The 133,369-nt window shown below is 40.0% G+C and overlaps 4 protein-coding genes and 1 non-coding gene across 17 annotated transcripts; 3 read left to right on the top strand and 2 right to left on the bottom strand.

The window, feature by feature from the left end:
• Positions 1-17,787: 17,787 nt before the first annotated feature.
• Positions 17,788-24,437, bottom strand: HSP90AA1 (heat shock protein 90 alpha family class A member 1). The gene is made up of 10 exons (XM_010304210.2): positions 24,279-24,437; positions 23,815-24,181; positions 23,138-23,271; positions 22,355-22,663; positions 21,498-21,663; positions 21,022-21,212; positions 20,762-20,909; positions 19,406-19,674; positions 18,739-19,072; positions 17,788-18,536 (listed from the first exon to the last, which is right to left on the bottom strand). Exons 1-10 carry the CDS (start codon positions 24,435-24,437, stop codon positions 18,427-18,429), a joined length of 2,187 nt encoding a protein of 728 aa, XP_010302512.2. The 3' UTR covers positions 17,788-18,426.
• A 23,476-nt stretch (positions 24,438-47,913) lies between these two features.
• WDR20 (WD repeat domain 20) lies at positions 47,914-94,418 on the top strand. 9 transcript variants are annotated; one of them, XM_075753531.1, is made up of 5 exons: positions 47,914-48,256; positions 76,155-76,337; positions 81,223-81,445; positions 84,231-84,297; positions 84,770-87,095. In XM_075753531.1, the coding sequence occupies exons 1-5, from the start codon at positions 47,993-47,995 to the stop codon at positions 85,038-85,040; spliced, it is 1,008 nt and encodes a 335-aa protein (XP_075609646.1). In that variant the 5' UTR covers positions 47,914-47,992; the 3' UTR covers positions 85,041-87,095. The 9 variants fall into 9 exon arrangements, 8 of the variants coding, with proteins under 8 accessions (XP_075609646.1, XP_075609647.1, XP_075609648.1 ...); XM_075753532.1 differs by lacking the exon at positions 84,770-87,095 and adding an exon at positions 93,498-94,418 and having other exon boundaries at positions 47,915-48,256; XR_012835560.1 differs by lacking the exon at positions 84,770-87,095 and adding an exon at positions 93,498-93,570 and having other exon boundaries at positions 47,917-48,256; positions 81,223-82,500.
• An 87-nt stretch (positions 94,419-94,505) lies between these two features.
• Positions 94,506-117,253, bottom strand: MOK (MOK protein kinase). The gene is given in 16 exon segments (XM_075753008.1): positions 94,506-99,846; positions 99,849-99,858; positions 99,938-100,105; positions 100,107-100,139; positions 101,098-101,209; positions 101,441-101,530; positions 101,532-101,597; positions 102,010-102,111; positions 104,493-104,551; positions 104,553-104,684; positions 105,375-105,382; positions 109,013-109,083; positions 110,677-110,766; positions 112,530-112,615; positions 112,617-112,645; positions 117,154-117,253. Coding segments are annotated over 16 exon segments (1,131 nt in total). The 5' UTR covers positions 117,161-117,253; the 3' UTR covers positions 94,506-99,778.
• Positions 117,254-118,617: 1,364 nt separating this feature from the next.
• Positions 118,618-118,691, top strand: TRNAI-AAU (transfer RNA isoleucine (anticodon AAU)). Its single transcript has one exon. It is a non-coding gene; the product is annotated as a tRNA-Ile (tRNA).
• A 534-nt stretch (positions 118,692-119,225) lies between these two features.
• ZNF839 (zinc finger protein 839) lies at positions 119,226-131,726 on the top strand. 5 transcript variants are annotated; one of them, XM_075753523.1, is made up of 8 exons: positions 119,226-120,062; positions 120,973-121,905; positions 124,004-124,255; positions 125,008-125,100; positions 125,454-125,606; positions 127,302-127,442; positions 128,437-128,575; positions 130,346-131,726. In XM_075753523.1, the coding sequence occupies exons 1-8, from the start codon at positions 119,346-119,348 to the stop codon at positions 131,335-131,337; spliced, it is 3,420 nt and encodes a 1,139-aa protein (XP_075609638.1). In that variant the 5' UTR covers positions 119,226-119,345; the 3' UTR covers positions 131,338-131,726. The 5 variants fall into 5 exon arrangements, with proteins under 5 accessions (XP_075609638.1, XP_075609642.1, XP_075609637.1 ...); XM_075753527.1 differs by having other exon boundaries at positions 120,970-121,080; XM_075753522.1 differs by having other exon boundaries at positions 120,970-121,905.
• Positions 131,727-133,369: the final 1,643 nt, after the last annotated feature.

The following is a 133,369-nucleotide window of genomic DNA, read 5'->3' as shown; positions in this document are numbered from 1 at the left end:
CTCCTAAGTTCATTGGGTAAGCATTTCTGCCCTTCTGACCAACCTGGCAGAACTGTCCTCTACCAGTGGCTAATACCAAGTGTTCAAAGATGCACATGAAGAATATAGGTGCATAGCTTTTCAATCTCAGAACAGAAATCTCAGGAGCAACTTCCTTCCAGGGGTTTGTCCTATGAAAGCAGCGAGTTTCTGAACCTATATCAACTCTAATAATTTTCTTTTTTTCTGTGATTAGTGGTTCTATAGCACAGGCCTGTGCTGGGAGGAAAATGTGTTAGCCTACCTCACGTGCTTGTCCCAGTCGATGTCTAGAACATTCTTTCTGTTTCCCCTTTCCATACTGTTTTGTAGCTCCTATGGTTAATCTGTATAGGTTGAACTGTTGTGTCTGGTTTTATTCCCTTATAAAAAATGAATCCCAGACCAGTGCATCATGTAATCATCTTTGCTTCTTGTAGTTCACATCCAATTTTGATGAATAGATGTGGGAATTAACATGTATCATCCAACATTTATTTTTAACCATAACATTATGTCCTTATTCAGTTTCAGCTTCTATGAGTTGCTTTCCTTTCCATTACCAGAATATTATAGTATCTGGGATTTATACTGTCATTTTTCTCCAGGATTATTTGAAATACATTGTACAGTAAGGAAGTAGACTTCCTATTGATAGCAGTGTGCTCTCGATACCAGTTGTAGTCTGAAGTTTTAGGTAAAATATGTACAAGTTCAAGCTATTAGCAGCTCAGCTGAGCATGCACCTTTCAGCTACTTTTTGTGCATAGCTTGGCACCTGGGCTGTGGTACCAGCTTACAGCTACTGTAAAAATCTTCAGTTAAATCAGTTCCAACTATTAGCAAGTGCTAATGAGATCAAGATGGTCTCAAATATGCTTGAAGTAGCTAGAACTTCCTGAACTATTCAGCTCTTTATATGTTAACTAACTTCTGCATTAGACCTGAATTAACAGAAGGCACATTTTCAGTTCAGAAGTTAACCCACAGTTGGTTTCTCACACTGAATAAGCAGACTTTGACTGAGTAAATACTGTCCCATGTGGCTTATCCTGCAACTAACTTCTCTCCTGATTGTTCCTGTCTCTTTTTTTGCAGTGGATTATTTATTTCAGTACGCTGTGTTAACTGGTTTAAGTGGAATCCTCACTAGATGACTTTAGAGTTCTTGGCTGCAGTTTTATTTAGCCTCAGATGATGTGGTTGAAGACCATTCAGCTAGGACTGACTCGACTTCATTAAAGCAACTTAGAACAGTATGACTGGACTGACTGACTTAGAACAGTATGACTTCCCTGACATGGGGCTGAAGGGCTTAGCTGCATCACAACATCATATTTCTGAAGCTTTTCACAAGTCTTAATTGTAGCGAGATCTGTGGCCTAGTTGCAGTACACACAAATCTGTAGCTGTAAGGGGTATTTTTTTTGCAGTTAACTTCACAGAGTTTAGGACAGTGGTTGCTGTGAACAGCCCCAACTGCAGCATTCTTTGCTCTGGGGCATGTCAGAGAGGGCAAGCACAGCAGCTTGTTTCTTAGGGCAAACACCTCTGAATCTTACCAGTCTAACAAGCTGATTAACCATGTCCGCATCTCCAGATCGGGGATAAAGGAGAAAGCAAAGTTGCTTTAAGAAAATAAATATGCAGAGGTTAGTGGAAGGGTGCAAGGCTAGAAGTTAAATAGTATTTTGAGTGGCTTTCCACCTTATGAAAGAAACTGCAGATTAAAAATCTCTGCCCATCATATGGAATGAGTGCTTTCACAAGTAGTTGGTACCAACATATTTCAAGCTGTTATACCAGTTTTTGCTGACTAACTGGCCTCCCATCTGTGCACACCACTTCTGCAGGTCATAAGCAATTGTCCTCCCTAAGGAAGAGGAGTGCTTTCAGCTCACGTGTTCAGCTTTGCATTGTCAGTTCTCAACTGGCAGGTACACTGAGTTCGTGTACCTAAAACATTGTTCAAAACAGGTAGGAACAGATAGGTTAAGAACACAAGTCAACTTCTTCCTGTTCAAACAAACAAAAACCCTAGATTGTCTTTAGTTGCACTTAGTTCAACTTAATGCAATTCATTTGTTTGTAGTTCACGATACAGCTACAGTAAGTCAGACATACAAAGAGCCAAACACTGACATGAGGCAGGTGTGAGGTAAGCTAAGCTATAGCTGTTGAAAACTAATTGCAACCATGCAGTCATTCTTCCTTCCCTCCTCAACAAACCCTTATAATACCTTTTTGAAATTACTGAAACAGAGCAAGTGCCGCCAGGTACTAGATACAGGAGGCCCGAGGCACCAAAGCAGCACCCAAGCATGAAGTTCGGTGTGATTCTGTGGATATACCTTTGCTAGTTTTCACTTAAAATTGCCACACAAGCTTGTTTAGTTGATTCTGTCTTTCCAGGTGGATCTCAAAGCCTGGAGTACACAATGCAGCTGCCATTTGTAACAGGCTTGAGCCAGTTTTTTTAAAGCTTGTTCAGTTCAGGTGTCATCTGCACAAGAAATCTCTACCACATTCTTCATTCTTCAGAGCAGATTGTCCAATGATTTATTCATAGTTCAGATTAAGTTGCACAGAATTTCTTTCTTCTTAGTTTTTCAATAGCACCCTCTGGAATGGAAATCCCATGTTTTCTTTTAATGAGGGGCTGTTTGGCCATTGTGCCATCACAGTCAGCTGCTGGTGTGGGTTGTGGAGCACTGGTACCTGGGCTTGCCAGGAGAGCTGCAGAGGCTGAAGGGTTAATACCCATCAGTAAGGAATGGTCAGGTGTCAGCCACATGGAGGTAAATGCTTCTGTGGCTCTAGTCAGTTCTGATGATTGTAACAGGCTGCTTGGGAAATCCTTCTCTTGGCTAGGAAGTTCTAGGGGTGCTTTACCATCATTTCCTGTCCGAATTTCACTGACTCTGGTTTCTGGGCAGAGCCAGTCTGGAGGTTTAGGGAAGGACTCTCCCTCTTCTGAAGTATCAGCATCTTCCAGAGCCATTGCTTTTGGGGCACTGCTCGTCCGCGGTGCAACTTTTATACTATTTAAAGAATTCAAGCTACAGTCAGAGTGAATGGATGCATCTTCTGAATCACCATCATAAGGATCTAAAAACTAAAATAAAGGTCTCTCTAAATATGGTGGATACTTATTTGTCTATTAAAAAAAATACAAGAGGCACAACATAAGTCATAGACTTACTGTGGAAGTTTTTCTGTTTATCCACACATTCCTACCTATACTGTAATTTTTTGGGTGCTACACTGAGAGCAAAGCTGCTGCGTAATAGCCAAACCTACTTGCAGTCCCCTGGAGTCCTTTGTTTTCTTGAATCCTCCAGCAAGTGGGCTAGGCATGACCTATTTAAGAGAAGTTAACAGGGGTTTATAAAGCACCTTCCTATGAATTACTAATCAAAGTAAAAATCCTAAAGAAGAGGAAGCCATATTATCCCCTTGCTAAAAGATACTAAAAAGTATCTCAGTCTAACTTTGAAAGGCCTGGTAAAGTTAGACTGAAATAGAGGGACCAAGGAGAGCTCGGGTTAAGTCTTACTTTAAACATTGTTATAAAGAGAACAATGAGTAATTGTGTACCTTACCATCTGGTAAAGTTAGACTAAAATAGAGGGACCAAGGAGAGCTCAGGTTAAGTATTATTTTAAACATTGTTATAAAGAGAACAATGAGTAATTGTGTACCTTACCACCAGAAGAGTAAACCAAAAGAGCATTTAACCAATAGTAGGCAGGATAGAATTTAGAGTTTAGAGAGCTTCCCTCCCACTCAGGTCCCTTTTTGTTCCTTTACATAGGGATGATCTGAAATTCTTCCTTGTTAGCTGGATTATGAATTTGCTGTCCTTTGGAGAGTTCTGTAGCTAACGTGGTCAAAGTCCTTTCAATCAGTCTCAACATCACTGCTGTGACACGGAGGTTAGAGGCTTCTTTTCCCCATGTGGTTAAACATGGGCTTGTCCAGACCTGAATAAAGATGACTTTTACCCAGAAATTAAGTATTTACTTCTCCACCCCAAAACCGGGGGTTTTTTTCAGCAACATTAAACACATTGGTTTGACAGAACAATGCTCGGGAAGTTAACAATATTCCTAAGTAACTGCCACAGCAACAGAACTGCTCTCAATCTCATCCAAAATGGACAGTCAGAAGGTAGAGATTCTCCACCCAGAGCTGTGGAAATCCCACTGGACCAGACGTGCTGAAAGTTAACCACCAGAAACAGCCCAGTTCAACTTTAAGCACTTCTTGGCAGAGAAGTGCTTATGCTCCATCTGTCTACCTAAAACACTGGCACTTCCCTGCCTCATCCTCCCAGAATCAATCTTGCTAAAATTAGTAACAGTTGTAAGGAAGAGCCCAATGGATAGAATAGTGTTGGGTTTGGCGTTGTTGGGGTTCCCCCCATTCCTTTTATAGTCACAAAACCAACCCCAGCAACCGTGCCTTAGAGTCTCCCTGCCGAGACTGAAGGAAGAGCCGGATACCCGTCAGGGAACCTTGTCACCATCAAAATACTTCAGAGAATCAGTTCTTACCTCTGCGCTGGATTCAGACTCAGACTCCGTACTTGAGTCTACTACGCACTTCTGCTGCAGAGGAGGAAGGGAAAGAAACACTACTCAAAGCACAGGTTACCACAGCTTTGGGTTGAACATGAAATTCTAGTACAAACTGCAGATGCTGTGTTTCTCCAAAGCTCTCCTATCTGAAGCCAGCTTGTCCTTCCAAATATCCCACGTTTGTGGTGCTGGTTGTGTTGTGCATGTGAGACATAAGGCAAACAAAATAGATGTCTTCCTCTCTTCCCCCAAAAAATAAAGTGGGAAGCTATCCAGAACATGCCTTGCATTTGCTAGGAACTGTTACTCCAGGTCTGTAAACAACTTTACAAAAGTGTTTTTTGATTTGCACTGAGGTTTTGTTTGTTCCTTTGGTTTTGGTGGGCCTACATCTCAGACATGTAACTGCAGATAAATTGCTTAAAACAACATCCTCATTTTTTCTGAAGCTTTTGCTACAGAGACCTTACAAACAAATAGCCCCCCTATTCCCCAGGTGGTAGCTCAGCCATGAAATAGCTTCCACCCTCCTGTTTTGTTTCTTTGCAGGTGACACCATTTGAATTAATTCATTCCCCCCGTTCTTCATGCACTCTTTTCCAGCATAGCTAGCTGCACTATCAGGCTAACAACAAAGAAACTAACACTTTCTAAGTTATATTTTAATAGGGAGATAGAGAAGTAGCAATTAGAAAAAAAGTTACCATGTATTTACTCGCCAGTCTTTCTATGTAGTCTGGGCTTTTAACAGAATCCTTCATTTCCTGAGCATTTACTAAAACAGGCAGAGGGTAAGAGAGCAGATTAGAGAAAATCTTCTCATAGATAAATTGCCCAGACATGGTAACTCCCTTTATGCTAGAAAGGTTGGTCAGTCCTTCACAAAGTCTGTGTGAATTTCTCAAAGGCAGCTTCTGTTTAAAAACAAACAAGGAGAAGCTACTGTCTTCTACCAAAACAATTACTTGATTCACTGGTCTTTCATGCAGCATGATAAAAATACTTTTTTTTTTTTTTAAAAAGAAGCTTATACCCTGTAAAGTAAATCTACTGTAAAGTAGATTTTTTTTTTTTTAAGGCACTGCAATTTTTCTGAACCCTGAAAGAGGTATTTGTACTCAAGGCATCAAACCAGACTACAGAGGGCCAAATGCACAGCCATGCTGAGAGTCCACCCTCTCTCCCAGCCTGGCATTCAGGCCCTGCACCCCCCTAACAGGGTTCTCTTACAGGGTGCTGCCCTCTCCCCGTACCCTCCATGGGCTGCCCAGCCCCACGCCTCTTCCTCCGCCGCTGCCTCTTCTCAGCTGAGGCCATCCTGCTCCCAGCACCTTCACCCTCCTCCAGCTTTATAGGCTGGGGCCCCCAGCTGCCCCACGCACGCCCTGCTCAGCTCCCTTGGCCTGCAGACTTCGCTCTTTTGAAAAAGATGGGAGGAAAGCAAGGAAAGAGAGAGTAAAGTCCTGTGGAAGCACTTTGTGCCACTGCTGCAGGCTCCAGACTGCTCTGCACGACGTGTTCACCAGGGCCGACTGTGTGGAGGTCTACAGCAGGAACGTGCACAAAACAGCACAGCAGTTTGAGTCCTCTAGTCATTACATTTCTCTAAGTCCATATATACAGAAAAAGCACACGTATACACAGACATGCACACGTATCTACAGTTGAGTTTGCAAGGCCCGGTGGCCAGAGACACAATGCTCCCCCTCTGCTCTCGCCAGTTTATTTTCTGCAGCCCCACATCATTCACACAACCTTCGGGCTGACCAAGGACAGTCAACATTTAAAGGGAAAACCCCCGTCCCCTCCAGAGGCAGCCAGGACGTTTCCTCCTGCCATTCGCTGCGGCCGATGATCTCCCGGCTTTTGGAGGGACAGTTGCATTGGACACACAATGTTTTCTAAGCATCTCAGTCACACTCCACCACGTGTGATTTGGAGCACTTTGATACCACCACGTTTACTTGCCATCACTCACTAAGAAAAGAACAACAATTTTGTTATTTTAAATACAAGGAACAGTATTTTTTCAGACTTACCAGAGAACTATGACTCAGGCCCATTTTTTTTTTCACAAAGTAAAGCTGATTTGACCCTTTAAAGGCCACATCTCCGTTCCCCTTCTTCTCCTTTTTGTAGGGAAACAAGGAACTAATTCTTTTTACTTTTTCAAGTCAAGTTCCTCTTCTTCCCATCTGGCTTCCTTGCATCTTTCCACACCATGCAGAAGGTACTATTGGCTTAGATTAATTTTAAAACAAGTATAAAAGCATCAGTAAAACAAGCACCTCTGGAGCCAGCAGTGGGTTGTTGCTCTAAAAAGGCACAGGAACAAGCCCCCAGGAAGTGACAGCAAGAGCAGCTGCACTGGGAGCAGCTCACAAACTTCACAAACTTTCCACCCCACTTCTGCCACCAGCTGAAGTACAGCCTATCGCATACACCTCTTCCTAGACACCTCACTTTCCATCTCCTTACCTTTTCTACTCAGGCCAGAACTGTCTGATAGCTATTCCCCCTCTTTGGATTCTCCAATCACTTTCAAAACTAAACAGAGCAACCAACAATCTCATCCAACACCTTCCACCACTGAGGTGGGAGCAAACAACGTCTATGTTAGTGTTTGCACTAACCAGCTGGGTTGAATGAGTGCATACAATCATCATCTTTAATGCAAACACATGGCTTGGAGTCATTTCCCCCACAAAGCCAGCTCAAAATTAGCTGCTGATGCTTTACAGGCAGTAGATGTTAGCAACGAGGGCCTGGCATCTGGGGCTCAAGAGAACTGTTGGTCTGGAAGGGATCACAGATGAGATGGTGACTGTAAGGTTGAGACCAGGCCGTGGTTTGCACAATGAACCCGCTGCCAGCACCCATCCAGGCAGGGTTTGGGCAGCAGCGGTGCAGTACAGCCAGACAACAGATTTCCAAGGAAGAGTTTGGGTTTCTGCCTCCCAAAGCACACGTGCAATGCCATCGCCAAGGCAAGGCAATGTTCAGCCATACCCGGTTGGTGCCATAAGGACAAGGAGGGCGGCCAGAGGGTTACAGTGGCATAGAAATGCTCACTCGAGCCGTTTATTGCCATCATTTGCTGTACTGCTGCTCCATGTCTTGGCTCTCCTTGTCGCTCTCGGAAAAAGCCCTTGACCCCGCGCAGACCTTGTGTTCTAATTTCCCCAGAGTCCAGCCTTCAGCCAGACGAGAACATCAGTAACACACTTCTCTTGTTTTGAAAGGCATCATCACTCGTCTTGCCCACGGGTGCCTGCTGTCTCACTGCTTCACAGGGTGTCCCCAGGAGGCCAGTACTGTGAAAGCCGCTCTCAGCAGCTCAGTTCAGCCTGTTATAACTTCCCATCTAATAAACCACACGTGCATCTCTGTTGTTCTTTACAAAAATAATCCCCGCCCCATTTGAAATACAGTTGACTTCTGCATACGGAGGCAAAACATACTGGATTGTCTGCCATGAAATGTGCTGGAGGAAAAACTGCAGAAACCTCATTTGTCCAAGATGAAACCCCCCTGAAGGCTCTGGGGCTGGGGCCAGCAGAGCGCAGCTCTTCCAGAGCAGACGCTAAAGCTGGAGCAGAGGCTGCCTGAGGTTGTGTCCATCAGGGAAGGGCCGTGTCTCACTTCTTGCCTGCAGAGCAGGCAGGACAGCTGTCTTTGGGAGCAGATACAGGAGGCAGTTTATGTTAATCTTGACTTATTACTCAATAATCTTGAATACATCCTATTAGTCAATGGAAGTGATTTTCATTTAGCTGCAGACCATAGATTGTATCTGTGAGCCATGAACCGTGAACTGATTCACAGCACACCAGGTTCGATTCAAGGATATCTTGTTCCAGCCAAACCTCCCACTGTAAGAAATGCAAAAAGTACAGGACGACCTGGGGCTTTTGGCACTCCCCATGCAGCTCTGCAGCCATCTGTGTGCTCCAGCTGTGGTTTGGGGGCTGATAAGCAGGCTGAAACCAAAGCAAGCAAGCAAATAATATTTCTTCCTCACAGGGACAGGAGAATGTGAACTCTTATGGAAAAAAACCACCTGAATGAGTTCCTAATTTCTGAAGGCCAGGGTGAAGTGAGATCAGCTTTCTTCCTTAAAGCCACAGCCCTTCCATACAGCAGGTTTCCACGCTGCCCGAAGAGCCCAGGCGACACTTTCTACTGCTTTTTTCCTCCCTTTACTCTTAGACCAGTGGCACTTTGCCTCCCGAAAGCCCCCACCTGTCCCCAGTGGCTCTACGGCCGTAGGTGCTCATCTGCTCCTGGTGCTGACCCCCCCCCCCCGATGCCAGCCAAAGACAAGACAGATTATTCACAGGCAGGATCAGAATGAGCAGAGATGTTTCTATTAATTGAGGGCTTGACAGAAGCACACGCCTGTCTTACTAGGACTTGTCTTTGGAGGGCAATACCTGTCTCTAAATTTTAATCCTCAAGTACTGCTGGAATTGCTGTGTGGCAGTGAAGCCCAGCACCAGTACTGCTTGTGCTATTTAGACATCAGGACTTGTGTCTTTCACACAGGAAACATTTTTTTAAAAAATGCAAGATGGGATTGCATTTGCAATAGGGAACAGTCAAAACAAGATACCTAATCCAAATGAAGTTCATCAGATGAAGGAAGTGCAGAGAATGAAGATCTGCAGCCATTTGGGTCAACCCACCGCCAAACACCGATCAAGAACATTTCGGTCAAGCCTGAGCGAGCTGTGGGAAACTAGAAACAAGATACTGCAGAAACTGTAAGGTCTTGTCCCTCACTGCGTGTTTCTGCCTACGAGCAGTGTAGGAAATCTTTTAGACTCCACTTCCTATTAAAATCAAGCTGTGAGCAATGACATTAAAAGTACAGTTTACAGCTGTTTCGCCAAACAGAAATTGGCTTTATCCTGTACTTCATAGGTACCTGTACATACGGTGCAGTATATGACTGGAAGTATGGCCAAACTAGAACTGCTGCTGCAGGCTCCTCATTCCCACAGCTTACCTCAGAAAGTGTTACTGCACTATTATTGTTAATGTAGGGCTGCTAATTCTTCACAAAAATGAAAGAGAGAATGAAGGCAGCCTTTACGTTCCTGTGCTCACAGTTGTTTCTACATAACGGCATCCCATTCTTGCCTTCATGAAGTCTTCTCCCTGCGGTGCGCGACAGAAGGGTGCGGGAGACAAAGGAATGTCCTTGGTGTCTCCAGACTGTGAGTACAGAAGGGCTGTATTCACAGGCAGCCGTTCTGAATGCTCCCGAGGACCCGTACCCAAAATACTGGATATTACGTAGTACAGAAACCAGAAGGAGTCATTAAGATTCTTAGTTTTCTCTTACTTGTAAGGGGCAGCAGCATCTGGAGATCTGAACTGAAGGTTAGAAAACACAGCTTTAGTTCTTGATTTTTCTTTGTGTCTTGACACACAGAATCACTGACCTTGGAAAGAAATCACTTCGGCCCTTTTTAAACCTTGTTTCCCCATTTGCAATATGTAGGTGTAATGCTGATTTTCTTTAATCTGCCTTTGGAATGTCACATTTGATGTGACAGGGAAGATGACAGGTACCAAATTTTGTCAAAACAAAAATAAACCCAAACATCTCGCTGTAGCAGGGTATTAACTACCCAGGAAGCCATGCTGACATTTGGAGAGGGAATTTCATTTTTAAAGACTGTCTGGACTATTGCTGTTTTACTTCCAAGTTACTTCACGAAAACTGGAGAGGAAAGATTTTGCCTTACTTGAAATACAACTCTTTAGTCACCCACAGATTTCCTTGACAGGGTGACGCTATTCTGGAGATGAAGTAATTTATAGTAATGTCCCTGGAGCATCCACATCCCCTTCTTTCATTTGAGGCTGTAAAAGTGCATTGGGTCTGGCTGCGCTGGAGTTAATTCTCCCCAGAGCAGCCCTCACAGTGCTGTGCTGGGTATCGGTAGCCAGCGAGGTGTTGGTAACACACCGGGGTTTTGGTTATTACTGAGCAGTGCCGGCACACATCAAGGCTGTCTCTCCAACATTTCTCTCCTCAGTAGCAGGCTGGGGGTGCACAAGGAGTTGGGAGGGGACGCAGCTGGGACAGCTGACCCCAGCGCCCAAAGGGATATTCCATACCATATGACATCCGCTCAGCAATAAGAAGCTCAGAGATAGGGGAGGAAGTGAGAGCATTCGGTTTTACAGTGTTTGTCTTCTGGAGCAAGCGCTCTGTGTACTGAAGCCCCACTTCCCGGGAAGTGGCCGGACATGGCCTGCTGATGGGAAGTAGAGAATAATCTTTTGCTTTTTGCTTTGCTTCCACACGTGGCCTTTTGCTTTTGCTACATTAAACTGCCTTTATCTTGACCCACAAGTTTGGGGTTGGTTTTTTCCGTCTTATTTTTCTCCCCTCCCTGTCCTGCTGAGGAGGGGAGTGATAGAGTGGCTTGGTGGACACCTGGTGTCCAGCCAAGGATAAACCACCACAAAAAGTAAGACATTTTGGCTGCCTCCATTCTCCCAGCCACTTCCTTAGGTACGAGGCTGGGGTCTTGTAATTAGGATACTCAGGAGGCAAGGAAGGTGATCCAGGTGTGAATATACAGGCTCCCTCTCCTAAAACCCCAGTTACATGTGACTAATGTGCTGCTTTTTTTCTGAATGGCCTCTGTACTTTCCTCCTCTTAGCTCAGTTTCATCAGTAATTGCATCATCTGAAGAAAGCAGGCTCTGAAGTCGAACTGAAGGCTGATGCACATCACCGCACCCACCCCATGAGCCGCAGTCTGGCTGCTGGACCAATTTCTCAGCATGTTCTGCAGGCTGTAACACAGCAAAGTGTTTGAATAGCGCAGCTCCGGCATCCCCACGCGTACATCCACACCAAAGGCACCACGAGGTCCGATGTGCAATGTGATCTAATCCTACCAAGTGAAGGACAAATGTTACTCCAGAGACTTCTCTTATATATGTTCTGCCCCACTTTAATTTTACTTTAATGTTTTGCCGAACTTTGGGGGCTTATTTAATGAAAACTGCATGCTTCCTGACATGCGGAGTTCTTACATATCCGGGTCTGTGCATGGCTTCTCAGGGTGAATATTGCTTATTTTAGTTGCTGCTTCCAGACAATCTCATGCCCGCTGAACATCCTGGGATGCATTAGCATCACTTGAGGAATAAATACATCAGTCAGCCACTTGCTTGCTGTTTCAGCCTTTTCTGTTGAATATTGTGGTTATACTGCTGTACTGCTGTATACACAGCTGCCTCACTTCAGCTGGGGTCTGTGGGATCCTACAGGTACAACAGGACTCCAGGGTGACAGCAGTGTTCAGGGAACAAGATGGTGTGGATGCACCCTGGTTCTACCTAGAGGTACCAATATTCCACGGATCCCAAAAATTCACCTCTTCTGCCAGGCAAAAGTGGCACAGAACAGATACGGAACAGATTTATTATCTCATTTTTCAGAAAAAGAAAGCCTGGAAATCATTTTTGGTCAAGCCATGCATGGGAATCATGGGTGTTTATAGGGTTTGTCTTGTTTTCTTACTGCCTGCTGGAAAGCAGATGGGAGTAAAAGGACAGGGGACTAACAGAGAACTGAGTAGGAAGAAAACTCTTAATTTGCATGGCTTCATTCAATGAATGTTACAGTCTGTATTGTCTGCTGCTCTGGAACTAATTCCAGACTGCAAGGGTTCACCTGGTCACAAGCATTGCAGTACATGCTGGCTGTGTTAAGAGTCTAAGTCAGTATCCACAAGGAACGTCTTGGCTGAGCTAGCACGACCCTTCCCTTCGGATTTGCCTTGTGCAATAGCCTGAGCATTTGGCTTAGCTTCCCGCAGCGTCGACAAGGCCGTTAGTTGTAGTTGCCTAGATCCGGCATGGATCTCCCACGGGATTTCATGAAGTAAGCAGGACCCAGCCATATCCAAAACAATGATTTAGAAGTTTTAATTCTACTGCACAACTTCAACCACTGCACAAAGGAAGATCAGGATAACTTCAGAAATTTCACAGTGCTTTAATGACAGGACCAAGTATTGTGGATATTACTATTAGTATTATTACAGCTGTACCTACGTTAGAGCACATGAAGGGTTTTTTCCCTTAATTTTTCACCAGTGCATTCTAGAATTGGAAGTGTTCGCTCTTTGCTCACATACGTCACCGTCCCGCTCTGGTAGCAGAGCAGCTGTAATAGAGTTCTCCAGAAATCCCACAGATCTGGAAGGCTCGATCTCCATGAGGGGCATTCAAGCATCTGAGGCCATTTGGACTCTGCAGTAGTTGTAGATTTCTGAGACAGTTCATATGACTCCCCTAATTTTGATGGAAAAGCAGCTGTCTCCTTACCAATTATTTCCATTGGTGTCTGAAAATCATTTTCCGGTTCCATATAAATGTCACTGGGGGACCCTGTAACTGGCAGGACGGAGTTTCCAGGTGTAAGAACAAGTCGTGGCACTTCTAAATGGACAAAGTCTCCCAAATTTACTGCCTCTGGCATGCTGCGCATCAGTAGAGGTTTAATTCCTTTGGATGTTTACCAGTAGTGAAATTCATACTGCTCTCTACGTGAGGTGATCCGTCTTCTGAGGAAACACAACGAGTATCTAAAAACTCAAAAAGACTCCAAATGAGCAAGGTAAGTTCTGTGCTACCAGGTCCATTTCCCACCAAAGGAATCACTGAGCTATCCGGGTGGGAGATTTCCCACAGACTACCAGCGCACAAAACTGTCTGCCACAGGGGCCAGCAAAAGCAAAGCAGGAATGCTGGAGAGCATCTTAGCAAGTAGAGCACAACCCCCGGTGGCATTTTGAGACTGTGACCGTTAGTCGTTTCATAAATCACTCTACGTATCTTCTTAGGTAACTTCTACTTCGCAACAGAAGCCTGTTAACAGCTTTTTAAATACTACCTCAGGATCAGCATTTGAAAAGGTCTCCTCAAAAAAAAAAAAAAAAATTTTTTTTTTGCTTTAAAAATTATTATGGAATATGTCTTTTTTTCTAATACAGAAAGGCAACTCAACAGTACAACCAGTCTTAAAAGGTAAAAAAAAAAAAAAGACAGTGCAATATATTTGGGACCCATACTTGTGTATTTTAAAGCACCGATAATGAAATGTTTGGCTAATGGTTCAAACCAGAACCTGTGCAGCGTAAAGCCAAACACTCTCTGCCCCGCACCCTCCTCTTCCTCATCACCCCACGGAAACACCACCTTGGTATGAAAGAACGCGCGTCTCTGTCTCCTCTTCGCACCGTTGCTGCTAAGGATACTGAATGCTCCTCCGATACCTCTGCTCCTCCTTGGACCAGCCATACTTTGGATGGAGTTTTATTCGCCAGTTCTTTTTTTTAGCCTTCATTTTTTAAAAATACAATGTTTTATACAATTTGCCAGCACAAAACCAAACCTTTGTGTGAAATCACTTTTCATTGTCCAGTATGATTTACTCATATTTTTTTAGGTAAGGTTTGCTTTGTTGAAGATAAAGAACATTTAAACAAGATCACTACATATGAAGTACCAGAAACTTACAAACAGATCTGAAATTCAGATTTTAGGGTGCCCTGGCTATTAAGCAAATCCTGATAGGAGAAAAGTTTAAATTACGCACTGATCTGAAATGATCCATTTGCCAAGGCTTCTACTGTCAAATTAAGACCTCCAAATACAAATTAAGGACATGAATAAATGAACATTTCATAGTTAGCTGTAAATGCCTGGAAAAAAAACTCATCGGCAAGACACATCATTGCCCATGGATGCTACAACAACAGGGTTTATGTATGTGGGCTATCAATAGCATGTTCTAGATGTATTTTTATTTCAAAACCAAATACTGTCGTCATCGTTGTCCTCCCAATTCATCACACAGAATTTAGCCATGGTTTTTATTCTGCTCCTTTCCTTGTTACCTTTGGAAATCCATCAAGTTCAATTGGTGGTTTTAATTTCTAGGACAATAAAAGCTACTTTTCTTTGCTGCTGCCCTCCAAAATTTAGACTGTGCAGCATGCAATGGTGAGACCCTTTTGCTAGAGCAACAGGGGCACCAGCGCTTCAGCTCCTAACATCCAACAACCCAAAACATAGGCAGTAGGTTTCCTTCCAGAGCGAGGGGCAGAATCAAGCACTTCTGAGTTCAGTATCCCAGCGCCTTAACCCTGGCGTGATTTCAAAGAGACTATTATCAATAGGAAACTGTTCTGAGGAACATTAATGATTCCTCTAATTGTCATCAGTATAAGCTCTAAACCGGGAGGGGAGAGCACACCACCAAGCTGTGCCAAGTTTTATTGTAATTGCATATTCAGAGTGGTTGGCTCCACTGTCCTGCAGCTCAAATAAGGAGAAACATATTTTAATATTGGTTCCCAACCCTTCACTGAACTTTCTTGTGCATTTCTGCTTGGTAATGACCTTGTAAGCCCCAAGCAGCACTGTGCCCTGAGGCTCATCGCAGGGTCAAAGAGCCCTGAAAAAAAATGAACTTATTAGGACAGCCAGCCTTTCCTAAACTCCACTGTGGTGCTCTGCAACACCTTTATCTAGTGTTAATAACAAAATGTGAGAAACAAAGACCATGAACTGCTACAACAGGTAGCTGAGCTGAAGAGCTTTTGGCTTCCTAAAAAGTATTTCAGCAAAAAGTTGGCACACAAGAGGGCAGTCCCACACTGCGACAAAGCGAAACCTGCTGTCATTGTGTCCTCAATGCATGATCCAAGGTCTGACTACTCAGTGCAACGCAGGAAAGGGCTCAAAGCACCAGTACGTTCTCACGGCAGGAAATACCGGAGAAAACCTATGAGTTTCACCTGAATTCTTCTCCAATAGATAAATTAGTCTTCAAGGGAGGTAAAGACTTGAGTCAGACTTGAACCGTCACTTCACTGACCAACTGCAAAGGTCTGTCTTTAGTGTCTTTTGTCACTGTGAATTTTAGCTCTCAATGTACTGATCAGAAGATATTTTCACAATGTTTTACACATTATAAAGGTCTTGTAAAACAGATTTTAGTCACAAGACCCACGTATCTTAAAATCCACCTGCTTTTAAGTCTTTAGTTTTGGTACAATACTACTGAGTAAGAATTTTTGCCAGCAAGGCCTTTTAGAAATTACATAAAGTAGACTGAAATCTGTAAACCTGATCGCTTTCAACATTTGAGCACCACCGAGATGGAAGGGTTTACCTTCTGGTCATTGCTTCCATCATGCATGCACCAAACTCCAAGTCAGTACGCACATTTTTAGCTGCGCAGCTCCTCTAACAAGCCAGAAGACTGCCTCTGTTTTGGTGTCATACCCATTACCGTAGCAACAGCATATTCATCACTATGGCACAAGGCAAGGGAATGCAGGAAGGACACCTCATCCTATTCATGCTGCTTCGAACAGCACGAGTATCTTTCGCTACATACAGTGACACTCCAGGTGATCTTGCCTAGCCTCCCAGCTGAGGCGCAGGGGGAACCCAATCTTGCCTCGCTGCCCAGAATGATTTCCACATTCTGACATTGCTTACACAATCACAGAACTGTGGGAGTTGGAAGGGACCTCTAGACATCATCCAGCCCATCTCCCTACTAAAGCAGGATGACCTGGAGCAGGTTGCACAGGATCATGTCCAGATGGGTTTTGATTATCTCTGGAGGAGACTCCACAAAATTGCTTACCCTCACCTTGTTGCTTCCCTCCCCTAACAGGGTGAGCACCAACCCCTTCTGCAGCCATTGTGAGACCACCTGTCATTTGAAGTGACTTAAGACATCAAACACCCAGACACAGAATGACAGGTGTGGAAGACAAATCCCCCACATACAGTGACCTGTAACTTCAAGCTATTTTGTAGGTGCCATGAGGTAATTCCTCTGGTCAAGAGCTGGAACAAGCTTTATGACAAGCTTTGGACACCCATAAGGGCACATACAGCACTGGGAACTGTGGGGGGCAACCACTGTTGAAAGGTGTATTTCATAAACTGAGATTCTGAACCACAGGAGGGAAGTGACATCTATTTCTCATCTCCTTAGTGGAGTAACATGATCTTATGCAAGTATGGTCTAAAGAACACAGGAAAGTTTCAGTGAGCAGTTGGGGTGTAGAAAAAAAAACCAGAAGCCTTCAGGGACACTAGGCCTTCAGCAGTTGTATAAGCAGTACTGAAGCAGTATTTTCATAGCCAATCCTTTTATTTTGGGGAAAGAATTCAGGATTATTTGCAAGTCTAGTAAACTGACAGCTAGAAGTGACTGCCAAAAGGCCAGGTGATCAACTAGGAGACCTGCTGCAGCACATCCACCTCTCCAACCTACCAGTAACATGCAAAATGCAGAGTACGTTTAGGAAGGCAGAACTTGCACAAACTTTGTATTAGCTTGCAACAAAGAAATACTGCTATACAGCCAAAACTACTTGTCTTTTCACCCTACTACAAAAGAGCCAACACACATGGTCATATTTTACACTGAGAACCAGAGTTCAACTATCTTGTTATAAAACAGGCACAGATAGAAACAGGAAACCAAATCAAGACTTGTCAGAAGGGCAAGATGCTCAGAACTTGCCCCTACCACCTCCTCCCCCCCCCCCAAGTTCATTAACTCAGGCTTATTGTATGTACCAAACATTTGTCCAAAGTCAATGCAGGGCAGCTGATGTGCACCAAGTGCTTGGCAGGCAAAGAAGTTGCTGGAGCTGCCCCCAATAGCCCTCATTTCCTTTCACCACCCTCCTCCAATGAGCAAGGCCAAGGAATACAGAACACAGCATGACCTAGTCATTTCTTGAGAGCCTGTGTGGTGTAGTGCTGACTCACTACACATGCAGAACTCAGCACCTCAGTACCCCATGAAGCATCAGGCTTGCAGCTTTAGAAGGCGTGTAGCTCCATTTCCAGTCTCCAAAAAACTGCTGGAGTTATCACTCAACTCACACTTGAGGCAAATAATCACATCACTTTTTCAAAGATTAAAATTGTCTTGAGATCTTAAAGATCTGCCCAACTTTTCTACCTTTACATGGTACTGGTTTGTGGTGACGCTGCAGAGCATGCAGGATTAATTATTGGTGTAACAAGACAGCAAGCGATACTCAAGATCCAAAGCAGCAACTGACACCAATAATAGCAGGTTTTGCTCTGCCATGAACAGACAAGTCAGTGACACGCCTCATCCTTAACACTTTTATTCTTACAGTTCTAGGTTTGAACTGTACATGCAGAGTTGCATAAGTCACAATAGAGATTTACAGTGGATTCTATTCTATGGTAGAGTGCAATCCAGAATCCTTAAACAGTATAAAAAACAACTTTAAACATCAAGACCTTGTTAGGAGCAAAAGGGTTAAAGCTTCCCCAAGTATTTCAGCTCTCCTAGATACCTAGTTACTAGGTACTGTATGTTAAAACATATTTAGAGTTGAAGAGCTGTGCAACACTAAACAAACTTGAACATCCTGATGTCATACCATCTTTGTTACTTCTCTCCCACATTTCTGGCAATTAAGAATAAGTCAAAAACCCTGCCACCTGCAACCAGCTAATACAGACAAAAATAACTACTCCTTACTTGCCTGTTTAGGGTTGTACAGTGTTAAAGAAAATATTCCCTCAATGGCATTTGTATCTCACATCAGCTGAAAAAGCAATGTAACAAAAATAAAGGTATAACATCTTTGAAAATAAATATAAAGAGGGAATGCAGACAAAGTGTCAAAGATTTTTTTTTTGGCAGGTAACATTCATAATATACAAAATATAACTTATTCATAGTAGCCAAGGAAACATTCATGAGTTCCTGTAAACTGTTTTAATCCACCTCCTCCATGCGTGATGTGTCATCATCTCCTTCCAGAGGTGGCATCTCCTCAGTAACTGCTGGACTGGCTTCTTCTGCAGCAGTATCATCCTCATCGATGCCTGTTGAGGAAACACACGTACCATCAGTGCCAACACCAGAACCCAAAGCTTTATTATTCTCCTTGGCACCTCAACCCATCCAAGGGTTCCCCCCCCTTTTCTACAAGTACAAAGAAACCAGAATGTGATCTCTGAACACTCGGTACCCTGCGAGTGCACGTAACCACACCTGGAGTTTACTGGAGACAGATTTCTAACTCACCCAGGCCAAGTTTGATCATCCTATAAATGCGGTTGGCATGTGTCTGAGGATCTTCTAAACTGAAGCCAGAGGACAGGAGTGCTGTCTCATACAGCAAGATGACAAGATCCTTCACAGACTTGTCATTCTTATCAGCCTCTGCCTTCTGCCTCAGGGTTTCAATGATGGAATGATCAGGATTGATCTCCAGATGTTTCTTTGCTGCCATGTATCCCATTGTGGAGTTGTCTCTTAATGCCTGTGCTTTCATGATCCTCTCCATATTGGCAGTCCAGCCATATGTACTTGTTACAATACAGCATGGAGAAGTAACTAAACGATTGGACACAACAACCTATGAAAGCAAACATAAAGCAGAAGTTTGTAATTTAACATTTCAGATACACTCAACCCCACTGATTTAACCAAGGTTCAACTTTGAAATGCTACTGCAAATCGTAAAAGACCTCAGACTCATGAGACAGAGCTAAAGAATTTGGAATACCAACAAAACCACTTAGCTTTGCTAAAACCCAAAACAGACACCTTGTATCTATAAAACTGTATCCTGCAGGGAGATTGTATCTCTTCCAGAAAAGGCAATTGTAACAGATTGTCATCTGAGCCTTCTCTGCAGCAACTTCCTTTCAGATCATTAAACAACTTGTTACAGAGTACTACTAATTACCTTTTCTACTTTCTTTTCAAGGATATCTTTCATTATTTTGCAGAGGTTCTCAAACTTGGCTTTCTTCTCCTCCTGTTTCTTTTTCTCCTCCTCATCTTCTGGAAGCTCCAAACCCTCTTTTGTTACAGAAACCAGGGTCTTGCCTTCAAATTCCTTCAGCTGCTGCACACAGTACTCATCAATAGGCTCAATCATGTAGATCACCTCCAGGCCATGTTTGCGAAGACGCTCCACAAAAGCGGAGTTGGCCACCTGATCTTTTGTTTCACCTGCAAGAAGAACGCCACAGTTGTGGTCTGAGCCTCAGCACTCATGTGGCAGCACATTTATTTTCTGGAAGAGCCTATGCAACATTTCCAGAGATGCTCCATGTTCAGGGGAAAAAAAACAGGCACAAACCAGGTATGACAAGCTACTGCAAAGATTAGGCTGGCCTCAGGAGACTTGACTCTAACTGACACCACAGCTTGGAGTACTTCACTGGTTTGAAAGTAGATTTACATCTCTGGAATGCCAGGTAAGAATTGCTTCCCATTCCTGCCAAGGAAAAAACTGAGAAGCCCTGTGCAGCATTTACCTTTTAAAAAAAGCCTTAGTATCTGATGGCCAAAGAGTTAAACAAACTGCTTTGAGCATTAGGTCTTAGAAATTCAGATACTCCTTGCCAAATTTATTAGCTCAAGCTATCTTAAAAGGCCCCTCAAAGGCTCTAAAGCATACTTTCTGGGCTTACAGGGGAAAATGGTGGGTAAGCTAGCTGTGCAAGGGGCACTTCACAACCTTAAACTGGGTTCCCCCACAGCCTCAAGGTGGCAGCAATTAACACTGAGCATTATTATTTCAAGACCAAGGCAGTAATTGAAGAGCAACTATTCTATTACAGCTCAATGAATGGTTTAGTTACCAAGGACAGCAGTCAGCACTGAAGCAGTCAGTTTTATCAACAGGGAACATAGTGAGCAGCACTCCCAGCAAGTCTGCAAAGGGAGAGTTTACAGTCTACAGGTCATTATCTGTAGCTGTTTCTACTGTCCTCATTGGACTGAAGAAATTCAGTATAAGTTACACAGGAAATTCTGTCTTGTCAGGAGACATGCTAAGGTTTCTCCATGTACTCAACTGACACCTCAACTAATGTTCTGGAAAGCAGGGCAACTTAGCCAGAGACTGAAAATGTAATGTTTTTTACAGAATGAATTACATTGGTACTTTTGAAATATTTTTTTTTCACTAAAAAGCCTAGTTTCTTTCTAAATTCACTGAGAGAACTGCCAGTTATTTTCCATTTTTCTAACTCCAAAAAGATAACCCTACATACGTACCTGCATTTACAGACAATTTTCATTTTTAACTCACCAGTAATGTAGTAGACATGTTTCTGGTTTTCCTTCATCCGAGTGCAGTAGTCCTTCAGAGAAACCATTTCATCACCAGATGCAGATGTGTAATACCTCAGTAATTCTGAGAGCTTCTTGCGATTCTGGGAGTCTTCATGTATACCAAGCTATGAAAATAGAAGAAAATTTCTGAACTGTGGTAGTTTACTATTTCAGACATAACAAAAATCTGTAGCTTCTACAGTCTTCTTAATGCTATTAAGCAGAAATACTACCAACCTTGATGTTCTTGGAAAACTGCTCATAGAACTTTTTGTAGTTCTCCTTGTCCTCAGCCAATTCAGTGAAAAGTTCTAGGCACTTCTTCACCAAGTTCTTCCGGATCACCTTCAGGATCTTGCTTTGCTGCAGCATTTCACGAGAAATATTCAGAGGTAAATCCTCAGAGTCTACCACACCTCTCATGAAATCTGGAAGATAAAGGTGAGAATTAGCTTTCCAGGTATCAAACAAATTAAGATTACCATTCACCTCCTATGTGGCTTTGCCCTTTCAAAATTATGGATTTGTTTCTACAGAATTCTAAACACAAACTAAACAGTACTTTCTTCAATTGTTCAGATACTTCCTGATTAGCTCTGTTTAGGACTCAGTCTTCCCCCTCCCAGATTTGTTTAAATATGAAGGGAAATGATGAAGTTGCTTATCAGTTTCTCTAGTATTTTGAGAAATGTTTTCCTCAAAAATATACTCACTCAGATATTCAGGGATCAGTTCCTCACAATTGTCCATGATGAAAACTCTGCGTACATACAGCTTTATGTTGTTCTTCTTCTTCCTGTTTTCAAACAGATCAAAGGGTGCACGCCGCGGGACAAACAGGAGAGCTCTGAATTCCAACTGTCCTTCCACGGAGAAGTGCTGTGAGAAAATAAGTTTATCATTTTACTCAGTTTGCACAGCTCACTTTAGTAACACTAACAGCTCTTCAAACACAGAAGGCCAACAGTAACCATCTGAGATTTCAGGAAAAAAATTCAGCACAGTAGGCAAGGCATTGATCAGGAACAAGCCCATTCTCCAGACAAACAGATCTAAGTTCTGGTCAGTTGTTACCAGGCAAGTAGACCAATTCAGAAAACATGTTCAGTTCCCTATATTATATACTAGGCTTCATGAAGCATGTGTATTCTTACAGCACTTCCCAATATAGACACTCAAAAAGGACAAGTACTTCTCACTTACTCATCTCCTTTAGCAGTAGGCATTTTCAAAACTAAGCTATAAACCCAAAGAATTGAATTTACATTTACTTGAAATCTTTCAGTTAGATAACTAAGCTACAAACTGGGGAGGCATCTGCACTTTCACATACAATGAACCGAAATACGGATTTGATTGTTACAAACACAGCCCTAACAGCGGCCAGAGTAACTGTAGCACGAAGTGTCACCCTCACCTAGCAGAAGTGTTCAAAAGAACAGTATCACTCCATATACTAAGCAACTTATCACAGTAAGCTCTGAGGCAATGGATCAGAGTTCAGTAGCATGTTTAGCAAGCTTCCAGCTATAGTGGCAAAACCAATTGTGCCTGAGGAATAAGAACTTACTTTGACAGCCAAGTGGTCTTCCCAGTCATTAGTTAGACTCTTGTAGAATTCTCCGTACTCCTCATTGGTTATGTCATCTGGATTCCTGGTCCAAATGGGCTTGGTCTTGTTGAGTTCTTCCTGATCGATGTACTTCTCCTTAATCTTCTTTTTCTTCTTCTTATCTCCATCCTTCTTTTCCTCCTCTTCATCAGAGCCAACATCCTCAATCTCTGGTTTATCTTCTGTTTTTTCCTCCTTCTCTTCTTTTTCCTCCTCTTTTTCCTCAGCCTCATCATCACTCACCTCCTTATCACGTTCCTTCTCCACCTACAAAAGAGATCATTAGTTGAACTGAGAAACCTAGAACTTGTACCCTTAACAGCCCTAATGTATCTCTTGTAGTCTCACAAAGCTAGAAACTACATGGACGTGATGTCAAGTTTTCCTCCTAGACTCAACTACGGACTTACATTCTGGGTCCCAAGAGACCAGTGGTATTTTGTTTCCATGGCTTATGTGGCAGTTTATGCTACTTAGTTTCATCACAATGCATTGCCATTAACAGTACATCAAAATGCAGTTAATTTACTGAATGGTTTGGAAACAGTGATATTACTGGCTTGATAAAACACATTTTTTACTTTCGTAAAATAAGTAACATAATGGCATTTCAGAAGAGCAACAGCCATATAACATCTGTAACAATTTTAATTAACAAAATACACAGGGACTGCTCTTTCTCAAATTTCAAAGATTCACTTAAGTTGGCAATACTTAGATTACTTCCAGCAAGGTACTTACAAAGAGTGTAATGGGATAGCCGATGAACTGAGAATGCTTCTTCACAATTTCCTTGATTCGCCGTTCTTCCAGGTATTCAGTTTGATCTTCTTTAAGATGCAGGATGACTTTTGTTCCACGACCCAAAGGTTCACCTAGAATGGAGTTTACAGGTTTTACTTGTGTAGTAGCAGACTAGGCTTTGGCCAATTCTAAAATAAACCTTCTTTAAAAAGCCATTCCTGTGTTAGTAATTTCTTCACCACTGGGAAAATGTAAGGTTCTGTGTACAGAACCAGCCTTACAGACACTTCCTCAACCTTACTGTACCCAGCATGTATTTCAAATAACCTCAAGGAGTTTTTCACCAATTAGTCTGTTCATGTGTCACCATTATGTTTCTTATGTAGAGTTGTTTGTAGGAGTCTACAGAAGTGTGTCCATGTATAAGCTCTGAAAGCTTGATCTTTATCGTAATATGCCACTTACTTCAGGCATTCCCTTAATGTATCACATATCCCTTATCAATAGTTACTCAAACTGGAAGAGTAAGAGAACAGATATGCCTGTGATCAATCCATCACATGACCAGTACTACCCGTTTTACCTCTTGGTTTTGTCTTTTTCAATGCAGAGTAGCTATCTGAATGCCAGAAACCTTTAGGAAGCATACTTGAGCAAAAACTTCTAATACTCACCATTGTCAAGTCTGACAGTGAAAGATCCTCCAGCTGATGACTCCCAAGCATACTGCTCATCATCATTGTGCTTGGTGATCACTGTCACTTTTTCTGCAACCAGGTAGGCAGAGTAGAAGCCAACACCAAACTGACCAATCATGGATATATCAGCCCCTGCCTGCAGTGCTTCCATGAAAGCCTTGGTACCAGACTTGGCAATAGTACCAAGGTTGTTGACCAGGTCAGCTTTGGTCATCCCTATGCCTGTATCCACAATGGTCAGAGTGCGATCATGCTTGTTTGGAATCAGGTTAATTTTCAGATCTTTTCCAGAATCCAGCTTGCTTGGGTCAGTCAAGCTCTCATATCTTATCTTGTCCAGAGCCTGCAAGAGAAAAGGCAGGCTTTAACATTCCCTGACTATTCCTAAAAATTTCAGTAGTCTTATTGACACAGACCAGTCTAGGAGTTAAGGTACTTACATCTGACGAATTAGAAATCAGCTCCCTCAGAAAGATTTCCTTATTGGAGTAGAAAGTGTTGATGATCAGAGACATCAACTGAGCAATCTCAGCCTGGAAGGCAAAAGTCTCCACCTCCTCCTCCATTGGTTGGTCTTGAGTTTGCACAGCTTCCGGCATCTGTAAGGAGAGAGGGAGTTGAAATCCCATCCGAACAGCTTGGTGTGCATACCCTTTTGCAGGCAATGGCAATGCAACCCTGAAATAAAGATATTTAACTACGTGGTTTCAAATACAGCACCGTTAAGAACACCCCCCCCATCTTATTTCCTGCAAGTAAGAATTCAGCAATTTTAAGGAATGCAGAAACTAGATACAAAATTTTAACTACAGAGTTGCTTTACATTAACTTTGGTTTGCACTATTTAGGGTTAGCATAGAACTTTTCCTCTCCCCTCCATTAATTTATAGATTAGTGTACAACTCCTTCCCCTTGTCACAGACCAAGCAAACGTTACAAAAGAAGAAAAATGCAACCAAGAACTTAGCCTGGCATTTGAGAGGTTAAATACATTACTCTGCAGCCGATTCTCACAGTAGAAGTCCCTGCTTGGAGTATTTTCCTTTTCTCACATCCACATTTTGCTCATACAATTATTATCTTCAGATGCAGACGCTATCCACAACTGTAACTTACGTACCAATACAGCCCAGCCGAAGTCATTACCCTGTCCTACACAGATATATTATCCGAACTTGACTGGCCACCTGCTGCCTAGGATATCCTCTGCGTAAGTCAAAGCTCAGGAACTACAGACTCAACTCAAAAAGGAAAACCTCTCCAACCATCCCACTTTAATCGCTACAAAATGAATGGACACCAAGTGCAATACTGTAATCCTTAAAGACAAGGCTAACCAAGTAAGAATTAACAAAATAAATCGGTTAGCTATCAGACGCGGCTCCAAACGCCCCAGTCAGGCCGGCGCCCGTTAAGCGACTCCGGAGCCGCCGGGCTCGAGCGCCTCCCCGCGCGCAGCTGCGCAGCGCCCCCTGCAGGCTCTCCTCGGAAGCAGGAAAGATTCTAGAAACTGCCAGAGCCTTCCCCGCCCGCCCCCTCCTCCACCCCCCCCCCCCCCGCCAGCATCAGCCCCGCGCACCGCGCACACACACCCCACCCCACCCCCCCCCCGCGACCAGGGTGCATTGCCGAGCCGCCCCCTTCCCCCGCTCCTTCCCCACGCGCGCCTTAGCCGCCTTCCCCATCAGAACCGCCCGCCACAATTCCTCCATTTTGCGCTCTCATGGCCGAGCGCCCATTCATTGAGAGCAGAGCTCCCTCGCTGGTCGAGTGTCGTCGCCCCCCCCACCCCCCGCGACTACCCCTTCGTAGCGAAGCGGAGCGGGTCACCTCCCCTGTACTCCTGCGAAGAGGGAGCTAGTCCTAAAGGTACACCCCTCGGCAAGAAACTGCCTCCTCTACCTGCCCCCCATGCCCCCCTCCCCCAGCTCTGCTAGCGGAGGAACCCCCCACATACACTGGGAATGCCCGCCGGTTCCCCCCCGCTCCGCCATCTCCAGAAAAACATAAATATGCGGGCTTCAGATACATCAGCACCCCCCGCTTCAGCCATACCCAGGCTTCCAGTCCAGCACCGCTCCGAGCCCCCTTCACCTTTAACGGGGACCGAAGCGGGAAGGAGAAAAGGTACGTCCCGCACCACGCGGTTCCCCGTATCACCCCCCCCCGCCTGCCCCGCACCCCCAGCAGCAGCACCACGCGGAGGCGTGCACCAGCCACTGCAATCCGAAAGGAAAAATCTCCCTCAGAAGAGCCATCCCTTGCGTACAACCGGCTACTGCTACAGCCGCCTCCACCGCTCACCTTTGCAGGGGGGAAGGGCTGCTGATCTCCTCACTAAAGCCGCAAACGTGCTCTACCCGCACTCTTCTGCCTTCACTAGTGCGCGCTCCGCGCCGCCCGTTCGGCTTATATACGCCCGGCACCGCCTCCTTCCAGAACCATCGGGAACCTTCACTGACAGGCACGGGGGAGGGGGCGGTGCGGCGGTGGGGGGCGACGGGGGGGAATGGGGGCGGAGACTCCCGGCCACGCCGCTAAGGGGCGGGATCGTGCCGCTCGCAGCCAATAGTAGCCGTCCGCGAAAGGCGCCCGTCAGAGCGCGAGTCTCGCGCAGGCTTTTCTGCCTTGCCTCAATTGCCAGGGCGGGGGTGGGTTCTGCGCATGAGCCCCGGGGCTGAATGAGCGCGCGCGCTCCCCATTTGTCCAACCGTCGGCTCGGCCGGGGAGGCGGTGGGGGGAGGTGGCACGGGGGCGCATGCGCGGTGGCCCCCGGGGTAGCCGTTGGGCGCGCGCGGCGCTGAGGGGAGGGGTCTGAAGGGGGATTGCGCAAGGGGCTGGTGATGTCATTCGTTGCCTTGCGCTTCTTAGAACGTCCTAGAAGCAGCCGGGGTCGGGCCGCCTGCTTCCCCTACTTCCCCCCCCCCCCCCCCCCCCCCCCGGCGTGTCCCGCTGCGGTGCTGAGAAGGGCCTGGAAAGCGTGGGGCTCCCCCGCCCTCTCCCGCCGGGAGAAGGGCCCAGAATCGGGGTGCGGGGCGGGAGCCGCCCTGTCTCCTCTCAGCCCTCCCCCGGTCTCTGCTTCGTAGCCGCAGCGGCCGGGCTGTGCCCGCCCGGCCCCGGGAGGGTTAGTCGCGCCGGGCGGCTCCCCGCAGGCCGGTTGTGCAGGTGGCTGCGGCTCTGCTTTCCCCTCAGGCCGGGGCTGCGGGGCGGGATGGGGAGGTTGCGGGAGGGCCGGGCACCGCGTCCCTGCCCTGCTTGCTGGGCAGGACTCGTCTGCTCTGCCAGGCCTAGCTGGATGAATCATGTCTCAGAGACGCTGTGGTAAAGCATTTCGCCTCATCAGGAAAAACAAAATCGCTTCTTGCACAGCAAGTATCAGTCTGCAAGTTGAACAAACCCATCCTCTTAGTCTATGTATTTGTTCAGGATAAAAAGAGTCAAGGGATCAAATCCAAGAAGCCCAGAAGACCTACATAGCTATGCAGTTACTTAAGGATTTAAGCGCTAATAGTAGACATGAGGTGGATGCCAATGCTGTTCCGTTTGTTAACAGCCCAAAGCCTAAAACCCACTGGGATTCTCAGCCTGGATGTGGCCTTTGTCATCTAATCTGTGGGAAATCTCAGTTGATGTTCAAAGGACGCAGCTACAGACGTCTTTATACATACATTTATACATGTTATACATTTACATAGCTCATCATACCCAGTAGCTCTGTGATTATGGCATCTAGCAGGGGGAGTTATTTTTATATCCTGAACGACCTGATTGGGAGCAGGGAGGTAAATGCAGGTCTTCCATGTCTCAGGAGAATGATCTGCATCACATACGTTCCCAAGCAGGCTTCTAAAACTTTCTTCTTGGAGCTCATCCACTTTTTGGGATATAAATACCAAGTGAATGTATATGTTACAACTGTACACTGATGTAAGCATGAATCTAGACAATCTCCCTGCTCTAAAGAATAGCTATTTATTTATGGAAGAAAAATGCTGTTGTTTCTGTAGCAAAAATTCATCTCGGGTTCAACTTGGCATTTTCTATTGGGCCTTAGATGTACCCCAGCCTGCTGCTAGTTCACCATCTGACTGACTTTTGGGAATCAAATTTTGATACGCCTAACCTGCCCTTCTTCCACTTCAGCATCCTAAATTATACTGGGTAGCATGCCCCATGAATTAGATATTACAATATATAGGTCCATTAATGCATTTAACTAAAGATCCTTATGCTGAATTTAACGTTCTCAGCATCCATTATCCTGCAGTTCGACCTAGACAAGCAAACCTGATTGAATTGGGACCTACAGGCTTGATTTTGTTGCAGCATTATGTCTTTCAGGGAGTTTTGAGTACTTCTCAGTATCTGACAAGGAGATATATTAAGTGTGCATGTAAGGCATTTTTATTTGCTCACAGTTCTAAGCCACTGAAAAAGCTGGATTTCAGCCAACGCTCGACCTAGAAAGTTCTGTGCTTATGTCAGCATCACCTTTTTGGTGCTTACTCTGGCTTGTTGTTTTCTGTACCTTCTTTGGAGTGCTTCTCAATGCATTTCTTTTCCTTTCTCTCAAACACATACATTTCTACAAAATAATATGCACCAATGCATTTCTTTTCCTTTCTCTCAGACACATACATTTCTACAAAATAATATGCACCAAGATCCTTTCTTGAGTGTGACGCATTCCTTTCTTTGCATACTGACTATGATTTCAATGGTCTTACAGTTGCTTTTGTTGCCTGCTTCCATAAAGCAGCTTAATGGCTTTTTACCACTATCCTAATAGTGTGGCGGTTATACCCAAGCATAACAATGTAACTTTCATGTTTTTCTTAGATTAAAAATAGTGCTGGTATAGTATAAATTCTATCGGACATGCCTTTTAGGCTGAAACCGTCTTACGTTCAGATTCCATTAACTGAAATGTTTTCTAACATTTGTTTGTGTCAAAATAATCTCTGTATTTTAGAGAACTGCTAAACTATTACAATTTATGAAAATCTGTCCAAGCATTTTTTTTCCAGCAATATCCTACTAAAATTATTTGTGTGCTCTCCTTCTGAGATGTTCAGAATTTTAAGAGTGTCACTTTTATCGGAATATTCAAGATGATGTTTCAAGAAAATATTTCCTTTCTAATCTCTTGATTAATGTGGATTCAGTCATTCAGACTTAGGGATATATGTAACTTTAAGCATGTGAAGACCTATGGAAGGTTTTGCATATGTCTGCAGGATCACGCGCCTTTATACTGTCTAACGTAGCAGTCATCAGTCTGTTTCTTTTTTGTGATCGTGTTATTCAGCTTTCAAAAGCAGTCTTCAAAAGCACACTGATTTCTTTTGTCGAAATTGTTTGACAAGTGCACTAGGAGAAAGTAATCTCATACCAAACCATCTAAGTTTTCCCAGCTCTGCTTAACCCAAGTTCCTGTGTGCCTGTGTAAAACAAATATTTTCTTCATGACTCATGAATAATCTATATTCTTTTTGTTCTGTTATGCAGTGAGAGCTAATGAAGATAGGCACTTTGTTCCTATGGTTACTATATTTTAAATGATCCCAGTTTAGTATTGCTTCAGTTTCAGGCTAAAAAAAGATTGGTTCCAGACTTGGTTTCTGTCAGAGTTCATTTTGGGGGGAAATCTGAGCAAAATAGTTCCATTTTTTTTCAATGAAGAGATTAATATACTTTCATATTTTAGCAAATAGTTCTATTAACAAGGGAAATGCGGAAGCCTGATATTTCCAAGTCCTGTATTCACACACACTTGTTCCCTCTCATATCTCCTAGATGGCCCTGACCCCTCTCCTCATTGCCCCGAACCCATCTGTCCTTCATCTGCCTGCCTTTAATTTTCCGCCTGGGCAAGAAGCAGTACATACTGCGGCTGGTGCCCACAGTTGTGCTCGGTGAAGAGCTAGCTGATGTCTCTAGCTGTTAGGCCAGCCAAACTGGGAAGACAAAGCTGAATTCTCCCTGCCCCTTCCTTCCAAAGAGGGAGCAAGAGCACGCATCTCTGCTGCCCAGCTATTGATTTTTGCAGGCTTTAATATCTCTGTGATCTCTATTCCTTTGTTAACTTTGAGTTGGTTAAATAGGACAACCACCATGTTATTGCATATGCTTCATTTCCTTAGGAAACTAAACTAAAGACCTTCTTCCATTTTTTAACAACTGTTGTGGCCACTGTCTGAGGGATGGTTACATGGGATTTCATTTTTTCAATTATACAGTATTAAAATAAATAACATGGGGCAACTGCCATTTACTCGGTAAGATTTACTACTTCAAATGTGACCATAAATGCAAAGGTAAAAAACCCCAACAACCACAATAGTCAATTCTAATTCAAAATTCAAAGCCCAAGCAGGTAGTTATTTGCCATTTTCTTGTCAGAATCTGAGCAACTTTTGCTTTCAGAAAATTCAGATTTGGATCACATGTTTAAGAACCAGGTCATCTTTAACCAGAAACTGTTCCATACCAACAGCCTGAGCTGGGAAGTTAGGTACACTGCTGCACTGACTGCATGGGGCTCAATCTTGCATTTGCTGATTTCGTAAGGATTACTCTCATACTTGTTCCCCATATAAGTTCGCATCATAATAAAGTCTTTAATTACATAATTTCATAGAACTCCTTGCTATATGAAAGTTACAAAATTAAAAAAGAACAAAGTAAAAGATGGCTGGAAGAAAGTTATTTAATGTTCAAAGCATTGAAATAACACCCAGGAAAACTGGGGTTTATTCTTGATTCCATCAAAGGCTTCTTCAGTGTTGCTGAATAAGACTTTTTCTATTTTTATAAGCCACAAAGAAATTAAATTACATTTGCATAGAGAATTCTAATTCCAGCGTTTAACTAACTTTTGAGTGCTTGGTGTTGCAGCCTTAATGCTTTTATAACATTGCTTTAAAATTAATTCTGTTTGAGTTCTGACACAGATTTGTCATGTTGTTATCCCAGAGCTTCAGGGTTTACTTAAGGAAAACAAAACAGCAGCTACTGAAATTATCTGAACAGTAGATTTCAGACGACTGACATAAGTAGAAAGCTGTGGTAATATGTGTCTAGTTTTCTTTAACACATGGAATTATGCATGTAAAATCTGTGTTATCATAATGAAATGTAAAGCTGTCTGGGGATCTCTGACTGAGCAAAGCTTCATGCTTTCTTAAAACTGTTCCTCAGGCTGTCTTGTTTCCAAATTTCTCATGTCTTACTGGAAGAAAAAGTGACTGTAAGATCTTCAGGCCACAAAAAATTCGTTCATCCTAGAAATAGGATCAATAGTCACTTAGAAGGAATATTTTTGTGGTGAAACATGAGAACAAAATCGATCTCATAAAATGTAGTTGTACTTTTGAGCTGTAGGTGGCAGCAATAATTGTATGGACCAAGGGAAATATGTACGCATCTTTTTTTCTAAAATTTTATGGTTCTTGATGTGTTAGGGAGTGTGATAACTGTCAGAGCCATAGCTCTCTGAAGGAATTCTGAAGGGACTTGAACTGTTGAATATATTTGTTATAGCAAAAGTCAACAATTCCACTACCAACAAATGTCAATTATAATTTATAATAGAAGCCTGGATTCATGGAATGTTAACAAGGCCCCAGAATAATTTATGTCTTATCATAAATTACTTTATATGCTGTTTGATACAAAATTAATAGATTAGGTTAAGTTTTTAACCTCTACAATTTGATATTTTAAATTGTTCCTCTTCTTAATGTTCCCTTGTGGCAGGAACAAGGCATACTGTCTTTACAGTTTTATACCTTATATCATGATATCCTAGAATAAATGCATAATTATGCACTTCTTAGCTGAAATTATATGTACAAAGCAAGAATTACACCTATGCAAACTTAGCGGCACAGGACACTCTGTCTTCCAAAGAGTTACAAGTGTTTCTTTCCAGTATCTGGTTCTGCTCTGTGCTTTAAGAGCGTTGCAAGCTGACTGCAGAACCTGTTTGCTGAAATCTGTGCTGTCTTTATCTAGCATGGGACCAATAAAACAGCACATACAGTTATTTGGTTTGGAAAATGACAGTAGAATGGCATGCCCATCAGAACCCACTTTAATCAGGAATAGTTACATAAAAGTGTTAGCTTTGGAGGAAGAACAATAAGTATGGTGGCAGCTGTAACTTTTATTATCTGTAGCCTACAAGCTTTTTTCCATTCATGGGCATCAGTTTCAATAGATCCTAACTCAGAAGGAAAAGAAACTTGGAGGAAAAGGTCTTCCAGAGAGCAGGAGATTTGACTAAAAAGTCCCCAGACAAACAAAATCCTAGACTTCCTATGAAGACATTAAAAAATTATAGTGATGGTAAAGTTACATCACTAGAAAAATAACTGAAAAGAGCTTCAATATTAACAAGCGTGGAAATAAACCTGATACTTTTCCTCCGTATATATTCAAATTGTAAGAACTGGATTCAGTGTAACAGTAAAGGTTGTGGGTTTAGTACATGTAACAGCTAAAGGCTGTTGCATATTTACTAGCAGGTATGGGTATGAGCACTTACATACTTTATTTTGTGTGCATAGTAGATTTGGTGACAAAACTATCCTTCAAGCCACCTTCAAAACAGTAGAACTAAGACTCCAACATCTTAAATCTAAATTAATTAAAACCAGGAAGCTATATACTATTGGAAATTATGTCACAAAGCATGTATTCTGTACTTCCCTAACTTATTCTTGATGCGATAGTATTTATTTTTCAAATTACTGAACAGAGATGCCATTTTAGAGTTGAGTTAGATAATTAGGACATGACAGAAAAGTTGATAGTAGAAAATAGATTTTGGATTTGTTCTAAACAGACACATGGAAGATAAGTTCTAGTCCTGGATTTTAAGCAGGTAAGCGGATGCTGAGGGAAGTAGTTCATGCAGTCACCTGTAGTGGAAAGATCACATTTTTTTTTGCACAAAGAAGATTTTATATAAAGAAGATATTATTTTATATAAAGAAGACATCTTTGGGATCAAACTGTTCTAGTGCCTTCAGCAACAGCAAGAAGGAAAATTGTTGGAAAGGCCTTCATAATTCAGGAACACTTCTGAAGCTTTTACGTCCTAATTAGCACAGTTCCTAGAGACAAAGAAAAAACCTTCAAAAAATGGTTTACATTAGAAATCAGAGGATTCAGGGAAAGAGTGAGAGCAATCTGATGTGGAGATCACTTACACTTTCAGATTTAGTTGTGAATGGAATTTTAATTGTTTTAAGAGTTGAGAAAGTAGGTTTATTAAGGAGCAATGACAAGAATCAGGGTAAACTAGGTTAAAAAAATCAATTACACATTTTTATTGAGGATACTGAGCATGCAATAACCTCAACCATCCCACTTTTAAGAGGGCACAGAAATGGGAAGAACTGAAGAATCTTGCAGAACTTCTACTTAAACTGGTGCAGAAAAGAATCTGATAAACCTGATTCTAGAAAAAATTTGCATTGAGGACTTTTAGTTAATTATTACGTTTGAATTACAGCTCAAAACTAGGTCTGATATCATGCAGCCAAGTTACCTTGTATCTGACCACTATGAAAGGAGCAGTGTGAGAAAGAGCTGCAAGAAGCCTTGCCCGGGGGTTTTGCATCGTAGCTTAGGAGCTGCATTTAGTCCGAGGGCCTTGGCTTTGATCTTTGCTGAGCTATGCTGTAGCCTTGTACTTTGCTGATCCCAGCCTTGCTTCACTGACCTGATGACTTGGCTTGTCCTTGGACCTACCTCATTTTTACAGATTTGTGTGGCGATCATTGAGCTATTGGGTAAAACATCACTGGATCAATTCTGCTCCTCTCGTTGAGGTACCATGGGATTATGACCCTCGTCAGTATGCTCACTGCCCCCCTGCCGGCTTGTTGCTACCCTTGACTCCTGGCTTGCCCTTCCCTGTGGAGCAACCTGCTCTTTTATCTGCTCTTTTACCTGCTCTTTTCCCCTGACAGTCCAGTCCCTCCTTGAAAGAGGTGTCCAGGTAAAACACCTCATATTCTGGAAAATTGCTTACAAAACTTGTTATGTCTTCTTTCCTTTTGATGGTCAAGGAAAACTGAAGAATTTGATTATTACACTTTTTCTTGTCACCTTTGTAATTCTGTTGTGCTGTAGTATCTGTGAAGAAAGAGTTAAAGTCAGCTGTTCAGAATTCAATACGCACTGGACTATACTATGAGTCTACCACATGCCTAGAAGTTTCAGACTTCATCATGAAGCATGTTTCAACAAAGGTTTTAGAAGTCCTAAGAATTTAAAAAATCTGCAAGTTCAGGTTCCACATTTTTTCAGGAAGGGAGATTATAAGCATTTAGAATAGATGTCCATGAAGTTGCTTCTTTCTAATATTTCAAACATAGGATATAGTCTTTACTTTGGCACTCTATACTTGTAAGGAAAAGGTAAGAAATCAGTTTAAATCTCTCCATACGTTCTGGGTAGACTCTTTAGTACATGGTTGATAGATTTTTTTTTTTTTTTTTTTCATATTTCAGACAGTACTTTCATTCTATTAGAGAGATGCTGTTAAGGAAAAAACAAGGTACTAAAATTATGGAGTACTTTCAGATAATCACAGATTAAGGCTTCACAGCTATCCATAATGAACACTCTGCTTAGGCACAGTTTAATGTTATTTCCCTACTGGGTCAGAAAGATCAAAAGATTTATTTCTTGGGAAAAAACCAGGAGGGCATTGAATCCCAGCTTCCTCTGTACAAAGGAATGCTGAAAAAAAGAACAGTGGCAGTAAGATAATTCTGATGAAAGCTGACTATGAGTAGGTAGTTGGAGAAATTTTGTCAAGAGCTGTGTAAGTGCTTGATTAATCATATACAAATCTATCTGTAGGCTACGGTAACCAGGCATAGTGAATGAGAGGGAAAGTCAGTTTTCATCTCTTTCACAGAGATGCTTCCATGCTTCATGAGGCAAATGTCCTGAAGTAACTTGGCTATTTGTACTGAAATCCTGCTTTGCAGTCAGCTGAGCTGAGGGTATTCTTAGCCAGTTAATATGCATGTCAGTATAATGCAGCTGCTCTATGTTGAAAGACAGACAGACTAGAATTACTAGAAGTCACCAGGTTATTTCTTATTCCAAGTGGTACTGGTTAATACTTGCCAGGAGATATTGCTGCCTTTTTTTCTCTCACCATTGACAAAACAAAATAAGAGAGAGGACAAACCCTCCAGAATGGCTCTTTCAGCTGGGTGGGAGTCACTCTGACTTCAGTGGTTGACAAACTTAAAACTCTTCCACACGCTGACAGTCCAGGATATCTGCATGTCCACTTTATTTGGATTAGATATGTTTGGAATAGTGAAAGCACCGTTATTTTGTCAAATTCCAGTTACTTTTTAAATGTCTAGTGTTTAAAATAAAAGCAGCAAGTTCACTCTAACCAGAAAAGTTCTTTATTATAAAATAAAACTATAAAAACTGATGATAGAATGCATTTTCTGTTTCTTGTTCTTGCTGTCCTTCACAGTAGATCTACAAAGCTAAGTTGCAGGAAGGGGCAGTAAAGGATTGGGAGAGTAAAATAAGGGATTTTTCTTCCTCAGGGCATAGCTGGTCTTTCTAATGACTTATCTAAAATTGTATTTCCTCAGACCATTTGTTCGAAATATCTCTCTTGCCTGTAGCTCTGTAGAACTGTTCCAAATTTGTTTCATCTGACAGAAATACAGTTCTGAATTTATACCAAATGTAACCATGATGACTTGGCTTCATTCTCCTTAGTCATCTGAGACAGAATATTACAGTGATCTATTCTTTTCCCTAGAAACCTCTGTGTTCACATTCCTATTATATTCTTTAATTTGCATGTTATTTCCATCATGACTGACTTCCCTGCATGTCACTGCTTTTTTAAGAGTAAAGGTCATTATAGATCCTGCAAGAAGTATTTCCAACTCTGCTTTGTAGTTTTGTAGAATTCATTCATGAAATAATACTGAAGCACTGAGCATTTGAAGTACCTTTCTAAATTGCCTTCTGCTCCTCTGTTCTCAGTTTTGGAACTAGAGCCATCATACCTAGCACTTAATAGCCAGAATTACTAAGTAGTCAGTGCCAACCAGACCTCTTTCAGAAGCATATCTAAATATGTCAAGAGATTTCTTTGGCCCCAAATGTACAACTTTAGGATATATCAGTATAAAATACACATTCAGATTTTATTGCTTCACCTGCATAATTAGGATCTTCAGCTACACACATGTGTTTTCATTGTCAAGTGGTCCAGATTTTAACAAAAGCGTGAACTGTGTCTTACTATATTCACTAACATAAATGTTAGCTTTATACGACATCCTCTGGGTGGATGAATGAGAAGCTCAGCATCTAGATTCGACTCTGCAGTATAACTCTGTCCTACATAGATAGTACTCTCAAAATCATTAGGAAAACAAACCAAGAATTTATTACACAACGTAATGTAGAGTCCTTGTAAATGTTAATGCCAGCAGTACAAAGACAGTTTAGTTAATGTTGTACTAGTAGCATCTGGGAATGATGCAAGGACATTAGGTATGCAACTAGTGTTTCAAAGTATGTACTATTAGCATCTCAAACAAAGCACTTATAAAGAGTGTAATCGGATAGCTGATGAACTGAGAATGCTTCTTCACAGTTTCTTTGATTTGCCTTTCTTCCAAGTATTCTCTTTGGTCTTCCTTCGGCTTTAGGATAATCTTTGTTCTACAGCCATGGGGTTCCCCTTGAATGAAATCTGAGTTTTAGTGGCAGCACAAATGGCCAAATAGCAAGCTTTTTCTGATTGTAATAAGAAATTCTTAATCATCATTGACTACCTGCTAATGATGAACTGTTGCTTTATACCCATTCTGTGCTCCAACAAAAACAACAACTACAGCAATTACACCACTTCAATGAATATTTCCCCCAGCTTTCAAAACCCTGATGAAGCACAGCAGTACACAGCAACATATGAACTGCAAGAGGGAATTTATAATGCAGAAATTCATTGTTTGACCTTTTTCTTTAAATGTTATACATACTAAAAATGAAATGCAGCAGTGTTGCTGTATTGTGTGATACCATCTTTATTCTCTTGCTATACAAAGTTCAGTCAATGGTTATTACCCAGCCAGGGCAAATTTGCTGCTAAAGTTAGAGATACTATTATATCAGATTTTGTACTGGTGCTCCTAGCACTGTTCTGCAATATGTTCACTTGACATTAGCCAGCTACAAGACAGAGAACAGCAAATTCTGTTCACAAACATTTATCGTTACTGATGACAGCAAGAGAGCCTGGAACTGAAGGTGACATACACACTGCCTGTCTTTTTGCTTTGTGAGCACGGTCAGATTTGCAGTCAGGCAGGCAGAGAAGAAGCTGACCCTAAACCTACCAATCCTGGAGACACCAGCACAAGCGATGTTTCTATTAAAGCTCCGCTGCTGGACCTCACAGTAGTAATGGGGACAGCTTTGGTCGTCCTGTGCCTGAATCCATGATGTCAGAGTGCAGTTGTGCTTGTTGGATCAGTCATTTCCAGGATACAGCTTGTTTGGATCAGTCAAGGCCTCAAGTCTGATTTTGTCCAGAGACCACAAGAGAAAGCTTGAGCATTCTCAGGATATACTTAAGAATTTAGGCAGTCTTTTACTGGCTGAGTCATATTAATAGCTAGATTATTTGCAATCAATGAATTGCAAACTGGCTCCCTCAGAAAGGTTTTCTTGCTGGAATAGAAAGTGTTGACGAGCAACTATTTCAGCTTGAAATGCAAAAGTCTTCTCCTCTTCATCCATGGGCTGATCTTCAGTTTGCACAGATTCAGTGTTAATAAGGATAAGTAGAGCTGAAACCTTACTGCATGTATATTTATAGTCATGTTTATACACACACACACACACACACTTGACTGTGGCATATGGCTTTTTAAACTGAGTGAAAAAATACAAATAATTTTGGATATGTCTTCAGAGAGAAAGACAGAAATATTATTGATGTTTCAGATATATCATTAATATTCCATTGTATATTTTGGATTTGCATTTCTCTCTGATTTCTAATTTCTTGCTTAAGATAGCAGAGGATGAATATTTATCAATCAAGATTAATTTAGTAGGCTTTTTAATGTAGTTATGTTAGATTGTATTACAAAGCAAGAAAAGTCATCACAAGATTTGATTCATTATCACTAATTAATATCCCATTTACATTCTGGGACATCTCAGAGTTTAAATTTTACAGTTATGATGAAATAACAAAGACTGGAGCTTCTCTCTCTCCTTTAACTGAAACACTACATGTATAGGAACACTCTGAGGAAATTTTAAGCATAAGCTTGAAATTTCTCTGGGAGAATGAGAGATATTGGCTTGGTATAACAATGAGACTAATATGGACTTGCTCATAATCCATTCAAGTCAGATAATACTGCAAGGAAACACATTTTATTGAAGGGACGTGTTCTAGTGTAAAGTTCCTCCTGTTGCTCATTTAATGGTAACCAAGTTTGAAACCACCTAAAGATGTAGAGTTCCTATTTAAGATATGCTTAAACACCTCCCTTTATTCACCTGTTTTGGATAAACACCATGTGAGGCTCTGATAACAAGTGAACATCGCAAACACCCGTCTTGACATGGACAGGGATGGGCTGATGATGACCAGAGAGCGTTGAACAAGGACGGAGCCTGTGGAGGCAGGATAACGTCTTGTGAGACCACTCCTCTATTCCTAAAACACATAAACAATGACCATCTGTGCTCTGTACACCATGTGCCTGTAACAGACCACTGCTCGCTTGGTCAGCCCTGAAGTGGGGGGACAGTGAGTCCCCCGGACCCCCACAACCCACTGACTCATTTCTAGAACATTTCTGAACATTCCTGAGCACATACTGTACCTGCTCAGTGATGACAGGCCCCCGCCTATGGGGCGGGCACATCGGGTTATAAAAAGTGGAAACATAAGTTTTCGGTGCGCGCCCACCACCTGAAGACTACAACTACGAGCAGAGAACATCACTGGATCCAAGGGTGGTGATATCTTCTCTCTCTCTCTCTCTCTTTTCTTTCTCTCTTTCTTTTCCTCTCTATCACTCTCTTTGTAACCTAATTTTCGGCACATTAGGGTAATATTGTCACATGTTTTGCTAAATGCTTACCTTTCATAGTTCTGCTAAATTTTGAGCATTGTTATGACCTTTGCCAAACCTCTACCTTTTGTAGTTCCACTGAATTTTAAGTAAATTTATAGTTGGTTTGAACCTCTGAAGTAATTGTCGTTATTTCTCATTACCGCACAGAGAATTAAAAAGTTAACCCACCATCACCCCCTGAGTGGGATGGGACATACCATGACAGCCTTCTGTCTTGCTACTAGCTGGTTTTATTTTGCCCATAGTTCTCTCCTGTCACAGCTGTGGGAAGGAAAGATGACAAGAAATAGAATGAATTATAATTTAGACTGACTAGAATGATTTAGAAGATTATGACAAGATTATATTTGAATTTTCCAAAGCAAAATGATGGAAAGAAACATATTGTTGCCACATTTCAGCTTACCTTAGCAGAGTAATGAATCTTCATCAGCCAAGTCTGGCAGTAAAAGAACCACTGTCATCACTCATCTTTCTGCAGAATTTACGTAGGTAACTTTCAAACTACACTTTTTTTAAAAAAATCAGCCCATCACTTGGTTTAGACATGTAGCAGGAGAAGGAGAGTAGAGAGAAAATGAACAAGACTCCTTAGGCATGGAGCAAGTCAAGACAGGTGCTTAGAGTATTATTCTGACATACCACATATCAAAGGCTGACTGGGTTTGCTAACTGTGCTGGTCTTGGCTGTGATAGAGTTAATTTTCTTCACAGTAGCTGGTATGGGGCTGTGGTTTGGATTTGTGCTGAAAACAGTGTTGGTAACACAGGGATGTTTTAGTTACTGCTGAGCAGTGCTGACACAGAGCCAAGGCCTTTTCTGCTCCTCACCCCACCCCACCAGTGAGTAGGCTGGGGGTGCACAAGGAGTTGGGAGGGGACACAGCCGGGACTGCTGACCCCAATGACCAAAGGGATATTCCATACCGTATGGCATTATGCTCCATATATAACTGGGGAAGCTAGCTGGGAGGTGGGATGCTGCTTGGAAACAGACTTGGCATTGGGGTTTTTTTCCTCTGCAGGTGGTGAGCATTTGCACATAACTTGTTTTATATAGAGAGATAGATATTATTACTACTACTACTATTATTACTATTATTATCCTTTGTTATCCTATTAAACTGTCTTTATCTCAACTCACAAGTGTTTTTCCATTCTCCTCCCCATCCCACTGCAGGGAGTGAGTGAGCAGCTGCATGGTGCTCAGTTACCAGCTGGGGTTAAACCACAATGCTAACCCATATATTAGAGGCAAGCAGCCTCCTCATGTGATGCTTAGAAATGATGATTCTGATCCTGCACTTCAAAAGAGCTTTTATAATCACCTATTTTTACAGAAGGTAAGTAAAATGCTACCTACTCAAAATAGTGTTGACTTATATTGGTATTGCACAGATATAAATGATAACTTTAAGGGTAAACTTACAGAATCACCAAGTGTTTGAGTTTGGAAGAAACCTCTGGAGGTCATCTCATCCAATCCCTCTGCTCAAGCAGGGCCACCTAGAGCAGGTGGCCCATGACTATGTCCACTAAGAGCTGCTCTGAAATGAACTCATTGATAGGTGGGTGACATCCCTTTGCAGTGACACAAAGCAGACCACAGCCCTCTCTCAGAAAGAATCTTAAAGCTAAACTTCCTACAGGAGCAGCTGATGCTGCCCCATCACACAGGGCCTCAGCTCAAACAGCACTGAAGAACAGAAATGGAAGATAGTCCGTTTGTGAATGGGGGGGTGGCTGAAGTGCATTATAGGGCTGTTCATGTTTCTGAATGCAAATGAAGATAGTAGCACCCTAACTTGTAAGATAAATCCATTAAAGCAAAAGAGGAGCTTAGAAACTATGTTAATAATACACAAATGAGGGTTCCTTCTTGGTGCTTGTGCTGTTGCTATAGTGGGCAAAGGGGGCAGTATGGGTCTCTGTGTGTGCCCTACTACCCATCTAGGAGCTGGGACATGAGAGTGCAGTATGAAGTCTGTCTAGTTTGCAATGCTGTTAGAATTCACCAGATGGGGCTAATACAGCAAATATAAATATTCTCTGTAGAAGTCACACTAAACGAACATATATAGATAGGTAAAGAGAGCAATATATATTTGTATATATGGCACAGGAGTTTTAACCTTCTAAAAGTTGAGGGGGGGGTGTTGGTTTTTTTTTTCAGTTAACCCCCTCATAGAGTCCATTATTTATAGTAGATACTCTGTTTCAGTAATTTTCTACAATTATATGTTTAACTATTCAACCATTCACCACTACCCCACAAACCAATAGCTGTCTCAGGAAATCTGTAGGTTAGATCAGGCTTGGTTATTTTAAATTTTTAAAAAATCTCTAAACAACTATAAAACCACATATATAAAAATGGAAGGGTATATGTTGTCTTCAATTCCTAGATATTATACTTTTTTTCTATGTTTAAATAAAAATGCAAATAACAGTTGTAAAAATTAGTTTAAGCTTATAAATGTGTATGGCTTTCTCTTTTCACACAGTACATTGATCCTTTCTCCTAAGTCCATCTCCCAGATTTAGTTTTGTGTAGAGACTCTGAACATATTTAGACCTTGCAGTAAAGTTTTAGTTAGCTGATTAAAAAAAAAAAAAAAAAAAGAAAACCCTGCATACCAGTGCATCTATCGAATGTCCTCGTCTGTGTGAAATCACTGAATCGGGAAGTTAGTATTTGAAAATTGAAAGTAATTGCCTGTGAAAGATGTCAGACTGATGGTCTGTATATTCTACCATGTCTTTAATAAGCAATTCTATCATTATAATTATCAAAGGGGGTGAAATACATTAAGATTTAGCATGTATCTACCCTATACTTGATTTTTAGCACATTATACCTACTTATGAAAATAAAAATAACTGAACAAATAGACATCAGATGGCATTTAACTCAACTGACTGAGTAGCTATTGGGAAATTACATAAATCATGTTATACTTAGCACTTGGTCATAGAAAGATGGAGGCAAAAGACAAGGAATCTCACACTAATGTGCATGCTTGATTAAATAATTACTCATAAATATATGTTACAGAAGAACAAATATTGTATGAGCTGGATAAGGATGATAGTTTCAGGTAAACCAGAAAAGCAGGGACCCAAGAGTTTACTCTACATAGGTAATCTCTAAACCACACTTTTCTTTAGTAATCCCATCCCTTGCTTTGTATATGCAGCAAGAGAAAAGTGAGTAGAGAGAAACTGAACAAGTCTCATTAGGCATAGAGGAAGTCAGACTTCCAGTTAGACAGGCACTTAGATTGCTGAAAGCCTGAGTGCTGATAATTTATGATTAATTATTTTTTTTGTGTGATGAAATTATAAGGTATATATGATAATGACATAAGAATACATGTGTCATAGCAATAAATCCCCATTCTCCTCAGCCAATCTCTCTTTGTCCTGTAGATGACAAAATCCCTATCATTAAAAAACCATCCCACTTACATGGAAAAATTGTGTTGGGAAGTTTTGTCTAAATAGTTACACAGTTTCAGTCCCCAGTCTTCCAGTTCCCAGGTATGAGTAAGTTCTGGACACCAGATGGATGTCAAAGACTTGTGAATTTAACTTATGCCCTTCTTGCCTTGCAAATGAAAGTCATGAGCGTGACCATAATGATGACCATAATGAAGCCAGCACATAATTCAGAGAAATAAACTCTCCTTTCTTTAAATGTGCAATAATTCAATTAGTGCTGAAGGAACAGCCTGTGCTATGCAGTATCCAAGGCTCCTGTGCTTCAGTGAGCTCATAGAAAAACTCATAAAAAGTCCCTTTAGAAGATCATCTATCTAAAACCTCAATGCTTCATCCAAAACAATTTGGAGACAGTCATCCAAGCCGTGGAACTGAAATTACATTTATGACACTGATGGAGAATCTCCTCCTCTGACTGGACAGAAAGCAGATAGCCATTCTTCTTCTGAAGCTCTCTGGAACATCTTTGAGACAATATTGCCTCATGAGAGAAAGGTGATAAGGGAACGTAGAATGTGCTAACAAGCTTTCAGTCCCTCGTTGAGACATATACCAAAGTAACAGAGAAGGAGCTCACCATCGGTTAGGTTGATGACCTGGGGGAGACTGAGGGACAAAACGTTCAAAGGCTCACCTTTTAGAACTTACGCACTTTGTTTTAGGCTGGTAATGCTTCCCTTGCCCTAGCTGTTAAAGTCTGCTCTTTCCAAGGATACCTTTCTCAGCTTTCTTTATATCCTATTCTGCTTAGGGAGTCTTAAATCACACAATGGCAGTCACTTTTCTTGCATGGACGACTGTTCACTACCTGTTGCTTACACCAACTACAGGTTGCTTGGCTGACCTGTATATATATATATATACACACCTATCAATAACCATGTATTACCACAACATGACAACCACAAGCTTCCCAATGAAAACCAGCTGAACAAAATAGCTGAATCTGATGGAAGAGAAAATAATTTTTAAGCATTTACATACCGAATCTTTTGTTGCTTAAGTTACAAACACACAAGAGTCTCTTGCAGACTGCAGCTCAGGAGTGTTCTTGGCCTTCTGGACGGCGCTGCATTCTCACACTGCAGCACTGATAAGCATCACTGTCTAGAAATTCCAGTTTTGTAAGAAAACTGGAATTTTGCTGCTGGGCAACAATCAGACCTTACTTATTCACAGGTTTGTCATTCCTCAGCTTGATTACAACAATACTGTACGTATGGATAAGATGTCTCCCGTATTTAAGGAGATTTGAGAAGTACCTAATGCTGTAGCACATTTTAGAAACACAAGCTATTTGTAGGCATATCAAACCAATCTCTCTGGCTTTCCATAGAATTTAAATTAGATTCATTATCTCAGTCTTATCTTCAGAGAACATAATTTCCAGGACAGCCACGGCTTCAAGATAAGAACTGTTGTTGACAGAAAGCACTGCTCTTCGCTATGGAGGTAAGGGAGTCTGTTCAAGAGACAACTGACAGAGAGCTGATTGCAAACAGCAAAATGAAGTCTTCCAAAGAGACAACAGAGTTCAGGCAATCATCCAACTGCAAAGCAGATATTTTTTTTTTACCTTGCCTTCTTCAATCCAAATGTTTGTTTTGAAAAATATCCATTTATTTTTAAGTAATAAAACCCTCTAACTATGAAAACAAAATGTTTCACATGGGCTTGCTCTTGAGGAGGGATGAGAGGACAAACAACGTGCAATGTATTCTAGCATAGCAGAAACAGACTGGATAACAACCTTTCACTTTGTAATACATATATCACATATATATATACATATAATACATTGTCTCATGTATTCAGTGTTAAATGTATGTGGTGGTTAAGAAGAGATTCTTAATGCAAATAAGGGGCTATGAAACCATGCCATAAATGATATTTTCTCATGATGAAAGCAAGTTAGACATACTTTAAGGTCCATCTAAGTAATTGGAAATGTATTTCCAACAATGTAGTCCTTTTTCTTCTCCCCATATTAAATGGCACTTGCACGCCATTCTCCTCATCAGCATCAATCTTTTGACTAGTTCAGATGCGCCGCTCACATATCTCTGCATGCCTCTGTTAGTAATTCACACATTCATCATTTGTTAAAATTTGACACATTGCAGAGCTTTTGGCTCTATTGACTCATGAGCCAGTCACACACTAAATGCCTAAGTTGGTTTTGGCATCAGAAGTCCAAGACTCGACAGACCTACTATAGTTGACAGACACCACAGAGATGGTGTCCTTATTCCTGCATCATAATCTGCTACTGTTTGCATGATGAAATATGGGTGTAGTCACCCTTCTCTCTCTTTTTTTTTTTTTTTTTTTTTGGCTCAGAAGAGCTGGTAAAAGTATCACTAATATGAGTTGTTGCACTTTTGGAGAAGTAACAGATGGCACTCAAATTCAAGCATAGAAAAGTTTTGTTGATAACTGTACTTGTATTGCATAAGTTTTAAGGCTGCAGTTTCCTCATGGCCAGCAAAAGCACTATTAATAATACTACATCCTGAAAAGCTGCAGGACTAATTTATGCTCTGCATAAATCAATCTCAAAGGACCATGCTATTTTATTAATGTTTGTGATTTTTGCTCTCGTTTTCCAATTTACCGAAACGTTTGCGAGAAGTAAATGCACGATACAGCATTGATTTTGATGGACTTCAATTTATTGGTTGTGTGGCACATACAAAACAACACATAAGGGGTGTCCTCGTGGGATCATTTCAGAACTATCATCTTCGGTTAGCTTGAAACAGAAGAATTTACAAGTAGTACAGAGAATTTTTTCATAAGGCTTGTCTCTGTAATCTCTTTTTTCCCATTCTTTAACCAAGTATTTGATGAGTATTGTTGATGGGGCTGTACAATAGTGTTCTTGTGACTTGCAGCTGTGTTTTTCAAATGAATATTTGTCTTGGATTCCCTGCGGAATCTCTCAGCAGCTTTTATTGATGTTTCTTGGTAAATGTTAAACACTACATCAATTCTTTGACTTTCTGCACCATCATGTACTGCTGATAACCAGGTACTTGTTAACTGTGTTTATTCTTTGGATCACACTCATTCCATCAGTGACAGATGGCCTGCTGTGGTTTCAGTACAATTTGCATTCCACACAGTCCCTCTACTAAAGTTGCCTGCTTTGTTGCTCAAAGTGATCTATCCAATGTTGTCAGTGTGTAATGAATAAGACGTACTGAGTATGCCTGCTTGGAGCAACACTTTTTTTTTTTTTTTTTTTGTTAAACCCTTGTCTGTTTTTAATATTATTATTGTTATTGTTATTATTATTATTTAGAGATCCTTGCATTTTCTGCTCTTCTTTTGGTGACTGAAAACATTCTGACCTTCTCTCTAAAAGTCCATTCATGAACTTTCTGCATGAAAGAACCACTCTCGAGACGATTCTTAAAATAATTGCAGGTCTGCTCACCTACTTTATGTGCTTTTAGGAGGGTCAGCAATACCATATGGCTGGGCTGGCTGATAAGCTGACAAGATCTATTGGTCATTATTGATTGGCTCTATCTTAAGAATTTCAAGCAAGGTTTTAATACCTGGCCTTTTGGAAGTTTGATTATCTGTACTTGTTCAGATATTTACACACATACTCTATTCTGCATGGGTTAACCTGGAGATCTTTGGCTGTCTCACGTCTCTCAGCTACCTTGTACTAATATTTTGATGGTCAGCAGCAAGATAGTATTTAGCTGCAAACTAAAGCTCTTTGCACTAAATTGATTTGAAACTAAATCACTTTAAGCCCCTGGAGTCTGAGTGGACTTCTGTGGTTGAGCTGATCTAGTGGAAAGAAAGGGAGGTCCTGCTTCCCTCCAGCTCTGCTGGGCATTCCTGTCCCCTCCCTTCATAGTCAGTGGTTTTTTTCATGGAACCCTATTCCTTTCAGATTTGCAGGGAGTTTAATTCTCTATCCATTTATCTCTCAGAAATGGCTCTCATGAGGTCAGATGAGCACTGCTGCTGGTGGACGAAGTAGCAGCAGCAGATAGTCACAGTCAAAGAAGAGAGCAGGACAACCTCTTTGGTAGCAGCCACATTAGTTTCATGCTGTAGCTGTGTTACTCTATACCTTGAAAGTGTATTTATTGTGGATATATGATGAACTAACTCTGTGCTGCTTATCTTCCCCTAGCTGCACATTCCCAACTCCTCCCTTATTTTGGCTCTAGCAATTCTGTGGTGAGTTGGATCAGCCTGCTTCCTGATCAATAGTTTGCTTACCTGAGAACCCGTCATTTCTTTGTGCGTGTTAGTTTTCAAGTGGATCCGACTCACCCTTTGGTTGCATGATTACTAGAACTGATGCAAGGGAGATAATGGAAATATGTAACTGAAGACAGAGGAGAGGTCAAAGTCATTTTTGTACAGTTGGAGATCAGTCTTAGATTAGCTTGAGTCAATCGCGAGGCTGTAGCTAAGTCGAACTCTTTAAGCTGAAACTGCTGCCAAAAGAAACAGTCCTGCCTCCCTGCCCAGTGAAAACAATCCTTTCCAGCCCTATGCCACTTCCACCTAGCATTGATCCGGTTCACTGCGTAACACAGCTGCTTGTGTAGTTGCACGATGATCAGAACAATGAAGTGAGTTATGTGACAACCAGTTTTTCAGGTTAACGTTTCAGGTCAACTCCCCAGCCTGGCTCTGTGTGCAGCTGGCAGTTTAGGGGCCGGTGCAGAGCTAGAGGGATGGTGGTACCGTCTCCTTCAGGGGCAGCGTGGGCTTGACACGAGGCATCGAGGTCCAGCTGCACACTTGCACTTGCTGTCCCTTGCCTGACTGACCCACGGGACTCTCCCAGCAGGGTTTAGCAACCCCCGGCTTCCAGGAGCAGGCAGCGACCTGTGGACAAAGCTGCCCAGGGCCAGGGCCAGGGCCAAGGCAAACGAGCGTATGAACGTAGCCAGGGTGCTTGCACCCCATTTTGGCGGCCCCGTGGTGGAGGCTTTCCCCTGGGAGCCACCGGCCCTACCACACGGCGTGCCCCAGCGCACATCGTCACCCCTCCGACTACAATTCGGCAGCTCAGGCGGTGGCGGTCACCCTTGCACCCCACACGCTGCCAGGGGCAGACGCCTATGGACTGAGGCGGTGGGTCCCTGTGGGCCCGAAAAGCCCACGCCCACCAGCCGGAGTGCACCTCCCCTTTCTCTTCCCGTCCCCCACAGCGCTCGTCCCGCAGCGCTTTCCACGTCACACCGCCGCCACCTTGAGCGACCTGGCGGCGGGCGGGCCCCGCCCCCCTCGTAGCCCCGCCCCCACCCCGCAGGTCCCGCCCCCTCGCCGCGATGGGCCCACCCAAGGGCAGGCAGCCCGGCGCGTGCGCAGACTCGCAGTAAACAGGCGCCGCCGCTCCTCCCCTTTACGCCGTTTGCGTAGCCGCCTCCGCGCAGGGCCGCGCGAACGCCGGCGGCGGCGGTTGCGCAGTGGCGCTACATCCGGGCACTGGAACAGGATGAATGCTCCTTTCCAAGATGGCGGCGGAGGGAGGAGGGAAGGAGATGAACGAGATTAAGACCCAGTTCACCACCCGGGAGGGGCTGTACAAGCTGCTGAGCCACTCGGAGTACAGCCGGCCTAACCGGGTGCCTTTCAACTCGCAGGGCTCCAACCCGGTCCGCGTTTCCTTCGTCAACGTCAACGACCAGAGCGGCAACGGGGACCGGCTCTGCTTCAATGTGGGCCGGGAGCTCTACTTCTACATCTACAAGGGGGTCCGCAAGGTACCGGGGCTCGGCCGCTGGACTGGGGGGAGTGGCGGGGGCTTCGCGCCGCCCGCCCGCCGAGGGTCCGCCGACTGCCAGTGGGGCGTGGGAGCCCCGCGGCGGGGGGCTGCGCCGTGGGCGGGGGGCAGAGGCCGGGCCGTCTCTCCTTCGGCCCTCCCGCGGTGGCCTTGGGGCTGGCAGCATCTCAGTTGTGGCCGGGTTGCGGCTGGAACTTCAGTCGCTCTCTCGATTAACTGGCCTGCGGGCTAGCGGTTAGGGGAGGGGGAGTGTAGGCCTGGGCTGGAGGGCTCTGTGAGGGGACCGGCGCTGGCTCAGTACTACTGGGCTACGTCAAATACGGTGTCACCAACGGTAGGGGTGTGTGGTGGGGGGCATTGGAGGGATGCGATTGCTTGCGCCCTCCTTGGCGTGCAGGAATGAGGGTTGGCTTTCCATTGGCAAGGCAACCCTGGGTCTCCTTCACCTGCTGCTTCAGGTCTGAGTTTGCTGGGCCCTAATGCCTGGTGTGATTGTGGTGGTGTCAAATCCTGGCTTCCAGGATCTTTCCGACATTGACTAGATGGCTACAGTATTCAGTGTAATTTTAGACCTTTATTATGACTTTAAAGTATGGACTGATTTTAGGATCATTTCTTGATGGGAGCAGTGCAATGAGCTGAGTTTTAAATGCCAGATAGTCAACACTGAGAAAGTTGCTTTTACAGGAAAGAGCCATTGATGCACTCGAGAGAGACTCCTTATGTATCATTATTTGATGTAGGACTAACAGTGCATGCATTTAATCTCTCAGGTCACCATATTTATGAACAAACACGTTACTACTTGTTTCTTAAGGTCCTTGATTTTATGGGATTTAGACAAGGATTCAGAATTTGTCATGCCAAGTGAACGTGTGTCACTCATAATATATGTAAACATAGATATCATGATTGTCAGGTTTCTATTTTATGTTTCAAAAAGTGGGTGTTCATTATCTTACATACTTGGGACTCAGCTGCCGTGATGTGATGAGTACCTTGAAATCTTCCTGCTTGTAGCCCACCATTCAACATGGGACGAAGGCACAGAGAACTAGTGACGTATGCAAGGCTGTGCAGGAACCTTGCAGATAAGCAAGGAATTATACATCAATCTACTATGTCCTAAGCTAGTGCCCATATCACTCCTTCTCGGTATAAAATGTAAGCACCAACTGGAGAATAAAGCCTACATAGTTATCTGTTGTGTGTGACTTAATAGATCTGGTATGTCCTGTATAATTATATGGAAAAGTGTGCATATGGATATTAATTTCACCCTTTAATGAATTTTAGTAATCTAGTTATCTTTTAAATAATACTTGGACAATAGTTTCTTTAAGCATGTGCTGAGTATTTTGTATAAAACAGTATTTGCTATTTATAAGCAGCTGCTCTCTTTACTGTTTACAAGGTATTGTGGATGGCAATAGCTCTGAAAAATCTGTATCCTAAATTATTACCATGTTTGTATTCTGGTATCTTACATTTGTTTTTACATACAAAGTAACTGCAGAGTTCTCTTAAATTACAGAGCAGGCCTTTATGTAGTTTAGTAATGGTACATGTGATTCTTGCAAGTTGTCTTAGTCATCTCTTGCTACACTTCTGAAACATAAAAATCTAAAGCCCTCAACTTCATTGAAAATAGGGAACTGAAGAACTTTTTGCATTATAAAAATTGATTTGAGCTAAGGGTTTTAACTTTTTTAGATGCTAAAAGCTGCTGGTGTGATACACAGTAACTGAGAAAATTTTAGCTTGTCAGATTATTAACTTGTGAGCTTTGAGGCATACCTGTTACGGTTTTAAATACTGTTTTCCTCTGACTAGTGTAAAACATATGCATTGTTAGAACAGAATTAATTTCAATGACCTTTTACAATGTTAACAATTTAAAATACACTGTATATTCTATATGTATAATACATTAACTTTATTAAAATGAACTTAGAGAAAGAGCTGAAATAGATTGAAACACACTTAAGGAAAATGCTTTAAATAAGAATGGGGAAGATGGTCTGTCTTAAACTTGTAACGCTTGCTTCTTTGGAGTTTATTTTGAAACTATTCAATTGGAAGTCACCTCTTTGTCTATGTACAAAGTTGACATAAGAACAGGCTGACAGTCTTTCGACTGATTGAGCTTTTCAGAATCAAAAGGTGTATCTTATGGCTATCATAAAAGGGAGAGAGTTCTTGTTACCTGAGTTGACAGTATGTAATTCTGCCTTAAACTGGGCAAACTATCAAACTCTGCATGCCTTCCTGTTCTTGGCGGTGGGAGGAAGAGAGGGACTTTCTGTTGAAGACCAACCTATTTGTGATCCTCTGCATAATATAGATGATAATATCTTCAGCTTTAACTGTTAGTTCATAATTGTCTAAGTATCCCTTAAAAAAATTTCCCTAATTACTTAAAGACTATAATTTTCATTTTGGCTAAGTCATATTAGAGTATTAGAGTATGAGTTGAATTTAATGAAGCTGTGCTGTGTGTACATATCAGGTAGCTATGATTTTGTCCTTTCAAAATCTTTTTTTAAGATCTGCTTTTCTTGCTAAGAAAATACTATATTTTTACTAAAATGAGTGAAAGAACCATCAGGACTTTATTTTAAGCAACCATGTCTGTCAGATACTGAGATAATTCTTGCATCAGTAATCCATTGCAGATCAGTAAACATCAAGTAAGAGTCACACTTAAGCCATGAATGACACTTAAGAATAAATAATGTAATATTGAGTCAAAGATACCACTTGAAAGGATTGATTTCTTGGAATCAATGATGCTAAGCTTCCTTCCTGTAGTTTCCCTGAAATCCTAAATACATTGTATCTGCTACATCTAGTTTGTAAGTCATCTTTTTAAGTAGACTGCTGATGCATGTGTTCTGTTTAGGACATTAAACCTGTATAAAGAAAAAATGATATTTTTTTAAGCTTCATCCTTCTTCCAAGAAGCTTGGTTGAAAAGTTATGTCTAGTGTGCAGGACAGGGATGTGGAGATTGGAGTACTAATAGACAATGATAGTAGCTTGGTAGAGAGACAAGAGAGAGTTTTGAACAGCATTTCAAGCTGTCTTTACAGACTTTTTGAAGCAAAAAGGTATTTTCTCCAAACTTTGTTCTTCTCCTCTTTTTAAAAGGAAGCTGAGGTTTTACTGTTTCATGTTTCCATATTACCACTAAACTTTACCATTACTGTGAAATGTGTTACCATGTTTCCGTGTCTTCCATGTCATAAGAAAGCACATCAAATTATGAGCTAGTGCATTGTTGTTTTTGTAATTAAACTTGTGCAGATCTCTTGTGTTCATAAGGCAATGCAGGCTTCCAGAAAACTGCTGCTTTCTGATTTGGACCCACTGAAAAAAAGTAATGACACTGTAGTTTAGTAAGGAGAAATTAAACTGTCATGGAATGAGGTGTGATTGCTTTACTTACATAATTATTCTCAACTGTGTCAATGTGAGTGTCAATGGGCTTTCCCTTTCAGTCCTCCTTAACTTTGGCTTTAGGGTTAGATGTGTACAGTGATCCCTTGTTAAACAGAAGGGGTAAATTTTCATGAACTCAGCTGATCTAGTGACAGATGAAAACGATGGTCTAGCAGTATAGTATCACCTTGGCAGTGCGCTCTTATCTCCTTGCTGTGTTTGGCAGTGCTCAACCTCTGGTTGAGCTAGTTCAGCTTGCTAAACCAGCAGTAAAATACTTACTGTTTTTCTGGGCAATTTTTCTCTTGACTGGGGGAGTTGAATTGTCTCATCTTGGGATTGAATATTTGCAGGCACAGTGTGAGCAAAGAAAGGATTGGGGGTGGTGGAAAGGAACGAAGCTACCCCCTTCAGTGGCCTGGGCTGTCAGATTGGGTCCAGTGCCTTATGGGGTCTCACCTGAATAAAGCCTTTACTTCAGCCTTAAGTCAGAGGGATCTGTTCTTGGGGAATTGTTGACTTAATTTTGATTAAGAGAGTTATAGGTGTTAGAGGAAGCCTTTTCTGTTATTTTAGGCATTTGCTTCTTCATGGAGTAGGGTTATAAAGTAATAATTCAAAAACTGTTGCTCAAACTGTGATGCATTGATGCTTTGGATGGGTTGCCTTTTCCAGCAGCCCCAAATCAGGGGTGAGGGCTGTTACTTGGCTCATGCTTATGAGACAGTCTTGGAGTTCTTAAATATGGTTTGTGGCTACCTTTGCAAAATGATTTATTAGTTGATTTGTTAGGCTGGAAAAGGAGAGCACTATCTCATGTCCCTTGCCTTAGGAATGACTGACAAAACAAGACTTTGTAGATTGCTGCTGACATTAACTATCAAATCTATTTCCCTTTCTACTAGGAAGCTAGTGAATTTTCCTTTAAGAAATTATGTCTATGACAGTTAATGTGTTATACTCTGTATTTTGTAAAGGTTTCTGGGCAAGTTAGTCTGCAGCTGTCACTGCAATACAGTCATATACAGGTACATATTAGCAATAGTGTTGCATGGTGCACAGTCTTAGTTTTTACATGACATACTGGGAAATTATGAAAATTGAATGTGTAGTTTATTACATTATGTTAAACTTTTTGCATTTTATTTAAATTCTGGCTACATGCTCTCTGTTAATGTGTGGCAGACTTGCCTAATATTGATTGTTTCATTTTTTTTGCAACCTCTTTCTCATGAAAAGAGGCTTTGTCTTTAGTTCTACTTATTTCCTGCAGCTACCTAAAGCAGCAGTCTCTCAATAAATATATGATATTATAGGATGTTGTAATGGTGTTGGAATAGAAACGTGTAGGTAATAAGCTCAGGTTGGTGGTGGTGTGGAGGGCAGAACGGGTTGACTACTTTTTAACCTTATGTTTAGCAGGTGGCTTAGAAGTAACTATATTTGTACTAAGACAAAAGTAATCTTGTATCTCAACTTCTTTTAAGAGTTAGCACGCTGGCAGTCCCTGGTTATCAGTAAAAATACTGATGATGTGTAGGATTCCTTTCTTTGCAGTTCTCTGAATTACTGGTTTTATGTATGGCTTGATACCAGAGTCTTTGACCAGTTGAGAAGTGTTATCTTGGTGGTGACTTTCATTCTATAGACTGGATCTTGTCGCAGTGACAGAATGATAATGGGTGGCATTTGTCACTGTACTTAATGTATTGCTCTGGGAAGAGTAGTGCGAGACAATTCTAGGTTGGAAGCTGGAATACATGGAGAAACCCAAATTTTCTCAAGATGTGGTGGGAAGGTGCGTTTATATTATTGTATATTTAGAGATCAATAAGCTGTGTCAGGCCTCTGAAAAAGATGTACATTTTAATAGCACACATGAGCTATAAAAATGCTGAGATTTGTAAAGATCTTTGAAGATACACTTGCTCTGAAGCATAGGGAAGTATACCTCCATCTTTCTGACCAGTTCTTAAACTTGCAGTAACAAGAATTCCATAGTCTCCATAAATAACTTGGTTTGGTGTTTGTTCCACACCCCCCCCACACACTTACCCACCCACCCCCAATATCTAACTAAACTTCTTGTTCAAGGAAAAAAAAAAAAAAAAAAAGGCTGAATGCTGTTATTTACTGTGGACATAGAGAACAGTTGACTATTACCTTTGGCTTCTACATATTTGAAAACTTGTTAATTTATTCTCCCATTTTTCCTAAAGTAAATGAATCTAGTTCTTTTAACCTTTCTTCTCAGATCTTGAGTTCCAAACGTTTGATTGCTCTCCTCTATACTGACTTCTATTAGCTTGCATTTGTGGTACCTAAACTAGATACAGTACTTCCACCGTGACTTCAGTGTGGAGTAAGGGAGAATTATTGCTTGCTGTGTCTGTCTTCTAATATTCTTGCTAACATATTGAACAATGTTGACATTTTTGAATCCTGCTCATAGTTTTGACCTGCTTGGATTGTTTCTTATATTGCTGCTTTCTCTCCATTTTTATCCATACTTTGATTTTGTTGTTGTTTATAAATGCCATGTAGCATTTTAATTCAATTTTATTCTATTAAGTTTATTAGTGTTTTTATTTCCAGTTCTGTGCTGCATACTGCAAAAAAATCCTTCCAATCTTGATGTCATTCACAAATTTGATGTGTACTCTCCTCCATTAACAAAAGTATCTCATAGAACTTAAAAACCATGCATTGCATTTGCTGCTGACCTTTTTCTCTAGTCCAGTTATTTTTTCAGAAGACAATTAGATTCATTCGGTGCTTGCTTTTGGCAAGCTTACCTCGTGTGCTTTTTTCCCCTTTGTCTAGTTGCTTATAGTCCATTCTGTTTCAGTGGTTTTGATACCAAAGAAAGGCTTACTACTTTGACTGTCAAATTCTGCTGCAAAGTGTTCTGCACTTAAATATTTAAAAATAATTTAAATATACCAGAATGAAACATCACTCTTATTGGCAAAGAGATGACAGGCAACGGTGCTAATGGGAAGTTTTTCAATTTCTTGCTGAGTTTTTTTTCTTCTCTATCTTGTAGATAATAGTTGTTTATGTTGGGACTGGATTTGCCAGTCCTGTGGAGATATTGTGGCTAGATCAGTAGTACTTTACCTGTTGATCTGTGCTTGTGAAGGTATTTGAAAGTCTCTTGGAAACTTGTTTGAGGGGTTTAATGGATGGCTATACATAGCAGTTTGAGTCTTATGATGTAGATAGATCTTTTCTTTCTTAATTCTAGCTTGGCTCTATTAAGGGCTGCCAAGACATGTTACAAAACGTTCTTGTAGAGTTTTCTGTAAGGTGTGGGTTTTTTGGTAACTCTTCTCTTTCAATGATGCTTCTGAAGGAAATAGTGAAGATCCAATGTAGATTACAGGAGTATAGGTAGATTTAAGTGTTTAACTCTGTTGTGAGGCTTATATAAAACAACTAGGACTGGCTTGAGTAAGAGGAAAGACTAAAAAGCTGATTTAAAATGACATTGTTAAATGTATCTTGCTGTGGAAGAGAACAAAATATCTGTGCTTGATGGAGCTTGCAAGATGATTATTATCTGGGGGCTACTTCTGAGTTGTAGATAGTGGCATTAGTCTGTAGTGCTTTTCCTTCTCCTAATCTGTGCTTCAAGCCTGTATCACAACTGTTTGCCTTCAGTAAGCTATTGCAATATATCCTCTGAAGGATTGCTCTGTGAGGGAATAGTTCATTTATCTATGGCTGCCTGTTTGGCTGGCATGTTTGAGAGTGAATACTAGGCTATGCTGGCCAAACCCCCAAATTGGTATGCAGTGTTTTATAGGCAGTGAATTTGTGCGTGATTAGATGGAGTGTTTTTTTTGCCACTGCAGATTTAATTTGGTTTTTTTTTTTTTTTTTTTATTGAAGTGTATTTGTAGTAATATTACACTTACATGAAATCAGTTGGGAGAATTTAAATTAGTGTAAAACCATTAATTGTGGCATTTATTCTTTGCAGACTGACAAAATTTTAGTCATAATGCTTCACAAATGCAAACAATGGTAATTTGTAACAAACACTTCTGTGTCTGTAGTGAGTTTTGTGGGCCATCTTTGTCAGAGTATTTACAAAGGGGTTGTGCTATGTGCTTAAATTACAAGGAGTTTGCATTGTGCTTTGACATCTGACAGTCTGCAAAACGGTTAAATAGTTAACTGTTAATAGTCAAAATGTACATTGAAGATGCCTCAAACGCTAATTAAAATGTTGCCTAGACCCATCTCTGAGAGGATTGCAAGCCATAATTGTCTTGTTTGACATTCTATAATAAAATTTAATGCCCTAGTTTGAAGAATTATCGTAGTTCTCTGGCTAAAGGGAACATCTGAAATACTTTCTTTTGAAGCACATGTATCCAAAGGCCACTTTCTGTCCAGTTGTCATGACTATGAGTTGACACATTTGGACAAGTTACGATTTGAAAATGGTGCCATTTAGTGCCAATAGTGCCTGATAATGCCATTGTCCTCTTAGAAAGCTTGAGGAAACTAAAAAGTAATATTAAATGTGCCATGCTGTAAGTTAAAGTAACAATACTCTGTTGTGTCCTTCTCAGAAATCAAGTATTTTTCCTTACTTACCTCACCCCATTAGTAAGTCCAAATGTACGTGCAGTCCATCTTCTAGCATCTACATACCTCCCATTTCTTGTCCCCTGTAACTTAAAGCAGCTGCTTTTGCTTGTTCTGGCTTCTGTTTAGCAGACTGTTGGTAGACTAGACATAGCTCTGTAGTCTTTGTGGGCAGGACCACCAGCCACTACAATTGAAATCTTTCCAGTGGCAGTGTCATAACTTGCGTTGGGATTTTTCTCTTGCATTATTCAGTAAAGCTGTTCGTAATGGAATGATAGATCTCTAATAGATACTTTCTGAAAATTGATTTCAGTTTTGGTTTACCAACTATAATCGGTCTTTAATTTCACTAGTTAATTATAAGGTTCTCATGTGGCTGTAATGGTCAAAGAAATAATACTTTTTTTTTCTTTTCCTTCATTTTTAATTGTGTGGGATTGGAAGGTGGCTGTACTAAGCAGGTCTCGGTTTAATAATACCTAATTTTTGTGCACCTAGAGAACATGAAGTGCTGTATTAGACTAAATGCTAGTCTAAGCAAGAACTTAAAATGCCCTGGAGTAGGGAGAAAACACTGGATGTTATGAACAAATTTCATTATCCTCAGTCTCCTAGGAATAAAAAAAAAGTAATTCTTACTATCTTACAGGAAGCTTGCATACATTTTGTCAGGAAAGTGATGCCACAGAAAACTTGGAGAAGACTCCAGTTTATGGCTTTAATGCTCCCTTTCACCTAAGGAAAGCTTTCCTCAAGGGTAGCCTCCTCCAAGCTCAGGAGTGATGCATCCCAACAAAGATGAAGTCAGGCAAAACCACCAGGAGGCCTGCATGGATGAACAAACTCAAAGCTCCTGGACAAACTCAAACACAAAAAGGAAGCCTACAGAGGGCAGAAGCAAGGACAGGTAGCCTGGGAAAAATACATAGAAATTGTCTGAGCAGCCAGGGATCAGGTTAGGAAAGCTAAAGTCCTGATAGAATTAAAACTGGCCAGGGACATCAAGAAAAGCTTCTATAGGTACATCAGTGATAAAATGAAGACTAGAGAAAACTTGGGCCCTCTCTGGAAGGAAATGGGAGACCTGGTTACCCAGGATATGGAGAAGGCTGAGGTACTCAATGATTTTTTTTTTTTTTTTGCCTCGGTCTTCACCAGCAAGTGAAGTGGCTCTAGCCACACCACCCAAGCTGCAGAAGGTAAAGGCAAATGACTGGAAGAATGAAGAACCACCCGCTTTAGGAGAAGATCAAGTTCAAGACCATCTAAGGCACCTGAAAGTGCACAAGTCCATGGGACCTGATGAGATGCATCTGCAGGTCCTTGTGGATGAAGTTGCTAAGCCACTCTCCATCGTATTTGAGAAGTCGTGGCAGTCTGATGAAGTTCCCACTGACTGGAAAAGGGGAAACATAACCCCCATTTTTAAAAAGGGGGAAAAAAAAAAGGGAGATCCAGGGAACTGCAGACCGGTGAACGTCACCTCTGTGCCCAGCAAGATTATGGAGCAGATCCTCCTGGAAACTATGCTAAGGCACATGGAAAATAAGGAGGTGATTGGTGACAGCCAACATGGCTTCACTAAGGGCAAATTATGCCTGACAAATTTGGTGGCCTTCTACAATGGGGTTACAGTGTTGGTGGATAAGAGAGGAGCAACTGACGTCATCTGCCTGGACTTGTGCAAACCATTTGACACTGTCCCACATAACATCCTTGTCTCTAAATTGAGGAGACATGGATTTGATAGATAGACCACTCAATGATAAGGAATTGGCTGGCATGTCACACTCAAAGTGGTGTGGTCAGTGGCTCAGTGTGCAAGTGGAGCCCAGTGATGAGTGGCGTTCCTCAGGGGTCAGTATTGGGACCAGCACAGTTTAACATCTTTTTCAGCAATATGGTCAATGGGATTGAGTGCACCCTCAGCAAGTTTGCTGACGACACCAAGCTTTGTGGTGCGGTTGACACGCTGGAGGGAAGGGATGCCATCCAGAGGGACCCTGACAGGCTTGAGAGGTGGGTCCGTGCGAACCGCATGAAGTTCAACGAGGCCAAGTGCAAGGTCCTACACATGGGTTGGGGCAATCCCAAGCACAACTACAGGCTGGGTGGAGAATGGCTTGAGAGCAGCCCTGAGGAGAAGGACTTGGAGGTGTTGGTGGATGAGAAGCTCAGCATGACCGAGCAATGTGCCCTCACAGCCCAGAAAGCCAACCGTGTCCTGGGCTGCATCAAAAGAAGCGTGACCAGCAGGTTGAGGGAGGGGATTCTCCCCCTCCACGCTCATGAGACCCTTTGGTGATGCTCAAGATGATTCATACTTTTCCTCATTCTTAGCGTAACAAAGTGTTTGTTGGCAATTAAGTTGCTGCAGCAGTCTAAAGGCAGCTTGCTTAGCTGCTCTCTCTGATGCACTGTAGCAGCATACATTTCTGTTCCATCTGAGCAACAGGTAACCCCTTTTGCAAAAAAGTATTGGGCTGGCATTGATCTGTGTATTGTTTTTTGTTAGTGCTAAACTGATAGAGACTTTGCTTGTACGTAAGAGAACCAAAGTGGGATGCTAGTAAGATCAGTGCTAGGAGTAGTCCAGTCGTGACGCTAGAAAATGCTTTAGCTGTGCTTTGTCTTCAGTCATTCGGGAACCCTTTCTTCATTTGTATCACCTCTGACTAGTAGGTGTCTTCCAGATGTGGCACTTCCAGTGCAAATTGATATAAAAGACAATTTACATTTGGACAGCCTGCTGATATTTGTGCTGGTTAAAGGATTATTTTTGACAGCAGAAATCCCTAGCATGTGTAGTATTAGTATACCCTTATCAACGGGAGGGATGATTTAATAACTGGGTTGTGTTCTGACAGTAGCCTGTGTTCAGTTCTGTGCCCTCGTATAGGCTTCTAAGACCTTTAGTAAAACGCTTGAGATGTGGGCCGTTACTCAGTGGCCAACCCTACTGCCTGCGGGAAGATCAGTAGGTGACAATAGATAGTCTGGTCACTCCCTCCTACTCCTCAGGCTGATTTTTACCTCAAGAAAGAGACAATGTTATGTGACTATTTGGTATGTTAAATACTTTTAGCCATTTAATGGTAATTTTTAAAGAAAGTGATTAATAGCAGGCAAAAGTTTGGGGTTTTTTTCCACATGATATCTGTACCGGTGAAACTGCCAGCACTTAGTATTACTTAAAATATCTTAATACTTCGTGTACTTTAAAATAAGGCTATTGGGAAAGCTAGTGCTGAAATTGGGAACATGCTGCCTTTTGCTCTAAAACATCCTGATGCAGGATTCTGGTCTGCAGACTAGGTGATATCCTAGACCTTATATGTTTGGGATTGTGGGAGATCTGAGTTCACTGTAGGATCTGTGTTAGGGATTTGGTCCTTGATACTTGTTTTCTAGTAGCCTATGCTCCCATTCTTGTTCTGTAACACTTTTTGCCTAGTTGGGTTTGGTCATTATGAGATGTCTTCAGCCCAGAAGGAAGATGCGTTGTAAATTAACAACTTCAGGACAAGAGTTAAGGCAAATATGTTATTTCATCTGTCTGTTCCTAAATATGACCACAAAAAGCATAAACCAATGGACCTCAATCTGGTTTTGGAGCATAGATTATAAATTTGGTTGATAATTTATTCACGTAACTTCTGTAGGGCTGTTCTGGTGCTCTTAGAGTAACAGTCAGTTACATCTTATTTTTAGTACAAAAGTAATTAGGGCTTTGTTCTAGTAATATTTTGTTAACATGCTGCAACATGATGAAGTTATGGGCTTAATAAAAACACTGTATCAAAAATGTCTGGCATTCCTGTAGGGCTTGCAAAATCCAACAGTAGCCAAAAAAGACATAATTCTGACTTGGTGGACAGGCATTACTGTGTTATATTTGACTCTTATTGAGCTTTGTAATGAAAAAAAAAAAGTGATTAACTATTAACTGCTACAGTGAAATAAGTTTCTATAGCAACAGGACAATGCAAGGTACAATTATTCAGACTACTTTTCCGTAACAGATAATTTTTTGTTGCAAGCAGTGAATTTATACTGTTGGACTAAAACATTGTTTTATTATAGCAACAGATAATCCTGAGCTCTCTTGCTCTTGCCTTTTTTTTTTCCCCTAACAAAAAAAATTTTCTTCTTATGTACTGAAAAGGGGATGAGGGAAGTTTTCAAAGATAAATACCAGGGTGATAGACTTACAGAAACTCAACCTACTACTACTTGCGTGTATGTATACTGGATATGTTGTTATGCAGTAGGAATTTATACTTCACTTCTACCTGTTGACAAGTCTACATGAAGCTGAACTTGCTCTAATTTAATAATAATGATCATGTAGTAGCTTGCAAATTTCAGGTAAATCAATTTAGTTTAGTCCTGATGTTGATTCCCTGAATCAATCAGGCTTTTGGTTATTTGTTCTTTGTATATTTAAAGTCTTTGTATATTTTGTTTGTTTCAATACTTCTGAATACCCTTAGAGAGAGGAATGTTCTACTTTTAAGCTTCACTATTAAAATTGAAGATTAGGGTATTGTGAAGGGACTGCAGGTATTGGGGTTTTTTGCCATAAAACACACTTGTAAAGCCAACTTTTGAGTGTTACTGTATGTTGATCTTTTTAAAGTTAGAAGAAATTTGAACGACTTCAGTGATGAAGCTACAGCAGCCTTAGTCTTTCAACAGGGAGCTTAGTTTTGTGTGATGTATTTTAAGGATACTTTGGGTGTCTGATCACTTGAAAGAAAAAACAAAAGCAGCAGTTCTGTCTCTGGCAATCTGTATATACAGTCAACCTCAAAGGATGCTGTTGATAGATGTACATGTATTGTTAAAGTGCATTTTTCTGATATGACAAAAACATACCAATTTTTTTAGAGGGAAAAAAAAAGGTTCAAAGCTCAAGTGAAAGTAATTGCTTTGAAGGTGTAACTGACTAGGACACTAGTCCAACAGGTCAGGTAACTTTTTGTGTGTGTGTATGGGGAGGAGATTAACAACTCAGAGATGATGCTATCATTAAGTCATGCAATGTTTCCGGTTCTGTATTTTGGGACCCATCCCAAAATGGCCTGCCAGCTCTGATTTAAATGAGTGTCACCTTTAACAGGTATAATTTTCTAACCAGTTTTACTTAGAGCTGAGCCAATTTAAACCATTTCCCAGTGAAAGTAACTTACTAAGTGTTTAATAAGTTTCCCAACTGAGCCCATGAACTGAATGAGACCAGTTGCTGAACTGTGCCAGAATGTGTGGTTTAACTTGGAATCCATTTGGTATTTACATACCTATTTTCATTATTTTAATGTGTTTCTTACATCTAGTCTATGTATCTTATCTTTGTTCAACTCATTTGAATTATGCCTCATTCAGCATTAAAAACAGGTGAGAAAGAACTGATTGTAAGTGTAGGCAACTGTGACTAGACTGTAGGAGTAGGAGGAAATGAAAAGATCCACTGGAGGATAAGGAACAAGGAGGAGATCAGAAAGATAACTATTACTTTTTTACTTTAGAGCTATGAATCTGCTATAACTTACTAGAATGTAACAATTGAGAAAGGAGTTACAGTTAACTAAGCATAAATCTTAAGTGAACCTTGTGGAACTTAATTATGAAGTGTAGTTAAGGAAAGAGATAATTGTTATAGTACACCTCACTTTTGAGGAACTGAGAAAATTAAGAGATTAAAATATGTGCTTCACTGCATTCCAGGCTTTACAGAAGGTGATTTTTTTTTTATGCAATATGTGACAATTATTGCAGCATGAGCTTTATTTAACGCCTGTGAATATTTGTTATGCTCTCTAATATTCTGAAGTCAGTTGTTTTTAATTCACCATATTCCTAACACTGAAAACTTCTGCTAAAAGCCCTTTGGCTGCCTGTGACTCCAGTGACAGGCAGGTATTTTCTTAAGGCTTACTCTTGATTGTATTTATGTAGAGAAAAACATTCAAGAGCACTACTCACTGATACCAGAACAGTATCTGAAGTGAAACTTCACTGAAAAAATACATAGTTAGGGAATTTTTGCTTCAGCCATAAAACTTTGAAAAGATTGTAACCAGGGCGTAATCTTGATTACGAGCTGAGCCAGCTTGTGATACAGCTGTTGAAGGCAGGAGGTGATAAATGCAATTCAAAGATGTATCAAATGAGGTTTGCCAATAGAAATAAGAAAGTGTCTTTAGTGCCATTGTACAAGGCATTGAAAAGATGGCTTTAATATTGTATGAAATTCTAGTTGCTTGTGTTGATGAAGGTGATTTTCAGCTAATGTGAAACTGGAGAAAGAGTGTGATTTTAATTAGCTGAGCAAAGCAATCACTGTTTCTTAAAGCTCTAGAAGAAAGAAGGGGGAGAATAAATAATACAAAACTTTCCCTAGATGTATGAGAGATATTGCTAGATCTCCCACGAATCCCAGTCATGCAAAATTCACAATCAATTCAGGATCATGCTCTCTGACTAGCCCTGCTGTAAGCTATTGCCAATAGTTGAACTGCATAATGACAATACTGTGGTGTCATAGGCTACATACTCTATGGGAAGTACGGAACAGATTTTAAGAAAGAGCAAAGCATTTCATTCAGCAACTTTAGAGCTGAGCCAGATGAACAGAATGAAGAAAATAGTTGGATTTGTGTGACAAAAATATGTGTGGTGCCTAGTCAGGCTATCTTCCTGGCTTTTAGATCTAGAAGAGGAAATGAAGTGCAAGATACTGAGGAGCTGGAGACACTAAAGTCCAATGAAAGTTCAGCTGACTCAACATGTTCTTTCAATGATATCTGCAATGTTTTATGGTAACAGTATCTCAGTAGCTTTGTAAGGAAACTTCAGGGGGATTTGTTTAGGTTTTCAAATTTTTTTGGAGATGGTTCTCTATTGTAAGTCTGCATTTACACAGCAGGCATTGAAGGTCAGAACTATTCCATCCTATCTTTAACCATGAGCAGAGTAAAGGATGAGGTTTTCTTGAATAACATCATCAGGTAATAGTGGGTACATAAATTTATTATAAAAAGAGGTGAGCAGCCAACCTTTACTTCTTTTTTTTATCATATTGAGTAGTGAGACTGAAAAAAACCCTAAGCAATAAACATTTTTTTGTTTCAAATTTTCCTAATCTGTACTTTATTTACTTTTACATAAATTTTAGTATGGTAAGATATTTGATATGCTTCCTGGGAATTAGGGAAGATTCCATGTGCTTAAAACAGATGTTTTCTTATTCATGATCCTGTATTTGAGGTGAATATTTGAAGAAAGTTTTCTTCAAAATGGAAACTTAAGAAAAGCTAACACCTATAGCTTGGCTTTGCCCTGCTAATGTTAATCCTAGAACTTCAAGTAAGTTAGCCAGTTACCTGGCCCCTCTTGCACCAGAACAGAATGGTTTTCCACCAGGGTACAAGCTTTAGTCTATGGAAACTTTCTCATTTACATGCACTCTTGGAACAAATTTTCCTTTCTGCCATGAATGCAAAGTCTTGATTCATGGGAGAGAAGATAGTGTCAAGTAGAGACTCTTTGCTGTTCTAGTGTAGCTCCTTATGTAGTGAATATACTTTGTTCCTCACATCTGAGTGCGTTTTTTTTATTTGATAGCTACTTATGCACAGCTTTGGCAATAAAATTTCCCCATTACCTTCCCATCTTAAACAACAGCAAAAATCCTTTGAGGCTTGTAATAGTTAATAAGGTGATTCCTCTAGTATGAGAATTGCTTCCTTTGCTCTTTGGAATACATTAGGATGTTAATGTTTCTTGATCAATATGCAGCACTAAACAGTTAAACAGAATTTCAAGTAGAGGCTCAGGCTGCTTGGTTACCATGGCAAACACAGTAGGAAATTCATGCTAAAGTTTGGAAACTAAGATACACAAAAGAAAACTTGTAAACTGAAATAATCACTTTGGAGAACAAATGTAGTTGTTTAGATTTTACTAGAGTCCCTTTTCCAAAGAATACTGTCTTAAAATCCTATTTTATCAAGCAAATTTTAATTGCCAGTTTGGAGTTTTGCACAAAGCAGGCAATATTCACAAGCAGGGAAGAGTGACGTTCTTTGTTGGCTTGCCCTCTAACTGTAAGGGCATTGAGTGAACAGAATAGCCTCTTGGAGACAGATAAATTACTTAAGTACTGTAATCAAGGTTGACATATTTTCAGTGTGCCATGTCTTGTTTAACAGATGTGACCAGTATAGTGTGTGTATATAGAATGATTTGTCTGTTAATAATTGTTAGATCATATATATGTATAATCCATATATATATATATTTAATGATTTCTGTATGTTAAAGATCTTGCGTATTTAATTAACTTTCCCACAGTTGTTTGTCTTAAGGCTGAAACAAAGATCTGTATGTTGGTGTTTTAATGGGGTGATTCTCAGTTTGATTTTTTCCCTGTTTCATCATCTGTCTTTGAACTGTCTGAACACAGTATTTCATATTGCAGTCCTGTCAGTATATTGTGGCAAACTGACATTATTGCATGTGACTTGCTGTACAGTTTTCCATGGGTGTGGTCACATGCAAATCAGTTATTTTCTCCTCCTGAATGTAAATTAGTATGTGTATTTACATGTATATTTTCCTAAATCTTATGCTCCGAAGGGTAAGCTATTATGTAGAAAGGTCAATCTGTGGCTTGAGAGACTACTAAAAACTCACTGAAGATCAAGGCTAGACTCATAGTTGGACATTGAGATTGTGTGCACGTACCCTGACATGTGGCTGAACCTCATCACTTTATACACTGCGTAATCTGGATCGGAGATTATCTATGTTAGATAGTTGGAGGCTAAGGGAAAGCAGTTAGATTGTTATTATTGAGAAACTATGATTAATTTGCTTCTGCCTTTATAGGACATGGTGACTTGGGAAGGAAGGCTTGATGTCGTGATTACAAGGAAGTGGCGTTACTGGAACATGAAGTGTTGAAGGCAATGGAACAAGCAGTTTAGTATTAGGCTGAAATGGTGTTCAGGAGTTCTCATGAGTTTTAAGTGTAAAGAGGCTGAGTTGCAGACTTGTTACAAATATTAACTGTTATATTGAATTACAGGTTAGTATGTGCTTTTTGCTGACATCTTTAAAAAGGATTTACTGATTGCTTTATAATTAAAACAAGAGTAGAATGTGAAAACATCTGGAAGTTTATACCAGGGTTTAACTTGGAGGACACAGGAGGTGAACTGTGCCATTGATTAGCCACAGTAAATAAAAATTGAAATAGCTTTCCTCCCACTAAGTTTAATATATGGTAATTTATAGTTCTGTGGTAGATCTGTAACTTCAGGAAAAGAAATAAAGGAGAAAAGCAGCAGAAATTGAAGGTGGACTGATTTGACTGACTGTCAAGGCAAGAGGCAATTGTAAGAAACTTGGGAGATGCAGTTATGCTAGGTGAATGAGCAGGACTGTTGGTTCTCACTAATCTTTTGGTGGCACACACTGGGGGAAAAACTTGAGTCAGTTTGGAACCACTACATAAAAAGAAGAGGGAGTTGCTATGATGACTGCTTTAATTGATCAATATTTGAGTCTTTTTTTTTCTTTATTATAAGAAACGGAATGGGGAAGAGTATTAGAAACAAGAATGGAGTAAATCATGTTGCATTGTATAAATCAGTAGATCCATCTGTAAGTGTTCATACAAGCCTAAAAAAAAAAAAAAGATTATTACAAAGAGATTCAGAGAAATGGTGAAAATTGTGATAGCTGAAAACTTCCATGGAAATACTGAAAAGGATGGGACTGCTTATTCTAGTAAGCAATATAAGTGCTATGTATATAAGAAAGGTTAGACATCATTGTCTCTTCCTGGGAATACGAAGGTGTTCAGTAAAATCAGAGGGGACCAAAATTCAGAACTGATACTTTTTGCCACATATTTAATTTTATCAGGATGTGTTGCTTTGGTCATCTTAAGTAAATAATGAACAGAAAATGGGTGTTTAAAAAAAATAGTCTGGCAATATTTGTAATTCCATGCAGTAGTTAATGAAAAAAAAAAAATCCTGTAAAGGGTTATTAAACCTCCATATTTGCAATTTAAGTGGCTTCCTGAAAGAAATCTAGGATAGGCAATAAGCCATTAATGCAGCTAACTTCTTGAACTTACTTCTGGAACATGTATCTGCCCACTGTTGAAGAAATGGTATTGGAGTAAAAAAAATCTTGGATTGTAGGCCAGTTCTGCAGTCCATGATTGAGATATGTATGTACCGTGACTTCTTAAATCTGTGTCTTCATTTTTATGCCAGTGAGGGAGAGACCAGTATAAATAGTGACCTGGCACCCATGGTTTATTAATAGCCCTGAGAGATCATTGTTTCGAACTTAAAACTGCACAGTGAGATGTCTTTCTTGCATATCTTCTTAAAAAGAGCTGAGTAGGGGGAGAAGAGGAGGAAGGTGTCTGCATTGGATGCAGAACATACGTGATTCTGAATTAGGTTTAAGTTGGAGAGATTTTTATCCACCAGGCTGAGCTACAGTTGAGCCAAAATTCTGTAGACTAGCCAGTGGGAAGAGACAATAATACTGATATCACGCCTTCTTTGCCTTCTTCCTATTAAAAAAAAAAAAAAAAAAGGCAACTAATTGCTTAAACCAAAATAGAATATCTAATTCAGTTCATGCCCATTGGGACTGTGTGATACAGTGACTATGTTCAGAGTTGTTTGAGTTTAACCAGCCTGTTTACAGATTTAGTGTGGCCAAGCATATAACATTGAAATCATAGTCTCAATTTCTGTCTGAATTGATCATGTTATTAACTGACACCCACAATAAAGTGAACTTTGCAAAAGGAACTGCGAAATACCACTTTTGTTAACTGTTCTTCAGTGTGGGTTTCTAAGTGGTTTTTTTGATGTTCAAGAACAAGTTAAAGCTCTTGTGTTCTTTCTGTATCATAGTAAAGCAATGTTGTGCAAAGTGTGATTTAAAGAATTGGAGCGCTTCTAGGGAGGAAAGGGACAGATTTTCTTTTTTCTGCAGGTATAAAAAATTTAACTTTTTTAAAGCAAAAAGCAAATACCTTTTGAAAAGTTAAGTTACAATGTCATGTCGCTTCCCTGAAGTTTTAGTGGTTTTAGTGCAGCTGAAGATTGCTCGAGTTACTTGGAGTGCTTCCAGTCTACTTCCTGGAGGGAGCAGGCTGTTCGGTTTCTTTCAGAGACGATAAGCACTGCTTTCAGACCTTTTCAGGACTAACCAGGACTTGCTCTGGGGAGTTGTGCTGAGGGTTGTGGTCTGTTCATTAGAACACTTTGGGTCTGACCTGACTCTTTGAACAGCACTGTCACAAGTTGTACCTTTTGGTCTTCCACACAAAAGGAGCAGTGACAGCATGGGTGTAAACTTTACCAAATGAGTAATGCGTTGAACTGAAAATGCTTTAAGTTTCTAAAGGAACAATTTCAGTGACTTGAGACCTCTGTTGAGTTGTGACAGATGGAAGCAGCAGCACTGTTCTCTGCTCAGAAGACAGAGGAGGTATTTTTGCGTGGAGGGGTTCAAAACCTTGTTTCAATTTACCTCAGCCTTCCTGGCCTACAGTAGTTCAAATGTGTTAACATTCCTGTCCTACTTTAATGCCCTTTGCCCAGTCTTACAGAGAAACAAAGGGTAAGTTGATTCTGTATGCACCTGTGAAGTGAAAGGGTGTTTGCAAAAAAAAAAAAAAAAAAAAAAATTTTTTTTTTCTTTTTCGGGGAGTCTGCTGTCTGGGGCTTTTGAAGTCTTTTAAAATAAAAATGTCTACTTTTTCTAGAATTATTGGTTGACTGGTGCTTTCACCTTACATAAACGCATCCTATTGGAAGTTATCTATACTGTAACCAGATAAATATTTTGGTTTATAGCCTTACTAAAATGGAGTTAACATTGTTATGGTAGATTGTAACTCAAGCAGTCCTTTCTGCATGTTCTTTATGATATTCACATCCACTTTCTTGATCTTGCCAATTATATAACCGTTGGTTCAGTTAATATCATGTAGATTTATTTCAAACCAGTGTGTGCTCTTTCCTCTGTTTGAGTGCTTAGAATAATTCTTCTGGAAACAGAATATGATTATTTTATTGGATGTTTCAGAAAACTAAACTGATCTTTGCCTAAATAAGAATTTATGTCCAGTTGTTTGGACTAGAGCTTTTATCTTAATGTATGTTGTCATAGTTGTCTGCTGTATGAATAAATGCTGAAATTTTATTAAGTAATGTGTTTCTCCTTTCAAAAGTCATGTATGTCTTGTATGGCCCCGAGTGCAGGTTAAATCTAGAAGGGAGAAGAATATTAAGTAGCTTCCCAAATTTGCAAGCAGCTTTGTACAAAATTGATCTTTAAGACTTTGTTATGGATGAATTGTGTAGAACACTTGAAAAAAAATAGGTTAAATAAAATTACTTGGTGTCCCTGTTTTACTAACAGAGCTGTTCTTATACAGTATCCTAGAAACTCTGTCACATGCTGTAAGTGTTCCTGTTCAGAATTTAATGAAGTGCTTTGTAACTTATAAAAAACCTTCTGCAAAGATACAGGAATGCATTTATGAGGAACAGTGTTATTCACAACAAATGTTCTCTTGAGTGGAAATAAATCTTGAAATGCTTTTATTGGGAGCAGGTATAAATGCAAATTATTTTAAACTTTGAGATCTTTCAAAATATGTATTAGAAAAAGTACATCAGAAGATATGCCACTGAAGCCAAATTAATAATGATCAGTACTTGAAGATTAGGATGTTAAAATTATGAAAGTAAAAATGGCAGAAATTGGCAGCTATGTTTTCTGGAGACTTTCTAGAGAAAGGAAGCTATAGAGAGATACCTTAATGGAAAGTCTTTGAGGCAGTGTGTTAAAAGTAGCAGATTTTTTTTACCTGCCTGCTAATTGTTTTTATGCCAATTCTTTAGTTTTCAATTTTCAAAATTCATATTGTCCAGTGCAACTTTTGTCCCTTTCTCATAGGTTCTCTTGCCTTCAGTTAGAGAGGAATAAGGGAAAGTGAATATGTGTGCTTGTTTTTAGTATTAGTTCATACTTGCTGTTACATTAGTTGGCAGCAACTCCAGCATTGGTTGTGCTGTTGTGGGTGTTAAGCTATTGGTGCTTCAATTCATAGAGTTGAAAGTTTAGCTAAATTTTAAAAGCAAAATTAAAAATGAAATACTAATTTTCTTGAGGTTTAAAAATGTGACTTTAATATAAAGCAGGTGCATTGAATATAATGTTGCAAAATAAAGACATAAATTTTTTCTGTCATTAATGGCTTTACAAGGCTTAGGAGACACTTAGTCTGTGTGTACACACAAGACACCTGTTATGCAACCCTTAAAGCTAAGCACATCACTTGGGTGTGGAAAAAGCAGCTCTTATTTAAGAAACCTGTTGTAGCTATGTATAAATAGGACAACTTTACAAATGGTGATTGTCTGCTGGCTTTTTATAGAATCCTGAAGAAATTTTTTTTTTTAAATTTATAACTGTTCCCAGAAACTTTCAAATTAATTTTTAAGTTTTCTGGGGTCTTCTAAAGTGGCCCTGAATGTGTGTTCACTTGTACACTACCCAAAAGACTTGTGCTGTTGAAGAGATCCTGGGACTGATGTAAGTTCTTGCCAGGCTTTAAACTTCCTACCGAGAAAGCTAAGGTCAGCTGTCTGTCAGCTTATGTGCAGTTATGTTTGTAGAAGCAAGTTTATTACTGATTGGCTATGGCACTGTCAGCTCCACTGAGGAGTGCATTATTAGGGCTTTATAGTTGCAGGAAGTGTTGCCTGGACTTTCTGTTGTGTATCTCATATAAATTGAGCAGAACTTTTGCTCTACATCAATGTTCATTAAAGGGAAAGACAACTAACTTGTTTCTCTAGTTTCCTTCCTGCATGAAGTTCCTTTAAGACATAAAGCAGATCTGTTAAGTAAGCTGGGAGTGGCCATGTTGCTGCTGCTTTGGTTGATGCTAAGGTTAGGATCTCAGAGTCATTCAGGTTGGAAGGGACCTTTTGAGAGTCTCTAGTGTAACCTCCTGCCCAAAGCAGGGTCAGCTATGAGCAGCTTGAAGCAACAGTGAAGTAACTACAAATGATTCTAGTACTAATATTAAAGTGAGCTGTATTTGGGCTCTACAAAATAAAATCTGGAAATCTACTACTTTGATAATTAAGTAGAGGGATTTCCAGTGTCAAGTATTGAAGCTAGTATTTCTGGCAGATCGAGAGGCATGACCAGCATGTTGAGGGAGGAAATTCTATTTCTACTATTCTACCCCACCTCATGAAACCCCACCTGGAGTACTGTGTTCAGCTCTGGGGTCTCCAACATAAGAAGGACATGGAGCTGTGGGAACGAATTCAGAGGAGGCCACAAGGATGATCAGAGGGCTGGAGCACCTCTCCTACGAAGACAGGCTGGAGAGTTGGTGGTGTTCAGCCTGGAGGCGAGAGGGCTCCAAGGAGACCTTATTGCAGCCTTTCAGTACCTAAAAGGGCCTACAAGAAAGATGGGGAGGGACTGTTTACAGGGACAGTGATAGGACAAGGGGTAATGGCCTTAAGTTGAAGGAGGGGAGATTTAGATTAGATATAAGGAAGAAATTGTTTACTGTGAGGCACTGGAACAGGTTGCCCAGAGAAGTTGTGGCTGCACCTGGATCCCTGGAAGTGTTCAAGGCCAGGTTGGATGGGGCATTGGGCAACCTGGTCTGCTGGAGGTCCCCCCGCCATGGCAGGGGGGGTTGGAACTAGATGATCTTTTAAGGTCCCTTCCAACCCAAACTGTTCTATGATGAAACACTTGTGTACAGAAACAATGAACAGAGTTCACCAGAAAATTCTGCAAAAGCTCCTAAGATACAGCTTTCCTGCCATGTTCCTCAACTTTCTCTGTCCTTCAGTTAGCTCTGCAGGAAGGAAAGGGAGACAAGCACAGACATTGAGGAGGAATAAACAAGCTGTAAGGGGCCTACTGGTTTAGGTTTTCCCTGTCCTTGCTAAAACAGTGAGCAAGTCTGTCCTGGAAGGCACTGTTCACTAGGGGATACTGTAAGGCAAAGTGCTGCAGCAAGCGTTACCTTGCCTCTTTTTTTCAGCTAGGGTTTAAAGAGCAGCTGTGAAGTTCAAAAAGTTCACTTAGTAATAATTCTAAGAGTTGATTTCTCATGTTACTTGTATACCATTATAACAAGCACAGCTTTCTTAAATTGTTCTGTTTATAGACCAGGGACCATTAAATCCCGGGACAGCAAGGTATTGAAGAGATACCAAGCTACAAGTAATAAGTTATGAATTCCAGAAATGCTGAGGAAATTGTTTTTAAAAGTATAACATCTTGGTTCTTTGTGTATTCTTTTTTATTTTGCACTAGAGCTCTACATACATAGCCAATCTGTAATCTGCTGTTCAAGATCAATTAAGTTTCTGGACAAGAGAGATTTTTCTTAAGAGGATTTTTAGAAGTAAAATTTTTATTAAATGTTTGCCCTCACTTCCAGGCTTAAGGACCTAATATTCTGTCTCAATCTCTTGTAAGTATGACCCATTGAAAGCTAGTCTCCTGGCAAATGTGATATTAAATACTGTTAAGTATCTAAAGGGAGTGTTTTGATGACTACAGTTGAAATTGTCTGATATAAGTGAATAAATAACTCCTTTTCTTTCTGATCTCAGAGATATTTTTTAGCTTGGAAAGAAATGTAGCAGCTATGATACATTTCATTCAACTAAAATTTGCAGAAAGCTGCAGATATAAGTTAGGAAAAGAAAAGATACAGGAAGAAATCACATCTGTCAAGGAGCATGATTATTTCAAATCAGTGTTTAATGTGATTCACTGTTTGGGAAATCTTAGTATGAAAGCTCTAAGTCTCAGATCAATAGTACATAAAAAGAATGAATCTCGGACAGATATTAATCTGGCTCTGACCTTAGAATTACACACAGCTACAGAACCAAGGTTATTGATGCCCATCCCATTTGGACATTTCAAACATCAGAATCTGAAAACTTAAATATTTGCTTCAGACTGTGGTAAATTATTCGCCCCATTTTCTTCTTAGTGTTTAGGTATTTAAAGCTGTGGTTAAGATGTTCCATTTTACTGTCTTTCTGCTGGAAGTTATGATTCAGGGTGAATAGGCAACTGCTAGACTGTTGGATTTTTATTTTTTTTCCTCCCTGTGCCAGCAGAGTGGGGGTAATTTTGTTAAAACAGCATGCTGTGAGAGTTAACTAAATGGGACTAGGAAGTTCCCAAAACATTTACATGGTTCACGTTTTATTATGAGTATGAATTCATCACAAAGGACCAAATGGCAAAGTTGGTCAATTTTTCTTCTGTGAGTGTGAGGTTCTCTACAGAGTTTTAATCTGTTCAAAGACAGAACTTGCAAGCTGTTGATGCCCAAGGTACACCAATTTAGTTCAGCTGTATCACTGACTTTAGACAGGTGTTGTGTGAGATTCCCTGTGTTCTTGTTGCCTGATAACAATTGTTCCTTTGCCCAAGGGGTATTTGAAATACCACTGTATATTGGAAGGAGCAGACTTCTAATGCAGATAGCGGTTGGCCCAGGTGTTAATACCAGGGTCTTGATTAGCTAAGATATACCTCAATGGCTTGCACAGATTTTTATTCGAAGGAAGGATGGTATTGATTCTTAGCCTTGCATTAAATGCCCCAACCTTCTTTCAGATGTGATTATAAAATATTGTTCTCATCATGAATCATCCGCAGTGGAGTGAGTTTCTCAAAAGGGACAGGCTGGAATAGTGCTGAGTGTTTTTCAGAAGAAAATCTTGAAGGAACTGGGACAGGAAGCATGCAAATAGCTTGCTACCAGCTCCAGTAGGGATGAGGGTGCCTGATCCTGTGCTTTTAACCTCCATGTTTGGTAACACTTAATTCCAAGATCTTTCTATTCTCTTTCAAAGTACATTACTATTTTTCTGAGAGAGGGGGCTGTTCACATCACCTTGTTCAGTAAATAGTATCATGTCCTAGGGTTTGACAGTTATGGACGCAGATCTCATGTAAAAGCTCTTTTCTGAGTATCAGGTCATCCACAAAGTCCATTTGCTATTGCTATTTAGTGGTGAGCTAATGAAATGCTGAGTTCCAAACGTGATTGAATTTTATGAGTAAACACTTTACTTGTTCTTACCAAAATCCAATAGCAACCTTCAACTGTGCAGAAATAAAGAAAATGTCTCCTAGTTCTTATGCTCATTGAGTGTACCCTGTCTTTTAGTTAAGAGAGATCAAAACCAAAAGAGTATTTTTGTGCTTGTAGATTTGTCTTATCTCCGTAAGACAACTATATTATAACTGAAAACACTAGCTGCATGGAAATAAAAGGCAGGGCATCCCTGTCAGTAGAAGCTTGGTTAATTCTGGGTTGAATTAGTTTATTTGTACTCCATTTAAGTTCAGACAGATTGTCACTGCCATCTGGGTCTCAGAGAACAGCTAGAACAAGCATAGCGAAGTCTGTGCTTAGATTTAATTTATCAGAATTTCATGCCTTGCTAGATCTGTTATTATACAATTTCAGAAGATGAGGAACTTCAGTTCTCCAAATTTTTTGGACAACAAAAACAAAAGCTAGCGATACAAAACCTCAGCCAGACAAAAGAGCAAGATACTGTTCCAATCTGAAAATAGCTACCTGTTGATTCTTTGTTGCTTGAAAGGATAGTGAGGACTCAGAAGAACCACCTGGGAATACCTGTGGTTTTTGCTGGCATGGAGAGTCTGTGGTTCTCTGATCATTCAGCATGAATCGGGCTGAGTTCTATTTACTTTAAAAGGGATCTTCCTTCTTAGGTATTGGGTCCTGCTGGAACTTTTGTCCGGAGGACACAGCCTTGAATCCTGTAGTTTAACCTCATTAACTCTGTATTTCTTTGAGGTATGGAGGGATGCATCTATATGTTTCTGTAGAATGGTCTTCCAGATAGAAACATTACATCAATTTTGAGAGTTATCTCTTGATAACCCCATCCCTGGAAGTGTTTAAGACCAGGTTGGATGAGGCTTTGGGCAACCTGATCTGGTGGAGGGTGTCCCTGTCTGAGGCAGGGGGGTTGGAACTAGATGATCTTTAAGGTCCCTTCCAACCCAAACCATTCTATGATTCTATGATATCACTTATTTTGTAGTGATACAGGACAAGGGAATGTTACACACTGTAAAAGATAACTGCCTTAGGCCTCTAGGGTTTGATCTTTCAGCTTCAAATTACAGATTTACATCTGTCTGTGAGTGCTCCTTGGTAGGCATACACCTTATCCTATGATCTCCCAGTAGAGCCAGTATTCTATTTAAGTTCTCCTTGAAAAGGTATTGCTAATATTCTTTTCTAGCTTATAATGGATCTCTGGGCTCTGGAGAATAACTTTTTAATCTGCTGACTTTAGAAGTTGAAATACATCATCTCATTTTGGAGTTTCCAACCAGGAGGCCATACACCTGATTAAACTGGTTTATAATATATGCTGCAAAACATAAGTGCAACTTTAATACTGATGCATATATATGCTTATCATGCGTATCCCATAGATAAATTTGCCTTGGAAATGGCTCACCTGACATGATTCACTGTGCAGGTAGTTACGATTTTTCCCTACTGACAGGTTTAGTTTCCGTCTGTGTAGGTCCATGCACACCAAGGATTTGCTGCTCTTTAGACCTCATCCTTGAAGGTTTAATACACTGGAGTAATTTTCTCTTATGTCAAGCTTTTCCTCCTCCTCAAAGAAGTTTTATTTCTTGTATCGCTGGCCCAATTTCCTCTGCCTAAAAATACTGAAAAAGTATATATCAAAATTAGAATTGGAGTTCCAAATCACATCTCATCTCAGGTCTGTAATACTGTTGAGTATCTGCAGCTTTGTAATTACAGACTCTGAACCTAGTAAATAGGTAGTTAAAAAAAAAAGCTTGAACCTGATGTATGATCTTGCGTATTATATGTGTGGGTTTTAATCTCTGGATGATGGAAGATTAGGTTGTCTGTTCAGAAGTGATATGGGCATAAACATGGGTTACACAATTGAGAGAGCATTTTAAATTGTTTTTCTGTTCCTTCCGACACTTCTGTGCCAGATCTTCAGTTGTTTATATTGAATATTGAAGTTCCTCAGTTTTGTTAGCACTTATTTTGTCTGAGCTATATTTGAATTCTGTGTTCCGTGTCAGAAGCACAATTACTTTGTAGCTTAATGGCTTAAAATGTATTTTATAATGACAGTATCAGCATCTTGAGTCAGTGTTCTTAGAATATGATCTCCTAGGATCTAGTTGATAATTTTTTTAATTATTGAGACCAATATCATATGTTTGCCTGCTTTGAAAGGATAGACTTACAGGAAAAGAACCAGCTGATTGAGAATATACTATTTTTAATCCAAAATTGGTTGTAATTAATATTGAGAAAGCTGCTACCAGGAAAGCAGGAGATATCTTGTCTCTGGGATGGAATGCCTCTTCTGGCAGGAGAAGCCTTCTGGGAGTAGGTTGATCTTGAGGACTCACCAGAGCCTTTGTGTTACTGAATGGTTGTCGTTGTTTTGTCAGGTGATGTAGTTCCAAAGGCTATAGTAGGTGTAGTGTTTAGCAAAACTGAAAAACACAAGTATTGCATTGTATGAAAAGATAAACCTTTGATGACATATTGGATGTCTTTGATAAATACAAAGCTGCTTTTTAAACTAGGGGTTTGTAAACATTATTTGCAAATAGAACTGGTTTTGTGCATGCATTGTGATAAACTCTCTTAATTCTGTTTGCTCTCTTTGCAGGCTGCGGACTTGAGTAAACCAATAGACAAAAGGATATACAAAGGAACACAACCTACATGCCATGACTTCAATCACTTAACAGCCACAGCAGAAAGTGTGTCTCTTCTAGTGGGCTTCTCTGCAGGCCAGGTCCAACTTATAGACCCTATTAAAAAAGAAACTAGCAAATTATTTAATGAGGAAGTAAGTAGAAATCTTTACGTTGTTGCATGCAATGTGTTTGTGGTATTAAAGGTCCTAGATTCTCAGAGTTCTGTAGATGGCTCTGTTTGCCTATACAGCTTATGATTCAGTTGCTACCTTTGTTTCTCAGCTGTTTCGTTGGCTTGGAATACCTACACAAAAATGTTGTTCATGAAGGAATCTTTTGGGGTTTAAGATTAAAAATTAGAACTTTCTAGTTTGGGTAATGCTGTAACTAATGACAGTTAACTGATGGAAAAAAGGTCTACAAATCTAAATGTTGCTGCATATGCTCTGCAGTCAGTTGTTTCTGAGGCTTCTGGTTCTGAAGAAGAAAACATTTAAGTCCCTATTTAACTAATATATTATGGTCAAAATGTTAAATAAGGTAGAAAAAACAATTTTTATGGTCAGGACATTGCAGGAGATACTGTCTGTATCAAGAATTCCTAAAGGCTTGCTTGGGGAAGGCTAGGATATCAAGCTGAATGCCTCACAGAAAAAGCTGAAGGCTTATGAGGTCTTGGCCATGTGATGTTCCTGGAAGAAACTCTCCATCTGCTTTTTCTGCTGCTGTACAACAAGGAAAGATAGAAGGGAATGTGGTGGGGGAATGCTAGTGGTGGGGGGCTAATGCCAAGTTAAAAGACCACTGGCTCTGATTATCTGGTAGTATTGGCATTCTTAGAAGAGTAACTGTCTGGATGCCTGGTAACTGGTACAATTTTTGACAGCGTTTTCTGCAGAGGATAAGCTATGGGAGTTTGGGTGGTTTGGGGGGATGATTGTTTTTTGGGGCAGTGTGTGGTATTTTTTCTCCTTTTTGTGTTTTAATCAAGCTGCAGGTGAATCCTGGGGGGCTAAGAGCAAAGAGCTTTGCAGGTATCTGGGTAAGAGTTTTACATATGAAGTTAAGCCTTACTCAGCTTTCAAACTGAGCCAGCATCTTTCCCACCTTGGAGAGATGTTGCCTTGCTCTGTCTTTGTGCAAAGAATATTGAAGTATTGCTCTCAATGGGGATGTTTTATAATTAGAACTGCCTAATTCCTCCTTAGCTTTCTAAAAGTAGCTACATCTAGATCAGAAGAGGGGCGTTTTTCTTCTTACCTGCTTTTTCCCACCTGCTCTGTCTCTTTCTCTGCTTGTGTGGAGTGGGAAACAGTGCTGGAGAATCTTTTAATGTTGCACAGGGAAACCTGGTAGAAACCTCTGCATAAGTAGTCAAAATGTTCATTTTAGCATTGTTCTAACACCCCTCTCCCTGCACTAGTGTCCCCTCCTGCCCCACCAAAAAAACCCCACACCTCACCCCAAACAAGAAAAACCCCAAACTTTATCGCTGGTGCAATTTCACCACTGGGAATGCTAGTCTAGATGTGAACAAGTTACTTGTGTAAATACAGCTCTGATTTAATGTTGCATGATAATAGTGTAAGTATTACAAATGGCAGTAGAAATACTGTGAACAGCTAGAGTTTCATATCACAGAGGAGTTCCCACTCTTGAGGCTGAACTATAGTTGTTTGGAAGAAAAACTTTTGCTGAAATACTTCCATAAAGGTCTAATGCCTGTTTTCCGGTCTTGATGTTGTTTACTGTCTAGCGTCTGCAGCGTAAAGCTGTGCTGCAGGCTAAATAGTTCTTGTGGTAGTCCACAAATGATGGAAGCACTGAAGCCGCTTTCCATTAAACTGTGTTGTCTTTTCTCTGTGCTATAACGAGCATTACTTCACTGTGGTGGGAATACATCCTTTGACATTTTGGTGGAAATTAAATGAGATGATCTGTTTTCTACAAAGCTAACATAATGGTTTGCTCAGTGCTACCAAAACTATGCGCACAGTAGGCTAGAGTTAAATGACAAATTCTTGTTCCCTACGCTGATCTTATCTGCAGTTACAACCAATTCTAAAGCTTTTATGTATTTTTAATCTGTCAGTTACAGTATTGAAGTTTGCCCTGGATGTGTTTGGAAGTTCTGGCTTGTATCTAAAAGCCATTTCAGAGAAATATCAGTGATCACTGATGTTTGAGCCAGTTCGTTTGCTTCAAGATGAAGGTGCCTGTTGGGTTTTGAATATATTTAGAGTTTAGACAGTGTTTGAGAATAAACATGTCTTCATAGGCAGAAGGTGGTCTAAATGAGTGCTTACAACTTTTGACAAATTTAGTGCTAGCACTAGAGGTAGTAGAATTCACCACCTGTCCTGTTAGTAATTTGGTGATTCAGGTAGCCCAAAGCTCTGTTTTGATTATCACCTATGATAAAGCAATCAGGATAGTGCTTAATCATATGTGATATGTGAAAGAACTTAACTGGTTATGACACAGAAGGTTATGTTGAACTTAAATGCATTAGCCTTAATGCAGTCCAACTTGTTACTCTTCCCTTCTTTTTAATTCTATTGATGTAGAAAACAATAGGGACTTGAAAGGCTGAGGTGAGTGATACTATGCAGCTTGTGGCTGCCTACCTAAATCAATCTGCATCAACAGTGGTATTCCTTCTAGCTGTGTCAGAATTAAATTAGTGATATTTTCTTATTCCCAAAACCAACCAAATATATCTCACAGATTCAGTTGTTTCCAGGTGATAGTTGGTTATTCTCAAGCTAGCCAATTGACTTAGGTTTCTTTCATCTTATTTTTTATTCTTTTTTATTTAAACCAAAGCTTTAAGCTGCATTTTATTTCCTAATAAACTTTTCCTATATCTGTGTTTCCAGAGCTCTTTGTCAGACCTTAATGCATATTCCTTGATTGCCACTTCTTTGTGGGCTATGCCTCTAATTTTGGCCCTTCAAGCTTATTCAAAACATGGCTACCAAGATAATCTTGGCTTGTCTTCCTGAGTGGTGACTGAAGTTCCTTCATTTACCAGTCTTTAACCAAACTGAACACAAGCTCCTTATCCCAGCTACTCCACTGATTTGCTTGATACTGCATTCTTGTAATGCATCTGCCAGTCATACTGACTTCAGGTCTTGTTTTGTTGTGCTGCAGAAGTGTGTGAGCCCAGTTGAAAGCTTTTAAAACTTCAGGGGTTTTATCTTCCTGCTGGTTGAAAAGGGGATGAGTTGTTACATGTCACTTGCTACATATCAGCTTAAAGTCTCTCTGCATCTTGTCTCTTTGAGCTAATCTGTTCTTATTGCGGATTGCAATCTTCTGTCTTGTTCATAGCCTCCTTGAGGTAAAGATCAGGTTTGCAGGATTTCTGTACAATATTTAAGATTCTGTAGCCCAACATGATTGTGGACTTAAAATGCCAATTCTAGTGTAAAAGGTGAGCAGCTGCTGTTATGAGTAGAGGTTGTATGTCAGGTTGAGCTACTCTAGCAGAGGGGAGCAAGAAATCTTGCTTTGTGGCCATGTTAGTGGTAGTTTTGTAATGAGAAGACTATAGTCTATAGCAAGCCAGCTGGGTTGATGTTCCCTGTCCGTATTCTCTTGGTGTGTACCAAGTAACTTTCTGTCTAATATCTCTGATATCATCATTACTGAGACATGAATGGTATATATCAATGAACACATGGCAAACTATTTAAAAATACTGCAACAGAAGCTAAGAATATGTTCTTTTAAAGCTACCGCATTTGAAGAAAAGTTCCCAGATTAAGTAATGTGTCTCAGCTCTCAAGTACAAAATGGCTAATTTGACCAATTACAGAAGAGAGGCTGCCTGGTCTTAGACTGAGGTCGACAGCAGTAACAGTATAATCTAAAATCACTTTCCAGTGATGGTTACAGGCCCAGAATGGATAACAGTTAATGTATTATCTATTAGTTTTGTTGCTTCTTTGTTTTTTAATGCTTTTGTAATTTGTTCTGGTATTTCCTTAGATTCTTTGTATTTGCATTCTTGCCTTTTGTGTAGCTCAGCTCTTCTTTCAGCCTATAATCAGTCTATGCCAAATACAAATCTTCAATGTGCGTGTAAAGAATTACTTGTCACCAAGTTGCAGTTGAGTGATGCCATGGGTGACTTGGTAAGTTTTAGAAGTCTACCAGAACTACACTAGCAAACTCAGGGAGTGAAATTTTATCTCTCCCTTCATACAGCATTGAAGACATAATCAGGAATGTTTGTTTAATGTGTGCGTTCATTCTTTTGCAATGATGGACTCTATTGAAAAGGGTTTTTTTTAAAGGAAACTTCTTAATCAGGTGATAACTGAGAGTATTGACAGGTCCTTGGCTAATGAATGAAAAGTAATTGGAGGGTGGGGATTCCAAGGTGAAGAGTATGTGGTGCCTTCTGAATTCACTGAACCATGTGTGCATTTAAGGACAGACTTTCCAGCCACATGATAACAGGCTCACTGTGTATGTAGCTTTTGCTCCCTGAATCAGTAAAAGCTGGTAAAGGCTCCTAAAGCCTCTTTTTCCTTCTTTTCAGAGGATGGATTTTATTATGATTTCAGATAAAACCAGAGTCTAAATTTACTGTTGTTGATTTGTAACTTATTTGCTGTGTAGTACACATGAGTAACTGCCTCTTTTCCCTTTAGCTCATTCTGTGTTTTCTTGATTGTTTCCTTTTCAATGCACTTCAACCTACACAGCAAAAAATAAGAACACCACCTTTAGATTCATAACAACAGGTTGGCTTGTTCGAAGTGTGTTCTTTGTGGAATGTGACTGGACCATAATAACCTTTGGTAGCGCTTTGTCTGAAAATAATTTCCTGTTTACTGCCTGATAAGATGATAAGTTTTTGCAAATACCGTAATAGCTCCTTTCTGGAAAGCTGAGTTCACTTTGGTTAAGTATTGTTCCCCATCCTGCTTCCCCCCCCCCCCCCCGAAAGCTCAGATTTACAGTTAATCATTAAAACTTTTAATTTTCAGACTTTCTGATGTGTATCTTCTTTGTTTTTCACAGAGACTAATAGACAAGTCCAGAGTAACCTGTGTAAAATGGGTACCAGGTTCGGAAAGCCTTTTCCTAGTAGCTCATTCCAGTGGCAATATGTACTTGTATAACGTGGAGCACACTTGTGGTACCACAGCCCCGCACTACCAGCTACTTAAACAAGGAGAAAGTTTTGCAGTTCACACTTGCAAGAGTAAATCCACAAGAAACCCTCTGCTTAAATGGACAGTAGGTGAGGGTGCCCTGAATGAATTTGCCTTTTCCCCAGATGGGAAGTTCTTGGCGTGTGTGAGCCAGGATGGTTTTCTTCGTGTGTTTAACTTTGATTCAGTGGAATTGCATGGTACAATGAAAAGCTACTTTGGAGGACTGCTGTGTGTTTGTTGGAGTCCTGATGGGAAATACATAGTGACAGGTGGAGAGGATGACTTGGTAACAGTTTGGTCTTTCGTGGACTGTCGGGTAATAGCGAGAGGCCACGGACATAAATCGTGGGTCAGTGTTGTTGCGTTTGATCCGTATACCACTAGTGTAGAAGAGAGTGACCCAATGGAGTTTAGCGGAAGTGATGAGGATTTCCAAGACCTTCATTTTGGCAGAGATCGAGCAAATAGTACGCAATCTAGGCTATCCAAAAGGAACTCTACAGACAGTCGTCCAGTGAGTGTTACATATAGGTTTGGTTCGGTAGGCCAGGACACACAGCTCTGTTTGTGGGATCTTACAGAAGATATCCTCTTCCCCCACCAACCTCTCTCAAGAGCAAGGACACATACAAATGTCATGAATGCTACAAGTCCACCTGCTGGAAGTGGTGGAACTAACCCAGGAAGTAATGGAAACAGTATAACAACACCTGGAAACTCTGTACCCCCTCCTCTTCCACGGTCAAACAGCCTTCCACACTCTGCAGTCTCAAATGCTGGCAGTAAAAGCAGTGTCATGGATGGTGCCATTGCTTCTGGTGTTAGTAAATTTGCAACCTTATCGCTACACGATCGGAAGGAAAGACACCATGAAAAAGATCACAAGAGAAATCATAGCATGGGACATATATCTAGCAAGAGCAGTGACAAACTGAACCTAGTTACTAAAACCAAAACGGACCCAGCTAAAACTTTGGGAACACCTCTCTGTCCCCGAATGGAAGATGTTCCCTTGTTAGAGCCTCTTATCTGTAAAAAGATAGCACATGAAAGACTGACTGTGTTAATTTTTCTTGAAGACTGTATAGTCACTGCTTGTCAGGAGGGATTTATTTGCACATGGGCAAGGCCTGGTAAAGTGGTAAGTTTTAATCCTTAATGCTGCATCAAAGAACTAGAACTCTGAATAGGTAGTTTTCTTGAAATATAAATGAATGTTGAATATAAAATTTCTTTATGCTTAATGTAAAAAAAAAAAATCCTCAGAGCCATACTTTTGGATACTGCATGCCATATTTCTGAATGATTTGAAGTGTCTTGGATACAATTAAGTATAGTTGCCTTCCAGCAGAAGAAGTAAATACTGTGCATCTAAACTATTGATCAATGTTCTTATACTTAGGCATAAACACAATATGGTGAAAGCTATTTATGTAAAAATTGAAGTAAAACTTGTCAATCACTAAAATAATTATAATCATTCTAATGTTTTCTACAAAATACAGCATTCCCAATGAGAGTAGCTTATGAAAAGCTTCTGCTTTTAAGTCTAATGAGAAACGTGAGCCTCTGAAAAAACTAAAACCAAAGTGTTTTGTTCCTCCATCCTTTTCTGTGGTGGGCTGCCATTAATGTAAAACCATTTCTTATTAAACCGTCAGCCATTTTATGCTCAGATTTGTGAGCCCTTTACTGACTGTAGTTTATGCTCTTGAAATTGAATCAGTGTTATCAAGGAACTCTAATTTTTTCACTTATGTATTTGTTAAGTTAGGGAAAAATCATGCAAGCTTTCTCTAAGTAGTTTCAGTGTTACATTACTGTTAGGCAATTTGATCATCGACAATCTCGTGCTTTTTGGCACTTGTTCTATCAGTTGAACCTTCATTAAAATATATTAACTAGTTTTAACTCTTGTTGTTAATGCATTTGAACACAGATTAAAAATTTGTTTTTCTTCTGTCCAATGTATAGCAAGCTAAATTTTGAATGAAGCTAAACGTGATTATTTTATTAAAAAGTACTTTGTGCTACAATAGCTTTGTTTGCCAGCAACATCTTAAAGGAATACAGCTATGAAAACATTTCCAGAGTTGATCTAGCAAAAAGGACCATTGTTTTTGTGAAAATTTCTGAAAGGGCATGTAGGTTATCACTTGAAGAAAAAGAAATAATCTGTGAATACCTGAATATTGCCACATTGGGCAACCTAAATGAAATCTGCTGTTCATTAGGGTTTAACCATTTGGTTCATAAATCTGACTTGAAGTGGAGGTACTGTATATATTTATATACCACATTTTCATTGCTATAAACTTTTAAGTAAAACTCAAATTTTTTTTTTAACTGTTTGTATAATATAAGTTTCCTTGAGATGTTACCAAATTTGCCACAACATAGGTATACATAAAGAGCTATGTCCACTCTGCATCTTAATGCATATTAAAGGTTGAATCTAAAACTAAAAGTTGTAAACCCTTTTCTGGAGAGAAGGGTGTCATCTAATAGTATTTTATGCCTAAGAGCTATGGATCTAGCATTAATTTAAGGGGGGGGGGGGAAGCAATCCCCAAAACTACTTAAACTATTTAAAATGTTTGTCCTAAGTGAAAATACTAAAGCAGTTACCGCTTCTGTGACTCAGTGCAATTCACGTGTCTTATGAATTAACTTTATACGCATACAGCAGTGCCTCAGATTTCTGTTGTGACCTATATTTTCTTTTTGTTCTAAAACTCCTTTGCGTACTACTAAACACTACACTGTTAAACTTATTTTCAGTGGCTGAGGTGGGTTTTGTTAGACTGGGTATAACTTAAATATTTGTGTATATTGACTTTGATTTGGAATATGACATTTCAAATATTTCAGAGATAAAGTATGCAGTACCAAAAATCAGGATTTATGTATTGGCCAATATGGAAAACTTTAATTACAGGTAAGTAATTTTCATGCTGAAGCTATCACTTTCAAAATGAATATATTGCACACTGATGTAAATGCCATATTGTTTAGGAAGTATTTACTTAGAAATTTTCAAATGAATTTGTTTTTCTGATTTCACTTGCATTTCTAGTGAGCTCACTCTGCTGGTAAAAACTAAATTTTGGTGGCATGTTTACAGGGCTTTGATAGGAAAATATTTGTGCCAGAAGGACGTTATGAGCATCATTTTAGTTTATAGGAAAGCACTTAATAATTTTATTTAATGAAAATTGTCAAAGTATAAAACACTCATGGTAATGTCTTTCTTACTGGGTTATATACCATTCATTTCTGTTTCGCCAGCTGTTTTATCCTAGGCTATCCCATTACTCTGGGGTTTAAAGCTGCTATTTCTAGTCTTCCTTTTGAAATATGGGTCCCCAAGTGATCTTAAAACTTGTCACTTTTTTGTCTGCCAACTCTAGAGTGAAAGCCTCTGAATCTTGCTGCTGCTTCCATCATTGCCTCAAAAGGCCTTCATTAAATTCATGCCACTGCCAGCCTAAAGAAAGAATTGGATGGAAAACTGAAGCAGGCTTGCAGTGTCTTAATGTAATTTCCATTGAGCCAGTGCTACCTTTCTATCTCGTTTTTAACAGCCATCAAAAGACGTGCTGGATAATTGGATGGTGTATGACAAGTTCTCTTCATTTTTCTGGTTGGGCTGGTTCTGCCCTTGGTGGAAAAAATATCTAGAAATGTCTCTTCAGCCATGATCCTTATGATAGTTGATAGGCTGTACAGTGCTTACAGGGTGTCCTGACAGTTTGTTTATCAACTTTCCAAATTACAACTTCAGCGTATACATAATCATACCTTGAGCTTCCTCACTGGACATACCATCCTCGCATTGTGCTTCCAGAACTGTCGTACTAACTCCCAGTCAGAGTGAGGTGAAGTGAATGGCAAAATTTAATTAGAAGCAGGTTGAATGAGGCTCAGGGTTCATTACTTTCAATTGTTTACTCTCACTTTTTGTTAGCTTCTTTCTGAGGAAGAAGGTTCAGGGTGGCAAGAAAAATAGGTTGCCTTAACAAGAATATAAACTTTCTTCCCAAAACAGTGACAGTTAACTGTCTCCACTTCCTCCTGTCTTTCCCTGGCCCTGATGGGAAACCTAAATGGGATTATAGAACTGTTGTATAAATCTGAAAATGTAGAAAAATATTTTTAAAGGAACCAAGGTAAACTTCACATGTTACTTTATAGCTACTTCAAACTGAATTGCAGGATCTGCAGAAGCAATTAAAAAAAACCCCAAACCACAAAACCACAACCCAACAAACCCCCAAAAAACCAAAGTGGTACCTGGATATGCAAATCAAGTTTTCTTTGAATTTAGTGGTCAGAGAAGCCATGTGATTTCTATGTTTGACTTTAGAGTTAACTATTCACCATCTTGTACAGTGACTCCAGTAAAAGTTGCTGATTTGTTGCTTGCTTTGAGAAAGCTCAAGGTAAGATTGGCCAGAAGTACAAACAGGTGAAATGGCAGTGTATAACCTAGCAAGATAAACATGCTACCATTTTGTAAAACAAATGCACATGGAATTTATTTATTTGACTTATTGTACAGGAAAACTTAGACTTAAATTATAACATCCTTGAATTTTCTAGTTAACTACAATTGTAGTACAGTATCATGTTTTAGTCTGACTTCTGTTTTAGTGAAAGTACTTAAACATTCATGTACTATATTTGAGTGAGATGAGCAGCTATACATACTAATTCTTCCTCAATGGAAAGGAGCATTTCATCATTACAATTGAAGTTCAATTGCTGGTATTTAAGTACTATCAAATAGATTTCTTTTAACGTGATACGGTATCTGTATAAACTTCAGGGATGATTATAGTAAAACTGAAACACAGCTGTATGACTTCAGGTTACCGTGCTGAAATTTGAAGCTTTCTGTAATGTGCATAATAGCAAAGTTGCACATAGCATACCCACATTGTCAGGGTGAATTTAAACCTAGTACACTGGTGTGATATTTATAGCAAGGTATGTGTGTTTGCGCGTGCGCGTGTGTGAGAAGGCGTGACTAGTGGCTCCAGTAAAGCCAGGAGAGATCATAACCCTGTAAAGGCTTTATGATGAGGATGTCTGGATTAGGAAATAACATGACTTTTACTAAACACTTTTTAGAAAACCCATGTTCTGAATTATCACCTCTTAAAATTTGATTATGTACTTGGAATGACTGTATATGTCTGCCCCTTTAACAACATAAAGCTACTAAATTAATATTTAAAATGCTGGCCTGCTTATGTTACAATAATAAAAATTGTGTCAGTTAATTTACTGTCAATTTACATGTAAAGATTAAACAATATTTTTTTCTGCATTTTATGAATTCTGTATACTGGAGTTTGTTTAAGATTGACATGTTAGGTGATACTGTACAAAATTGTATTGACTACCTTTAGTGAAAATCAAAAGTAAAATTCATATGTATTTCCTTTTTACACTTCCATCTAATTTCTTGACAACTTGAATAAATTTCATAGAGCCTTTCTAACATGAACTATTGTTAATTTAACTGTTGCAATAATTAAGCTTTAAGAAGTATTGTTGGTATATTTATAATTTTAAGAAGATCATGTTTGTTTCATACTGCTTATTTTTAGCTGTTCTATTGTCACTGTTACAGCTGAAGAACTTTACTAAATACTTGACATTACAAAATAACTTGCTGGGGTTGTCCTCTGTATACTGATGTTAAATAAAAATGTGTGATTGAACTGTAAATGTAGATAACTTTCAATAGTCCTTTCCACATTTGAGTTTTAATTTATCAGTCCTTAGTGGTCTTATGGTATCATACTGTGCTAATGGCCACGATGAAAGCTGTTAACTTGCCATATTTTAAAGAAAAGTTGATTGCATCCTGTAACCTGCTCTGAGTAAATGTTTCACTTCATCTCAAGACAATGCATACGTTTTGATGTTTAAATCTTGCTGATAAGGTCATGTCTCATGATATTTATTTTTCTTTTAGGACTAGAGTAATATGAAATAGAATACTTATCAAACCACTTACCAAACTTGTTTGAACTCAGATTCAGTAAAACACAGGCATGGATGTATCTAGATTCTCTCTGCCTACCTGTCTCATAGGAGGTGGGGCAGAGCATTGTCATTCCTTCTAGGACTCTGCAGGAGCTCTTTCCTCTGTGGACTCTGGTGCAGGGCACGTTCTTCATTCCAGCTTTAGATCTTGATATTTACCTAATGAATGCTGAATTTACAGCCCTGAGGATATGGCTCACTCAGATGATTCAAATGTTGGCTGTCTAGAGAAACTGTGGCTGGTCTAGAACTAAACTTGTCTGAACTAGAACTAAACTAGTTAAAACTTTGGCTGCAAAATTTCTTGGAACCAACTTAGGCAAAGACTTAAGATGTTGCCCTTCCATCTGAATGGACTAGGGATTGCATCACCCTTGCAGCAGTGGTTCTGTGTTAACTGATGAAGGAGCCAAACAAATGACACTTACTAAACTGTTTCAAAGACACTTTTGAGAAATTTCGGTGAAAAAGTTAGTTACTTAGGGCCCAGTCTAACTGAGGTTGGACTCTGTGTGTCTCTTAGGCACAAATACTCTGTAGACTAAAGCTGTGAAATCATCTTATGTGAACTTGAGAACTTTATGGTACTTCAGAAGATACTGATTGACCACTGTGGTGGTCTATATATATATAACACACATATATATTTAAGAACAGGTGCCAGTGGAGGAACAAAATGAAATTAATCCTGAAAGCTTCTGGGAATATCCAGTTCCATCAAATGGTGCAAGAACTGTTTGGTCAAACCAGTTTCTCAACAGTCAGCGCAAGCATGAAACAAATCTAACTTCTGGGTTCTGTGGCCATAGAAGATACTTTGGCAAAAGATGTCTTGGAACATGAATGCGTTGTCTTGCTTGTCTTTAATAACATTGCACAAACTTCTTGAGGAAGTAACTTGTGTGATCACATTATTTTCTGTTTTTTGAAGTTGGGTTTTAGGTAGGTGCTGATCAACTTTGGCAAATTAATTTTGCTCACTACTCCTGCTAAGATCACACTTATTTTACAGCTAACCCAGATGAGGTTGCCTTAAGTCATATGCTTTTCCCTGGAGTTTACCTTCCTTTATCTCAATTTCATTATTTTCAAATCTGAAAATTTTAAACCTTCCAGAGTTTTGTAGTTTGAGGAAGCTAGACAAACAACTGTTCCTAAGCACATGAGGCCTTACTACCTACACGAAGCTTAAGGTCCTACTGCTTGAGCCAAATTGGGTTTCTGCTGGCAAAAGACTTTTGTGCTTTTCCCAGCACACAAATAGTTGCATCTTAATATTCTCTTGAACATGCATATTTTCCATTTGCCCATCATATACTCCTCTTGAAGTAATCTTGCTTAATTCTACCACGCAGATTTTTAGTTAGTTGTAGTCTGATGTTTTTTTAGCAGCCTTGACTTTTGTTGACAATGAGTAAAATGGTGATAACACTTCTGTTAGAAGAAAAACTCCTTTGAAAGTGAAAACTCCTTGATGCTGCTACATGCTTTTACAAGATCTGGTGTCAAATAATTTAAGCATTTATACTTTTCTGTAACACTACTAGAACAAAGGAGAAAAAAAAAAGACAAGCGGAAGACAATACATTTAAAACTTTGTTTAGTGAACATCTAGACTGTGTAAAGATAGGTATCAGCTTTGCTGTATCACCCTAAATCCCATACAAAATATTTCTCTGTAGTATGTTATGTGAATGTTCAGCAGGCACTTCCTTGAACATTCTCAATTATTTTATGACTCCATTAGAGATTAATATTTGATTAAGTGAATATACGCAGTTCAGAGACTGATGCTAATAAATGCTGATTCATTTGGATAAGAAACTGTTGGAGATTTTGTTCATGCAAATCTTAAAACCAATTCAGCAGATTTGACTACAGAACTTTAAACAAATGTGAAAAATCTCATTCTGTTTTGGCATAGTATTGTTGCTCAAATACTGAATTGGCCCGTGGGCCCTTTTGTCCAGCAAAGGTTTCGGTCCAGATTACTTTTTCAAATCACTCCAGGAATATCACAGTTCAGGACAAGAATAAACTACCCACGGAATATTCTTCAAATAATAAATTCTGATTATTTCATATACTGGCAATAGCAGAAAGGATTTAACAAATTGATGCCATTTCTGTACAGGTATTCATTAATGTAGCCATTTTTAAAAATGGGTTTAATTGCATAGTGAAGTGTACAATTAAACTATATACGCCCAAAAGGTGGGGTTTTTTAACATTGATTGGTTGTTACATTGGACCCTTTGCTTTGTTTTTTTTCTACCTTTCAATTTGAAAAGACAAGTTAGGAAAGACGCGGGGAGTTGTGGCCTGCAGCGTGTCACCGGCAGTTGGCTGAGCTGCGTCGCTGAGGGCCGGGGGCCAAGGCCGAGCGCGTGCCAAGGGCACCAGGAAGCAGCACACAGACCTGAACTTCACACCAACCTGCTCATGTGTCCAAACTTGCAGTTTATTATCTAGGTTAGTGAAACTACAGATGAGTGCATCTTTGGCTGCAATTAATCCCTAATTTACATGAAGAAAATATTAACTCAGTGGTTACTGATGGCTTTTTTTTCTACTTGGTAGTATCTTCCTGATTGCCTTTTTTTTTTTTTTTTTTTTTTTAAATACAGCAATTACATGCTGATCTTTCATAGAATTAGTTTCTGTTGTGAAACCCACGGTTTCACATCTTTGGAAAAACCCCAAACTTTTGGCTGACGCATATGTGGAATTTTTTTTAAAAAAACCTCCCCCCCTGCAATCTCATGAGTTGTGAGGAGGGTCAGTCTTAGCACTGCTGCAGACCACAGCTCTCAGTGCCAGGGACCTTGGATGGAAATGACCTTAGTGAGCATCTTTGTTACGGCTTTTCATTCCTACCCACACAAGCCTATTTTTACCAAATATGCAAAGTCCTGTGTGCTTTGGGAAGTCAGAGAGTGCACAGATAAACGTTCAGCTAGTGCTGAAGCAGTCTGTGTTCAGTACTCTCACACTGCTAATTGACGTAAGAAAAACGACACCATCCTCTGCAAAAGCAGCATGTTTCAGCTGTACTGTATTCCATTAAGATGGCAGATGATGTAGCACCTACTTGGAGGACCCTCTCTGAGGTTGTAATGAAGATTGTTTTATCAGATTCCTGACTTGGATCTCATAACTGCTCCGTGTCCCACCCCCTGCTAGACCCACATGCTGACAAAATAATACTACTAATAAAAGACTACATTTATTTTCAAAACTTTTTTGAACAGTCTCTGGTTTCTGCTGCTTGCTCAGTATGATTTGTTTGTTCTTTAAGCTGGTGCACTGTCCTGCACAGAAGAGCTGCAGTTGTTGCATCTCAGTTCTTTTGTTCTCTGTCACAGCTATAAAACTGTGCAGCTTTTGCTGTTGTGCTAGTAAGTTGCTGCAGCTTTCGTTCCATCTTTTACCACTTGGTTGACTGGTCTGGGTGGTTTCATGACAGAATGCACTGCACTCTAATTTCTTTATTCTTTCTTTACAGGCAGGAGCTTTCTGTATTTTTTCATAACCTTATGCATTGTAATATTCCCAGAGAATGGGATTACAAATATTGTAGTCCCACACCCTTTGTGTTACAGATCCAGCTCTTGCAGGGTAACTTTTGTATCAAAACTGAAACTTTTTTTGAGCCCTCACTTGCTGTTCTAATGTGGTTTTCTAAAGTTTCCTATGTTACACCTACCATGACTTCTTAAATGGCCTTGCTTGGAAGGCAAAATTCTATAGAATCTGTTTTGTTACTCAGGACCCACCAAGAACGCTCACTACTTTGGCAAAACTTCTATGGCTAAAACCCAATTTCTTATTCTTGCTTTTCTTGCATGAACATGTAAGGTCTACGATGTCTTCTGAAATACAAGGAGTTCCTAGTATTCACTTACTCAAGAACTGCCTGTACTGCACTTCTGCTCTTTAAAGCAGGGAGTATTCATGGCCTGGGAGGTGAAACCAGTATTGAGTGATGCCTTGGTCCTAGTCTTGAATTCCAGAATGTCTGGTGGCCCATGGGGAACAAGTGCACCACACTGAATTTCAGTGTGTGTCACCTTTTTCTAGAGGAGTTGTAGAAAATTAATGACTCTTCATTTTGTTTCCCAACAATTGGTTTCATTACAGTGTCAATCTGCTACTAGAATAGTGCTCGTTTCTCTTCGTCTGTATGGCGTGGTCATGAGCCTGTTGAAAAAGACTTCATATTATGCCATCCCTAGGATGTTCTATGTGCTTATAAAGCACATATTTGCATATGAACAGCTGGGATCACTGATTTATTAAAGGCTGAAAATAATACCTTTGCACGTCTTTTTCCAGGGAGCCTGAAAGTTGCTTAGTGGAGGTAATCTGACCAGAAAGACCTTCCAGTTGCTGCTGGGTTTAACAGACTTCCAAAGAATGCTGCAGAAATGAACTGTAGAGTTCTGATCCATCTTCGTCACTTTTGAACAAAACTTTCTTAGTAAAAAATTTCAGAAGTGCTTCGGTAGCTTGTTTGCTCTAAAATTCTGCCTTTTTTCACCATCTATTCCTTAAGTGATAACTAGGAACCTTTTTGTTCCTTTCTCATGAAATACGCAGTATCTTTGCACATCCTGAATGTCCAGTTTAAAGACCAACCTGCTTCATTCTACCTCAGCAGTGTTTGAATCAGATACCCATTGCATAAACTAAAAATAAAGTGTTCTCGTTCCTGCAGGTGTGATCTGTGGAGGGAACCACATTAAGCACTGCATGCTTCGTTATATATAAATGTAATATAAAATATAAATGCGCGCGCACACACAGAGTCTGGTATAAATCCTACAAATGTATCCAGATTTAATGTGTCTGAACTGGTGGATTAGGTGTTTTTTTAAAAGGAAGGGCTATGGTTTTAGTAGAAACTTGATGACTTGAATCCAGCCAGTCCAGCCCCACTTCCACCTTTTCAGTCTATGGTCAGGGTTTTCTTCCATCCATCATGACTCTTCAGTTCTTGGATCCAAGCAAGAAAGAGCTCCTGTAGATTCTGAAGATGTGATCTAATTCTACATTGTGTGCTAATTGCTGCCTGAGCTTGTCTAGTTTGATGGATCTGAGTCACAGGATCTTAATTTTGAGGTAAGAACCGAAGCTGGTAGCTGTTTAGAGGAATTGCTAAAAGTACATTTATGGTGCCTATGTAGCGAGGAGTTGCACAGCGATAATCACTGGTGTGTTTCCAGCTTAGCTGCCGTTGTGCTCCTCAGTTATAGCTATTGACCTTGCAAGAAGACTAAATTGTATTTTGATATTAAGCTGTTTCTGAATAAGTCTGGTGTACAGTTACTTTTATGTGAATGATTAAAAAGGGGCTACTATGCATCAATCTGAATTGGGATCTATCTGTGGATCTCTGTCCGTAAGGTGTAGTTGCCTCAATCCGGAGCAGTAGCCTCTGTCTAAGCAAGGGGTGCCGCACAGTCACGGGTGCTGTCTGAAATGAAGTAAGTCTCATTTTGTTTGAATGGTGATGTAGTTAAACGAGCTGGTACAAAGTTTTCCTGAATGCAAGCTTCAACTGTAATGGGGTATCTTTACTGAACTCCTGCTCAGCGTTTCATTCTCTTTTACAATTACCAAAATCAGTATTTGGTTAGATAATCTATTTTTCTATTCAAAGCTTGTAATATTCAATAGTGTATAAGAGATTCCTGTACCAGGTTAGGTGTCAAACTTGTTGATACTGGAATAGGTTTGTTTGTTGCTGCCCTAATAAAATGCTGATCGCTTTTTTGGTGTATGGTTTTTAAAAGTTTCACAGTGACTCAAAATGCAAGGTAGATTAAATCAAATGCTGGGATCAGATTCACCATGTGTCATAACCGCACACACTCTGTTACTTACTGAAAGCTCTTTGGTGTGCTGCTTGGCTGATAGAGTAGTGGCTTAGATCCTTTTGTAAGAAAGGAAGGTGCCGATGTCTAAAGTAAGCAAATGATGGTAAAAATAAATTGTACTCGTTTTAGCTTCAGGCTAAGAACTTTATAAAATTCATGTCAGGTTCTCTTGCTGGATTAATGTAAACTGCTTTGTTTGCAGGGTTTATTGTCATCCCAAAACCAGGCCAATTCTCCAAGTGGAACTGTAGTATAGCCATCACACTACTGCTAGCAAATCTCTGAACGCAGGACAAGAAGTAATGACAGTGGAACCAGGAGCTGTTCTTCAGGCAAAGAGCATCACAAATTATAATGTGGCAGAGTGTAAACATGGAATTATGTGAATCACATAGTAATTTGCAAAGGAGTAATGTAATGAGTTCTTATTACAGCTAATACTGCTAGGCTGCTCACCCAAGGAAGAGTTTTCATGTTAAAAAAAAAAAGGCAAAAAAAAGCAAAAAAAAAAAGCTTCCTTTGGTGCTGCAGGACAAAATAGTAACACTTTTGGTTTTCTTTATACTTTTCAAGTCCAGTGTAATTTAATCTCTCTATATAATTATATAAATAAAAGACATATATATATAGTGTAAAATAAAGTATGTTTTCTTAAATTCAAGTAAGTTCAATGGTTAAACTAGTACTTCACCATTGTTTATTTTGCACTGATTTTTTTAACCAGAGATGGCTAGAAGACAGCCTGGAATGCACTCATGGAAAATGAAAGTCATTACTTTCTGGCTTCAAAATGTTATTCAGGAAGATGGATGCTGCAATCATAGATTTTTAAAACAAAATTGTTTTGCACTTAAATAGTTTAATGCTCATAGAGAATTACTTTAAATTTGGTGTCCAAACACCAGAGAAGCTATGTTGTGGAGAGAAGATCCTTTGTATCTATTAAACATTTATTTTAATATTGTTGTTTCCAACTGCAATCGGCTCTGTATTATATGTATAAATAATGTAATTCAGTGGTGGGGAAGGGGAGTAATGGATCATTACACTAGAAATTCTCATTCATTTAAGAAAGTGATATTTCTAATTCAGAAAATACATATTAAACTATCTTGAATATGCATTTTTGTTTACTTTCTGTTCAAATTCAATCACTTTTGATGTAACCAATCCTTTGTTCAATTAAATGTTTGGTACAGAAATATCATCTAAGCTTTGTAGAACAAATTCCTTTCAAAAATATCTCATCTAAAACATTGCTTTGTATTTAACATAGTTGAATTTCAATTAGGAAAGTGAAATAACATTGTTCTGTTCTCATTCTTAATGGTTTTGTCTCGAAATACATCATACAGCAGAAATCTTGCAGACAGACAACTTTGTGGGGTAAGGATTTTGTAATGGCACAGTCCCATCCATTTGTCTGAGGAGTTGTGAAGTGAAAGATCTGGCAGTAGTAGACATACACTTCTGAGTTGGCAATCTAAAATTAGGTCACCATTGTGGCGTAGATGCATTTCTGAGACAACTTGTTTGTTTTCAATCAGGCGTCGCATTTCTAATTCACCGCTCTTAAACTGATAAGTGTTATGGAGACAGACGTACCCACGTAGCTGTATAGTTTAATGCTGCTTGTCTGAGTGCACGTTATTTTTAATCACTCAGCAACAGAACACTGACCTTTTTTTCAGTAGCTCTTGCAAAAAAGATTACCCCCCCCCAAGAGATGTTGCTCCCTGTCAAGGCCCAGAACGACACAAGACAGCCGTACCTGCTCTGTCTTTCCCTTTACCCTTTGCAGCAATATTTGCAATTGGGCTTTTGCTGAATCTTGCAGCTGGGCATTAGGCAGGCAGCGGGGAACCTGCCTGGCAACAGGGAACTTGCCCAGTCAGCACACACCCTATCTGAGGGCACATGTTAACGCCCTTCCTGCTCTTTAAGGATAAAGCTGCGTAAAATTTTTTTCAATTGCAAGTAAACTTGAGACATTTTCAGGCAGGAGAAGTTAATTTTTTTTCAGAAAATGAATGAAAATTTGGGGAGAAACAACTTGTGACTAAGTCTTACTCTTGTAAAGCAGCTAGCATGTAGAAAACTGCCAGACACATTTATAAGCCGGCATTTAGGTTGTGTGCTTTGTTAAAGCTGGAGCTGTGCTTTACAATCCTTATCTACTTACATTCTTCTAAAATATGAAGAATAGGGAAAATACTGAAACTGAGCAGGATTATTGTTCAGAAGTTTTGATTTATTAACATAGTGGGTTTAACTGTTAAAATACAGATAAACCTTGTCACTGAAACTAGTGCATTACCTCCCTGTATACTTCCTGTATGTAAGTGCTTCGTATGGTTTGAGTCAGAGTGAAACAGCTGAGAAAATATGTAATAACTTTAAAAGACTTTTTTTTTTTTCCCCTTCAGCTGGAAAAATACAAAATCAATACTGAAAGGGCCATAGTATCCAACATTAGGGTAATAGTAGCAGGTACTCACATACGCATTTGTAGAGTACATCCCCACTACAAATCATAGTTGAACAGTGTACAAGGACTGAATGTGGGTTTTCTTTTTTCAGCCTCTTCTTTATTACCAAGCAATCATCTGGAAGCTTGAACTGCCCATCCCACCCTCTATTCCATATGGAAAAAGAATTCTTTTAGGAAGAAAAAGGATACTAATAACTTACCTGGAAAGAACTTAAGAGTTCTATTATAGATACAGCTCTTAAGAAAAAGTTACTTACTATGTTAAAAAAAAAAAAAATTAAAAGTGAGTGGAACACAGATCATCTCAATACGGAATTTTAGCTGGAAGAACAGTACTTGCCAGTTTGTAGTTTAAAGCTGAGTGTATTTTAACGATAAAGCAGGTGGGAAGACTCAAGTTTGCCTACTAATCCAACAGCCAGAGAAGTGTAAGTTGTCTCTGGAGGTCTAACAGCAAAGAACTTGTTATGAAATAAATACCCGTGACGCACCGCATGTGCCAAACTGTGTAAGATCCACCTGAAAGCATAAAATCAATGAAGAAAACATTCCAATGGGGTCCTTCACTTGAAATCCCCAATTTTCCTAGGAAAAACAATCTGCTGAATGTGAAATTGCCTTTTTCATTACAACAGTCTGACAACCCCAGACACAGAGTATGTGAGAGACAATTGCTGGCAACATAACAGGTATTACACTGACAGGCTTTTCTCTCCAACTTAAAACTTACTAAAAATCCTGACTTTGTCTTTTTCAAAAAATAACCACTTTCCTGCTGTATGAATAATGTAATTACCTACCTGATATTAATTATAGAAGCAAACATTTGCAATAACACTTCTGAAAAGAGGATCTGGGGGAATTCTTTTTTTTTTTAGTTGAACTGTTCGATGGAAATATTTAAACTTCAGCATCTGTGATTTGAGGTTTCCAGAACAAGATTATGGGAAGCTACCAATACAATTAACATATCTTCATCAGGAACATACTCTAGATAATAGGAGCTGTACTGTACCATGCTAGGTAAGAGAGCTCCGAGTCTGAATGAGCAGTCAAATGTGGGTAGTAGCATTTGTCTTTTTTTTCTTTTTTTTTTAAATCTTCTAAGAAGTGAGTAACTATGGCGAGCAAGATCCCTCAGATGCAATGTTACCTATTTTTAGATGATCATTTTTACTGCTGCACACCATGCTCAACTCCAAATATATTAACACCAAGCAACTCACCATCTTCCTCTGGAAAAAACCCTGGATAAGCTCACGGCACCTTTTGCTTGGAGTTCCAAAGGTAAGAAGTCAGAGGTTACTGCTGTTACACTGTGTTGCCTGTAGACCTGCAGTCCTTAATTCCATTTCCTAAGCTTAGTATCACACCTTTCTTTTTTACGCAGATAGATATATATCTCTATCAATATATCAACCTATGCTAGGTATTCCAACAAATATTGTATTGCCTTATTGTTGAATCTCTCTATCTGTTCCATCAGTATGGGCTGCTAATGTGAAAGCATGACTAAGTGGGGAGATGATTAACTGTGACAGAGCAGTTCGGCTCAGTCAGTCACTCTTGTCTTCATGTATCCCCCACTGCACCTTGAGATACTGTGGTCAGGGGCACATTTTTTTGCTCAGAACTGGAGGAAAGATAGCATGCATCCCGCATGAGCTTAGTAAAATGAGAAAAAGCACTTAGCTACACCGTTACCTTCTGTTTGATTCTCTCTTTACTGTGATGTTCTCACTCTACTGGTGTAGAACATTTCCTCCACTAAAACTCTGCTTATATATTTGTTCAGTAAGAGAAACCTGCTATTCCTCTGGCGTACCTAGGACGAGTAGCAGTAATAGAGGTTTCCCTGCAGAGCCTTGTTCGTGTGCTGTAGCCTTATTTTTACAAGAATTCTTGCCAGGGCTGGGATGTTTTTCCATTCTTGCCATTGAGACTGAAAGTTTGCTATGAAGAAATGGAATGAAATGAGCAAAGGTACAGTAGGCTATGATGCAGGTGCAAGATATTCAACTTGGATAGTCAAATTTGAATAAATACCAAAAAAATTACTCCCACGGTATGCACCACAAACATTTAGCCTGCTAAGATTTTCACATTTTGAAAAGTCTGCTAGTAAATGTCATGTTGATCCTTAGTACAGTATGCAAAAATAATACTTTCTTCAAAACATGAAGCTAAACATAAGATAGAGAGGTGCTTTTAGGTGGTAGATCTTGAAAGGATTGATAAAAAAACTTGAGTCTCATGAGCTTCCTCACATTGAAAAGCTACAATGTGGAATTTGGGTAAGCTCGAAGTTACCCAGAAGCTGACTGGTAGAACAAGGAGTAGGATCTAATGCAGTCACAACTGGATTCTGCAAGTGTTGAGATGCCAACTCTTACAAAACCAACCAACCAACCAAAAAAAACCCCAAACCAACCAAAAACCAGAACAAAAAAGCCACCTACTGGGAAACCTCTAATCGAGTGAGAAGAATCATTATTTTTACAAATGCATAGCCTAGTAAAATCTCAGAAGGAGAGCTGAGAGCATAATGGGCATAACTTTCATTCTAGACAACTAGTATTTTTATAAAATCTTTATGTTAATGTATTTTACTGCACCATTTAAGCTGCAGCTTAACTGATCAGAATAAATAGTTTGTCTGGATTTAGAGCATCAATATGAAATTGATGCTTAAGGGTTGGCTTAGTATCTTTAACATGATCTGCTACCAGTGCATTTTTTTTTTCCCCCTAGTGTGCAGCAGTGACTTCTAATACAATGTGCCCCTTGCCAGCCTTCTCATCACCCATGGCTTGAGGTTCACCTTTTTGTTGCACAGAAAATTCTGAACAGCAGCAGTAGTGCCAGAGGTCTTTGGTTACTGGTTCAGGAGGGTAGGTGAAAAAGCTGATCACTTCCCAATTATAAGAGTTACTTTCAGAACTATTGAAAAACCAAAAATGTTATTTGCAAAACCTGTCTTGCACACATACTTGGTAGGCAGAAGATTTTTAAACCCCCAGCTAAGTATGACTTGCACAAACTTTTTTTTTTTAATAGCAAAACCATTTTGCTATTACCAAATTTAAGTATTGCAAATTAATTATTGCAAACTTTTAAAAGATCTTGGAAGTTTTAACATTAGTGGTATTAAATTGCAATAACTCCTTTCGAATTAAGATTAAAAAAAAGCCTTTTAACTCTTGCCTTTTATAGCACTACTAAACAATAACATTATATTAAGTTGTTACTGATGATCTGTGTGCAAAATTTCTGAAATATGCTTATATGTCTTTACTGCTCTTTTAAGCAACTAGCTGCAATGTCAGTCACTGTTAAAACTTTTAATTAATATTAATGGCTTGAAGAAAATGATGACTAAATTTTATTTTTGAATCAGATAAGTTGCTTTAGCTTTTAGCTATAGTTACAGAAAAATATTCAGCAGTTACAGAAACTGCATCAAAATCAAGTCTGTCATATGACTGTATAATCTGCACATTCTCAATAAAACTTCAGGTTGAAGTTCTTGAATACAGGAGCTGAACATTTTCCAGAGTTGGCTGAAAAATAAACATTTTTTACACCTACAAAATATACAAAAGTTAGCTGTCATTTATAATATGGTATTAAAACTTATATTTTGTATATATCATTCCATTCCTAATACTAAAGCTCAAATAATCCTTTCATGTTATTTTTAACCAACCTCCTCCTCCATCAGGTTCTAAAAGGAAAAAATACTTAGAAAGTTCAATAGCAAGTGCTCTCTAAGCTGTGCAAGGACAACACTTTATTTAAATATTGATACCTCTCAGGAACAGAATACCAAAACGGAGATAAGCAGCCCCCATAAACTCAAGGGGTTTTCCTACACATCGTCAGGGAAACACAAAATGCTGTTCTTTATAGGCCTCTAACAACGGAAGCATGATTGGGTCGCGCTCACTGCACAGTTGTGCTCTTCCTCACACACCAAATACTTTACAAGGTGGTCAGTAACCTCCTCCTCTTCCTTCTAGAGCAGGTAAGTGGAAATGTCTCAGGGAAGACTTACATGCCTCTGTTTCTCAGACTGTTGAGGAAACAACAGAAGTTTGAAACACGCTTTGTAAAACACATTTTACTGTGACACTTTAAGGTAGAGTCCATACCTCAATATTTGATCCAATAAATCTAACAGACTGTAACACAGGGGTTTCACCACTTTCCTCAGGTGCCCGGAAAACTGAGTGCAATGCAGGAGCAGGACAGGAAGTCAACTTGGCTCCTCCAGAAAGATTTCATTTTGGCAATTCTCCACAAGGAGGTCCACATTGTTGTTTTGTTTTTTTCCTGGACTTTCCTAAGAGAATGCTTTTAAAATAAACAAACAAGATTCAATTTCTTTCAGAGAACATCTTAAGGAATAAAATTAAAAGAGAAAATCCAAATAATCAGAAAAAACCCAACTCAGCCAAACACTACATCAGTTAATTCTTTTTTTAAAGTTACTGCCTCACTTGATGTTTTTTGCATGTTTTCCTGAAGGAACTTCTTACAAAGCCCACATTGATGAACCCCAGAACTAAGTTGGTGGAAAAACTGGCTGCTCCTATCGATGGAGAGTTCATGCTTTCAAGGTTAAACACACAGGAGAAAATAATATATAATTTGTTTTGCTACTGTAATTTAGGGTTTAAGAAAAACCTGTATTTGACAGTTTTTCATTTAGTACTAACTTCTACCTCACCTTGCAGATACTGCGAATCCTTAAGAGTGAACAAGTTGAGTATTTTTCACATAGTTTGAATACAAACAAAGTTTTAGTTTGACAGAATTTTTAATCAGATTTTACTTTTTTTGATTTCCAACATCAAATATAAGTTTAGGATTTTGTCAGATATCATCTAAATACAGAATAATTAAGTTTAAAATAAATAAAATTTTATTTGCTCAAAATGTAGACTGATGGCCTTAAAAGGGCAAAAGCCCAGTTTCTGTCTCTGCTACAACTTCATCTGTAAAACTCTAACTCAAAGAACAACAAAATGATGATATTTAAAAAAAAAAAAAAATTGGAACTGACCCTTTAAGTAATAGCAACTATGACAAAAGTCTACTGAAGGGATCACAGCTTCTAAATTCTAACTTACATGTTTCAGGGCTTCGGGGAGGGGGCAGGGGAAACTGCAACCGACGCAATAAAGTGTTCAGGCAGACTGGATAAAACCAAGTAATCAGCTTAAGTAAAACATTTGTTTGTAGCTAACAAGCTCAGTGTCACAAATTACTTTCTCCAAATGGGCTGACAATCCTTCCACTTAAACATTACCTGTCTTTGACTTCCCTTTGAAATTTGCGACAAATGCAGAGGTACTTGCCCTGCTTAATTTCCTAGTAATCTGAATTTTTTGTGCATGGCCAAAGCTTGTGTATCAGCTGCCCTAAAAAGTTTGGGGAAAAACAGAAAAAGAACAAACCATCAGTTCTGCTTTAGGTGGAGTTTGGAGTCAATGCAAAGAACTATGTTGACTGAATTGTGTTCATGGTATTGCAAGCTAAGTACTAGCACTGTAAGCAAACTTCATTTCAGTCCACTTTAAATAATAAGCACACAGTGCTCCTCCCACATTTAATTTTAGTCTTCAAGACTGAAATGATTTGAAGTCACTTGCCAGAGCTCTTGAAAATAAGGGTGCTGTAATGCTTGATGGGCAGCAGTTCTCACATCAGGATCATATTTTACCATTGCATACAGGAGAGAAATTGTGCACAAGAGAAGGTATTCCTTTTCCTTTTTTAAAGGGGAAATCAAAACTCGCAGCTCTTGACCTGCATTAAACAAGTTGAGAATAGTTATTCATGCATATTCAGAGAACACAATTTACTGAAAAAAATTACTCTCATCTGATTTAGGTAATCATTTATTAGGGACAAGTAAGTAACACTTGGGAAAAAATGTTTTCTTTCCTAACAAGTTTTGTCATCGGCCTTAAAGGTACTGTGGAAATAAAAGGCCAAATAAGACTGACACAGGCTCAGATTTCCTCTGCGCTGCCGAAAAGGATCACGAATGCGTGACTATCTCTGGGGAGGGGTAGAAGACACCGCTCTTTGGTCAGTAGCCGTTGCAACAGTATTAGATTTTTGTGGTGGTTCCCTGAGCAGAAATTGCACATGGTTGTACAGTTACATTGTGGATATTTAAACAGTGGGATTAATAACTATGGGAATGCGTACTTACTGCTTGAACTTGTTGAGAGTTTGGTTAGTGGGAGTGCCTATAACGTCATGGGGTTTTGAAATTTGGTCCAGCTCAGTACATCCAGTAAAGAGAGGCTGAAAACTGCAAGGTAAGAGATGGCGTTAGCACTATAGAAGACACAAATCAACTAGTTAAGTGGCATAGCTGCTGCTTCAGTTAAAAAAATTTCATTTATGAGGAAGATACATTTTAGAATTACTCATTTGTGGACAGCTTAATACCAACCAACATCTGAAGGATAACATGTAAGCAGCAGATTAACACAACTGCATGTTTCGATGGAAAGAGTAGTTTGGGCTATTAAACAGAAACCTGTAGTTCCTCTCTCCTTACAGGTTTGGGGTAAAATATGTGAAGAGAACATCCTCCTAGTGCAAGGCAACAGATATGGGATTGTGTTTTCTGCAGATCCCAGAAGACAGTGTGTTTTCCTCATTTTAAGACAGCAGAGCCAAGCAGTCCCTCTTGTTGTGCATACACATAGAAATAGATATTTATAAGAAACATCCCATTCCTAGCACACAGGTTCTTTGCAAGCAGCAATACTGGAAAGATGGTAATTTGAATTGCATTCCTGAGTTTAATCCACAGTTAATACAAAACTTGCATGGAGTCCTTGAAAACATGGTTATCAACAGAGCAAGCTGACTTAACAAGTTAGGTTGACTAACATTTGTTTCTTGCACGTGTTGCCTTTTTCCATATTAGCAGAACATTTCCTTGGACTTTTAATTTAAGAACCACTTCAGTAGCACCACATGATTCTTGAAAGCAAAACACTCAGCCCTTTTTGGAGACGGGGGAAACTTCTTTTAACCATTTGCAAATTCAATCAAATAGCTGGCTGCAGAATTCTCTGTCTTCATAAAACTTTGAGAGGAAGGAGCGAAGAGAGATCTGATTCATGTTGTGCAGCTCTATCAAGACAAGCAGTTGGGAGTAGCTTTTGTGTGATCTACAAATATGTGCTGTCTCTAAATGTAAAACTATAGTAGGGAAGAACAACGGTGCAATCCACAAAAAAATGTAATCCAGGAACCATGATTTATAAGGAACAGAAAGAGGGAGACCAAGATTTGCAAGATAAGCATGGCTGAGTAAGATGAAAAAATTCTTACACAATTGGTGTAAAGCATAAAGGCGTACACAAATGTTCACCAGCAAAAACTGCAAGATCCACTTAAAAAGAAAGAAACCCGTCCAGGACTTCCTTTAGCTTGGCAAGGCTGTATCTTTTTTAATTCGGTAATTTCCAATAAAACCCTCATTTCTCTCTGAACACATCTATCAGGTCTCTGAAAATGTGCAGTGCTTGCAAAGACTGAATTTTGTTCCATTAAGCTAAAATTAAGAGGAAATATCTTTAAGGTTTTTTGCCGGAAGAAAACTTCAGTTTGCAGCATGTAATTTTCCTGCCAAACTTCAAAGCCCACCCTATCAAACTGAAATGGAAAAACATGGCATTTTTAAAGCTTTTGGTCCCAATTTACTTCGCAAGAGAACTGCCACATTTGGGATTTTTCTGTTAACAGTTTTCTGACCGAAGTAGAACTGTTTCTACAAGTTAGCAGGCAAAGCATAAGGGTTGTCATTTAATGTGATGGTGATGGCAGCAGCTGCACTTGCCATGTGGAGGAGGAGGAAAGAAGCAAAGCAAAATGTTATCACTCCTGGTTGCGTATCAGAGACAGCAGTGTGGGAGGAGAATAAAGAAGAACTGCTGCTGTTGCTAGGGCACAAAGATAGTGGAGAAATACTCATGGTCATTATTTTTCCTTTTTTTTCCTTGAAGACCGATGACAATTTTTTTTCAGTTATAGTTTCATCATCATCGAAAAGTTTAAAGGACTTTAATCTGGGTTTTTCTGAGCTCTTCCCTCATCAGAACCCGACTTCAAAATATTCCAGTACATAAGGTCGTGGCACAAGGGTCTTAAACACACTGCATTATAAATCAAAGTAGTAAATAAGAGGGAGTGTCTGCTCTGATCTCCTCTGTTTTTGCAGAACAGTAACTCAAAAAAAGAGGGAAAAATGTTACCATTAAGTGCATTAACAAGATTGAAGACATTTAGCGATGCTTATGACAGGAAACGAGCTGTACTCTGTTCAGAGATAAAGCAGAGAAAACACATTTTTACCTAAGTCAAACATAAAGCCAATGGGGGAATAAAATCCACAACAACAAAACAACCAACTGTTCAGAAATGTTATTTTACTTTTAAATAATATTTGTTGGTACTATGTTCTCTTGAACATCCCACTGCTTTATTACTAACCTGCCACAGGGTGAAAAGAGTGCCAGACAAGACAGGATTACTACCTCATGAACCCTGCAGGCTAATCACAAAAGAAGCTTCCACAAAACCATGGAAACAAAGATCATATTACCCATACCACGTGCTCCTTATTTATTTATTTACCTTTGATTTTCTTGATCAATAATAAGCAAGACCCTCCACTGAACACTGTTCCTTGTGATTTCACAGAGAACACAGCCAGCACTCCACACAGCAATTTTGGTAACGATAGTCGCCATTTGTAAGTAAGCATTCAGGTCCTTGGTACCAGCATGTAGACCAATATTCTGTATGTGGCTGGTTAGAATAGATACTCCTACAAGATCCAAAATCTCCTAACTTCAGGGTATTCTGCTGCAAAAATAAATAAAGTATTTTGACAAATTAGAAACAATTTGAGAGCAAAGATTTTTGTTAAACGTGTGAAGTAGTCATCATAAAAGAAATCACAGATTACTTTAAGAATAAACTTTCAGAAACCCCAGGAGTAGTATTATAGCAGTAAAACTGCATTTAAATAGCAAGTAGCTCCAGGCTTGAAGATATCTGTGTCCCATAATATGTGCAAATACCATTCTGTACATCATTAACAGAAAGAGCTGAGAGTTAATTGAAAAGCATACGGACTATTACTGAAGGGAAGACTGCTAAGTAGGACATCTGGAATAAGTTATTTTCTGAGAGTTCTTGTATTTAGCAGTGATATAATAGGTGGCTTTGGCTTCTCTTTGTACAGCTTCTCCTGTACACTTCTAAGACTTAAAAGAAAAATTTATCTCGAGAAAATAAAATTTCATAAAGTGATTTTTGCAATCATTGCTTTTCAGACATTAGCAAAATAACATTCTGAAACTGTCAGGAGAATAGAAGTCTCTTACCTATGTATGTGATCAAGAGATTTGCATAACTGGTATATGTAGTAGTTGCTGTTTTTTTTTTTTATTTCCTCCAGGTAATGGCTTTCTCGTTCCCAAAATTAAATTTCAAGTTGTACAAGTCCTTTTCAGCAAACAACAGAATACAAAAAAAATCCCAAAACCAAACCTTTTCAGCTTCCAATAGAGCATTAATATTAACTTTTTCCAAGTATACTCTTTCTGTCATTTATAGCTAGTTTTGTAATCCATTTTCCACTCAACCTCAAATATAATTTAGATTTCAGTATGCACCAGAATAGCTCAGCTAACAACTGTCAATTCAATAGTCTGTAACCTGCCTTAGCTTTTACTGCATGTTTTTCTTGCAGTATTTGCTTCCCCAAGTTCTAAAAGAAGTGCAGTATTTCACTTCTAAACGTCTAATTTCCTCTCTAAACAAAGTAACTGTCCTTAAGGTTCAAGATTCCTATCAATCACCTCAAATTACTGCAATGCTTAAATGACTGTGATTCACATTTGACTTGCAAATTAAAGGTTAACCTCTGTAGTTTAGCTTGCTATTGCTGTTGCACAATAATGAGTTATAAAATTTATCTATTTTTCAAAGCCATTCCATAACTACTCAGCTTTTTTTCTTTTATAGGCTCCAAAGGCCTTTTAATCTTGCTGTAATGCCTTTATGTAACACTGCAATGTCATCAACGGAGGCAGAAATGATCACAGTTTTGAAACAAAGCAGGTACTGATCTGCCTGATGACAGTAGTATGAGTAATTGGCTGGGGAGGAGGAGGGAGATTATCAGGACACTAACTCATTGAGGCTGCAAGTCCTAGCAGCCAGCAGGACTTGTGTTCCTCACTGATTACAGTACTCCTCCAAAGCCACATAATCCACTGAGCAGGATTAGGTAACAAAGCGCTTGAAACAGAGTACTGTTTACATCGGGACTTGTAGTATTATTACCCCAGTAGACATAAATGGTGTTTTCAACATCAGGATTTTTGTCATTTATAGTAAAAAAAGATTTTATAAAATGCAGCTATTCAAACTGACTTGGATTATTATTACTGTTTGAATCAGGCCTTCATAAAAAGAAGTCACACTCAGTTGTTTTTTCATTACAGGTCACTAGTAAAATCTGGAGCAGATGCTCTTCTACTTCCAGATTTATCATTACAGAAATGTTATTGGGAAGTAATGATGAAGCAAATCATAAGGCTGCAACACTTGAGGCTACAATTGTTGCTTGAGGCGTCTTCCCCACCTCTCGCTGAGCCATATTTTTTTCATCGCTTTAAATGACCAAACTGTGCTTGATTAAACAAAAGGCAAGACTGTTTTCAGTTATTAAATGGCTTGTGATACCACTATAAATTAATAGCAAGAGTATTATGACTTTGTCTAAGGACAAATAGCTTTGTCTTGATTGACATAACACGAATCTGTCAGTTTATTAATGAAAAAAATCCCCAAAAGATCAACTTTTGCATTAGTAGCATTACAGTGAACTCCAAATTACAGAAGTGTCTCTATACACCTTGTTAAATTAGAAATTCATTTTCAGTTTCCTCTACTTCAAGTTTTTCTTCATTACAAAATTTCATACAAACCATGCTTGCTTCTACATTTTTCTAACTTAAAGTTTTTTAAATTGTTCTGCACCTATAGTAAACTTCATTTTGCAAGATTCAGAGTAGTCAGAAAATTACAAGCACTGGCATTACTATGCACTGTAGAAATTTACAAAAGACTACAAATCACTCTGAAAACTGTTTTGTGACAGAGCATCACTAATGAACACAATTTAATTGTTCTACAAATTAGTAATGCACTCCTTCAAATCACAACGTTGAAAATTCAAAAGGAGCTCCTTCCACTTGCCATTGTTATCAAGATATCCTCAGTCAATAAGTGTTCTAAGAACTAAGATTAATTTTCCAATTTAATTATGTACTTGGAATATTTGCCATATTTATTGTTTGAAATGACTGCCACGTGTTACATTTCTTGCCTTTGCAAGAAGCCACAAGTAGAGTTGTTTGGGGAGAAAACAAATAAAAAAGTATTTCTGCCCCATAGGAAATTGTGGTGTTGACATTTCTACTTTGAAATTCCAAAATTAACTTCTGAAAAATGCAAAACACTTGACAGAAATTAAATACTGCAATACTTCAAAATAGTAAAATACTTTTTTTATTTATTATAATCTCCATAGGATTCTGTTGTTAATTTTCCCATTTTATTCTGTGATTTGATAAGCTCCACCCCACGTGCCACCACCTTGTACAAGGTGAAAAAAAGACATTGTGTCATGGGAAACAGTCCAGGCAGAAAATCCAGACCATAAAGAAGAACTAGCAATTTACAGAAGTTCAGGTAGACTCAGATTAATGTTTAGATAACCCCTAACCGCAGCATTTCAGATTACAACTGAACACAGATTTCATTTTGAACTGATTCACCATGCCATAAAAAAGGAGGTTTTTAAAACTAAGTGGAAGGAAAACAATCTTCTTATAGGAAACTTGAATTTGATAAAAACTATATTTTAAAATTTAAAAAAACCAACCAAAACAAAAAAACAGAACATACTGAAACTATTAAACTAATTTCCATCTGTATAGAATGCTTAATATAGCAAGCTTTTTCACATGAAAAGAATGAGAGAAACACTAAGAAATGTAACCAAACGAAAGCAAATACTCTGAGGTAAAAAAAAAGGCAGTTAAAGAACAAACCTGAACATTCTGATTTTTCATAACTGAAATGGAGTATCTTTCCTGGAAGGAGAAGATGCAGGATTGTTTTTAATGCACTGGACTATGTTACTAGCCAATGAGGACTCCTTCCTATATGCTATTACTCTGACTTTACAACTTAATAAAATAAAATGTCATATTAAACCCAGCAAATATGTCTGCTTCAGTGATCAGCAAACAACTGTATTTTAACCTCAAATTCTTATCTAGGTCAGGAACGAGGTTACTCCTTTTGTTAGAAATATGAATACTCAGTGTCACTAACGTAATGTTTGGGAGCAAGTCTTTTATCTACTCTATTACACTGAATGACAGTTGCATGCTCAGTTATTTAATTCCCAACTGTTAAGACATTACAAATTTTTAATTATTCAGAAAAAAAAAAATCCTCTTTTAATATTGAATTGTAAGTGCGTGCCCCTTCATTTGCTGTATCCAACTCCTTTGACGTCTATATGAGATCAGGTTTTAAATCAGCTTTTGTTTTAAACTTTTTTGTAGGAACTCTTCCTTGAGCTTTATGGTCTCCCATCTGCTTCAACAAACAGCTCCAGATTTTTTAAATATAGGAGGTTTCAGGGAACAATGTTATTTTATAGAGAAAATTTGGTAAAAGGCATTTTTATTAGATATAAAAACTGAAAATCATTATTCACTGATTCTGTAGGTTTTGGAACAAATGGGAATAATTTTCTTGTTATATCACTACAGTCCTGACCTAACAAAGAACCTATTTAAGTTGCACTTTTTCTTACATAAAGCAATTATCTTGTGTTTTGCAGTCAAGGTTGTTTCCCTGTTTTCACATAAAGTTTGACTGTAGAAATAGATGGCCATTGACCTGACTCCCTGGATACCTTCTGCGTGCATCCATGCCTTAAACAAGTGAGTATATTACACTGGAAAGAAATAGAGTGTAAAGCAGTACGGCACAACATTTCCCTATGAATATGTAATGATGAACAACTAAGTGAAAAATAATTAATTCCACTTTGTGATCTATACAAGAAGGGTTTGTGTATTTCTTAAGCATATGCTACATACCTTTTATCAGCTCATAAATATTCATGTCCATAAGTTCACATATCAGTGAAAGGGAGCCAGCTTTTGTATCGCTGAAGAAACAAATAAGGAGACTTTAAGCTAGAAATGTTGATTTGTACACAACATAGAAAAAAGTACTTAGTTTAACTAGTATTAAAATGGACATTTTCATTTTCAATTGATACTTTCTCAGAGAGTTTTTTCAACTTAGGATCTGAGGTATCATAGTTTTTGTTTATACTACCCAAAGTGTCTGTTGCAAAAGTTAACTGATTTACTCTGTGAAGTTACTTAAGGCATGTTTTCTTGGCATATCACACTGTTTAGTATCAAGAAATTTGCAGTAATTTAACTGATACAATCTTACAATAAAAGATAGGAAAGCCATTATGCCATATATGAAAATACTTACTAGTTAGGTCATCAGTAGTGTTATATTGCATGGAAATGAGTATCTGACTGGAATCTGTGTTTTCCTGACAACAGCAGTTTTAAGTATTATCACAATACAATAATATATCTGATGCTTTACTTTCCATTCGACTACCCTGCAGAGGCAGACATCTTTAGGTCTTCAGTTTTTCTTACAAGATAATTGTATTAAAGTATATCCCTTCCGCAATGTTCCATTAACCCAGACAGCAAAAGGTTGAGGGTACAATCTGCAATTCAGTTTGCAGGCAGACTGTGAAAGAGCTAGGCGAGCTGGCTGGCCATCTGGATTACACTTTGTTAACAACATGGCAGCTGAAGCTGAGAATTCCAGAAAGCTAAGCTGCTGACACGATTACCGGCTTTCCATATATTTGCAGAAAATGAGCCTGTCAATAACAGTATAGTACCAGAGCCTTGAGCACAGGAATAAGATGGCCTGAAGAGCAAGAAAAAAATATTTTAGAGCAGTCAACAAGTTTTGTGTCAAGTATTTGAATAATGAAGTATATGTCTGCTGTTGCATAGTGATGAAGTGTAACACACAGTCATGGAGTAAATGCTGTCATAAAACCTGATCTTGTGAGACAGAACATGTGCCCAGAAGATTCTTAAGTGCCTAATGAGGCTAAGGAACACAACTTCATTGACTGATCTCTTTCCAAATTCATAGCTCACCTGTTGCCTAATTCAGAGGTCTAAACTTCTATTATTTGCAAAGGGGTGTCTGTAAAGTTGCCAATGAAATGATACAGCCAAGTAGTTTGCTTGGATCCCTAGTTCAAACTGGCAAGTCAAACCAAGATCCTTGACGTACCAGAGCCTATTCCAGCAGATAAGCTCTGAGTGTGCAATACCAAAATAGTGTCTCCAGTAGACATAATGTTGTGCAGTTAAAGCACTCACTGGATATGAGACATAGATTGAAATCACCAGCCAGTATTACATATTATGATATGAAGTTTAATTATACTTAAAACATATCTACTCTGTAATTGTAATACTCATGTTGAAATATTTTTGGTCTGCTGCAAGAGAGCCGGAGAAAGTGAGAGATACATCAGATTTTCTTAACGGAATAGGCACAAAGACTTCAGAATTTGACAAATTTGTTGGGTTTTTTTTCTTTCTGTTGGAATAAAAATCTGGTTAAGTGCCTACAGGTTGCCTCTAGACCCAAAATTATTCAAATAAAGGAATAAGGAAGAAAGAAATGAGTGCACCATACTTACAAAAAGACTTAATGTAACATAAGAGTATTAGGATGCAGATTCGGCCGCCTTAGCACTTGTATTTCTCTCAGATTATTGACTTGTTCCATAGTAAAATTGAAAAGAAAAGAGGAAGACTGACTCACAGTCAGGGACTGGATTATAATTGTCTTTCTCCCCTGCCATGAGACTGTCAGAATCTACTCCACTTCAGTCTGTAATTGAACTTTCAAAGGCAGGACCTGATAAATTGTTTGCCTGCTTTGTTCCATTATAGAGCAAATCAGCAATCAGGAGAATGGCTTTATTCCTTCTTGAAGTCTGGAGTAGCTGGACTTACCCAAACAAGATAAGTAGTAAACTATTGCCCTCCAGACATCAGTTACTATGCCAAGGAGCTATCTGGGAGGAATTTTGTGTTGCATAATAGTATTTATTATGATAGTGTTTTTCTGTGCTGGTGCAGCATACGTTCCAACTACTGCTCAGCATGATGCTGGAAGTAACAATTTAGCCTTGCCAAATTTAACATTTAAAATTAAGTTTTAACTAACCGCTTACATTAAAAATAGACACTATTCAACTATTGTTTAATTATTTTGTTGCCCTCCTAGACTTTAATAAACAAGAAAACTACATGCTACAGAAACTCTGAGGAAGAAGGAGGAAACAAAGAACTTTGCACACTGTTTAATGGATCAGAACAGGACACATGCCTTTTCACAGTCAGACTTAAAGCTAAACACAACAATATTTTCCAACTTGAAACTAGGAGAAATACCTTGTACAGGCAGGTTCTGTTTAAAACACTGCTATCTGTTGCTAAAAGAGTTCATTTCATCAAAAGAATTTGTCTGTCAATTTATCAAAGGGTTAAAGGCCTAAAAGGTATTTTAAACATGCTACATGACAAAAAGAGTCTGCTTGTTATGCCCTACCACTGAACTGTATACCATCTGCCCTTGATATAGCTAAGAGTTAGTTTTAAATACTCTTTTGATCATAAATTGGACAATTTGGTCAGTTGTAGGTAATGTATAAATAGACCAACAGTTCTCTGACAACAGAACAGAAAATCAGAAGTCACATCACTTGAAGATATTTGAGTGTTTTTTTTTTTTAAACTTACATTCTTTGAAGCTCTGAGTTACGTTGTGAAATCTCACCTAAGAGCAAAATGTCCCATTTTACTTCGCACATACAAATGTGTCACTCATTCCACTAGGAACTTAATATATTTAACTGAGAATACAAAGCCAGTGACCTAAACGGCATTGTTTGACATATATATTTGGAGGAGAATGTCAAATCTATGTCTGCTTCCATGCAGCTCTCTCCTTTATTTTCCTAACTGATAAAAAGCACCTATTTTGTGACCATTTAACATCTTGGTGATGGATGTAATTAAATATAAAGGCAAATATGAAGTAGAACTAATGTTATACATGGACTAAGGATAAATAAAGTGGTTTTAACTTGCATTAAAACAGCACTTAACATAAGACTGAAAAAAGTATTGTCCAGGGGAAGGACTGACACATTTCCTCCTCCTATTATTACTTAGAGCAAGAAGAAAAACCACACAAGTCTATTCAGTGCATTTTGGAAAGGCAGAAATCAACTAGTCTTCATTCTTCTTGTTTCACCCTCGACCCAGTGGCTGGGCAGCATTTAGTACAGTGGATGACATCAACTACAGTACTCAAGGAAATAACCCCAACGCAAAATAGGAAGGCGCTCCATAATCAGCAGCAGAGTTCCCTTTCTGTACTACATGCAAACCTTTTTAATACATGTGTATTCAAAAAACTTCACTTAGTCTTAATTTCACATCTCTCCACCAAATTTAAATAAGTATGATTAATTATGCATACCTTTCAAAATGTTGCTTCATGTGTTCACATGCATAGCACTTTCCATCCCTAAGACTCAGTGTCTTCAGAACATCAGAAAATGTTCCCTTCTCCTATCTTACCAACTGGTTTATATTCTAAAAACAAAAATATACTGTTTCAGTATGTTTAAAATAGAAATTGTTATGCATATCAAGCCATACCTGATTTATTAAATTCTGACTAATGGAAAAATGTTTAAATAAAAGGGGTTTTTGTTAAGACAGAAGATACTTATATATATCTTAGACAATAAGCTACTACCTCCTTGCTCAGAGACATGCCACCTCTGCACACAGCACTTCATACTGTTTTCCTGCTGCAGCACATTAGCAACTCATACCTGAACTTATTCTTTGCTTCTTTCATGAGAAAAAAACCTCTTTATTGACATTGTACTGAAAACATAAAATTATCTTGAAAAGCAAGTGTGTCTTGTCATTGTTCCAGTATGGGGGTTTTGGTTGTTTTGGTGGAGTTTGTTTGGGGTATTTTTTGGTTTTGAGTTGGGTTGGTTTTTGTCTTTTTTTTTTTTTTTTTAAGCAAAGCTGTTGCTGATTTTAAAGCTTTATTCCCATATTAAATTCAGATATTAGTTTTGCACTAGGCCAAAAATAATTTAATAATGAATTGCACCAAACAAAAGGATGTGAAAATCAGTCAATTCTAGTTGTGCAGAATTTTAAGAGATGAAGCAGATAACGTAAGGGTTATGAAGAAAGCTTTATTTATATTAATTTCTGAGTCTTTCCTAATTTCCTTCAGAATTGATGTTTCTTTTCTTTCCTCCTTTATTCTCCTTCAGCTTTGTGATCAACTGTTCGTTGCCAATCCCACTGCCTGGTTCCCTTCACCCACGTTGTCCTCCTGTTTCCCTTTATTTTTAGCACCTACAGATTCTATCCTTGATAATTCTTCCAGTAATTTCATCTGAGCAAAACCCAGTTCTGGTTAGCTTTATGCTGCTGTTGCTTTTGACATACTCTTATTATTTAAGAAAGATTGAAACCCAGTCATTTTGAGGGAGGCAGAGCAGGAAACCTGTTTAATCATATTCAACACTTCATGGGAGTCAGAATAACTGTAGGAGCCTTAAGCTATGTTGATAGCAGTAAATTCAATTAATTTTGTTACTGTGACAACAGTCCTGGCACAGATTTGGCCTGTGACAACCACCACTCTCTTAAGCACCTTCCCAGCCTGATGTGAGGACTCCTTCTAAGGTCATTTCTCAAGCAGTTTCTGTCCTACTGCCTCGTTTTGGAAGATAATAGAATTTACTAGCATAGATGTGGGCCATTTCATGCCAGTTGCTCTTTGTATCCAAGAAGATTTCCAGATATGTTTAATTTACAAGTATAAATACAGCCTCACAGTGGAGAAAGCCTGCCAAGAAATTTTGCGGAGGGAAAAGTTACTTAGACAGGGACATTCTAACAGTCTTCCAACTAGGAATCAATTTGTGTTGTCTTAATCTCTTTTCTCCTCCCCAACTACTTTCACACTTACTCCTGTTAAAAAAAAAAAAAAAGTCTTTCCTTGTGATCCAAATGCTTATATTTTAATTAGTAGAAACCTTCCCCTTGCAAATCCCTCTTTTTCCAATACAGTAGCAGCACTTCTGTGAGAATTGTCAGTTGCTCTTCTAATTTTTATCACCTGCTGCTTAGGTTTCCTGATCATTATCCATCATGCTGGATCATAAACTAACTAGTTAGGCCATCTAAATTTGAAAAAATAGGAAAAAGCAGAGTGATTAAAAATCAATGACACCATCTACTGCACTCTGTACAGCCAATTTACACATAGAACTATTTTAAAAGCAGAAACGGAATTTGAAAATCATTATGGATAAAGAAGGCAATCCCTAATAAAGACTCCAAAATAGGGAAGAGACCATGATACTGTTTAATTCATGTGACTGTTATTTCATACCTGGTCAATTAGTGCCTTAAGCAAGGTGATCACCAGCCTTTTGCTTTCACTAAGCAAGTAACATGCTTTGTCAGCAGAAATCACACTTTGCACCTTGCTTTCTACCCCTACCTTAAGTTTTCATTTCCTATCTAAATACCTACATATAAGATGGAGATAGTAAATTCAGAATACTTAACTCACACTCTCACAGAATTTTTTTGGTACTCTCCTATTAGTCAGATACACACTGGCTATGTTATATGTTCATACAATGTCAGAGCCAGTCCCTGTGACAAAAAATACCCTGGGCGGGTACAAAAAAATTAGCTATTTGTTGCCATTTATTAGAATCCAAGAGTAGGTCAATCTCATATTTTTCTTTCCTTAAATGCAAGTAATTGATTCTCTGGTAAAAATAAAATTCAAAGCCTGTGACCTGAAAATAAGATATTAATATTTATGGTATACCAGCCATAAGTGATAATGAACCAAAGTACTTAGAGAAACACAGGGAAAGCGTTATTGTACAAATTAATTGAAAATACTTTTAGATATATAAAGAAGTCAGTATTTGTTTATATAATTTGATTTTGTTTATAATTTTTTCTATACATGTTTTTTTTCTTCTACAAGAGAAGTCCAGATAACAACGGAGGGCTCAAAATAATTTGATTTTATTTTTAATTTTAAACTGGAGACTTCTAATAGGGTAAGAAGAGTTAATTCTTTACACACTTTGAAACATTCTACTTGAAATATTTCAATTTGAAACACTAAAGATTTTTTTCATGTAAGCATGTAAGGCTTGTTATTTTAATATTTTACAATAGAATGGCATACATACAAAATAAAACCCCCACACATAACAAAAAACTGAGGCTTTAACCTGGCACTTAAGAGAGTGCCATACAGTGCAAAGAATAACAGCAAAGACCTGAATAATTTCAATTGATTGAATAAAGTGCTGAATCAGGAATGAAAATTGTATTATTTGAAACATCTCTTTGATGCATAAAATCAACATATAAACTCTCAACAAAAGAGGTCACTGAAGATGAAAGCTTTTCTCCTAGGAAGAAAATGAGAACAATCATGTGACGAGTTAGTTATTGTTTAATGAGAAGTGGAAAGGAACTCACACGTTGTAAGAACAATAACATAGAAGTTTATATAGAATAAGAAGAAATAAAAATTAGACTTCAAATGAACTAACAATTTAATACAAACTTTGAATTTGCGTCCACAAGCCAAGATTTCTGGACATTCTTAAAAATCCACTTCAGCACCACATAATTGATCCTTTGAAAGTGACCAAGTGGCAAAAAACCCACCAAAACAAGGGACTTAAACACACACTGAAAGAGAAGAGTCAGGTCAAAGCACGTCAATTTTAAGCTATGAAACTACAGCTACAAAACAAAACTAATTACCTGTTAGTTTACCCAAATTTGTGGTAAAATGAAAGCTCAAAGATGAAGAATGACAGAAATGTTAAAAATGTTATCAGCATTTTAACACTGAAAGCTTTGAGGGTGAAATTAAGTAAACAGTGTTTTAATTACACTTGCATATAACATTAAAGAATAAAGAAGACCTGATCACTGGTTAGCAATTCTTTCATGGCATCTCTAAGAAGCTAGATACTACCTAACCTCTTCCTTCCCTCCCCTATTTCAGGCACGCAGATGTTGAGGCTCAGAATGGTTAGCAGAAAGTTAGATAAAGGTTAGCAAGACTATGTTGTAGCAATCTGAACTAATCTAACACCAAAAAAGTTGCCATTAAAATGGCAGAGAGGTAATCACTCAACAGAAGGACACTTTAATGTGCAAGAGGCTACAGGACCCAGCAAATTAAGAACAATGTAAATTACAATCATGGGCACGTCATGGAATTCAGACTACACCCGTATTGCTGTAACTAGAGAGCACAAAAACCCCAGAAAAATCCATATCATTTTGAATTAAAGAATCCAATGCAAAATGACAGAAAAAGATAGCATTACAATAGTCAAAACAGGATATTATAAAAACCTAAACCAGATATTCTGTTGTGAAGATGCTGAGATGCTGAGGAAGAAAAAGCCAGGACATTTAAATATGACATTGATGCATGTGGGAAGAGAGAAATAACCAAACAAATGAAGAAAGCAACAAGAAGTTCAGCCTCAGCCACAAGGCCATGGCACATAATTATTGCATTCAGAAACAGGCTAAATATGTAGGATGTGACATGGGATGATTCCAAGGATGCTAATAGAAGGAAAGGCTTGCAGAAACAAAGAATGAGAAAACTTAGCAATTTCTGAGAAAGTACTTGAAGAGACCAGAAGACAGACAGGCTACTGCTTCACGGGAGTGGGAGAAACATTTATTAGCACCCTGTTGAAGAGGAGGACTGGCACGCAGCGAGAGACCAGCGTTTACATGTGCGGTCTCGATAGTGAGATCTAGGAGCTGGCAACGGGCTGCAGTGACGGCGTTTTCCAGGGACTACAAAAGCACCTAGGACCACCATCAGCCCGGGTGCTCCCCGCGCGGCCCGGGACCCCGGTCCCCTCGGGCCAGGGTCGCTGGTGACGGCCGGCCTCCTCAGAGGCGCCCGGGCCCACGCCACCCCTGTGGAAGGGCCCTCTGCCCGCGGCCTCCACACCGAGCAGGGCCCGCTGCTTTCCCCCGCACCCCCTTACTGTTCATCCTGCGCTCGCCTGCGGGTCTCGGGGTGAGCGGCCCGGCCCCCTCCCGACCGCCGAACACCTCCCGGCCCAGCCCTCAGCGCGCCATGTTGTATTCCCGTCACCCTGGCAACCGCGCAGGCTCCAACTCCCCGCCCCAGGCTTCGGCTCCGGCCCCGCCCCCTTAGTGTCACGCCCCTCTACCTCCACCACACGCCAGGCCACGCAGGCGCAGTGCAGCGGTCCGGCTGGCGGGGAGGGACCTAACGCACGCGCAGTGGGCACCACGCAGGGGCAGTCGCCTTGCTTGCCCCGCCACGCATGCGCAGTGTTCTTGCCCACCAGCTGCGCATGCTCAGTTGCGGGAGGCGCACGAGCGTGCGTCCGTCAGCCGGCGGGGCCGTTGCGCGGTGCTGCTCGCTGAGGTGCGGGGCGGGTGGCGGCCTGACGGGTGCCAGCGGGTGTCCCTTTTGGCCACGGCCCTTCGTGCCCCTGCGTGCGATCTTGCTTTGTGTGGGGTGATGCTTCTCCGCGCGCCCGTCTTTCCTGGGGCGGTGGCGTTGAGCCTTACGTTGTTAAGAGGTTAACGTGTGCAGCCCTCGGTCCGAACCGATGAGCGCTCCGTAAAACCAGCGGCGGCATCGGTGGCGCTGGCTCGGGTCAGTCACTGGTACGCGCGGCCGGTGCAGGGACTTGGTCGCGGCAGCGCTCCGGGGAGCTCGTTCATGCTCGGTGGCGGGCTGATCCCTAGCGGTGTGCGTGTGCCGCTGCAGGTGTGCTGGCTCGGTGAGGTGGGTGCCGTGCGCATCTCCGCTTGCCGGAGGAGTAAATGCAGAGACGACGATGTGGACGACTCCCCTGCTCCGTATTAACCGTGTGCTCCTCACCGAGCAGTAGTTGAGCCGGTCTCCAAAAAACTGCGTTTTGGAGTGGTGTGTTGACACACACAGGCACCCCTCCCGTCATGGTGTTTGCTTGTTGCTAAACGGACATCATGTGTTTTAATGAAGGCTTCAAAGCTGAGAAGAAAAGTTGTCTTTGAAGTGCTGAGTGTGTAGTAAAAAGTAAAATATTGGGAAAAGGTGAATCGTTTGTCCGTGCAAACTAAGATCCTAACAGTGCATTAAACAGCCAGAGGAGTAAATGCTTTAAAATAAACGCCCAAAATAAATACTTTAGTTAAATTAAACGAATGATATCCTAGAAAACCTGGGGAGGTATTAACCTATTGACTTAGAGCTGAAGTCACCCCATGAACGTGTCCTGCGGTGGTTGTTGCTGTGTCTCTGCGGGCGAGGCCAAGCGCTTTCTGGTTGAGCCGACCAGCTAACCGTGTCTTACCGCCTGTGCGGGGGGCGAGGAGGTCCCTCGCTGCGCCCGTCGCCTCTCCTGCGGCCGCGCTCCCCCCTCTCCGTGGGTCCAGGGGCGGCAGGGCCCGTGTGGCGTTCTCAAACCCCAGAAGGCGCCTTGTCGCCAGCCGGCCGGTTAGCTCAGTTGGTTAGAGCGTGGTGCTAATAACGCCAAGGTCGCGGGTTCGATCCCCGTACGGGCCAGAAAATTCTTTTTTTTTTCCCGCCGCTCCGGTCCCAGCTGAGCCGCGCACGTTACCGCTGCACAGGGACACAGCCGCGGGTGTACCGCAGCGCTCACCGTGCTCCATCGCGCTCCTGCGGCTGATGGATACCGGGCCGTCCCCGGCAAAGCGTGGATTCCTTTTTCTGCGAGGGCGGCTGCCGCGCCGGCCGGCCTGCAGCGTGCTCGGGTCACCCCTTGAGGCGCGTTTTCTTCCGTGAGGGTTTCACTTCGCGCGTGGCCCACGCTCGCTTGTCGCCTGCTTGCTGTTCTTATTCCCTGCGGGGGTGCGAAACCCCACCGAGTGAGTGTCACGGAGTGCGTACTTTGTTAAGAGACACTTAAGAGAGGGAAACTGAACTCGCGTTAGTTCCCCGCAGCCGGTTTTTATCACTCGTGGGTCCCATCTCCAACCCCACTCTGGGCCACGCGCTCCCGGCGCCGCACCCCCGAAGGTTTTTGCCCCCGCGAGGCCGCCGTCGGTGTCGGGCGGCCCCGCCCCAGGGGCGCGGCGGGCCGCTGCCGGGGGCGCCATTGGCCCGCGTGCCGCCGGTGCCCCTCGCTTCGCCCCGTGCCTCCGAGACCTCCCCGGGGGGGGGGGGTGATGCGGCTCCCGCCCGGTGACGCCTGCCAAGATGGCGGCTCCTGAGGAGGGGGGCACCGAGGCGCTGCCGCCCCCTCCTCCCGCTGAAGACGAGCCCCCCGGAGAGGCGGCCGTCTGCGGGGCTCCCCTCACCGTGGTGGCGGGCGCGGCCGCCCGGCCGGCGGCAGAGGAGGAGGCTGAGGGTGCGGTGGGGCCCGTCGACCCGCCGCCCCCCGCGGAGGGTCCGGAGCTGCTGGCGGTGACGGAGGAGCTGGCGCAGAGCTTGGTCGCCCTGGAAGCCGGCGCGGCGGCGGGCACCGTCCTCTACCTGCAGGCGGACGGGAGCCTGGTGGAGGGCGCGGGGCTGAGCGCCGAGGAGCAGCGGCGGCTGCTGGAGCAGCTGCTGGCCGCCGCTGAGAGCCCGGGGCCGGGCACGGCTGAGCCGTCGCCCCCGCCGCCTCGGCACGCCGCCACGCCGCTGGCCCCCGCGGAGCTCCTGCGGGTCATCGAGCAAGTGAGCAAGGCTCAGGAGCAGCAGAAGCCGCCGCCAGCCGCCCCGCTGGAGCCTTGCCCGGGGCCGCCGCCTTGCCGCGGCGGGGGGTGCCCGCCGCCCCGGGACGCTGGCCCGGTGCCGCCGCAGGCCTGCGGGGCCGCCCCGCCGCGGGCCAGCATCATGCACAACGCCGCCCAGCAGCTGCAGAGCGTGGCCCAGCAGGTCGCCCTGCAGCAGGGCAAATCCATGGCGGCCGCCCGGCTCCTCCCGCAGAAGGTAACCGAGGCGGGGGCTGGGAAGGGAGGGGGGGAGCCTGCGGCGCCCGTGTGGTGATGAAATCCACCGCCCAGGGCAGGTCTCGGGATTTTTTAAATTTTTTTTGCCTCCTCAGTCACACCTGCCCTTGGGTGTGGACTCGAGTCTTGCAGCTGAAAGACAGAACTTTCAACGTGGTTTAGAAAAATCCATGTTTGAAAGTAGATGCTAGCTGCTGTGGTCAGTATTTCGGTCTGACGACACGTGCAGCTAGAGCAGCTTGGAAAAGCTGTTTCATAGTGGTTAAGCGGTGATGCACTGGCAGACAATGCATGCACCTCTTACAGAAGCTGGCAGTGCCTGGGCTTTCAGCCCACGTTTTGGGTGCAGGGGTTGTCAAGTGATTGGTTCGAGCTGAGGCAGAAATTTGGATGAGGAGAAGAGACTACGGGGGAGATGAACAGTTAACACATATCTCCTCTTAATCGTTGTCACAAAGTTAGGGTTTTTTTTGAACTGGGCACTTAATACAGTATGTCCTGGGTCTGGTATTTGGCCTGTGTCATTTAGCAGACTGTAGTTCTCCTGTGTTTGGTTTGTTGAAGGTTATGAATCTGCCTAGGTGATGACATTGACTTTGCTATTCCCGAACAGGCCTGCTAGCAGGAAACAAAGCTCTGACACGGCCTAAGAGCAAACTTTACACATTTTAGTTGAACAGCAGTCACATCAGTAAATGTGCAGGAAAGCCCGTAGCTTGAAGGAAGGGAATCTGTGCTTTGATGCGTTAAAACGGAAAACTAATGATGTGCACTTGTTTCCCCCAGCTTTGCTTTAAGGGTGGGTGTGTATCATCTTGATAAGTATTGTTTTTATTTATAAATACTGCATTTGTGTAACCTCAACTCTTCCTTTTTTTCCACAAAAGCAGCTGGAAGCCATTTGTGTCCAAGTTCAGCCAGGACAGATGAAGGAAACTGAAAGGCCAATGCCATCGTTGGCACCGATCCAGTCCAAAACTATAACGCTGAGTCAGTCAGTTGGTAGAAATTCTAACATACCAGGACTTGGCATTATTAATCCCCAGATAATTAGGATACAGCCTGTTACAGGAACTGAGCAGCAGCAGCAGCTATTCCTGCATAGTTCTTCCGAGTCTCCAATTCAGTTGCTTATGCAGAGACCTTTGCCGTCTCATGGATCAGTGTCTGTGAACAAGATTCCCACATCTAAGATGCTAAATGGACAGAAAGCTACACGTGCCACAGTATCGCCTGCAAGGTCTCCAAATATTACTATGGTCGCAGCCAGTTCAGCAAATACTCTGATACCATGCCTTGAAAAAAACCAAAAAGATGACAAGTTAAAAAAATCCTTGAAAGTGAAAACTCGTTCTGGACGGATTTCACGCCCCCCAAAATACAAAGCTAAAGATTATAAATTCATTAAAATGGAGGATTTGGCTGATGGTCATCAGTCTGATTCAGATGACTATTCTGAGCTGAGTATAGAAGATGAAGAAGAAGGAAAGGTGAAGGGAAAGGATGCATTATTCAGTTCTTCAAATTATAATCTGAAACCCAAAATGTTTAAATGTCAGACTTGTGAAAAATCTTATATAGGAAAAGGAGGATTAGCGAGACATTATAAACTTAACCCAGGCCATGGACAGCTGGAGTCTTCACCTCAAAAAGTACCTTTAAATAAGCTTAATGGAAGTATGTTTCTGGATAACACCTGTAGAGTAAGAGAGGAAACGATGAGTCCAGCACTGGATTTGGATTCAATTGCTGTCACTTTAAATAACAAAAATGCACTAGCTACCAATCTGGAAGAAGCTGTTGATTCAAAGGCTGGAGAACAGGTAAAGTATGTTACTCAGAAAAGTTCTCAGTTCTGTATAAAGTAGAATGGCAGTTTTGTAGCCACATACTGTACTCATTCATCTGAGTTCCTGTTGACAACAGTGTAAGTATTGTTGGAAAGGCTGAAGGTAGGGATTTAAACATGTGTCAGTTCAGTAGGGCATGTCATTAGGGAAATGTAGAAGTCTTGTACTGCTCAGAAATATCCACCGATATACTAAATTAAATTTCCCATTGAAGTGCTTTAAAAATCAAATTATTGTCTCTTGCAATGTTGCGGGAATAGTATTCTTGCACAGGCATATAAAACAAAATGTTCACTGAGTGTTCATTTGGTACTACAGTTTTTGGCTTGAAAAAACCTTGTCTGTGTAAATAGCATTCTTCTCTGCATTCGGATAAGAATACTGCGTTGTTCAGTTACGGCCTTTAGCATGACAGACAGCAAGACATCATCTGCTCAATCAATTCCTGTTACTGAAATAGAGATTTTCCTGCAGTGACACTTGTTTAGAATCCAACAGTGGACCACAGCTTTTCCTAGAGCAGGTTTTGAAAGTGTGGCTTAGCTACCTCTGCTAACCAAACCCTTTGGTGAAATGTGAGTCTCTGGATTGGAAGCTACTTTAGCAGCAGCTATTTTTCTGTGAAGTTTTAAGCTGGTCACTTCAAAGTAAAGTTTCTCTTTTAATATTAAAATGACTCTAACATCTTGCAGCAAGTGCTGATACAGCTGCTGTCTAGGAAAAAATACTCATTTAGATGTAGCAGTGTCACATTTATTACTTTTATTTATAAATATGAAGTTGTTTTCAGAAATGTGAAAATTTACAGCTTAAGATGCCAATGCAGCATCCCCCGTCCTCTATACTCTTCTGTCATCTGTGGAAAAAGAGAATTGCAGAATACTGAAGTCTGCTCTCTGTATTGTTATGTAGTTGTTACTTCCCTGTACAGCATTTCTTTTACCCAGGATGGTGGGAATTTTAGAAAAATTTCAGTTTTATACATAATGCTACTACTGACTGTTAGATTGCTATTGTACCTGCTACTTTTAACTAGCAAATACAGATTCTACAAATTTGCACTTTAATTTGTTACAGTTTTTGGTCAGGTAAATACTTTCCAGAAAGAATAGCAAGATTATTAAAACTGGTACATTGATACAGACAGGAAGGCAATCAAGATCCCCACATTCAACCTAGTCTTATCTTGTATTTAGAACTAATTTAGTAATTCAATCCCTGAATAGAACTGACATAAATTTGCCCTTTTTGGAGCTTTACTAGTCACTAGAATTAGCAGGGAGCTACTGAACGTTGGGATGAAAATGTGCAGATTATGAAAAGAAGCCTGATATACCTCAGTACTATTGTAGACTCCTCTCAAAAAATACTAGGACATTCTTAGAAATTCTAGCCCAGAAGGGAAGACAAGACATGTTCAGTAAGAAATCACTGCTTTGATCGGTAAAAAAAAAAAAAAATTGCACTGAAATCACAACGATAACATAACAATAGAAAATGTAGTTTGAGTTGCCGTGTGGTCTTATAACAGAAACTACTTCTTAGCTGTGCTCCTAGGGAAGAGTAAGGATTTTGAAATGTGGAAACTGGGCAATATATTTTGATTTTTAGTTACTGGACTTGTTACTGCTCATGGCTGTTTAGAAGTTTGTCTTTCATATAAAGTCTTTGTGCTTTGACATAGGCACAGTGAAACTCAAATTTTTCTTTGGGTTATTATTTTTACAACCTCTTTATTTGAAGAGGACATATTTTACTTTAAAAATACTAAACATATTTAACTGACAGAAAACAGCTCTTCAATCATAGTTTGTATTTTGTATGACATTTTGTGGATCAGAAATCCACAGCTTTGCAAATTATGGCATATATGTGCTGCAGAAGCAGCAGTCTTACTAATGTGTTGGATTTAGTCCACAACTTTGTTTGCAGTTATACTTGTATCCAGCTTTGCATTTATTTAATACACTATTTATTGTTTGCATAGATGAAGAACTTAATTATAAAATTGTCTTCCTCAAAACACCGTTTAAAGTGGCCAATAAATACTTTTCTCTTTCTTTTAATTAAGACTCGTAAGTCTGCAGAAAGCAGACATATGTTGGCAGAACAACAAAATGAAACCAGTTCAGGACACCGGGGACCCATCACACCAAAAGGACCTGGAAGACCCAGACGACCAAAGAGACGTGGTCGACCACGGATGGGTGGAAGATCTAGGTGTTCTGGAAGGCTTAGCAGACCTGGTCAGTCCCCTTCAAAGTCACTTAGTAGTGTGTCAGCAGAGCACAATGTATTCAGAAGAAAAGCTAGGTTAAAAGAGGTATGGTTCTCTTCTGCAATTACTTCACAAGTATCTTCCCCCTGTCCTCCATTTTTTTTTTTGATCACTTACTTTCAAGGAATCATTTTCAAAAAGATTTAAAAAAAAAATCTCTTTTTTTTAAACATTCTTGTGTACTGACAAGATGAAAGCCTAAGATGTCTTCTAAGAAGAAAACATTAAGTTGTCTATTAAGGAAAAAATACTTCTAGCAGAACACTGGACAAAGGGAAAATGGGAACTCAGCCTGGAGAGGGATTTTTGACATGTAGATATCCTCTCACTATTCTTTTTCTGGAGAAGAAAAGTTACTAGCTACTATTATGTATCTCCTCCAACACAGTAAAAAGAAATAAATCCAACTGACGTTGGGCAACATTGAAAAGAAAACACAAAGAAGCTCTTGGGGGAGGACAAAATGGGGATTAAAATGCGTGCAACTAACACAATATTCTGGTTTTTTTTTGCCTGTGTTTTGTGGAAGATCCTTTATGGCTCTAAATTGACTGATGTTGCTCTTTCTATGAATTACTAATATTTGTGGGACTGAGTTTTGTCTGTATATGGGTAGTAATTGTTTTGAGGTTTTCTAATTTATTTCCTCTTTTGGTGTATTTTGCATCTTTTCTCAAAGCTTCTTAAACATACAGTATATATTTCAAAAAAGGTAGTGATGTTTTCTGTTCTGAATGTGGGATGCATAACCTCTGTAGGCTACTTTGCTCTAATAAACTCATTCTGGCCTTTGACAGCTAATACAACAGTGTGATAATGAAGACTTAATGGAGCTGGCTCTCCCACGCCTTACAAAGCTTGTTACAGTATATGAATTTCTATTGATGAAGGTGAGTTGTTTTTTTCTTTTATGTTAAAATGTTGAATTATTTTAGGGACACTTCCATTAGTATACATCAAAAAGATTCCTTTAGAGATGTATCTGAATTTCCTAAGTTAGAATTGCTTGGAATGTAGATGTTTTATACGTCACTTCAGTCCTACACAAGCAAAACTCTGGCAGGTCTTTTGATGGAGAGCCTTGCTTTTTGCTGCCTGGTTCAGTGGCATTTTTGAATATTCCATAATCTTTTGACTTAAATGTTTCTATTTTAAAATGTTGGAGAACACAAACTGACAGATTTCATCTGTTAAAAATATAGGGAGGGGGAAACAAACCCTTTTTTTCCCCTCTTATTTCTAGGTTGAAAAAGGGTATCCAGCCAAAGCTTACTTCCCAGATGTGTATAGGGAATTCGAAGACTTGCATAATATGGTAAAGAAAATGGCTTATGATCACCTCAGTAATTCTGATTTGCTGAGTTGCCAGCAGCCTGTTGAAATAAAAGATGCTAAGGTAATAAAGCACTCTATTTGGAACTGTGATTTTTTTTTTCGGTTGGTTCGTTGGTTTTGTTTATTTTAGATGCTTTGCATTTCTATTTTTCTCTGATAAGCTTTGTCATCCTAGTGAAGTTATTTGAAGAAAAAATGTTTTTTCATGAGCAAAAATAGACATTATTCTCAAAAGTCCAACAACTAACTGAAGAGAAAAAGAAATCCATAAAATAACTACCATTCTAGTTTATGGCAGTAGATACAACTAGAAATATTAAAAAAAATATTCTAGCAGCACTGTTAATCTGTCTTGCATAGCTGGGGTAGTATGAAGCTGCATGTTACTGCAAGGTGTATTTAGCATTAACTGCTAATAAAAGATCATCTTGATGTTTGATTCGGAAGGAGGGGTCTATATTTAAAATGAGTGGCCTTGATTTAAAGGAGTAAGTGGTTTCATTGCAAAATGAGGACAAACTGAATGCATCTATGTAGTTCACAGTTATACTAACAAATATGAAAGGCAGCGAATACATTAATAAAACTGCAAACTGTTATTTCAGTGACTCTTCAAATTCATTGTTTATGCAGCTGTGTCTAGAAAGACAATGTAGGTTTGGTTTTCTGTTTTTCTTTTGTTTTTTTTAAATGTGGATCTCTTTATCCTTATGGATCCTCATTGATTTATGTTCCCCTTGCTTAGAATAAAGCAGGCCTTTATACATAACATCTTTGCGGTTTCCCTTCTGTGTTCCCAGTAGTAAAAACACTATTTTGTATACTACCTCCACCAAAATTTCTAAATGATGTACTATAAGCACTGAACTCACAACTACTATGAGAGGGGAGCATACTGGAGAACTTAGAGTAGGGATGGTGGAGATAAGATTTTGGTTCTTATAATAATCCTGGTTTAAAAAATGAAGTCCTGTATGGACTGTTAGCAGTGGTTAATATTTTTCAGAATAAATCATGATGTTCACTGTATGTACTAAAAAAACTTTATAGAATTACTGTGTGCTCATCAGGCTGTTTTGTAATTAACACTGGTGTTTCCCTTTGGAGAAATGAAGTTACACCAAATAAAGGGATGCTGTTGATACTGGCAGTCCCAAAATGGAACTTCTTTCTTGCTTCTCTTCAGTGATAATGTGCATTCTTAATATAGAATTGTGCTCTTTAAAAAAAAAAAACAACAAAAAAACCCCCACAACAACCCACCCACAACCCAAAACAAAACCCCAGAACAAACAAAACCAACTGAGCCTGGAGAAGCTGTATAATAGCACACCTACATAAGGATGACACAGAAGAATGCAATGGTGGGGAGGGGGCGATCCTTAACTACTATGAGATACTCTGAAACAGGAAGACTTAAATGTTTTTTAAATAATGGAGAGCCTCAGCAGTGTTCTTTATTAAACATTGCTCTTAGTAACTGTCTCTGAATTCTATATATAACCGTTGTACTCCTAATTCTTTTGCGTTTGCCTGCTAATATTCACCTTCAAATGAAGGTCGTGTTCTATTAATATGGAGGCTAGTGGAAAACATGGGAGTCTAAATACTTCATTGAGCTGTGGTGATTGATTATTAGACTAGACCCTGTGTAGTTCTAGTTCATTTTTAAGAAAATGAATCAGTATTTCAGCACTTATGTATTCAGATTGGAGAGGCTAACTTTTACTTTTTTTTCTTATAACTGTTTTTAAAGGTTGCTGAATCACTAGGAATTACAGAAATACTCACTGGAGAACGAAAGACGCAAGGTGTAGACTCTTGTTCACAACGTATAATTAAAATGGTTAGTGAGCAAGTGCCTGTGGAGATACTGGGACAAAAACGGTTAGCTGAGGTACGGAATACCTTTGTGAAAATTAAAAATGAAACTAAGACAAATGAAAACTTGTTAAAACAGATAATTATTCCTTACAAAATCTAAACAGTATTATCTGACTCATGTTAAATTAAGGCTTTCATGGTGTTTGGAGTTTGGAAACACTTAAAGGTGGACTCTCTACTATGGTATCATAGCATGCTAAAGATACACTTTGGGAAGATACTTGGTAGCATTCAGGACAGAATCTTAAAAGCTTCCAGGTAATCTCATGATAGAAGGAAGAATTTTGTTGCACCAGTAAATGGGGGCCCTACAGTGAGAAGGATACTCAGATTCTAGTAACTTGTTTTGGAGTAAATAGGCTAACTTACAGCAGGCTGTGACAGAGGAGCAGTTGCTCTGCTAATTGGTGGTTGGTAGAGGTGTGTGAAAAGAGATCCTTTCTTTCTGACTAGTCAGTTGAACTGATTTAGTCTGTTGACAGCTGTAGCAGGGAACAGTGTTTCCTCTTCTTGAAAGTCACATCTCTATGGTCTGTCCCTTAACTGTTCTACTTTTTGTTTAATCCAGAGTAGTTTCTGGTGGTGGATAAATAAGACTGGTGGTTTTCCATTTTTCTACCTGCAGTTTAAATTTAAAGAGCTGATCAGTCTTTCTTCATTAACCGAACAATGCTGGGCAGGCTGTTCACAGCCCTTTACTGAAGTTGGAGAGATAGCATATAGCAGGTTTCATGTCCTACAGCTAATCACAAAGGCTCAGAGAGAAGCTTTGAGGTTGAAGCAAAGACAGATTGTTTCAACCAAATATCAAAAGTAATCAGTGGCATTTTGGCGAAGTGTGAGGGCTGTGTTTAACTCCTTACTTTTTAGGAAGACCTTTAGTGTAAAATCCTGTTTTCAAGGAGGGTATCAGTTCACTGCCATGAAGTGCCCAGTTAGTTTGTGATCTTTTCCAGTATTGTCAGCTGTTACGGTGGCAGTCAGTTAATTATCTCTTGTATTGACAGAGCTCAGGGGAGGAACTGTTGCCATCAGCCAAAAGGACCAAGTTAGAAGACTTAACGGAGAATGTGAATAATGCTTATGCCAGTCAAGATGAAGTGAAAGAAAAGAGTGGGAATTTGTGTACACTGTTTGAAAAAGATGGTAACCTCTTCAGATTTTCCAATTCTGTTCTGTTCATGGAGGAGCTGAACAAATCTCTTTGTTCTTCAAGCTACTGTGGTTTTTATCTTAAGGTTTTATTTCTTAACTTGCTTCCCAGGTCCTTCAAAAGCAGCTATTTAACTGGAAAGGCTTTGGGGGGGTGGGGGAGAAGTTACACATGATGCAGACACAGCAGTAGCTCAGTTCTGAATGCATGATAATCCAGTTACTGATGCTGCTGCAGTACTAGGAGAATAGGACTGTCCTCTACTGCGTACTTCCTGAATGCTTCATGTCGCCCCTATCTCTTACAGTGGAGATGGTGGTGCACAACCTTTGGGTCAGCAGTGGGAGAGCAGAGGAAGAGGAAGCAGTGTGCATGTCCTTCCTCTTTGCCCCAGCAGGCTGCAATAGCAGAAATCATCAGAGCTTTGTGAATCCTGGGGAGGGGGAGAGCTGGTGCTGGCCCTGTAACCCAGGGGAGATGCGGGACCTGAAGATTGGAATTGAGGCACCATTCTGCTCTGTACTCTTTGGGTGGTTGCCTTTCTTTTTATCCATTCTTTGTCTTTATTCCCCCTGCCCCTCAGATTAGCAGGGTAATCGTGGATTAGACAGGAAAGCGAGATGGGTCTCCACCTGTAATCTCCCAAAACGCCACTGTCTTTTACGTGAAAGTGTTGAAGTAATTCAGAGGTGTTATGATCACTGTTGTGAGAGATTCCAGCCCTTATCCATCTCTAGTGAGATGTCTCTAGCAGTACTGTCCTCTTGCTGTGTAAAATTTGGTTTTGGTGCTGCTGTAAGCAACTTTGCTTTTGCCCTTTGCGTGTCTTTCTGTCAGTGGTTGTGTTTTTCTTTTTCCGCTTCATTTATTTTTCTTTCTCTGAAAGACTCTCTGCATGACCATGCTTATTTCTTGTTGTATTATGATTTTTCTTCTGGGCTATGAGTTTTTTAAATTTTGTTTCACTTGCACCTGCTAGTAGGGCTTTTGTTAGTCTACAGTACAAAAAGTTAAAAATGGTCCTGTCTGCAGTGTTAGCCCTCCTCTGTTGTGCACCAATGTCTTTCATAACAAAAACCACCCCAACCTACTTGGTCTTTTTGATCTTTAATAATAAAAACTGACAGCTCATGCTACTGCAGCTTAGTAGTTATTGGGTTTTTGACCTGGCTCTTGGTCCAGGTCAAATAACTGGTTAAACATACTACATTTCTAGTGGTTTTTGGCTTTTCCATCACAGGACAAAAGTTCTCCTGGGGCTGTTAGCATAGCTAATTAGATATGTAGTAACTTCATGACACATCTGAGTCCAGGATGAGCTTGATTATCAACAGAAATTTTATTAAGTTTAAATGCTTCTGTCAGTTTACTAATGGTAGTGGAGATGAGCAGCTGACAACTTTGTGCCTGGTATGTTATTTCTCTTTTAATGTGGCTGGCTGTATGCCAGATGGAAAAAATTGAGTTTGACTTTCAGCCCAGGTTGTTTTCAGGATTAACAGAAAAATGCTGCTTCTAATGTAAGGTCCCTTGATATGGAAATAAGGAATTTTTGGATAGTGAAATATTATTGACTATTTTTATACTGGCTTTCTCATTGGGAACTGCTCTGAAACTCTCGTAAGGTGTTTCAGGATTGCTAATGTGGGGAAGAAAGCAGGGAATAGTCTAGCTTTTCCTCCAAAATTATTGCTGAGAAATATTTTTTTTGGACATGCAATGTTAGATTGCCCAACAAAAGGAGATTTCTCTCACCTTTTCAGGTTTTAATCCATTAAACGGAGAAATCCTGCTTTCAGAAGATAGGCATATCACCTGCGGCACAACTGGAAGTACATTACTGACAGCAGAGGAACATAATTCATTTGCTGATTCAGGAGTTAGAATCAATGCTGAAAATTCAGGTACCTTCTCCCAGACTGTGAAAATGAGGATAGAGTATTCCCAACCTGTGAACATACAGGGACCAGATATGGCAGGCAACACATCTCTGCTACATACTGAAGTTGTATTGCCTGTTGAAGCAGATGGCTCACCTGAATTAGTTCAAGCACACTTTGTGAGTGAGAATTCAGCAGGTGGACTGTCAGCTCCTAAACTTTGTGACTCTGTGTTGGAGAATGCAGTGGGCAGTCACAGTACTGACTTACCGACGAGTGAAGAAAATGGTCACAATGAAAAATACCAGAAACTGCAAGAAGAAAACCGTAATTTTGCAGTTAAAGAACATTCTGAACAACTTCATAATGCTGATATGACTGATGAGATGCAGGAACTTGAAAAGGTTTTTGCCACAAACATTGTGCCAATAAACTACCCACACAGTGCTCAGACTGAGTCGCGCCAGAACCCTGTCCAGGAATCCTCCCTGTCTGCTCACGTGAACCATGAAAACTCTTTTAAAGACGTGAATGCGTTTTCTTGCGGGATGGAGGAACAACATGAGTTGGAGAATACAGTTACTGTAGATGAAACTGTAGCCTTTGAGATTACTGATGAGAGCCATGACTTTTTGTCTCAGGGACATGAACAGATTTTTATTCAGACTTCAGGTGGGCTTATCCTGTCTCATCCAGATACAGCTGTTTTGTCTCAGGCAGAAGGCATCGTTATTGTAACCGATTCCAATGGTACTACAATGCACATTCGCACACCTGAGGGGATACCTTTGGAAACTGTGGAAGCACTACTGGCAATGGAAGCAGATGGCCAAAGTGAAGATATTTTGCTCTCGCAAAGTGAATTGGAGCCATAAATTAGAAAACTGTATATGCTTTCTTCTGGAAAAGACTGACTCTATAAAATGTATATTTTTCTAATGTGAATACTGAAATAATTGAAATTTAACTTATTTGTAAACTGTTTCTATGCCCTGTACTTTTTATAACTTATGTTTATATAAATCTAGCAGCGTTGCAACCAAAAATTCTAGAATTAACATCATTCTGTTTGCTTTATATGTTGGGGGTGGGTGGAAAGTGGAAATCTGTCAACCCTAAAACTGTTGCACTATTCCCTTTTGTTACATAATTCCTTTTCTCTCTAGCCATCTAAAAATACAGTAAGTTGTACTGCTGTTCAGCAGTGATGTGCTGTGTACTGGCAAGATGTATTATGGGTAAAATAAAAACTGCATTGAAAATGCCCATTTTCTGTGTCATTGAGATTACAAAACACTTTGTTATTGCACTTTCTTAAAGCTAGCTTGAATATTCATTAGCATCTAGACTTGATGTGCATAAATCTGCCTGGAAAAAATGGGCAGTTTTAAATATAATCCACACTTGTGCATTCTGGGAACAATGTGACAACCTAGCTGATCCTTACTTAAATAAGCATCTACTGAGTTAGAGACAAAAATAGCCTCAAATAAGACCTGGTTTGTACTGAACTGTTGGAAATGTATTTAAGTATGCTCATCTGGTGTTCAGCCACACCTTTAAAAATTGCTGTTAGTTAGACAGAAATGGGAAGGTGCATAAGTAGTGATATGATTCTTCCTTAATGAGATACCAAATTCTTTTTTTACTTTAGTCTGTGACAGTCTATTTTTGTTAACTTGTTATACTTTCTTCTTTCAGATGATGCATCCTTTATCAGTTCTAAGCTTTTGACCTTCCTAGTAACTCCACACTGCCCTGTACTATTTAATCATAAGAAAAAGATATCCTTGTCTATAATTCCTGTTTCTCTATGCAGACAGAAAACTTTATCTACGTATCTACTGCTATTTTGTATTTTCGTCATACTTTCAGTGTGTTGGTTGGATGATAAGATTTTTTTTTTGGAGACCACCTAGCAGTTTCTCATCCAAGGCACTGTCTTCTTTTTCACCTGCTAAGCTTCCAGAAAGAAGAGCGCATTAAATACCCCGTATCTTTATTTTGTTCATGAGCTATTGTAGACATTACTGAAAACTGGTAACATGCCTTTAAAACGTGTGTCACCTCATTGCTAAACACGAGGCTACTGAGCTAAGTGGACAAATCAGCTAAAAGGACCTGTAATATGCAGAACTGTTCTTAAATCAAGTACGAACACATTCTTCATGGCCTTGTTACTGATAAAAAACTTACACCAAAATTGAATCTAACTGAGAGAGAAGACAATTTAGAGATGAAACAATTTTGTCTACTATTCCTTTAACATAGTTGGGTTTGGGGTTTTTGTTGTTGGGTTTTTTTTTTTTTCTTAGTTGCCTAAGTAGAAGATTAATTTGATTAACCAAAACATTGCCTTTTATGTGCGGATGTGAAAGATGTCATCATATATTAGTGAGCTCCTGTCTGGTGATTTGGTTTATGGTGTAGGTTTTGTTTTGGGTTTTTTTCCCCCGCTTTTTTTTAGGAGGTGGTAATGGTCAGAGGATACAGGCTTACCTTACAAGTGAAGATTCCATACAAAGCATGGTTCTGCTGGTCTTTCAAAGTCTTTGATTGCAGTGAGCAATTCTTTATTACACTCTTTTGTACTGACTGTCTAATAACTGCATCTGAGGGCTTCAAATCTAACAATAAGCTGCTTAGAGCTACAATGACAAAACATCTCTGCAATGATTTTGCGGTAATCTTCCTGTGTCTGATAACAGTTGACGAGCGAGAGGGTCTGTGAAGACTCCTTCCTGAAGGGCTTCATTTCCTCTAAGAAACAAGAACAAACCACAATTTCCACCTGCGCAGAAAATGAAAATCTGCTTCAATTCTGCCTTCCCTATTGATTTGCACATGCTGGGAAATACAATACACCTACTCTCATCTTAAAAGAACAATTCTATAAGTGAACCAACC

This window comes from Balearica regulorum, chromosome 5, assembly GCF_011004875.1.
Source record: "Balearica regulorum gibbericeps isolate bBalReg1 chromosome 5, bBalReg1.pri, whole genome shotgun sequence".
NCBI classification, from domain to species: Eukaryota; Metazoa; Chordata; class Aves; order Gruiformes; family Gruidae; genus Balearica; species Balearica regulorum.
Note: the sequence above shows the minus strand (reverse complement) of the source record. Positions and strands in the feature narration are given on the sequence as shown.

Excerpts from the sequence above, each read along its gene's own strand:
- HSP90AA1 (XM_010304210.2), bottom strand. The coding sequence starts at position 24,437 with ATGCCGGAAGCTGTGCAAACTCAAGACCAACCAATGGAGGAGGAGGTG. Across the intron at positions 24,182-24,278 it reads TGATTTCTAATTCGTCAGAT|GCTCTGGACAAGATAAGATA; the intron begins GTAAGTACCTTA and ends TTTCTCTTGCAG. Across the intron at positions 19,675-20,761 it reads ACATGTCTACTACATTACTG|GTGAAACAAAAGATCAGGTG; the intron begins GTGAGTTAAAAA and ends TTCTTCTTGCAG.
- WDR20 (XM_075753536.1), top strand. The coding sequence starts at position 47,993 with ATGCTCCTTTCCAAGATGGCGGCGGAGGGAGGAGGGAAGGAGATGAAC. Across the intron at positions 48,257-76,154 it reads TCTACAAGGGGGTCCGCAAG|GCTGCGGACTTGAGTAAACC; the intron begins GTACCGGGGCTC and ends CTCTCTTTGCAG. Across the intron at positions 82,501-85,553 it reads GGGCAAGGCCTGGTAAAGTG|CTACTTCAAACTGAATTGCA; the intron begins GTAAGTTTTAAT and ends GTTACTTTATAG.
- ZNF839 (XM_075753522.1), top strand. The coding sequence starts at position 119,346 with ATGGCGGCTCCTGAGGAGGGGGGCACCGAGGCGCTGCCGCCCCCTCCT. Across the intron at positions 125,607-127,301 it reads TTGAAATAAAAGATGCTAAG|GTTGCTGAATCACTAGGAAT; the intron begins GTAATAAAGCAC and ends CTGTTTTTAAAG. Across the intron at positions 128,576-130,345 it reads TACACTGTTTGAAAAAGATG|GTTTTAATCCATTAAACGGA; the intron begins GTAACCTCTTCA and ends TCACCTTTTCAG.